Below are 144179 nucleotides of genomic sequence, written 5' to 3' on the forward strand. Positions count from 1 at the left end.
CGTGCCCCATGCTTTCAAACACTGCCTTGTCTCCATCATCTCCACTAGGAGTCTGATCCACACATCCACCTCCCATGCTGTAAAGAAATGCTTTCTTAGAATACTCCTGAGTTTACACCCTTTCAACCTCATTCTGTGATCCAAGTCCGGAGCCTCATTTCTGCTGGAAGAGGCCCACCTCCTGTGCATTTATATCATGGAATTATTAAATGTCTCAATCATATTTTCCCTATCCTACTTTTCTTCCACGGTTTGCATATTTATCTATCCCATATGCTTTATGACCAAGACCACTGACCATTTTAGTAGCTACCTTCTGGACCAGCTTCAACCAGTTTGTAACCTATGAAAGGCACTATTTTCAGAACTGTATTCCAAATGAGGTCTTACAGAGGTGTATACATATCACTTCCTTTTTCTTGTGGCCATTCTTCTTCCTGTGCGGCCAAGCATCCTTCTGGCATTTGCCACTAACTTAGCTAATGTATTGTACCTTTACCTGCCTAGACTTTTGCTTGACTTATGAACTTGCACATTCACTAAAGGTCCCATGTAAGCTTGCTTAGTAATAAATAACACTTACATATGATTTTGTATCCTTTTATAGGTTCTGTCTGCTGTTAGATAAAAACATAAGAATTGGTATATTGGGTCACAACTAGAGAATGACATGGGGACAAAGTCTGTCGCTGTTCCTGTGGGTTCTGTCTCTGTCTTACCCCGTCCCCGTGGGTTCTGTCTCTGTCCTGACCCCGCAGGCCCCGTCTCCGTCCCCAACCCATCCCCATGGGTTCTGTTTCTGTCCCCACCCCCTCCCCGAGGGCTCTGTCCTCATCTGCAGAAGACTTGAACACTTATGATTTTATATTTACATTTTTTTAATTAAAGTATAAAAAGGAACAATATGCTGTGCAACTGTTGTTAATAAATCACAAACGGAAAACAATAATAACAACAAGCAACTATAATAACCCCTACCACCACTCTCTACCCTTCCATCCCCAATAGCTGACTTCTGCTACCCCTAGGAATCCTAATCCACCCTGTTAAAATGTCCTGGGTTACAAACTACAACCCACTCTGTATGTCCTAGCGGGGGGGGGGGGGGGGGGGGGGGGGGGTAGAAATATGCCCTATAATGCAGAAGATGTGCTGGTAGCATGAATGTACAGGATCCCCATTGCAAATTTTGCCAGTTGTGGCCGGCATGTTTTTCCAAAAAAATCAAAATATCGTTGTTTGCACCACTGAAACATAAATAACGGTCCAGTTCATTATCAGGCTTCAAAGTAGAGAATGACACAGGGACAAATTTCATCCCCATCCCTGTGGGCTCTGCCCCAGTCCCTGTGGTTACTGTGTGTACGTGTCATTCTCTAGTCACAGCAAAGTTCCATCTAGGCCACAATCCAGGGCACATGTACCTGACAAGATCCCCAAAAGCAGCAAGATTCCATGCTACTTACCCCAGGGATAAGCTGTGGCTTTACCCAGTCTACCGTAATAACAATTTATTGATTTTTACCCCCAGGAGTTTGTCCAAATCTTTTGTAAATACAGCTATGTTAACTGCTTTTACTATAATTTAGCTATGAACCTGTAACACAGAGCCCCAATTCTCTGGATACCCACATCCCAGCCAAAGATCCTCATACCTAATCAGTGTGACTGTCAATCACTTCTTGTATTTCTACATATATGCTGTATAATGATTCTTGAACTTTCAGTTTTATATAAACATAAAATGATAATTAATATGCATTAGGAACATAATTTCATTTGACATGAAATAAGCATTTTTGATTTCTCACTTTGATTCAAGTCACTTTTAAAATGAAATAAAACATAAAATGTTTTGCTTGTATTCATTCATTTTATGGGCTGATCCTCACTTTAAAAACACAAAGCAGCTTTCTGCCCACCCAGCCCCTCTTATTTTATTCTCTCTCTTCACAGGGCAAAGTTCATCTGTAATCACTTCTGCTTCGCTAGTGCGGCTATTGCAAATGATGCCTGTAAAGCAAAGCTGGCACCATTTTCTTGCATGACAAAAATTAACAATGACATTTGCCTTGGTCTACTGGTGCCATTTGCAATAGTTACACTGGTTGGCAGGAGTAAATGGGGCTCATTCCTGCTTCATAAACAGAGAGAAAATGCGAGAAGGGCTTGGGGAAAGAGATAACTGGAGAGCCTAGGAGAGGCTTTTTTTTTTGTATATTGGTAGTGGGTCTCAACATTTTTTTATTACATTTCTGAAAGGAAGAATCCCCTCTCCCCTCCCCAGAAAGTGAAACAAGATTAAAAATGCCTATTCATGCCCATAATGAGTAACAATATGTCACATATAGAAAACCAGTATTAAATGCCAGTCTTCTTGGCTGTTTTAACTAATTACATGCGATTCAATGATAAGATTGCCATTCAATCTAGTAATTGTTACTTAAGCATACATGCTATTATAAACAGCTCATATTGACTTAAACATGTTTATCTGGTCTTTTGTCTGACAGTTACAGTGGGGGAAATAAGTATTTGATCCCTTGCTGATTTTGTAAGTTTGCCCACTGACAAAGACATGAGCAGCCCATAATTGAAGGGTAGGTTATTGGTAACAGTGAGAGATAGCACATCACAAATTAAATCCGGAAAATCACATTGTGGAAAGTATATGAATTTATTTGCATTCTGCAGAGGGAAATAAGTATTTAATCCCTCTGGCAAACAAGACCTAATACTTGGTGGCAAAACCCTTGTTGGCAAGCACAGCGGTCAGACGTCTTCTGTAGTTGATGATGAGGTTTGCACACATGTCAGGAGGAATTTTGGTCCACTCCTCTTTGCAGATCATCTCTAAATCATTAAGAGTTCTGGGCTGTCGCTTGGCAACTCGCAGCTTCAGCTCCCTCCATAAGTTTTCAATGGGATTAAGGTCTGGTGACTGGCTAGGCCACTCCATGACCCTAATGTGCTTCTTCCTGAGCCACTCCTTTGTTGCCTTGGCTGTATGTTTTGGGTCATTGTCGTGCTGGAAGACCCAGCCACGACCCATTTTTAAGGCCCTGGCGGAGGGAAGGAGGTTGTCACTCAGAATTGTACGGTACATGGCCCCATCCATTCTCCCATTGATGCGGTGAAGTAGTCCTGTGCCCTTAGCAGAGAAACACCCCCAAAACATAACATTTCCACCTCCATGCTTGACAGTGGGGACGGTGTTCTTTGGGTCATAGGCAGCATTTCTCTTCCTCCAAACACGGCGAGTTGAGTTCATGCCAAAGAGCTCAATTTTTGTCTCATCTGACCACAGCACCTTCTCCCAATCACTCTCGGCATCATCCAGGTGTTCACTGGCAAACTTCAGACGGGCCGTCACATGTGCCTTCCGGAGCAGGGGGACCTTGCGGGCACTGCAGGATTGCAATCCGTTATGTCGTAATGTGTTACCAATGGTTTTCGTGGTGACAGTGGTCCCAGCTGCCTTGAGATCATTGACAAGTTCCCCCCTTGTAGTTGTAGGCTGATTTCTAACCTTCCTCATGATCAAGGATACCCCACGAGGTGAGATTTTGCGTGGAGCCCCAGATCTTTGTCGATTGACAGTCATTTTGTACTTCTTCCATTTTCTTACTATGGCACCAACAGTTGTCTCCTTCTCGCCCAGCGTCTTACTGATGGTTTTGTAGCCCATTCCAGCCTTGTGCAGGTGTATGATCTTGTCCCTGACATCCTTAGACAGCTCCTTGCTCTTGGCCATTTTGTAGAGGTTAGAGTCTGACTGATTCACTGAGTCTGTGGACAGGTGTCTTTCATACAGGTGACCATTGCCGACAGCTGTCTGTCATGCAGGTAACGAGTTGATTTGGAGCATCTACCTGGTCTGTAGGGGCCAGATCTCTTACTGGTTGGTGGGGGATCAAATACTTATTTCCCTCTGCAGAATGCAAATAAATTCATATACTTTCCACAATGTGATTTTCCGGATTTAATTTGTGATGTGCTATCTCTCACTGTTACCAATAACCTACCCTTCAATTATGGGCTGCTCATGTCTTTGTCAGTGGGCAAACTTACAAAATCAGCAAGGGATCAAATACTTATTTCCCCCACTGTATTCTCTTGAAAGATCCTAAATTGCTCGTCTTTCTAAACAAACTATTAATCTGAGAGCTAGAGGTGGACTTCCAGTACCATTCACTTTCCTTATCCTTGTCCAACGTATTGAAAGAAAAATACATTAGTTAATTGAGAGCCTTAAAGAAAGACTACTTGTGGAATAAATGTGGCCTGTCCAATGGCTAATCTAAGCATACATAATTTAATGGTATTCCCAAGCCACTTCTATTTAATTTCTCACTGATTTCTATCTCGAGTAGATAAAAGATGTTTATTTTTCAATTCTCCTTACATCTAAGCCCAACACTGTAAGATCTTCTTTTTCTAATAAGAGTACAGTCATGAGCACACTTTGATGTAGCTGAATATTGGAATTTCTTTCATGGTTTTTGCCATCAAAAGAAAGTGAAATAACTCAAACAAGAAAGATGAGCCAAGGGAACATATCTGGCAAATTTGTCTCCTTTCCCTCCCCTACCACATATATTGCATAATCCTGTATTATTTTAGATTGTAAGCTCTATTGAGCAGGGACTGTCTCTCTGTGTCAGGTGTTCAGCGCTGCATGTTTCTGGTAGCGCTATACAAATGCTAATAATAATAATGTCAAAATATAAGGAAAGGGAATACATATTCATCAGCTACATAACTTTATTGTTTGTTAAATTCAGTAAAACAGTGCTTATTTCATTACATTATGTTATATTTCTAGACTGCCTGATCCATAAGTTTTAGGAGGTTTACAATAAAATATAAAGAAAAAAATAAACAAAGAGAGACAAACCTCGGGAATTGTGATTATATTAACTAAATTAAAAAAGAACAATTAACTAACAATTCTGTTAAAAAGGTTAGTCTTCAGAAGTTTCTAAAAACTATCATAACTATTCAAATCTTCCAATTGAGTTCCAAATATAAGGAGCTTGAGACCATCAACTGCTTAAATAATCCAAACCTTTTTATCCCCTTGGGAGAAGGGGTTGCAAAAGGAGAAGAATACAGTCGGCTATTTCTCCTAAAATCTTTAAACTCCACTTGCTCTATTAAGTAACTCAGACAGTCTCCTGTTAAAAGTTTAAACAAAATACATGCAAATTGAAATAAAATTCTAGTTTCTATCTGCAACCAGTGCAATTGTACATAGAACTGAGTAATATGATCATGTTTTCAGGAAGAAGAAATTAATTGCAGCGTCGTATTTTATACAGATTGCAATCTTCGAAGTTGACATTTAGGAGCACCCAGCAGCAGAAGTATAAATACTGCATGTGGAGGTCTTTTACAAAGCGGCGATAAGCCCAATGCGGGCTTACCACTCGCTAAAAGGGAAGTACCATCGGGATATCGCAGCAGCCTGGCAATAATTCCCTCCCCCAGGGCACGCCATTTCTTGTGCTGCAGAAATATTTCAATTTTTGTCACGCCAGTGTGTACCTGGTGGTAATCGGGCAGTGCCATGCTGCCCGGTTACCGCCAGGTTAGCGCAGGAGTCCTTACCACCACCTCAATGGGTGGCAGTAAGTGCCCCCCCCCCCTGAAATGGCCACGCGGCAAGTGGTTCACTTGCAGCATGGCCATTTCTTTAAGAAAAGGGAAACCTGCCTTTTAACCGCTGCAATAATAGGGGCCCTCGGTGCGAACCAAAAACATGCGCCTACCCCAGTGCAGGCACCCTTTTGCCACAGTTTAGTAAAAGGACCCCTTGGTATTCTGGTGCTGGTCAGCATTAAAATTGCACTAAATATATTCGAATTTGGGTGTGGAAATATAGAATCGTGAGATAATATCTTAAATAGAATGTACCTCCACTGAATGAAAAAAATAATAATAAAGCATATATCCAACGTTACAGTCGCTGTATGTTTTTTTTTTTAAGGAAAAAAGGCCTCACAGAGCTCTTAGATGAAATACATCAAACAGAGCTAAAACGGGTCTTAAACAGATCCTCTTTTCATCATTGGCCGAAAACCTTATATATTATTTGATAACTGTAAAGTTCTTCACACGCTTGCTATTCCTGATCATAATCTTATACAAGCATAACCAGCAGATAAAACTGTGGATATACATAAAGTTTGAAAGGATACTTAACTTTCAAACTGACAGCACTTTGACGTTCCACGATGCGCTATCGCTCTTTCACTCCCTCGCCCCAAGCCGTCAGGGTCTTGGTGGCAGAACTGCTTTAGAAACAGAGTCGAATGCTCAGTCATGAATAGACAGCATTTGACTCTGTTTCTAAAGCAGTTCCGCCACCAAGACCCTGATGGCTTGGGGCGAGGAAGTGTGGCTTTTGCCTTCAATGCAATCCTTTTTCAAAGTCCCTCTTTGCCTTCCTTATCAGCGCTGTGCATTTGACTTGACATTCCTTATGCTACTACTACTACTACTACTACTACTATTTAGCATTTCTATAGCCCTACAAGGCATACGCAGCGCTGCACAAACATAGAAGAAAGACAGTCCCTGCTCAAAGAGCTTACAATCTAATAGACAAAAAATAAAGTAAGCAAATCAAATCAATTAATGTATACAGGAAGGAGGAGAGGAGGGTAGGTGGAGGCGAGTGGTTACAAGTGGTTACGAGTCAAAAGCAATGTTAAAGAGGTGGGCTTTCAGTCTAGATTTAAAGGTGGCCAAGGATGGGGCAAGACGTAGGGGCTCAGGAAGTTTATTCCAGGCGTAGGGTGCAGCGAGACAGAAGGCGCGAAGTCTGGAGTTGGCAGTAGTGGAAAAGGGAACAGATAAGAAGGATTTATCCATGGAGCGGAGTGCACGAGAAGGGGTGTAGGGAAGGACGAGTGTGGAGAGATACTGGGGAGCAGCAGAGTGAGTACATTTATAGGTTAGTAGAAGAAGTTTGAACAGGATGCGAAAACGGATAGGGAGCCAGTGAAGCGACTTGAGGAGAGGGGTAGTATGAGTAAAGCGACCCTGGCGGAAGACGAGACGGGCAGCAGAGTTTTGAATCGATTGGAGAGGGGAGAGGTGACTAAGTGGGAGGCCAGCAAGAAGCAGATTGCAGTAGTCTAAACGAGAGGCGACAAGGGTGTGGATGAGGGTTTTGGTAGAGTGCTCGGAAAGAAAGGGGCGGATTTTATGGATGTTGTAAAGAAAAAAACGACAGGTCTTGGCGATCTGCTGGATATGAGCAGAGAAGGAGAGAGAAGAGTCAAAGACGACCCCAAGGTTTCGAGCTGAGGAGACAGGGAGAATGAGAGAGCCATCAATAGAAATAGAAAATGGGGGGAGTGGGGAGGTGGGTTTGGGGGGAAAAAATGAGAAGCTCGGTTTTGGTCATGTTTAATTTTAGGTGGCGTTGAGACATCCAGACAGCAATGTCAGACAAGCAGGCTGAAACTTTGGTTTGGATGCAAGGTGAGATATCAGGGGTAGAAAGGTAGATTTGGGAGTCATCTGCATAGAGATGGGAGGAGAAGCCATGGGATGAGATTAATGAACCAAGGGAAGAAGTGTAGATAGAAAAGAGGAGGGGACCAAGAACAGAACCCTGAAGTACGCCGACAGGCAGAGGGATAGAAGTAGAAGAGGATCTACCAGAGTGAACACTGAAGGTGCGGAGGGAGGGGTAGGAAGAGAACCAGGAAAGGACAGAGCCCTGGAATCCAAGTGAGGACAGGGTATCGAGGAGTATGCTGTGATCGACAGTGTCAAAAGCAGCGGAAAGATCAAGAAGATTGAAGATGGAATAGAGACCTCTGGATTTAGCCAGTAATAGGTCATTGGAGACTTTTATTATTATTTTCAGTCGGATCCTTCTGTCATTTTCTGAAGGATTTTCTTTTAGCTTCCTTCACCTCACTTTTTAACCGTGCCAGGTGTCGTTTGATCTTCCTTTCTCGTTTTTTAATATATATTTGGCCTGGGCTTCCAGGATGGTGTTTTTGAACAGCATCCACGCCTGATGGTTTTTTTTTTTACCTTCGCAGCTGCTCCTCTAAGTTTTTCTTTTCACTGTTTCTCTCATTTTATCATAGTGTCCTTTTTGAAAGTTAAATGCTAACATAAGCCGATAACAAATCTGATCATATTATGATCAATGTTATCAAGCGGCTCAAGCACCATTACTTCCTGCACCAAATCATGCACTCTACTAAGGACTAGGTCTAGAATTTTTCCTCTTCTTGTTGGCTCCTGTACGAACTGCTCCATCAAGTAGTCCTTGATTTCAACAAGGAGTTTTAACTCCCTGGCATGCCTTGATGTTACATTTACCTAGTAAATATCGGGGTAATTGAAATCACTCATTATTATTGTGTTTCCCAGTTTGCTAGCCTCCCTAATTTCTGATAACAGTTCTACATCTGTCTGTTCATCATGACTAGGTGGACGGTAGTACACTACTATCACTATCCTTTTCACCTTTACATGTAGAATTTCAGTCCATAGGGATTCCAAGATGTGTTTGTTTCCAGCAGAATTTTCAATCTATTTGATTAAAACCCCTCCTTAACATACAATGCTACCCCTCCACCAATTCCATCCACCCTATTACTATGACATAAATTGTACTCTGGTATGATAGTGTCCCACTGGATATTCTCCTTCCACCAGGTCTCTGAGATGCCTATTACATCTTATTTTTCATTTAGTGCAAAATATTCTAACTCTCCCATCTTATTTCTTAGGCTTCTGGCATTTGCATATAGACATTTCAAACTGTTGTTCCTACTTACATCTTGCTCAGCAGTTGACAGTGTTAATTTGCAATCTTTTGTCTGCTTTTTATTTAAAGACACCTGGTCTATTATGGTCTCTATTACAACCTTGCTATCAGGATACCCCATCTTCCCTATTTTGGTGATATCTTTGAAAGATACCTTGTTCTGAACCATGCGTTTTTGAACGACTGTTGGTCTTCCCCTATGTTCTAGTTTAAAAGGTGCTCTATCTCCTTTTTAAATGCTGATGCCAGCAGCCTGGTCCCGCCCTGGTTAAGGTGGAACCCATCATTCTCGAATAGGCCTCCCCTTCCCCAGAATGTTGCCTGGTTCATTACAAATCTAAAACCCTCCTTCCTGCACCATCGCCTCTTCCAAACAGAGAGACTCCAGAATTTTACCTGTCTCTTGAGTCCTGCACGTGGAATGGGGAGCACTTTGGAAAATGTTACTCTTGAGGTTCTGGATTTGAGCTTTCTACCTAAGAGCCTAAATTTGGCTTCCAGAACCTATCTCCCACATTTTCCAATGTCATTGGTACCCACATGTACCAAGACAGCTGGCTCTTCCTCAGCACTATCTAAAATCCTATCTATGTGACACATGAGGTCTGCTACCTTCGCACCAGGCAGGCAAGTGACCAGGTGATCCTTACATCCACCAGTGACCCAGCTATCTTCATGCCTAATAATCGAATCACCAACTATTACAGCCATCCTAACACATGAGCATTTACTGTCTACACAATGGGTGGTGGTAGGGGCTACGTACTAATGGGAAATTTAGTACTTGGCCATTAATACAGACAATACAAAAATTGGCCATTTTACCTAGGCAGTAAAAAAAGGCCTTAGTGCGTGGCAATGACCCTAGTAAGGATATGTTAAGGCCACTTTTTACCATAGGGGGTCTTTTACAAAGGCAAGCTAGCATTTTTAGTGCACTAAAAGCTAAGATGCCCATTATATTCCTATCTGCGTCTTAGCATGTAGCACATGCCTTTCTAAAAGAAGCCCATAGAGGGGCATAATCGAACGGAAACGCCTATCTCCATGGGCGTTTATTTCCAAGAACGGGTCCGTGAAGGGGCGGGCCGAACCGTATTTTCGAAAAAATGGACGTTTTTGAGCTGGGTGTTTGTTCTTTTTAGCAATAATGGAAACTAAAAACGCTCAGCTCAAAAACGTCCTAATCCGAGCCATTTGGTCGTGGGAGGGGCCACGATTCGTAGTACACTCGCCCCCCTGATATGCCAGGACACCAACTGGGCACCCTAGGTCAGTGCGGTGGACTTCAGAAAAAGCTCCCACATACATAGCTCCCTTACCACGGGTGCTGAGCTCCCAACCCCCCTCCCCCAAAACCCACTACCCACAAATGTACAACACTACCATAGCTCTTAGGGGTGAAGGGGGCACCTACATGTGGGTACAGTGGGTTTTGGAGGCCTCCCATTTACTACTACTACTTAACATTTCTAGAGCGCTACTAGGGTTACGCAGCGCTGTACAAAATAAACAAAGAAGGACGGTCCCTGCTCAAATGAGCTTACAATCTAAAGAACAAAATGTCAAGTTGGGCAGTCTAGATTTCCTGGGTAGAGGTGTAGAGGTTAGGTGCCGAAGGCGACATTGAAGAGGTGGGCTTTAAGCAGAGATTTGAAGATGGGCAGGGAGGGGGCCTGACTTATGGGCTCAGGGAGTTTGTTCCACGCGTGGGGTGAGGCGAGGCAGAAAGGGCGGAGCCTGGAGGCGGTGGTGGAGAAGGGTACTGAAAGGAGGGATTTGTCTTGAGAGCGGAGGTTACGGGTAGGAACGTAAGGGAGATGAGGGTTGAGAGGTAAGGAGGGGCTGCAGATCGAGTACATTTGTAGGTTAGTAGCAGAAGCTTGAATTGAATGCGGTACCTGATCGGAAGCCAGTGAAGTGACTTGAGGAGAGAGGTGATATGAGTGTATCAGTTCAGGCGGAAGATAAGACATGCAGCAGAGTTCTGAACGGACTGAAGGGGGGATAGGTGGCTAAGTGGGAGACCAGTGAGGAGTAGGTTGCAGTAATCAAAGCGAGAGGTAACGAGAGAGTGGATGAGAGTTTGGGTGGTGTGCTCGGAGAGGAAAGGGTGGATTTTGCTAATGTTATAGAGGAAGAAGTGACAGGTCTTGGCTATCTGCTGGATGTGCACAGAGAAGGAGAGGGAGGAGTCGAAGAGGACACCGAGGTTGCGGGCAGATGAGACGGGGACGATGAGGGTGTTATCAACTGAGATAGAGAGTGGAGGCAGAGGAGAAGTGGGTTTGGGTGGGAAGACAAGAAGTTCGGTCTTGGCCATGTTCAGTTTCAGGTGGCGGTTGGACATCCAGGCAGCAATGTCGGATAAACAGGCCGATACTTTGGCCTGGGTTTCCGCAGTGATGTCAGGTGTGGAGAGATAAAGCTGGGTGTCATCAGCATAAAGATGATACTGGAAGCCATGAGACGAGGTCAGGGAGCCCAGGGAAGAGGTGTAGATAGAGAAAAGAAGGGGTCCAAGGACAGAACCCTGAGGGACTCCAACAGAGAGCGGGATAGGGGTGGAGGAAGAGCCATGAGAGTGTACTCTGAAGGTATGATGGGAGAGATAAGAGGAGAACCAGGAGAGGACAGAGCCCTGGAAACCAAAAGAGGACAGTGTGTCAAGAAGTAAGTTGTGATTGACAGTGTCAAAAGCAGCGGATAGGTCGAGGAGAATGAGGATGGAATAATGACCTTTGGATTTGGCGAAGAACAGGTCATTACAGACTTTGGATAATGCCGTTTCTGTCGAGTGAAGTGGGCAAAAGCCAGATTGAAGCGGATCGAGGATGGTATGAGAGGCGAGAAAATCAATGCAACGGCTGTGAACGGCGCGTTCAAGTATTTTGGAGAGGAAGGGTAGGAGGCAGATGGGGCGGTAGTTGGAGGGACAGGTAGGGTCAAGTGAAGGTTTTTGGAGGAGAGGTGTGACAACAGCATGCTTGAAGGTGTCAGGGACAGTTGCGGTGGAGAGAGAGAGAGGTTGAGGATATGACAGATGGGAGGGGTGATAGTAGGAGAGATGGTGATAAGTAAGTTGGTGGGGATGGGGTCTGAGGAACAGGTGGTGCATTTCGAGGAAGAGAGAAGATGGGCGGTTTCCTCTTCGGTGATATCAGGAAAAGAGATGAAGGAGGCTTGGGTTGATTGGTTGAGGGAGTGGGTGATAGGATGAAGAGGAGGAGAAGGTTTAGTGGTGAATTCGAGGTTGATCTTCTGGACCTTGTCGCGGAAGTAGTCAGCTAGTGATTGAGGAGAGAGTGGGGGTGGGGGGTGGGAGCGGAGGGCACTTTGAGGAGGGAGTTGAGGGTGGTGAAGAGACGACCAGGGTTAGAGTAGAATTGGAAAAGGTACAGCGAAGGGCGACGAAAATGATAGTGGGGATGGGACGACTTTCCTATGAAGAGAGGCTGAGAAGGCTAGGGCTTTTCAGCTTGGAGAAGAGACGGCTGAGGGGAGATATGATAGAAGTGTATAAAATAATGAGTGGAATGGATCGGGTGGATGTGAAGCGACTGTTCACGCTATCCAAAAATACTAGGACTAGAGGGCATGAGTTGAAGCTACAGTGTGGTAAATTTAAAACGAATCGGAGAAAATTTTTCTTCACCCAACGTGTAATTAGACTCTGGAATTCGTTGCCGGAGAACGTGGTACGGGCGGTTAGCTTGACGGAGTTTAAAAAGGGGTTAGATAGATTCCTAAAGGACAAGTCCATAGACCGCTATTAAATGGACTTGGAAAAATTCCGCATTTTTAGGTATAACTTGTCTGGAATGTTTTTACGTTTGGGGAGCGTGCCAGGTGCCCTTGACCTGGATTGGCCACTGTCGGTGACAGGATGCTGGGCTAGATGGACCTTTGGTCTTTCCCAGTATGGCACTACTTATGTACTTATGTACTTATGTAATTAGTCAAGTGAATGTAGTAGTCCTGTTTGGCGAGGAATAGGAAGGACTGGAAGGAGGATAGCATGAATTTGTAGTGAATGAAGTCAGTATGGGTGCGAGACTTCCTCCATAGGCGTTCAGCCGATCGGGAGCAGGAGCGAAGGTAACGGGTGCAAGGGTTAAGCCAGGGCTGGGGATTAGTGCGCCTTGTGAGATGGGAAACAGACGATGCAAGGGTGTCTAGGGCGGAGGAGAGAGTGGCATTGTACTTGGAAACAGCCTTATCGACGGACTCGGAGGACGTGATGGATGGGAGGAGATCGGAGATACTAGCGGATAAGGTGGGGGGGGGGGGGAGGGTCAACAGCCTGGAGATTCCTGGAGGTAGTGGTTAGTGTTGGGCGGGACTGAGGGGGAGGGTGATGAAGTGTGAATGTGATCAGGTGATGGTCAGAAATGGGAAGAGCAGAGACGCAGAGATTAGAGGGCGAGCAGGTAGAAGAGAGGACGAGATCAAGACAGTGACCAGATTTGTGAGTAGGGGTGGTGGAGCTCAGTTGGAGGTTGAAGGAGGAAGTTAGGGTGAGGAATTGAGAAGCGTATGAGTCGGATGGGTTATCAGTGTGTATGTTGAAGTCACCAAGAATGAGGGATGGGGTTGAGGGCTCAAGAAAAACGGAGAGCCAGGCATCGAAGTCAGTAAGGAAGGAAGGGAGGGACTTATCAGGGGGGCAGTAGATGACTGCAACTCGGAGTGGCAGCAGGTAGAATAGACGGATGGAATGGACTTCAAAGGATGAGAAGCAGTGAGACTGTGGTAGGAGGAGGGGTTGAAAACTGCAGGAGGGCGAAAGTAGTAGGCCAACGCCGCCACCGCGGCTAGCTGTGCGGGGCGAATGGGAAAAAAGGTAGCCTTCGTGGCAAAGGGCTGCGACTGAGGCAGAGTCGTCGGGGGTGAACCAGGTTTCGGTTAGGGCGAGCAGATGGAGGGAATGGGAGATGAAGAGATCATGGGTGAAGGTAAGTTTGTTGCAGATTGAGTGGGCATTCCACAGGGCACACGAGAAGGGGAGGGAGGAAGGGGGAGGAGGGGAATGGAGATGAGATTGGAGATATCGCGGGAACGTTTGCATAGATGAGACGAGGACGAGGACATGTGTGGTGGACCTGGGTTGGGATTGATGTCTCCCGCGGATAGCAGGAGAAGGAGCAAGAGAGAGCGGAGAAGGGTGGGGGAGGTAGGGCGCCGAAGGCAGGATGTGCAGAGGAGGAATGGGGAAGGGTTCATGGCAGGAAGGAGGTGTTGGAGGTTGAGAGCTAGGAAGGAGGAGGAGGAGGAGGACAGTAGGGATGGTGAGGTGGTGGGGGATAGGGGTAGGTAGGGTATTGCAGTAGTGGGCAGGATGGGGGGATGGGTAGTGAGTTTGTGTGGTAGACAGTGGAGGGGGGGGGAAGAGATTGGGGAGGGATAGGGCGAGGAATAGAATGTGAAAGGGGGCCATAGGTAGTGAGAGAGGTAGGGAGTGAGTGAGCAGGCAAGTTGGACAAGCTGGTGGGGTGGAGCAAGCTGATGCAGATGGACTGGAAGCTGGATCAAGCGGGCTGGAGCAAGCTGGTGCAGATGGACTGGATCGAGCAGGGGATGCTGGATCAGGCTGACTGGAGCAAGCAGGATTAGGCAGGCTGGAACAGCAGGAGCAGAAGGCTGGAGAGCTGGATCAGGCTGATTGGAGCAAGCTGGATTAGGCGGGCTGGAACGGCAGGAGCAGGTGGCTGGAACAAGCAGGAAGAGCTGGTTCCGATGGAGGCTGGAGCAGATGGACTGGGACGAGCAGGAAGAGCTGGATCAGGCGGGCTGGAGCAAGCTGGATTAGGCGGGCTGGAACAGCTGGAGAGGCTGGAACGAGCAGGAGAAGCTGGATCAGGCGGACTGGATCAAGCTGGATTAGGTGGGCTGGAACAGCAGGAGCAGGTGGCTGGAACAAGCAGGAAGAGCTGGATCCGACGGAGGCTGAAGCAGATGGACTGGGACGAGCAGGAAGAGCTGGATCCGACGGAGGCTGGAGCAGGTGGACTGGGACGAGCAGGGGGAGCTGGATCAGGCGGGCTGTAGCAATCTGGATTAGGCAGGCTGGAACAGCTGGAGAAGCTGGAATGAGCAGGGAGAAGCTGGATCAGGCAGACTGGAGCAAGTTGGATTAGGCGGGCTGGAGCAGGTGGCTGGAACAAGCAGGAAGAAGCTGGATCCGACGGACTGGAACAGGGTGGTGGAGATGGACTGGAACGAGCAGGGAGAAGCTGGATCAGATGAAGTTGAACAAGCTGGACGAGCTGGGTCAGGCGGGCTGGACCAATCTGGAGCAGATGGCTGTAGTAAGCAGGGAGGCTGGAAAAGCTGGGTCAGCAAAGTGGAGCGAGTTGGAGCAGGCAGATGGAGCAGATGGAACAGAGCAGGCAGGCAGATGGAGCAGATGAGGCAGGCGGATGGGTCAGAGCAGGCAGGAGGGAAGAGCTGGGCCTACAGACTGGGACAAGGTGGAGCCGATGGACTGTCTCCCACGGTCTCTGCCCCTGCCCCGGTCGTCCCGACGCACAGGACGCTGGATCGCCCCGAAACCACTGCAGACGCTGGATCGGTGGGCTGGAACGGGCCGGGGCTGGTGGACTCTCCTGTCGGCGCTGCGAAGCCTCAGGCATCTCGGTCCCGTGGACCGCACTGCAATACGCGCCCAGGCCGTTCCGGCTGGGAAGTGCGGCGGCAGTGCACAGGACCACGGTCGACCAGTGCGGCAGACTACGGCCTGCCCGACCCCTCTGCGCAGGGAGCCCGAGCACTCCGGGCTCCCCCGGACTGCACGGGCCAAGGCAGAGAGATCACGGGAGCCCTGAGCAGCCGGGCGACAGTGGGAGCAGGCCGCAGCCACGCGGCAGGCAGGCGACAGGGAGCCACAGTCGGCCCGGACCGTCCACCCGCGCCGGAGACCAGCGACGCCGTTGCAGATCACCTCCGATGGCTCCACGATGTTCTTCTTGCCTCCTGCCTTTTCTCGGATCGACAAGACGGCGCGGGTGAGTACTATTCCATTTACCAGCACAAGTGTTACAGGTGGGGGGGGGGGGGGGGGATGGGCCTGGGGCCACCTGGCTGAAGTGCACTGCGGTACCCACTAAAAGTGCTCCAGGGACCTGCATACACGCAGGCCTCTAGGACTGGTTGCTGCTATATAACATTGGCACACCAGTGACACCTGAAGACTAATCTCTCCGAAAACTTCCTTTATTGGAATAACCGCGTTTACTCACAGTTAACTGCAGATCAGAGGTTGTGCCCCACTGGCAACCAGTCTCCCTGGTACTGAGATGAGCAGTAGGTCAGAGCTGGCAGAATGCTGTACAATGCCATCTTTCAGCCACATTCAAGGGAAGAACTAAGTTCTGTAACGTGGCTAACACAGGAAAGGGAACTAAAACTGGCTTACAAAAATGGCCACTACCGCATGGACTACAACAGGAAACACAACAGGGCACACTCTGACCCAGTAGGCAGGGGGAAAAGCACCATGGGAGAAGAACCTACCAACTACCAACATCGTGAGACTGTAACACAAGCTAATGAAATCACGGAGCCCAATACCCTACACCCACCACAATGCAATGCTGATGTAACCCTGTACTGCACCCAAGAGCCACATCTGACCCAGGGAAAGGCTGTGACAGGATCGAACACATTCTGCTGTCTTGGAGGTCGGTACGGCATTTGAGGCTGGCATACAGGCTGGAAAAAAAGTTTTTAAAGTGGTATTTTTTTGGTGGGAGGGGGTTAGTGACCACTGGGGGAGTCCGGGGAGGTCATCCCCGATTCCCTCCAGTGGTCATCTGGGCAGTTGGAGCACTTTTTTGGGACTTGTTTGTGAAAAAAAAGGGTCCAAAAAAAGTGACCCAAAATCGCGGTAAAAACACCTTTTTTTAAAATTATCAGCTAAAGAAGCCCATCTCTCCTCGGCTGATAACCACGCCCCAGTTCCGCCTCCACCATGTCTCCGACACGCCCCCGTCAACTTTATTCATTTCCGCGACGGAGTGCAGTTGGAAACGCCCAAAATCAGCTTTCGATTATACCGATTTGGGCGCCTTTGCGAGACAAACGTCTATCTCCCGATTTAGGTCGCAATATAGGCGTTTTTCTCTTTCGAAAATAAGCTGGAAAGTCTATTAACCATTATAAAGGTAAACCCAGAGAAAGCCACTGATTATCCCTGTGAGTAAATGACATGGAATCTTGCTACTTTTTTAGAGCTCTGTCAGGTTCTTGAGACCTGTATTTGGCCACTGCTGGAATCAGGATACTGGACTAGATGGACCTCTGTTCTGACTCAGTATGGCAATTCTCATGTTCTTAGGTTTCTCTTCAGTTGCTAGTGCAATCGACTATCAGCAGCCAGTCCTCAGACTTTTTCTTCTGTTTGGCATCTAGGCACCACAGTCATTTTTAAAATCATGAATCAGCATGTCTGATATTTTAATTTCTGACCTCAGAATACATAATATCAGCAGTCAGGAAGCTCCAGCCCACTAATTTTAAAAATACTTGTGATGCACTACCAATGACATGAAAAACACTAACAATCTTTTCACTTGTTTTCGTTTTTTTTGTTGTTTCAGATGGGAAATGACAGAAAACAAAATATATCACTGGTCTTTTCCCTTTCATTTTAAATAACTGTATATCCCTAATAAAAAGGCTGAGTGCAGAGGAAGGATGTTATAGTCAATGAGATCTAATTTAGCTACCACTATAATGGAAGGGATTGTGAGAATGAAAGAAAGATGGGTGGAAAGAAAGAAAGTGTTGAAAAGAGAGAAAGAACAGAGCAAGAATGTTCAATAACTCAATTAGAACAACAATATCATCCCACCTCATCTATAATTAAATCTGTTGGAAATGCTGTGCATGAACACAAAGGCTTAATTACGAGTCTACATCTGCAACAGGCTATTATTAAAGTATTTAATGCTTTAAATTTGTATAACCTGGTGATGCTTTTGCAGCTGGCTATATGCACAAATATTTGTCACCCTGAAAGGGTTCAAGCACATCTTCTGTTGCGTAGCTACTTCATTAATGCAGCTACCAAGAGAGAGAGACACTGTGGCCAGAAGTTCCTCTTGGAAATCTAAATACGGAAAAGGGTAAGGGATACAGGTTTGATCTAGTGGTTGGAACATCAACCTATGAATCATGGGCTCCTGGGACCTATTCCTTTATTTTATTGTTATACAGCACTGACAAAATGTGCTTAGCACTCTATGAGGTTAACAAAGAGAAGCCACTAAGGGGATACAATAAATAATTAGCAGTCATACAGGTGCACTATGAAAGGATTGCATTGCTCACAAAGGATATAAAACCAAAGAGAAAAGGTGTGTATGTGTAATATTAGGGAAAATTGTAACAGCGGACGGAAGGATTGTGTGATGATAGACTGCAGTGGTCAAGGACCAGAGAGACAGGGTCTACGAATCTGTCAAACATGAAGAGTTTATGGAGACTGATAGAATGCCATACTGAAAAAACGCTATCTAGCCTTGACTCTTCTACTCACTATCTTGTTTTGGATTCAATCTTCCCACACATGATTGATCAGTAACAATAATATTTTCCCCTCATCATCAGAGGCTATGAAGTGGTTTTCAAATACTTATGGTTATTGCAACACCTTCCATACACAGGGTTAACTGCATCTTTGAAGTGTAATGACTGTAATTTAAAATTTATTGTAGATGTAGTAATGAAAATTAATAACTATTATGAACATTCTTGTTATTATTAGAAAATATTCCAGAGAAGAGTGTCCAAGTTCAGTCATTGAGGGCAGCAAACGAGTCACATTTTCAAGATATCCCTAATGAATATGCATGAATTGGTTGTATGCATTCAACCATCATTGTATGCAAATCTATCTCATGCATATTCATTTTAAGTTGATGAACCCTGTTCTAGAGGAGACTTGGATGACAACTAGAACGTAATGGGGAATTTCATGATTAAAATGTAAGTTGCCTGACTTCAAGAAAGTGAAAGAACTACCCATATTGAGGGGCATAGTTGTCAAGATGGGTTACGGTTAAGATGTGTTACTTCACAACTGACTCATGGTATTTTAACACCAGTCTCATTTTATGCAATGAGCCCTAAAATGCATTAAACATGAAGGGGCATCCAAAATCTACACGCTAAGCTAGTATTCTGTAACAGCAAATTTGTGAGACTAATTCATTATAGAATATTAGCATAGCTCAGTAATTAGGTGCTACCACTTATGCCCGGTCTATGGTAGGTGTAAATGGGTAGGCCTAAATGCAGCAGATACCTAACTGATAGTATGAAATAAACATCACACTTAAATAGTCAGAACACCCATAACTCACCCATGACCTCCCATGTGAATGCCCCCATTGCAGTTACATGCTAGAGCATACACCCCATCAAAAGCCTGTAGAAAAAAGTAAATTTTCAAGGTCATCTTAAATTGGGGCAGGGCAAGTTCTTAAATGAATCCTCAGCAGGTGGACAATGGTAGCCAGATCAAGGATTATTTTTGACACAAAATTTAAGAAAACCCTAAGCATATCTTCTTGTTGACTTTTAAAACATATTCCTATCAATTATGTGAAAAAGTCATCTCGCTCTAGTGTTATGTTTCAATCTGTTTATTGAATAAACAAGTTGCGCAGTATGCAAGCAAACAGTGGAGAACAACATGAAACAAATAAAACAGCTCATTTCCCCCCCCCCCCCCCGCCCCAATAAAAAAAACAATACACCTTCCCTGGATTATTTCAAGCAAATAGGAGATTTTCGGCCTCAAAAACAGTCATATTTCTTCTCAACCCACTGAGAAAACCTCCCTTCTGCAAAGTAGTGAGCTAATTGGAGATATGCATATTTTTCACTGGGATGGAAATGATGGGAACTCTGAAGTTCCTCAAAGACTGCATGCTACCATTCTCCTTTAAATTATGTATAAGCAAGGTAATTTCTTGATTAGCCCGTAGCATTATCAGAGCCTGGAGGGAAATCTTTATTTCCTGAAATGGGAAGACAGTCACTACTCTGGTAATTCCCATGCCTAATAGTCATCAAGCCCCACCAACTTTCATGTAGGAGTTGAAGTAATATGTTACCCCTAAGGTGGTGTGGAATCATCCTCAATTGGGCATATAGTAGGTAGCATATATGGTAGGGGGCAAATAGTGCCTGAGATGCCTGAAAATACAGGCTGAGTTATACTGTATTAGGGGATACCCATGTACCCCCCCATGCCCAATTTCCATACATCTTTTCAATCCTCGGGTTAGGTTGCTTGCCCCCCCCCCCCCCCCAGCCAAACCTGGCGATCATATGATTTAATTTGACAATATCTTTATGGAACACCCAGATTGGACCATGTTGAAGCACAAAACGTCACGTGGGAAATAATGTCATGTGAAATAAACATATGCTCCCACTTAAGAAGAGGGACAAGGCTTTCTATGTTTCTAATTTTTGCTGTGTGAAATGTAACAGGGGAGGAATATTCACCTGATAAAACTGACTGGGCTTTGGAGACAGTTGAACCCCTAAATATTGAAAGCTTCCATCAGCCTAATGAAGCAGGAACATGCCCTCTCATCTTGTCCTCATGGTGTTGTCTGCAACCAGCGCTTCTGATTTCAACATATTCAATTTAAAGCCTGAAAAATATCCATCTTCAGCAAAGCTTTCTAGCAGGGTCCTTAAAAATTGCTGTAAGAATTGGATATGGACTAGTATATCATTGACAAAAGCCAATATTTTAAATTCTTATTCCTCCCCTTTAATGTCTTTTGTTTGTTAGTATTTCCCATATCAAGGGAACTAAAGTAAGGACAAATAGAAGTGGGGACAGGGGACAATGCTGTCTAGTATCCTTCTGTATAGGAAAGAGTTCTGAGGACTCCCATAAGAACATAAGAATAGCCATACTGGGTCAGACCAATGATCCATCTAGCCCAGTATCCTGCTTCCAGCAGTGGCCCATCCAGATCATAAGTACCTGGCAGAAACCCAATTAGTAGCAGCATTCCATGCTACCAATCCCAGGGCAAACAGAGCCATCCCCCATATCCATCTCAGTAACAGATTATAGACTTTTCCTCCAGGAACTTGTCCAAAACCTTTTATAAACCCAGATACTCTAACCGCTGTTACCACATCCTCTGACAGCAAGTTACAGAGCTTAACTATTCTTTGCGTGAAAAAATATTTCCTCTTATTTGCTTTAAAAGTATTTCCATGTAATTTCATTGAGTGTCCCCTGGTCTTTTGTACTTTTTGAAAGAGTGAAAAATCGATGCACTTTTACCCGTTCTACACCATTCAGGATTTTATAGACCTCAATAATATCTCCCATCAGCTATCTCTTTTCCAAGCTGAAGCGTCCTCACCTCTTTAGCCTTTCCTCATATGGGAGGAGTTCATCCCCTTTATCATTTCGGTCGCTCTTCTTTGAACCTTTTCTAATTCCGCTATATTTTTTTGAGATACAGCGACCAGAATTGAACACAATACTCAAGGTGAAGTTGCACCATAGAGTGATATAGAGGCATTATAATATTCTTGGCCTTATTTTGCATTTCTTTCCTAATAATTCTTAGCATCCTGTTTGCTTTTGTGGCCGCCACCACACACTGGGCAGAAGATTTCAGCATACTGTCTACAATGATACTTAGATCATTTTCTTGAGTGCTGACTACTACGGTGGACTCTAGCATCAGGTAACTATGATTCAGATTATTCTTCCCAATGTGAATCACTTTGCATTTGTTCACATTTCTGCCATTTGGATGCCCAGTCTTCCAGTTTCCTAATGTCCATGCAATATTGCACAATCTGCATGTGTTTTGACAACTATGAATAGTTTTGTGTCATCTGAAAATTTAATCACCACACTTGTCATTCCGTTTTCCAGATCATTTATAAATATGTTAAATAGCACCAGTCCTAGTACAGATCCCTGCGGCACTCCACTATTCACCCTCCTCCATTGAGGAAAATGGCCATTTAACCCTACCCTCTGTTTTCTGTCCAAGAACCAATTCCTAATCCATAGAAGGACATTGCCTCCTATCCCATGACTTTTTAATTTTCTCAGGAGCCTTTCATGAGGAATTTTGTCAAAAGCTTTCTGAAAATCCAGATACACTACATCAACTGGCTCACCTTCATCCACATGTTTATTTACGCCTTCAAAGAAATGAAGCAAATTGGTGAAGCAAGACTTCCCTTGGCTGAACCCATGCTAACTCTGTCCCATTAAACCATGTGTCTACATGTTCTGTAATTTTATTCTTTATAATAGTTTCCACTATTTTCCACAGCACTGAAGTCAAACTTAATGGTATGTAATTTCCTGGATCATCCTTGGAACCCTTTTTAAAAATCTGTGTTACATTGGCCACCCTCCAATCTTCAGGTACTATGAATGTTTTAATGGCAGGTTGTAGATCATTAACAGATCAGCAATTTCATGCTTGAGTTCTTTAGTATCCTAGGGTGTATGCCATCCGGTCCAGGTGATTTAACAGACGTGCTGAGCCAAACTGACAAGTTAAAAAAAAAAGGAGTGTTAAATCAGGTTCACCAAGATTTCTTTCAGTTCCTCCGCATCATCATCCTTGAAAACCATTTCTGGTACAGGTTGATTTCTTACATTTTCTTTCATAAATACCGAAGCAGAGAATTCATTCAATCTATCTGCGCTATGGCCTTGTCCTCCCTGAGTGTTCCTTTTGCTCCTTCATTATCTAACAGTTGCACGGATTTCTGATTCTGATGTACCTGGAAAAGGTATTACTATGAGTTTTTGTCTCCACAGCAAGTGTTTCCTCACATTCTCTTTTAGCCTTCTTTATCAGTGCCTTGCATCTAGCTTGACACTGCTTATATTGCTTCTTATTTTCTTCATTTGAAACCTTTTTCTATTCTTTGAAGGATGCTGTTTTAGCTCTAGTAACCTCTTACACTTCACCTTTTAACTTTTTGTGTCTTAGACCAGTTGCTCCAAAAAGCAGTCCTTTATTACACCTAAGAATGTTACCATCCTAGCACTCCATGATATACCATTTATCCAGTCAATATTGGGGTAAATATTATAATGTTGCCCAATTGATGTCCATTGTCTCTAGTATAGAGTTGTAACTGCTTCATAGAAAAAGTCCAAAATGCCATATTGGCAAATAACCACATACATGAATTCATTTACAGGTAGGGGAGAGAAAATAAACACCAAAAATGTTCCTTACATGTAACACAGTTCTCCAGAGGCCTACTCCTGCAGAGCCACAGTGTACATTACTGTCTCTCAGCATGGCAGTACACTGGTTCCAGTACACTGGCCTGGTTCCTAGAGTTATCAATACAGTCTAGCAGTTTTTTCAAGGCAAAAATCCAAAGTTGTAGGGTTCCAAGAACTTGGCCTACTTGACTGTAGGTGGTGGAGGCAAATACAATTAAGCATTACTGCTTCATTCTGGGCCTCCTTAACCTAGCTGTGCCCTGGGCTGTTATACTTCCTGGACCATGCCTGCTGACTCCACCCTTGCTATGTCATTTCCCTCCGGGGGGGGGGGGCGGGGATTATGGGTTTTAAGATTGCTTTGACACTGTGAGGGAGTATCCTTAAGGGGAAGTGGCCATATCCTATAGACTCCTTCACATAAGCATGTATGCACAGAATCCGTGCATAAAAATTATCACCTAATTGGTGGCAAAAGGCCATATTATTGTAACTCTGTTTTTGCAGGCATGTTAATGATAAAATTGAAAAAAATGTAACTGATACAAAATTTAGCAGTTAAGCTGTTGTGTGGTGCAAGGTCTGGGGTCATATAACACCATTACTGTGGGAGGAGCATTGGCTCCCTATAATATCAAGGATTAGATTTAAGATTCTGCTAATGGCTTTCCAAATGTATTATACTGGACTGCCTCATTAGCATTCATCTTTGTTGATTCCATATAATCCAATTAGGACTCTGAGATCTTTGCAGGATAAATTGTTACTATTACCTTCTGTAGTAAGGGTGAGATATGGAGCTACTAGGATATCTGATTTCTTCTATACAGACCCTTTACTATGGAATGTGTTACCCCAACAAATAAGGAATGAGAGAAATCCAAATAAATGAAATAAAGCATTAAAAACTTGGCTGTCTGCAGGGTGGGAAACCTGATAATAATTGATATTTTAAATATTCCTATCCTATGTGTCATTTCTTCTTGAAGAATTGTAATGTTATCCTAATGTATTTTATGTTGTATATTTTTATATTTGTCTGTAATCATCCTTCTTTTTGACTGCACACCCAACTCATTTTAACCATTTTTTCAATAAGGATAAGGTAACCTATTAATAACTATTTGATTTATCATATAAAAATATACACTCAGGCTCAATTGCAATGGAGATGCAGCAGAACAGCACCATAAAGGCCCATGATCCATATTCAGAAATGTTTCAGGCAAGCAGAGGAGAGCATGCATCTGGGTCACTGGGGTGCAGTAATCCATCAATAAATACCTTTAAGATTGTCCAGGACATGAAAATGATGACCTTCTAAGTTACCATGGCAACCAAAATATTAGTCTCAAATAGTTCTCTTTCTTCAGCTTGTACTCTGAACTCTCTAGAACAGGGGTTCTTAGCCAGTGGTGTCTGCACCCCTATAGGGTGAGGGAAGAGGTCAAACAGGGTGCAAAGAAGGGTTTTGAAATCTGAGACAATGTATTTATTTTATTTTATTTTTTATTTATGCACTTTTACAATCTTAACATTCAAAGAATAAACTTATGAATGATAATGGAAATATAAGAAATAACAAATACAAAGGAAAACAAACCTTAAGGATAAATATAACTAAACTTATTCCACAACTTAGAGCCAAGATACTAGGAAAATAAAATAAAATTCCTTTTACAAAAAAGATCCTCCCTAGAGACAGAAGAAAAGGTTAATGTTCACAGCCAGCCTAACTGTGCTTCTTTAACTTGCAGGATCTGTCAAATGATACATTCAATTCACCTTCTTTAGCAATTATCCATTCTAGCAGTTTCTAAGGGTCAAGGAAAATATAATTAATAGCATTTAAAGACATCAAACCAACAGGAAAATTTCAAAACACAAGTCACATTCAGGCGTAGGGCCAAAAATTCCTTCCTCCTTTTTTGAGTGTCTCTCACCATATCAAGAAACATTTGTATTTTAGAACTCAGAAAAACTGCATTAATATGGTGAAAATACAAATGAAACACATTATTCCTATCCAGTTCTAGATCAAAAGTCACAAACAATGTTTTACATTCAATTATCACTTTCAAGGAGCTTTCCAGAAATTTAGTCAGATTCATTTCTGTTTGAGGTCTATCACCAACCCTGTTAGTCCTGAGATATATTGAGCTCTTACAATGGGTGGAAAACCATCTGCTAGGATCCCCAATACCTCCTGGAAATATTTCCTAACCATGTCCAATGGTTAGATTAACGGACATTTCGGAAAATTATGAAACCTCAGATTATTCTTTCTTCTCTGATTTTCTAGATAACTCCAACTTATGAGCCACGATATTCCTCTCCTTGATTGTCAAATAAAAGCTCTGAAATTATGTGTTTCCATCTCCTAAAGCACCAATTCTTAACTTTATTGGATTTATTTCCCACATGTGTCCGAGTTGAGGACTCAGTTCTGTGTGGCTTACATTGTTGATCAGGTATACAAATACAGGTTGATAGCTTAAGCAGAAATACATGTTTAGATTTGGGAGAGGAGGGGGAAAAGAGATAGGCAGATGATTTAACATATCTGGAGTGGGGTGTATGGTAACATGATTTTGTTGTAGCCTGTTGAGATGTCTGTCATTAGGTATTAAGTCTCATCAATCAGCAGGTTCTTGTAATCTTGTGATCTGTTTCCCCAAATCACTAGATAGGATCCAGAATTCTCTCTCAACTAAAGACGTCTGAAATCTTTTGAAAGGAAAGATGTAGACCCTGAATCAGGTCCCACAAGGACTCCAGGTCACAGCAGCAGGTCTTTGTAGAACTCCCATACCCATATCTGCAGTTGCCATTGCAGAAGGGTTAGAAGTTGCGGTGGTTCCCTCTCGCACTAGTGAAGAAACAGATACCTCTCTTAGGGTTCCATCGCACCAAGCATCCCCTGCCACTGAACTGCTTCCAGGTTGAGGAGCAGCTGTCATCACAGGAGGGCTAAGCAATACACCTTTGCACTGTGGTCCGAAGCTGTTCCCATGGACCCAGTCAAAGCGAACACTGCCTCCTCCCGTGGTTGAACTCCGAATCTCTCAAGCGTTGCCTGGTTCAGCTGCTGACCATCCCCAGAGGTAGAGGGGAAACCTCAGATGTTGGCTTTCCTGTTGTCCATGATAAACATGGGCAATGTGTAGGAGTACCGCAAACAAAGCTAAAAGACGCTGGAGCTCAAACCTGCTCATCTGCCTCAATCGCCATCTTGGTTCTCCTCCACTTTTATTGAATTTATTTATTGAAACTTCCTAGACAGAGTAAAGGCAGTTGTTAGGACAGATATTGGTAGAATAACTGGTACTAATGTAATTTTAGCAACATGTTAGCAATTAGCACTGTTAGCAGATAACAGCAATATGTGTAGCTGTTAGTAGTCGCTGGTGAACACATGGTTTAGGAAAGGGGTGCAAGGGTTTTATTGATCAGTTAAAGCGGTGCAGGAGTGGCCTAGTGGTTAGGGTGGTGGACTTTGGTCCTGAGAAACTGAGTTCAATTCCCACCTCAGGCCCACGCAGCTCCTTGTGACTCTGGGCAAATCACTTAACCCTCCATTGCCCCATGTAAGCCACATTGAGCCTGCCATGAGTGGGAAAGTGCAGGGTACAAATGTAACAAAAAAAAAGACAAAGTTAAGAACCCTAATCTAGAGCTATGGCATTCACTTCCAGCCCTTGAGGGCCACAAACTGGTCAAGTTGTCAGCATACCCCTAATTAATATGCATGACATAGATTTGCATACATATTACCACTTTGTATGCAGATCTGTCTTATATCTGTTCATTGGGAATATTTTGAAAGCATGAGCTATTTGCAGCCCTCAAGAGCTGGAAGAGAATGAGACCGTTCTAGAGAATAAAACAGGTTTTATTTTAGAATTACAAAAGTGGTATGAAGAGTCAGTGGTACAGCCAAGACTAAAAATAAGAATTATGCTGGAGAAGGTCTATTATTAGACCACTAGATCATCTTATAGAACTATAATACCGTGCATAAAATATCAACTCTAAATCTATGCAATTGTAATTTGATTTTATTTTTACTTGAAAGAATCGTTATGTTCTTTATCCAATAATAGTAGTAAGAAGAATACACTGAATTAAAAAGATGCACAGTCCTAACAAGTACATTTCAACCATTTCTGAACAATTCACAAACTAATGCATACCTGATATGTGAATAAGCTTATGCGCATATATCCTGTGTGTGTGTAAATCAACCGAGACTGAGTGGAACCATTCCCAGCAGAAAGGTTTGTTCTTATAGGCACACTTTTAAAAATTGAAATGTATGCATGCAAATCAACCCAGAAACTTTGTGCATGTCAAATAGCAGGTGTCAGGTAAAATGCATAATTTCTGCGTGGTATATAGAATACGCCAAGCACTGCTCTATTTGACTAAATTTAGTCAAAGGCAGTTATGCCAAGTAAAATTTGGTGTAAATCCCTGATCCCTAAATTATGCATGTTCCTGTTGTATTCTATAACAATGCACATAGATTTTACAAATACCTATGACCCACATATTCCACGCCCATGGCCATGGCCACTTTCCAACTATATGACTTAGAATTTACGTCCACCATGTTACAGAATATGTGTAGACAGTTCTGTTTGTAAATTCTAATTAATGCCAATTAGTGCTGATAATTGGTTGTTAACACCCAGTTATCAATGCTGATTAGCTTGTTAACCAATTAGCTTACGCGAATCATTATGGAATAAAAATTGATTTCCACATGGAAATCTCAGCACGATATCTAGAATCCCGGGGTTAAAATAGATTTATTTGAAAATCAGCTCCTTGGAATTTCCAGTCAGCATGAGGTGGTCATGTGCACACCAAGGATACAGATCATGAGACTTTTGAGGTACACATGTTAAAATACACTCATCCTGACTTCGGGGTGAATTGACTCCATGATGGTGACTTAGCGCTGTGACTTCCATTCTACTGGGCAAGTTTCTTTTCTCACAGCAGCTTTAATTGATAAATATGGGTAGTGAGTTTAACGAATCTTATACCCAACCTTAAACCAGCCAAACTGGACTTTATCACCACCTTTGGAGACAGTACAAAACATTTGAAACGTGAACCTTCATCACTGGGGAAAGGGTAACAGTTAAGGAGCTAGAGATGCAACATTGCTGATGGTATTTTCGGAACTATGCTAAGTGAAGGAACTGCTTAAAGATTATAATGCTTTGATGAATGAACTGAAGGAGGAGATAGCTGAGCTTAGGAATCAATTGTATTTGATCAGTGCTCATATGCAGGGCCTTGTGATCAAGGTAATTGTGCATGCAGAACAGTTCAGTGTTGTACTTTAACAAGCCAAGTGAACTCAAAATTTAGAATGGAGCATAGAAGATCAGAATAACAGAGCGCACTGTAATAATATTAGAATCACTAACGCCAGACTCCGCTCCTTCTATCTCGCCGCACCTTATGCCTGGAATAGGCTTCCTGAGCCATTACGTCTAGCTCCATCCCTCGCAGTCTTCAAATCCGGGCTAAAGGCCTACCTGTTTGATACTGCTTTCGACTCCTGACTTGTAACTTTTATCTTATCCTTATGTGCCCTTCTGTCTGTCCTTCCCTTATCCTTTGGTCCTGTCTGTTTGTCCTGATTTAGATTGTAAGCTCTTTTGAGCAGGGACTGTCTTTCTTCTTCATGTTCAATTGTAAAGCACTGCGTACGACTGGTAGCGCTATAAAAGTGATTTATAGTAGTAATAATATTAGAATGCTGGGCCTCCTGGAAGGAACAAAAGGTCCAGGTATGTCATAACAACATAACATTATCCATACTGGGTCAGACCAATGGTCCTTCTAGCCCAGTATCCTGTTTTCAAAACAGTGGCCAAGCCAGGTTACAAGTACAAGTTTCCATACTACAAATCCCAGGGTAAGCAGTTGCTTCCCATGTCTGCCTCAATAGCAGACTATGGACTTTTCCTCCAGGAATTTGTCCAAATCTTTCTTAAACCCAGATACTCTAACCGCTGTTACCACATCCTTCGGCAAAGAGTTCCAGTTCAAGTCTCTTGGAGAATTTGTTCCCAAAGTTATTGGACTTACACTATGAGAGGTCTTTGGAAATTGAACGAGCCCACAGGACTTAACCATGGTCTCATAAAAACTTGCGCTATCCACGCCCTATTGTGGCAAAGTTCTACCAGGACCAAAGTGTCACTCCAATACCAATGACACAAGCTGCTCTTCTTCCTGGATATAAGCACTAAAATCCAGAAGTGTTGGAAACAACTTTTGGCAGTGACAGAGCAGCTAAAGAGGGCTGGTGCTAAATACAGGCTTTTTTTAATACAGCCTGTTTAAGGGTAACCCTTAATAACTGCACTAAAAATCTATTTAGTGGTTCATATTCAAAGTGAGTTAACTGGTTAAAAGAGGCTCCTTTCCGATTAGCTCATGCTGACTGGGTCTTGAGGCAATATTCAGTGGCACTTATCTGGATAGTACTACTGAATATCCTCTCTAACTGCCGAAGCTGAAACTGGCTATTGTGTGTGCTGTCCATGGGTGGAGTCAGGGCAGAATCATCACTGGTACGGAACGGCTCTAAGGAGGACTTTTGTGCATCTTGCCCTCAATCAGTTAAGTGCCGATATTCAGCCATTAGGAAACAACAAGTCAAGCGGAAGATATCCAGAAGGACCAGACTGAAGTCACAGTTGTTAACATCCAAAAACAGTTTATTGGGACTCTACAGGGTTCGTGTTTCGGCCGAAAGGCCTTCTTCAGGGGTCTAAAACAAAAGTATAAATAAAAGTATAAATAAAAATATGAAACATTGTTCCATATGTAGTGCTATGTGTAAAACTACAAAGTGACATAAAAATAACAACAGTTGCATTTGATAGCAACCAAATTATGCAACTCAATAATAAACACATATGTATAACATAAAAAATAGCAAAATGCATAATGAAGGCACAAAGAACAATTTATCGTAAATATACAAATATGGGCATTAACTAAAATAAAGATAAAAATTAACTCATATGTATCGGTTTAAGAAAAATAAATACATATTGAAAATATATATACTGATACTTCAAGGCAAGATATGATTATAAAAATGCACTAAGTTGCATCAGCAATGGAGGGTTTTCAACACAGAGCCCGAATTGGCCAAGTTCTTGGCCATTTGGCGCAGCTTGGTCAAGTTGGGCTCTGTTTTGAAAACTCTGCCCTCTTGTTGCATAATAATGGTATTTTTGTATTATTTTGGACTTGTGCAGTCTTTATTGTGGCCTGCTCACCAATTCCTTCGCTATTAATCAGATGACATGAGATAGGGGGGATAGGGGTTTTGTGGATGCAGAGCATGTTGACATTTAACTCATAAAAACTGCTATTCTGTGCTCGACCGCATGTCTGAGAAGGTCATGTATGTGGTGTGTCACATATGCAAGCATCGTCCGCCAGGTGTGTCCTGACTGAAAAATGTTAGAACCACTGCTCTATATTAACTCCTTTAGAACCTCAGCTCTCCTTTGGCCAAGACCTGCAATTGCAGCCTTTGCAGCGAGAGAGAGAGAGAGAGAGAGAGAGAGAAACTGCCCTGTTTCTCTGTCAAGGTGAGGCATTTATCTTGCCACCAAAAATATGCTTCCATTACTCCTGCACAATATGTGCCTTTCTTTAAACATACTTTGATCCTTTACCTTTAGCAGTTATAATCATTTTACATGTACAAACGATCATATTCATAATGATCCCTCTTTTTACAGTAAGTTCAGTAATCTGCATATAGCTGTGACACTTCCCCCCAGCTCCACACCGAGGTTTCAGAATGTAATGTAACATTTTCCCTGCCTGCCAGTGAACTAACCTGACTACGCAGTTAACAAACAAATCCTGTCTCATCCAACACCTCTCTCCAGAAATGTTTCAATTCAGTTCAAAGAAGAGCTTATATTTACATCTGATACTAACGTGTTAGCCAATTTTCAGAAAATTACTCTAACTTATTTGCAAAAAAGTGACACCACCACTAGAGCAGATGGAAGTTTAATTGCATTATATTCTGCATTCAGTTCTGTCTGATACCCAGTGGAGAGCTCTAGAGGATCCTGTAACAAAGGAGGAGATCCAGGTTGCCATTCAGGTCTTGGGGCTACATACAACACCAGGCCCAGATAACATCCCTGTAGAATTTTATAAAGTATATACCAGGATGAAACTCTAGATATGATAAAAATTAGAGACCAGTCTCATTAATTAATGTGGATTGTAAAATTTATTCTAGGATCTTGGTCACACAATTAATCAAAATTCTGGGTGACTTTATTGGTCTTGAACAAACAAGGTACATTCCTGGAATATTATCTTCTGACAACACAAGATTGTTTTGTAATGTTCTACAAATCACTTCCCCTTATGAGCTCTCTGAAGTGGCCTCGTCCTTTGATGCTATAAAAGCAGTTGATAATATTGAGTGGGATTATTTGTTTATGGTTTTGGTTTGGTTTGGTTTGGTTTGGCTTGGGCTCCCCATGTATACAGTGAATCAAGATTCTGTATAATAAACCTATGGCCCTCCTTTTTATAAATGGTTTATTATCAAAACCTGTTAGATTAACTCAAAAGACGAGGCAGGGCTGCCCCTAGTCTCTGTTACTTTTTGATCTGTCTTTGGAGCCATTATTATTAGCCATTTAGGAGTCCTTTTGCTAAGCTGCGGTAAGCAATAACGCATGCATATCGCAGGTTAAAAAGCACTACCGTGAGCCAGGCTCAGGCGTCCCATGGTAGTTTTTGTATGTAACGTGGAGGGGCATTATCGAATGGCGCCGGTGAAATTGATCACCGGCAATCTATTTTGGCGGCGCCGCAACAGCTGGCCGGAACCGTATTATCGAAAAAGATGGCCGGCCAACTTTTGTTTTGATAATACGGTTGGGGCCGGCCAAATGCCATAGATCGCCGGGTTTGAGATGGCCGACTTTGTTTTTCAGTGATAATGGAAACTGAAACCAGCCATCTCAAACCCGGCCAAATCCAGGGCATTTGGCCATGGGAGGGGCCAGCATTCATAGTGCACTGGTACTTCTGGATGTTTAGATCTTGCTGATCAGTTATGTTATGACTTACTTGTTCTGGAGTGCTGTATTTTGTGATACTGTTTTGATAAATGTTCAAGAAAGACTTCATACAAATTTTAAAAAGTCCCTGCCGTTCATTTTCCTTGATGGCCGTCCCTGACGTGCACTTCTCTTAATGGCCGTCTTTCTCCCTGAAAGGGAAATCAAAACTGCTTTTGCTCACCTCTTTTTTTTTTTTTCAGTAGTAACAGGGGGATTTGAACCTGCTACCTCTGCATTACAAGCCCAGTAATGTAACCATTTGGCCACAGCTCCACTTACTTGGGTGTCCCTCCCTTTTGATTATACCCCACCAGGTCTCTCTCAGCCACTCACAGACAGCTAAATGCACTGTGATTGACAGAGAGAGACCTGCAGGGGTATAATCAAAAGGGAGGGCCAGCCAAGTAAGTGGAGCTGTGGCCAAGTGGTTACATCATGGCTTTTGTAATGCAGAGGTGGACGGTTCAAATCCCCCTGTTACTACTAAAAAAAGCGGTGAGCAAAAACTGTTTTGATTTCCCTGTTCGGGGAGAAAGCCGGCCATTAAGAGAATTGCACTTTCGGAGAGAAAGACGGCTATTAAGGGAAGTGCACGTCAGGGACGGCCATCAAGGAAAATGAACGGCAGGGACTTTTTAAAATTTGTATGAAGTCTTGAACATTTACCAAAACAAGTATCACAAAATACAGCACTCAAGAACAAGTAAGTCATAACATAACTGATCAGCAAGATCCTTTTTTTTACGAGCTGGCCGACTGGCTTCCCCTCCTAGGGAAGGAAATGTTTTAAAGTTTTTTTTTGTTGGGTGGGAGGGGGTTGGTGATCACTGGAGGAGCATGGGGAGGTCATCCCCGATTCCTTCCGGTGGTCATCTGGTCAGTTTGGGCAACTTTTTGAGACTTGGTCGTGAAAATAAATAGACCAAGTAAAACCGGCCAAATGCTCGTCATCGCCGTTTTTCTTTTTTCCATTATCAGCTGAAGCCGGCCATCTCATAAGCACGCCCATGTCCCGCCTTCACTACCCTGCCAACACGCCCCCTTGAAGTTTAGCCACCTCCGCGACCAAATGCCGGCAAGCGTGTCCAAAAATCGGCTTTCGATTATACCGATTTGGCCGGTTTTAGGAGATGGCCGTCCATCTCCTGATTTGTGTCGGAAGATCACCGGCGAAAAATTTCGATTATAAGCTGGATAGTAACATAGTAGATGACGGCAGGAAAAGACCTGCATGGTCCATCCAGTCTGCCCAACAAGATAAACTCATATGTGCTACTTTTTGTGTATACCTTACCTTGATTTGTACCTGTCCTTTTCAGGTGTGGGCACTACCCGCATGCTAAAAATACTATTTATTTTTTAGTGCTGGGGTATATTTAGGGGTGGAGAGTGGGCATGGTGGAGAGTGGGTATTGCCATGCACTAACTGATTAGCGTAAGATTAGCACGTGAGCCCTTATCACTTACAACATAAGTGTCGGTAAGTGCTCATTCAGTAATGGCCACATGCTAATGGAAGAGTTATTGTGTGGCCATTATTGTAGAAATAGGAAAATTGGCCATTTCCCGGCAGTGCAAAGTGGCTTTAGCACGTGGGAAAGACTTGCACTGGGGATAGCTCAGGCCACTTTTTAGCGCTTCTTAGTAAAAAGGCCCCTAAATGATCTTCTGATGTCAGAGGGGTTAAATGTTATCCTGTGCAATGTAAACAGGCCCACGTGGATGATTAATTACTCTTTTTTGAAAGGGAATCTCTCCCATTTTTACTGCAGCATATCCAAAGGTTTGGTATACATTTCTTGATATGCTGTGACTTGGCAAAAGTCAGAAATATAAGCCATTGAATAAATAAACCCATTTGACAGATTTTGAATCACAGCTTTTTCATAAGGCCTCTCAAAGTTTTAAATATTTGGGCAAATGATTTGCACCCATACTGGATGAAATTATTGTAAGTAATATGGATAAGCTGAAGAAACTGCTTAAAGATGTTTTAGAAGCTCAGTTGTCTCTTTATCTTTTGTGGTGGGGCAGGAAGGAGGTGATCCGTATGGCAATTCTGCTTAGAATTTTATATATGTTACTGGTGCTTCTGGTTCCCTTACCACATTCCTTCTATAGGTATTTCTATAGAAAAGGAAACTTGCACATACCCCTTCGGATTCTATATAGCATAACTAAAATTGAGTGTGCAAATCTGGTTGTATTACTTAACAAATCAATCAATGTTGATAATTGCCACTTAGATTTTGCTCATACCTTTTTCAGTAGCAGCTCAAGGTGAGTTACATTCAGGTACAGTGGATATTTCTCTGTCCCAGGAGGGCTCACAATCTTGGTTTGTACCTGAGGCAATAGAGAATTAGGGGACTTGCCCAAGGTCACAAGGAGCAACAGTGGGATTTGAACCAGCCATCTCTAGATTGCAAGATCAGTGCTTTAACCACTAGGCCACTCCTCCACTAGTGTCAGCTATAAACAATTCTTCAAAGCCTTTTGAAAGCTCACAATAGAATTCCTATTTCTTAATTCATTTGGCAATTGAATCCAGCTAGTTATAGTCAGCTCTATCCGAAAGCTTTTTTTTTTTACTCCAAAATTGTTATTTTAAAAGTTGCCTTATCTGGAATAGCCAGAAGCATCTTCTAAGCAGGGTGCATTGAGCACTGAGGTACATATCACTGAAGATGATCTCACTTAAAAGTGGTACATTTTCGCAGTATCAGACGAGTTCCCACCTGGACAGTTCCCACCAGACAGTTCCCACCCAGCAATTTCCCCCCCTCCCCCCAAGACAATTCCCACCTAGGATAATTTCCTTTGGGACAATTTCCACCTAAAGGGACAATTCCCACCAAGGACTTTCCCCCACCTCCCGGACATTTCTCACTCTCCCTAGCCTGTAGCTTCTTTCTTGTATTGGGTCTCATAAGTCCTGGTGGTGCTTTTTTTATGGCATCTGAAACAAGGAGATTAGAGCAGCATATGGATGTACACAGAGGACGTATAATAGCAGAATAACTTTTCATAGGTAGAGTAGTAATTTGTTATAAATCATAATCAGTGTGTCATTTTGAGGGTCTGAATTAAGTTGAAACCTTGATGGGGTGGTGGTGGGGGCATTGCTCCCCACATGAACTGCACTGTGTATTTATCTATTTACTTATTTATGCCATGTAGATCCAAGATTAAACATGAATTAGGTTGAAACCTACTTTGGAGGGTGTAGAGGTCATTGCCCCCCCCCCCCCTACACATGAACTGCATGTGTAGAAGGGGAAAGGGATGTGTAAAAGTTAATGTTGTGGGGAGGGGGGGGGGGGGTGAGGGGTAACTGGCCCTCCAAATGATGTGGAAGAGAAAAGGGAGGGAGATTATTTGTCCTAGTGTGTTTTGTATTTTTTGGGTTGGGTGGGAATAGGTTTAGTGGGAATTGTCCTAGGTGGGAATTGTTCAGATGGGAATTGGTGGGTGGAACTGTCCAGTGGGAAATGTCCAGGTGGGAACCATTTTTGCATAGGTAACCAATGTAACCCATGCAACAATTGCATAACATTCATCCTTCTACTGATTTTTATGAGAAACTTTGCTACAATGTTTTGGGCTACCTAGAATTTTTTTTATAATTTTATCAGTAAACCCACATTGCAATACTCCATAGAACATAAAGGGGCCCTTTTGCTAAGCTGCGCTAAAAAGTGGCCTCTACTACTTTTATTGTGTGGATTTCCCATGCACTGAGGCCACTTTTAGCATGGCAGTAAAATGGCTGCAATTTTGTTTTTTTCCATTAATGGCCATACGCTAATTTCAGCACGTGGCCATTAGCTCTGGAGCACATACCACCACTTATTTACTATGCGGAAAGGGCTCCTTTGCTAAACCTGCGCTAATCAGCAGCGCAAGTTGATATGCTGATTAGTGCAGGGCACGCCTACTCTCCACCCCCAAACATGCCCCCCGCATGCCAATCCCAGAACTACCATGGGACGCCTGTAGTGCCTTTTAGTGCGTGGTAAGCATGCGTTAGTGCTTACCACCACTTAGTAAAAGGGCCCCAAAATAAGCGATTGCACCACTGCCCTAAATAAACTTTTATCCAAAAAAAGGACTGAATTATCTAACATCTGCATTTTAAAATATACCTAACAATTTGGGAAATTTGTATAGTACCAGTTCTCTCATCTTCCAAACAGAAGCATAGCCGTGTTTTGATGTCAGGGGGAGCAGACCTTTAGTATAATAGGCATCAATGTGAAGCTGAAGGGCTGATCCTCATAGGAGCCATTTTATTCAAAATTCTTTTGGGGGAGCAGTCGCTCTTCTTGTACCCCACCTAGCTATACCTCTGCTTTCAAAATTATGACTTTCTGTAGTTCCAGATTTCCCACTGAGATCTTCAAATGGACATCTGCCCAATTAATAAACCTAAAACATATACAGTCGGACTTTCATGCATTCCATACTGACTCGCTCTGAGCAAACCAACAGCCTAATTCTTGCATGCACCCACAAATCATCTCTTCCTATTCCAGACCATCTACTTGAGTGGGAAGTACAAGTTCAATATTGTCTACATAAGAATAAGAAAACCCCCATTGTCTCACCACTTCCCTAAGAGGAGAGGGGTAAATATTAAAGAGGAGAGGGGATAATGGTGAGCCCTGAGGAACTCCCTATTATAAGTCTTGAAGTCCAGACCAACCACCATCAAAGCTAACTTTAAATCGCCTTCCCATAAGAAAGGAACGTAACCATTCTTTATTTGCACTTGCTGTACCACAGCATACTGGCATGCAAAACAGCAGGGTGTACAGACTAAAGTAACAAAAAGAGGAATGAAAGGAACCCACAATAAATGAAAGGACAGAATTTAGCATTCACACCACATAGCCAAAAGCAAGAAAAAAAAAAAGAAAGGGGGGGGGGGGGGAACAGAGGGGTGGGGTGAGGAAAGAGAAGATGGATTGGGAGCAAGAAAACAACAACAACAACAACAATAAAAGGGGCGGGTGAGAGGGTCAATGACTCCAGCTTGCATGAGCACTGAAACCTTTGTTTGAATAGCCAAGTTGTTATTGCAGAGTTAAAGTAAGAGAGTGATGATTCTGCTCAAACCTCAAGAGGGAGGGAGTTCCAGAGGGCTGGATAGTCGAAGTAAAATGCCAGTACTTTCTGGCCTATACCTAGCATTGCACAATGGTGTAACTATAGACAATTTTCAACCATATCCAAACCAACACTTAAATCAAGGGATATCAGCAAAACCTTTTTTTTATTCCTCCAAGAGTAGACTCAGTCTAACAAGGCAACTAGTAAGGATTCTATACTAGACCCTTGTCGTAAATCCGATAACCCAATGTCCAATAAACCTTGGGCTTCCAGAAACCCTAACAATTGAAAAACCATTTCCTTTTCTAACAACTTAGCCATCATCTGAAGGTTTGAAATTAGTTGATAATATTCACAACCAAAAGAGTCAGCACCCTCTTTCTTAGGAATAGGCTTTTTCAATTAAAACCTCTAGGTCTACCTCTCTTACACAGACTACCTATTTCCTGCTCTCTAGGTTTTATTGAACCCCAATAAAACAAGTAAGATGTATTTCTGGCACAGGATGTTGGACATGTAAGATGCAGATTAGAACTTTAACATATATCCTGTATGAATGTAGTTAGCTTCGTGAATACTGAGCTAACATTTGGGTCCAGATTTAAACTTTTGTCGGCATTTTTTTTTTATTAAAAAATTTCTAATGCACTACCTAAAATTCTAGGCAAAGTACAATTCAGGAATCACTTACATACAAAATTATTAATTTGAAATTGATGGGGTTGCATATTCCCATTCCAAAAGAAGATAGGCACTTATGTGATTTCTTATTTAGTGTGGCTGCCAAACTTACACCCCCTCATACTTAAAACCATTTAACCAGCCAGGAATGGCTTCTGGACGGTTAAATGGCACTTAACCAACCATATTCAGTGGGCGATAGCTGGTTATCAGCCACTAAATATCGCCAGTTAGCGCTTAGCAGATAACTGGTTATATTGTGCAATATAACCGACTAGCCACTAATATTCGGCACATCACCGGCTGAGTTTGGGAGCCAAATTAGGCTGCCAAAATAGCAGGAATATTTTGGCCAGTTTAAACTTAATTGTCTAGTGCTGAATATCAGCTTGAACGGTTACATTTAACCAGGCCAAAAAACACCTGGATATTCAAGGCCACTGGAAATGGCCTGGTATTGAATATCCGGGCTGACCGCCAACCAGTTTGAATATCGGGCCCATAGTTACGTATTGGAAAGGCACATACATTTTTACAAAAACAGCAATGGTGAAATACTATATGCCTTTTTCATAAGTATGAAGGAGTACTGATGGAAAGGGCAAAGAATTTCCATGCTAACACAAATTATTGGATGGATTGCTACTAAGTAGATATCTAAATGTTGGATTTGTCCTGGTATCTATGCTTTCTTATGTTATTGTGCAATGTTATAGAACATTGTTCATGTGACCCCCTTCCTGAAAAGTACCTCTACTGCAGGCCGAAGGTGGGAGGATTTTCAGGGAGGTCACTTAGACAACAGGGGCTGGGACTGCCAGCCTGGTGGAAGGATATGGGAAGGGTCAGCCAATGGGGGCACGACCAGGAAGTAGTAAAAGATATGGCATGGTGAAAATTCTGAGTCTCCCTCCCACCCCGGACCTGAGACCCTGAGGGGGAAGTCCTGGGAACCAAGGCAGGAGGAGTTTGCAGTGTGTGATGATCAAAGCTGCTGTTACACAGCAGTAGGTGCCTGTTCCCGACTTAGGAACAAATAGGAGGGCTTTGGGAAAAAGACACCCTAGGTAGGAGAAATGGGAGCGGGAGTGCCTCACTTTTGGCAGGACTTTCATTGCACATGTGAATGACCCATGTTCTGGGATGGGAGAGAGAGAATTGAGTTAATCATGTGAAGAAGTCTATGGGGATATTACCAAGTAATTTTTTCTGGTTTGTAAATAGAGGAGATATAAAATAGAACTGAACTGCATTTTGAATGCCCCAATATCATTTGGAGATTATGTTTGATGCTGTGTTGACCATTTCAAAAGCCCTGAAATGTACAGACTAAGCTGACAAGTTGAAAACTGTTTTTAAGTTACTGTTAGTAAAGCAAGTTGAACTGCCTATTTTGTGTGAGAATGTAATAAAGAGTGCCCAGAAAAGAGTACTCAGGTCTATCATGATTTAGCCTGGCCCCGGCCTAAGTCCAGCTTACCCCTTGAACTCTCTTTTTTTTTTTTATTCCTGGTCAGGGGTGCCTGACTTGAAGAGCTTAGCTGGTGCCTGTGAACTGTGTGAGTGGGACCAGGTTATATTAATATACAGATTTGAACTAAAAAAAAATATTCAGCCACAGCAGCTTAACTACATCCCCACAGTTCTATCTTATCTGCTCTAGTGCAGACCTGCCAAGTCTCCTGCATTTAGCAGAAGATCTCCCACACTCCTACCAAAGTGGGGAAAGTCTCCCACTGAGATACAGTGCTGGGCCAGGGGCTCCACTGCTGCTGCCGCTACCGCTGCTGCTTCTCCCGATGAGCAGCAGGGGCCATGGCAAAAGAAGAAGAAAAACAAACAAAGGGCCACAGCAGCCTTCAGGCATGCGCTGTTGGCTTGGTCGATCCTCTACCCCCCCCCCCCCCCCCCCGCTGATGTCAACTTTCCATTCTGGGGGCAGAGGACCAGCAGAGCTGACAGTGCATGCCTGAAGGCTGCTGCAGCCCTGTGCTTGGACACTGCTGCTCCTCAGGAGAAACAACAGTGGCCAGGAAACACTGAGATACTGGATGGAAGGGGGAAAGGGTATGGAGAGGGAGGCAGGAGGTGCTGAATGGAGAGAGCAGAGGGGAGAAAATGAGTGGGGATGCTGGATGGAAGACGGGTACACAGAGAGAGAGATGAGTGGAAAGATGGAGAGAGAAAGAGGGAACATAGAAAAGGGAAAGAGAGGACATAGAAAAGGGCAGGAGAGAGAGAACTGCTGGGGAGAAGGAAGGGGAGAAGATGGAAACCCTGTCTGGTCGAATGGAGAGAGAAAGAGGAGAGATGCTGAAAGAAAGAAAGAAAGAAAGAAAGAAAGAGGCTAGAATGATGGGGAGACAGAGGGGACATACTAAATGGAAAAGAGTAGAGAGAGATACACTGGATGGAAGGAAGGGAAGAGACAGAGGGTCACTGGATGGAAAGATTGGGAGACAGGGTAGAAGTTAAATAGAAGGATGGGAAGAGAAAGAAGGAAGACAGTGGATGGAAGGGTAGGGAGAGAGAGGGAAGATGCTAGATAAAAGGATGCAGAAGGAAAGAGGGAGACACTGGAAGGATGGGGAGAGAGGGGGGACATGCTGAATGGAAAAGGGTAGAGAGAACTGGCTCGAAGGAAGGGGGGAGAGAGGGGGACACTGGATGGAAGGATTGGGAGAGAGGGTAGATGGATGGAAGAATGGGGAGGGAAAGAGGGAAGACACTGGATGGAAGGATAGGAGAGAAAAAGGGAAGATGCTGGATGGAAGGAAAGGGAGAAAAATAGGACACGCTGGATTGAAGGATAGGGAGAGAAATAGGAGGTACTGGATGGAAGGATGCAGAGAGAAAGAGGGGGAAGATGATAGAAGGATGCAGAGAAAGCGGGGGTGACACTGGAAGGCTAGGGAGAGAAAGAGAGGAGCTACAGGATAGAAAGGGGAGAGGATAGAGTTAATGAAAGACTGGAGAATAAGAGGAAGGGGCATGAGGAGAATAAGGGTGAGGAAAAGATGAAAAGCCATAGGTAGATGAAATAGAGGGAAATTAAAGACTGGATAGTAAGAGTGAATTAAATCTGGATAGAGAGAGGCATAAAATAAATTGAAGAAACAAAGAAAAAGGAGAGAGAAAAATGACAAATGGACAGGAAAGAGATTTAAGATGAAGGAAAGCAAAATCAAGAGGCTGGGACCAACACAATTAGAAAAAGTAAGTGGCTAGACAACAAAGGTATAGAAAATAATTTTAGTTTTAATTTAGGATAAAGTAATGTGGTAGCTGTGTTAATAATGGTTAATAAATGCAAATAAAACATAAAATAGAAAATAAGGTGATACCTTTATATTGGACTGATTTTAATACATTTTTGATTAGCCTTCAGAGATCAATACTTCCTTCCTCAGGTCAAGAGAGGATACCATAACAGCAGTATACTGTTCTGACCTGACCTGAGGCAAGAGGTTTTAGCCTCTGACAGCTAATTGAAAAAGGTATTAAGCTAGTACAATAAAAAGGTATCATCTTATTTTCCATTTTCAAGTGCCTGAACTGAGCATATGTGGGAGGGCCGATATTGGCGGTTGAAGCACGCTGACAACTGCTGCACTGCTCAAATAGCATGGTAGGAGGCTCATGCAGTGGACCTCTTCAACTAGTGGGGCTTGGCAACTCCATCAGCAATTCAACCAGTGCCAAAATTTTGGTGTGGGCTTAAGTTCAAAGTGAGGGGGCCAAGGCCCCCTTGTGTTATATTCCTGGGGGGAATAGATGTTGGATAGTGGGTGTAATAGAGTGAACTGAAACACTCCCTGTTACCCATCCCTGCTGTCACTAATGTAAATAAAATATTTTCTGGAATGGCCATGGGACTGAGGTGTACAGGGGGTGGAGCCATGAGGCAGTGGGGTGGTGCCAAGGCAGAGTAGGGCGGGGCTGGGGCATGTCCTAAAATCTCCTTCTCAAAAATCAGGACCCCTTGGCAGCTCTGCTAGTGATTTAAGATTCATCAAATCAACAAAGGCAGCAAGAAGCTTCCTGGCCCTAACTTTGTTTGTGGTAGTGAATTTTAGGATTATTCATGTAGCCAGTCTTCCATCAGTGGGGCAAGTGTATAAAAGGATCCTGATGCAGTGGAGAACAAGCGAAGGGGAGGGATTTTGGATTTAGCTCACACCTTTTTCAGTTGTAGTAAGCTACATTCAAGTACAGTAGGTATTTTCCTGTCCATATAGGGCTTACAATCTAAGCAGCTGTTTTACTAAAGCTTAGCACATGCTAACAGAATTAGCAGTTCACTATTAAAGGGAATCTTCCTCTCTACTCCACATCTATGACAATCCTGGGTGTCACTTTTGATAACCACCTCTCCTTCCAGCCCCATATTTCTAAGATAGCATCCTTTTCTTTTTTCGCTCTCAGATGGATCCGTTCAAATGCTCTTTTTTGGAACCTGCTTCTCTCCGTATTCTCATACATTCACTGGTATTACCTAAATGTGACTAATGTAATTCCCTCTTGGTAGGTCTGCCTGCTATCAAATCCACAGGCTTCAGCTGATACAAAACACTGCAGTTACGCTTCTACATGGGCATAAGAAATTTGATCACGTTACCCGTACAGGTCTTTATCTGCCGTCATTACTATGTTACTCGTTACCCCTCTTTTGATTTCAGAACATGGTGCTCCCAATATCATACAGAATCTCTTTTAAACTTAACATTCTCTGTCATCACATACAATCTTTGGGCCTCCTCTCTTTCTTAGTCTGTTGGTTTCTTATTCTCCTGCAAGGGCCCTGCATTCTGCTGCCCAAGGTCTTCTGACAGTTCTATCCTTCCATAAGGTTTTCTTAGGACTCTTATTTTAGCGTAGCTGGTCCAAATCTTTGGAATGCCTTCCCTTTTTATTTGAGGATTGAATATTCCTTTTCTAAATTCAATTCTCAGCTTAAAACATATTTCGACCGATATTCAGTGTGAGTTAACCAGCCAGGAACGACTGCCGACCAGTTAACTCGCGTCTTGGCAAACAACCAATCCAATTTCAGTGTCATTTAACCGGCTATTGCCACCGAAAATGCCTGGTTAGCACCGAAAATAAAGCTGGTGATGTTGGGGGCATTGCTGAGGTGTGATTGGTTAAGTCTCAATATTTGGAACTTAACCAGCCATGCTTACCCCTGGATTCTATATAGCGCATCTAGAGATCCATGCTGAAATCCAGGCTTAACATAATCGGCTTAACAAGCTAATTAGCACTGATAACAGCACTTAACAAGCAAAAATGAGCACTAATTGGCAATAATTAGAATTTACATGCACAACTCATTAAGCGTATTCTGTAATACAGTGTACCTAACGTCTAACATGCACAAGCAAAACGGGGCATGGTTATGGGTAGAGAAATGAGGGTTCTAAAATTTCCATGAGTAGCTATAGAATATGACCTTCTACGCCTAAATGTACATGCAGGGATTTACGCCACATTTTTGTTGGTGTAAATGGAGGCCCTGGGATTTTGAATAAGCATATTCTATATACCGTGCCTAGATCTAGTCACCGCTTATAGAATACGCTTAGTCAGAAATATTTTCCATGCATTTTTTAGGCACCATATATAGATTCTGACACTTAATGTCGCATAAATAGCAGTCCTACCTTTGCCTGTTAAGCTATGGGCAGTCTTTGTCTGTCGCCATGTTACTATAAGTTATGTGCATAGCTTGCTGAACGTAGGCACGCCCAGTGGCGTAGCAAGGGCGGGGTGGTGGGGGCGGTCTGCCCCGGGTGCACGCTGCTGGAGGGTGCGGAGAGCAGCCGCGCACCTGTTGGCTCTGCTGGTTCTCTGCTTCCTCTGCCCCAGAACATGTTACTTCTTGTTCCAGGGCAGAGGGAGCAGGGAGCCAGTGGAGCCAACAGGTGTGCGGCTGCTCTCTGCACCCTCCAGCAGCCAAGAATGCACTGGGGGGGGGGGGCTTGATGCACCGGGGAGGGGGGTGTCATTGCGCTGGGGGGGGGGGGTGTCATGCTGCACCCTGGGGGGACAGACGCCGCTGCACCTGGGGGGGGGGGGGGTGCGAAGCGGCGATCCATCCCGGGTGGCAGCCGACCTAGGATCGCCACTGGGCACGCCCATTTACCCATATCATTGACATGGCACAAGTGGGCGTGCCAAAACATAGATACACCAATGCCAACATGCTACTATTCTATAACAGTATGTTGGCACTCAGATGTTATAAAATCAGTGCTCAGGACTCGGCATTAAGGTGCCTAGATCGTGGTACCCAGTTACAGAATTACCCACTTTGCCTTTTTAAGAAGTAAGAAAGAAAACCCACGTGGTCAGTGAGCCAGGCACTATTCAGTTTAAATATTATTATTTGTTGTGTTCTTACAATGAAGAGACTCTCTGAGTTCACTTTATTATCTTATTGCTGAGTTCCAAATGTGCTTGGGGTTGAGCACAGCAGAGCTGCAAGAATGAGGGAGGTGAGCAGGGAGCTCATAGAGTACAGATATGAGCTTAATACAGTCACCGTTAATAAATCACTGATAGTTAAGATATAGATTGGGTGATGGGCGGCAGATGTGAGGAAGGAATGTAAAATTGCTTTTCTCATATAGATTATTGGATTTACAAAGAGATGGCTGGCGTGTAGCTCAGCACCATGACAAATTACCATCATAAAAAAATTGAACTCATCCCTAGCCGGTCATAGTGCTGTGTCGACTATTAGCTTTCTAGGGAGGAACCTCAGAGCAGGATTTGCTCATGAAGAAACATATAAATAGGAGGGGGAAAAAGTCTGCTGTGATTTCCCTGACTGCCTCTATCACCTTCTCTCTAACTGCTCCAAATTACAATCTAATCATGAACTGTCAGAAAAGAGCAATTTCACTAAGTAATGTGCAGGTGTTTTTCAACTCCAGAATAAAAACTCACCTTTTTTGCGGCTGCTTTTAAATCTCGACCACCTCTCCATAACAGGTCTTCTCAACCGTCTTCTGGAGGCACACCTAGCCAGTATTTTTCATGTTTATCACCATGAATATGCAAAAGATAGACTTGCATAGAAAATGCTTCTATTTTATGTACATTTAAAATCAAACTGTCTAGGTTTGCGTCCAGTTGAGGGTTGAGAATCATTGTTTGTCATGTCTGTTTTAGCTAAACTGAAAACTCTGAAACAGGGACTGTATCTTATATGTTTACACAGCACTGTATAAATGATAAATAATAGTAGTAGCAAGAGCAGTCTTTACAATAACATAGTAAATGATGGCAGATAAAGACCTGAACGGTCCATCCAGTCTGCCCAACAAGATAAACTCATTTTATCTTGTTGGGCAGTAAAAAAGGCCCGTTTCTGACACAAATGAAACGGGCGCTAGCAAGATTTTCCTCGGCTCCCCTGCAGCCAACCATGTCCAGCGACCCTCCTCTCCCCCTGTGCCCACTGCAGCCACCCATGTCCAGTGAACCTTCTCTCTCCCCTGCCCCCCTCCTGCCACCTATGTCCAGCAACCCTCCTCTCTCCCCTGCCCCCCTCCAGCCACCCATTTCCAGTGACCCTCCTCTCTCCCCTGCTCCCCTCCAGCCACCCATGTCCAGCGACCCTCCTCTCTCCCCTTCCCCCCCTCCAGCCACCCATGTCCAGCGACCCTCCTCTGGACGGATCAGCCGTGAGGCATGTTTCTCCCCCCCCCCCTTCGGGTTCTGAAGTTGACATCATAATGGCTACAGTGATGTCAACCTGAACTACGGAGCCTAGCAGACCAACTCGGAATGAGCCACGGTCCCAGGCAAGTCAGAACATTGGAGGTGAGAATTATTATATAGGATGTGATACTTTATATATACACCCAAGTTTGATTTGTCCCTGCCTTTCTCAGGGCACAGACTGTAAAAGTCTGCCCAGCACTGTTCCTGTACTAAAAGTTCTGAAGCTAACATCAAAGCCCCTTAAAATTTACACTCCAGCCCATCCATATCTATTCATTCACGATCAGGACACAGACCATAGAAGTCCGCCCTGCACCGGTTTTACTCTCCAAATACTGGCGTCGCCACCCAATCTCTGCTAAAATTCTGTGGATCCATTCCTTCTAAACAGGATTCCTTTATGTTTATCCCACACACGTTTGAATTCCATTACTGTTTTCATCTCCACCACCTCCCGCTGGAGGGCATTCCATGTATGTACCACCCTGTCTGTGAAAAAATACTTCCTGAGTCTGCCCACCTTCCACCTCAATTCAAATCCTCTAGTTCTACCACCTTTCTGTCTCCGGAAAAGGCTTGTTTGCAGATTAATACCTTTCAAATATTTGAATATTTGACAGGAGCTGTCAAATATTCAAATAGAGCTCCGGTGACGGAGTTCGAACATGCATGGGATGGACATGGAGGAATCCTGTGCAGAGAGAGGGGATCCTCGAGAGCTTAGCCTAGAATGGGTGGCAGAGCTGGTGGTTGGGAGGCGGGGCTAGTGCTAGGCAGACTTATACGGTCTGTGCTGGGGCTGGTGGTGGGGAGGCGGGGCTAGTGCTGGGCAGACTTATACGGTCTGTGCCGGGGCTGGTGGTTGGGAGGCGGGGATAGTGCTGGGCAGACTTATACGGTCTGTGCCAGAGCTGGTGTTGGGAGGCGGGGATAGTGCTGGGCAGACTTATACGGTCTGTGCCAGAGCTGGTGGTGGGAGGCAGGACTGGTAGTTGGGAGGCGAGGATAGTGCTGGGCAGACTTATACAGTCTGTGCCAGAGCTGGTGGTGGGAGGGGGTTGGTGGTTGGGAGGCGGGGATAGGGCTGGCCAGACTTATACGGTCTGTGCCCTGAAGAGGACAGTACAAATAAAAAAGTAGCACATAGGAATTTATCTTCTTGGGCAGACTGGATGGACCGTGCAGGTCTTTTTCTGCCGCCATCTACTATGTTACTATGTTACTTTTGCATCAAAATTATATCAGGTATCTGCAGGGCTGTCTCAAGGGATTGTGGTCCCATGAACCAAATTGTTTTGATGCTTTCCTCTGGCATCGGCAGCACCCCATTCCACCCTCATTGGCTCCCTGTAGCTTGGTATTTCTCACTCTCTCTCTCAATCTCTCCCCTTCCCTTCCATCAGCCCTCCTGCCCCCCATGGGTCTGACATATCTCACTCCCTTGGTTCAGCATTTCTCCTCCTCTCTCCCCTGTTTCTCAACTCTCTCTGTCCCTCCCCCATTCTCCCCTTCCCACGGGTCCAGCATCACTCTCTTTCCTCTCTTCTTCCTGACCCCTCCCCCACAGTTTCATAACGTTTAGGTGGGTGGCCAGACCCTGGGTCTTCGGTGTGCTGCAACCTGCCTCCTCTGATACAATTTTTTGTGGGTGGGACACAGCAGAGGGAAAACCTAGGGGCTCGCTGAAAACAGCATGTCTTCCTGCTGCTGCTGCTGCCACCACCAACAACCACTACAGGACCATGGAGGAGGGGGAATGAGGGAGAGAGAAGAGGGAGTGATGCTGGACCCACAGGGAAGGCTAACATGACAAATTTGGACACCAGTTTGTTTGGTATGAGTTTTATTTGAAAATCAAATATGTTCCAATTTATTTTTGTTATTGTGCAAAATACAAACGTAATAGTTTGTTCACATATATTGTCTACTCTCCTCATTTCAATCAATGAATACTAGTGTCAGCACTAAATTGGGCTGCCAAATGGTGGTATGCACCTTTGGTTGAGAACAAAATGCCAAAGCTCAAAACATCTAAGGAAAACAAAACATGGAACCTGTAACATAAACAAAAGAAACAGGATGGAAAATCTAGAGGAAATACAGGGAGAATAAAATGAGTAACTGAAGAAGAAAGCTAAAAAAAAAAAAAAATAATCAGAAGGAAAAAAGCTAGACCCTGATTTTGCCTGCCTTACTGATAATCATACTTTAAAATGATGCCAGCCATCAAGAGTGGAGGAGTGGCCTACTGGTTAACTTCCACAGGTGGCAGGTTCAACTCCCACTGCTTTTCCTTATGATCTTGGGCAAGTCACTTAACACTCCATTGCCTCAGGTATAAAATTAGATTGTGAGCCCTCCAGGAACAGAGAAATGTAACTCACCTGGAGCTACTACTGAAAAAGGTGTGAGCGAAATCCAAATAAATAGAGGAGTTAAAGCATGAGCTTTCTCATGCTTTGTGTTCTAGTCAGCAAGAACTTTTATATTTTCCCCTCTCCACCAGGAGGGGGCCAGAAAACAGTGTACATATTTGCATGCTCTTTCCATTGTAGGGAAAAAAAAACATGGGGCCCCATATTCAGCCCACAGAAGTGCCATGATCGGTGCTGTGACCAGCATTGAATATCTGGGGTTTGTTTTGGCCGGTTCTAACTTAACCGGCTAAATGAATGTTCAGCACTGGCTGGTTAATTAATAGCTGCCAAAGATAGAACTGCTATTTAGGTGGTCCGATTTGGCTGCTAAACTTAGCCAGCCAGCACTTGAATATCTGCGAATAGTTGACTATCAAGTGATATGACAGGTTCACCACTATCCCTGGAATTCTATATATTCTATATATTGTACCTCAATTTCTGTGTGGAAATTGAAGTGTACTTCATAACAATGTGCCTAACTTAATTAAGGGCCCTTGTACATAAGCTTTTACGCGTGCCCAATGCGCGCCAAAAGGGAGTTACTGCCCGGCTACCGCATTGCTCTTGTGGTAATTTTATTTTTGGCGAGTGTCCGATACGCACGGCTGAAAAATAATTTTTATTTTCAGACATGAGTATCGGATGCGTGCCAAGTGGTATTTGGTGTGCGCAGGTCATTACTACCTGGTTACCGCATGAGACTTTACTGCTAGGTCAATGGCTAGTGGTAAGGTCGCAGACCCAAAATGGACGCATGGCAATTTTGATTTTGCCACATGTCCATTTTCATGAAAAATTTTTTAAAAGGCCTTTTTTACAGATAAGCTGAAAAACGGATCCGCACACGCCCAAAACCCGCACCTACACTACCGCAAGCCATTTTTCAGCGTGCCTTTGTAAAAGGACCCCTTAGTTAGCAAGCTTGGATGTTCACAGGCAGTTAGCACTAATTAGCATTAATATGAATTTATGCACAGTACTTGCTAAGCGTATTTGACAACATGGTGTGCATAAATTCTAAGCAGCATAGTTGGAAAGTGTGCGTGGTCATGGGCATGGAATGGGTGGGCCGTAGACGTTTCTAAGATCTAAGTGTGTTGTTATAGAATACAACCACTCCACGCCTAATTTAGGTGTCAGGATTTACACCAGGTTTTAGTTGGTGTAACTGACCATGACTAAATTTAGTAGTGCAGAGCAGCATTTGACATCTCGCTATATAAAAGGCAAAACCAACGTTCTATGAAGCCTCCAGCCGGAAGTGTGAAGGGGGCGAGATATCCGGTTTCCCTATGAGTGTCTGCCCCGCCCTCTCTGTAACACAGTCAGTGAAGGAAAACAGCAGAGCACGAAATCAAATCGCTGGCTCTGTAACAGTGAAGGACTCAGTGGGGGGAGGGGAGAGAGGCCAGAGGGCAGGGACACACACACTCCCACATGCACACAGAAGAAAACATTGCTAGTCCCCGTTTCATTTGCATCAGAAACGGGGCTTTTTTACTAGTATTCTATAAGGTATGACTAAATTAAATCACACTTTATAGAATAAGCTTTGATTTCCACTTGGAAATCGAGGCGCGATATATAGAATCTAGTCCTATGCGTGAACCACAAATATTCAGCAGAGATAACCGGCTATCTCCCACTGAATATTAGTGGTTGGCTGGATAAATGCTATTTAACCATCCAGAAGCTGTTCCTGGTCTGTTAAATATCATTGAATATTGGCCAGATGGAACCTGCTTCCTCTTTGTTCATGCAGAAGAAAGACTTCCCCGTGTTTTTGAAGGGACTGACTAAATTTTTATTTGTGATGGCTTTTACTTAAAGATGTTGATTTTAGTAATACAACAGGCAGTATCTTAGTTGTATATATTGGTATTTTATTTATGATGCGGTTTGTGAATGTACTAGTGGTGTCTTAAAATGTGTGTATCTACAATGTAAACCACCTAGATGTATGATGATAGGAATGAAATGAAATGAATGAAATATTTATTTATTTGTACACTTGTTATACCGCAAAATTGATCCTGAACTGGCAACTAAGTGGTTCACAATAAGAACTTTTGACAATACTGCTACCACAGTAAATGAGGGAAGGGACAAAACAGGGAAGGAGGGGAGTTGAATGAAGGGGAATGGAAAATATGGGAGGAGAAACCAACACAGGTAAGGGCAGAAAGAACAGGTCAAACACTAATTGAAGGAATTGGAGAACAGTAAAGACTTGAGAAGAGACTTAAAGTCTTGAGTGGGCATAAGAGCCCTGAGGACAGAAGGAAGAGAATTCCAGAGCTTAGGGCTTAAGTAGCTAAACGCAGTGTCATGAGAAAGGGAAAGGTGGAGTGTTGAAGGAGATGGGACGCAAAGGAGATTGTTGGAGGCAGAGCGAAGAGAATATGGGAGGGAGAATAAGGAATGAACAGTTTATTCAAATATGCAGGGGCAGTGGGGGAAACGACATTTGAAAACAAGCATGAGTAATTTGAACTGGATACGAGAGGATACAGGGAGCCAGTGCTCAAGAAGGAGAAGTAGGTGTTGGATTATTTGTAGTAAATAATTAGCAGATTTTAGTACACACAGCTTCAGCTTTAGAAATGTTAATTTCTTTCTTCATCTCTCTCTCATTCACCCCAGAATAATTCACTGCTGAGTCACTTTAAAGTTGAAGTAACAAAACATCTGTTTACTCACAGTTTGTAGTTAGATTATAATCAGACAGGCTTATATATACATATTACTATACATTTGTATTATCAGCTCCTTCCATGTGCTTAGATGGTAATGGATGCTCACACCACCATAGATCCTCTCAGGTTAGGAGAGATCATGAGCTCCATGTGCTCCATGTGCTCCATCTGCTGCATCTGCTGCATCTAACCCCCACAGGAAGTTGCATAGCTGTGTGACCTCTCTAAGTAATTCACATCAGAGGTCACAGAGTAATCACAGAGAAATAATAGGTGACAGGCAATGCATGTAAAAATACAATTACATTCCAACAAACCCCTTCTCATGCATAACTGTCATGCAATTATTTATTCATACAAAGTCCAAGCTTTATACGCAGATTCACAAAATGTTCTCTGGGTAACGGTTTGGTCATGATGTCAGCTGTCATCTCACTGGTGTGACAATAGTGTAGACTGATGACCCCTTCTTTCGCCAACTCTCGCACGTTGTGGTATTTCGTTGCGATGTGCTTGGTGCGTGACTGAACCTTGTCATTCTGTGACAGTCGGATGCAGCTCTGATTATCTTCCATTATCTGGATTGGTCTCTTTTCAGCTATTCCAAAATCCAGCAAAAGTTTTTCAATCCACATCAGTTCTCTGCACGCTTCCGATACGGCCACGTATTCAGCTTCTGTAGAAGACAAACTCACAATACTTTGTTTATGACTGGCCCATGAAATTTGTACATTTCCATACATAAACACATATCCACTTGTGGATTTATAATCAGAATGATCCCCTGCCCAATCTGAATCACAGTAACATATTAGTTTTGGATTACTATTGGCTGAAACCTTTAATTTACAATCAATGGTACCCTTTAAATACCTTACCATCCTTTTAACTGCAGTCCAATCTGATTTGGTAGGTGAGCTGACCCTTCTGCTCAAAATTCCTACTGCATTTGCTATATCAGCCCTGTACGTGGTAGCTAGATATAAAAGCTTACCTATGGCTGATCTATATTGGATGTTATCTGGTAAAGGTTCTCTTACTGTTTCATCCTTCAGAAAATCAGTGATCATGGGAGTGCTTACAACTTGGGCATCTTGCATACCTAAACTTTCAATAAGCTCATTTATTTTCTGCTTCTGGCTTAGAAGATAAGAACCATCATTTTGTTTCTCAATTTCTATACCAAGATAGTATGACACATTACCAAGTTCTTTTATCTCAACATTGTGGTTTAAACACTTTACAATGTCCTTGTACTCTTGCTCACTTTTGCTTGCAATGAGCAGATCATCAACAAAAGCTAAAATGTATGCATATTGTCCATTTGTGCACCTAGTGTACAAGCATTTATCTGCTTCACCTTGCTTAAATCCTAAATTTGTCAATATTTCATGCAATTTTTCATTCCAACATTTTGCACTTTGCTTTAATCCATAAAGACCTTTGTTTAATTTACACACTAGCTGTCTTTGTTTTGTATTTATGAAACCTGTTGGTTGTTCCATGTACAAGTCTTCAGTTATATCTCCGTGAAGAAACGCTGTTTTCACATCAATGTGTTTGACTTGCATGCCTTTTGAGACTGCAATGCTCAGAAGTGTTCTGATTGTCGTGTGTTTCACTACAGGTGCAAACACTTCATCAAAATCTTCTCCATATTTTTGAAGATATCCCTTTGCCACTAATCTGGCTTTATACCTTTCCACTTTTCCTTGTGCATTCCTTTTTAACTTGAATACCCATTTGCATCCTATAGCTTTCTTGCCAGGAGGTAATTTTGTAAGAATCCAAGTATTATTTTTATCCAATGCATCAATTTCTTCTTGTGCAGCTTTATGCCATTCAGCAGCTTCTTCTGCTGGCATTTTCTCAATCTCATCCCATGTTAAGGGCTCTTGAGCTTCTGCTGACTTTGTTAGGTAAGACAGTCTTGGGGGTGGAACACCTTTGTTTTCCCTGGATGAGCGTCTGACTACAGGTTGGTCCGACCTTTCTGCATCCTCTAAATCTGAGAGTCCTTCTCCAATTGATTCCCCTTCTCCAACTGTACTGTCTTCTTCAATGATCCTTTCTGTGTCTGCTTCCTCTGCCTGTTCCTCGTTAGATACAGATGAGTTGCTTTCAGACATCTGCCTTGGTATGGCATTTATATACACTGGCATGTCTATTATGGTTCTAGTTTCATATTCTGGATGATAAGGCTCATCTGGGATAATCCAGCCTTTATCAACCCTTTTGTTTTCATCAAAATATGTAACATGTCTTATGCCAACAATGCCAGTTTTCAGATTCAAAATTCTATATCCTTTGTGTCCTGGAGCATAGCCAACTAAAATGCCCCTTTCTGTTGTGGAATCCAGCTTATGCCTTCTTTGCTTTGGTACATGAGCATATGCTGTACTTCCAAATGTTCTTATGTGTGACAGGTTTGGCTTCCTACCATGCCATGTCTCATGTGGTGTGCGCTCAGCGCCTTTAGTTGGCATTCTGTTTTGTAGGTACACTGCTGTGAGAATGGCTTCCCCCCATAGTCTTTTAGGGAGATTGCTATCTGACAGCATACATCTGGTCATTTCCACAAGTGACCTAAATTTTCTCTCTGCAACAGAATTTTGCTCTGGTGTATAAGCTACTGTTGTGATATGTTGAATGCCTTCTTGTTCTAGAAATGTGCGCATGCTTTGCGAAGTGAACTCACCACCATTGTCGGTCTGAAGAACCTTTGGTTTTCTTTCAAATTTATTGCTCACCATGGCTACGTATTTCTTCAGCATGTCTGTGACTTGACTTTTCTCTTTCAGCAAATAGGCCACACAATATCTAGAGAAATCATCCAAGAATATTAGCACAAATCTGTTATTTCCCAATGATGGGATATTAAACGGTCCACATAAGTCACTGTGTATTAAGTCCAGTACTTTATTACTCCTATTTCCTGTGTATGCAGGAAATGAGGGTCTCACACCTTTTTGAGTAACACAGTCTATGCATTTCTCAATTTTACCAGCATCTGCATTTATCTGAATGCCAGTGGCTAGTTGCTTACTGTAAAGATCCTGGATCACCTTAGAATCACGATGTCCCAGGCGGCGGTGCCAGATTTCCAGACTACATTTACCATCATTCTTCCTTACTTGCGCCATATGTGAGGCTTCACCTGAAATGCTCAGTTTATAAACATCATTATGCATAAAAGCTTCAGCATACACTTCATCATTTTTAGAGATTGTGCACTTACTGTTTTCAAAATGAATCACAAATCCCTTCTTATCTAATGTAGATACACTAAGCATATTGCAAACTGCTTGGGGAATATACAAGACATCACTTACAGGAATTTCTTTAACTTCATTAGACACTTTGCATTTTAAGAATCCAATACCTTTTGCTTGGATCTTAGCAGTCCCTGCGTTTGCAGTTTTAAGAATACCTTCCTCTGGACACATTTCCTGAAAGAAATCCTTACAATTGGTTAAATGGCATGTGCTCCCCGAATCCAAAATCCAAGTACTTTCATTTGAATTATTATTTACCATAGTCAAAGATTTTTCTGCCATTAGAAAGCCCTTGTGTTTATCTTTGTCCTTCATACATTTCCTGGTTTGAAAATTCTTTAGTTCCATTGGCTTAGGTGAGCTAGAGGGAGTGTTTTGTGTTTCCTTACACCATTTAGATACATGTCCCTCCTTTCCACATGAGTAGCAAATCAGCTTGCCCTTGGGTGGAGTTTTCCCATAGCTCCGCCTTCCTCTGTTCTTTGCCAAGAAATTTGTTTCATTTCTCTCTGACTTGCTTTGAGAACACATCTCCTCAGAATCATTTATTATGCATTCCTGCCTTAGTTTTGATGTTGTCTGTTCAAAAGATTGCCCTTCAATGGCCTCATTTACAGACCTAAAAACATCAAACTTCTTTGATAGTGAGGTAAAAAGAAATGCTCTTTTCAATGCATCACACATGGGAATTCCTGAAAGTTCTAACTTTTGAAATGAAGACATAAGATGCATAATGTGATCATTACATTTACTTTTATCCCTTAATTTGGTTTCATTCAACTCTGCCAGCCAAATTGGTTGCTGCTTTGCATATGTAGTTGCATACATAGTTCTCAGTTTATATAAAATGTCCTTTGGTGTATCTTTTCCCTCCACTAATATGGCTTGTTTCTCAGAGAGAGCTTCCAAAAGCATGCACTTCACATAATAGTTTGCATTGTCCCATTCAGCCATATTTTCAGCTGTTCTGTCTTGGTCTAAGCATATATTTAATCCTTTTGCTCGAAGGAGACATATGAATCTTAGTTCCCACTGCTGATAATTAAACTCAGTTAATTTAGGCACCTTGAGAGAATAGAAAAATGGTGAATTTCTTCCCTCAGCCATTTTCTTAGCCTTCTGTCTGCTGTGTGGGGGGAGAGAGAGACAGACTGAATCTTTCCTTTAAAACTTAAGAGAAAAATGTGGCCTTTTTTTCTGCCTGGTAATATTTCTCTTCTTTTTCAATTCCTGGCCCTGGGCCCATAACCCTTTTGTTGGATTATTTGTAGTAAATAATTAGCAGATTTTAGTACACACAGCTTCAGCTTTAGAAATGTTAATTTCTTTCTTCATCTCTCTCTCATTCACCCCAGAATAATTCACTGCTGAGTCACTTTAAAGTTGAAGTAACAAAACATCTGTTTACTCACAGTTTGTAGTTAGATTATAATCAGACAGGCTTATATATACATATTACTATACATTTGTATTATCAGCTCCTTCCATGTGCTTAGATGGTAATGGATGCTCACACCACCATAGATCCTCTCAGGTTAGGAGAGATCATGAGCTCCATGTGCTCCATGTGCTCCATCTGCTGCATCTGCTGCATCTAACCCCCACAGGAAGTTGCATAGCTGTGTGACCTCTCTAAGTAATTCACATCAGAGGTCACAGAGTAATCACAGAGAAATAATAGGTGACAGGCAATGCATGTAAAAATACAATTACATTCCAACAGTAGGTGACATCATTGAAGCGATATATGCGGTGAATGAGTTTGACACTGTGGATTGAATCAACTGGAGACGTTTGCGGGCATAGAGACAGAGGCTGGCATACAGAGAGTTGCAGTAGTCGATACAAGAGATAACCAAAGCTAAGACTAGGGACCATAATGAGTGAGTGGAGAGAAAAGGACATACAGAGTGGATCTGGTGCAGAGAGAAAAAAGATGAACAGATGACAAAATCGACCTGGGCTTTTGAGTCAAAGATGACACCTACAATCCTAACAGAGTCCCATGAATATTCAGCACTTCACCAGCTAAGTTTAGTGGCCAAATCAGACCGCCTAATAGCAGTCCAGTCATTGGCTGCTACAAATTTAAATGACCAGCGCTGAATATTAACTTGGCCGGTTATGTTTAAATCACCTAAAAAAACTTAGATAGTAAATGCTAGTCACAGGAAATGGCTCGGCATTGAATATCCGGGCTCAGTGCTGATCGCGGCACATAGCATTCTAACTGGTTAGTGCAAGAATACTGTGTGAGCCCTTACCACCTACAAAATGGGTGGTGGTGAGCGCTCATGAGGTAAATTTTTTTTAATGACCATGCGCTAATGGCAATATTAGCACATGAACTAAACACTCAATTAGAGGATGAGATTCCCACTTAGGACAGTACTAATTCAAATATAAAGGGAAAACTCAATTTATTGTAAGCAAACCCAAAAAACCCCAAAAAGGAGGAGTAGATTAAACAAAGGAGGAAAAAGCCTCAAGAAGATCCCTTCCATACACAAATATATTATAGGAGCTAGGACTGCTTCATCACTGGCAACCCCCCCCCCCCCCCCCTCTCCTTTACAGTAAACAGCCTGCTTTAATTAGACTTTAAATATTTATTTAAATGTTCACTTAGCTTAGGTTGTGAAGTCACTCTTCACTCAGATTGTTCAAACTATTCAATGACCATGGTTAACGTTGGCCATTGTTTTGTCAAGGCTGGGTCAGAACCATCAGTCAATATCAGCTAGTAGAAGAAAAAGACATCAATAAGATCAGTTCTGTTTAACACCATTCAGATGAGTAATTTGTGCATTTACTTACAGTCTGTTCAAATTGCCAGTGGTAGCAAGAAGGACAGCTTCCTGGAAAATGTCGACTTTTTATGTGTTTAGTGATGTTACATTCTGTCAAAGAGTTAACCAATAGACAGCATTCAATGGCTCCACATACAATTGCAATTATACCTAACACTTTTTGTCTTACATTAGTGGATTATACTTTACTAACATGACCCTTAACAAAAAATGACTCCATTCTGTTTTCCTATTCAGCCCGGCTGGTGTTAAGGTACCTAAGCAAAAGATCCATTTTGTTCCTTATGCAGGAGTAATCGGTAGCAATCCACCCCTCTCTGCCCGGTGTTTTTTGTAGGACAAGGAGTCGTAGTGTTTCAAAGCCATGCTGAAATTCAGTGCAGTGGCTTGCAAATGGTGAAGTAATTTTCTTTGTCTTAATCACACTTTTATGTTCCACCAATCTCACATAAAACTGGTGGGAGGTTTGCTCAACCGGGCCATATAATGCAGTAGATCACAAAATCTGAACTACAAGAGGTATTAATAAACAATGTGAATTCCCTTCCAGTGGAGGGATCTGTAAATACCGAAGTTTCTATCATAAGGTGACACATTTGGAAATAATTGCATTTTCTATGTCCCATCACATGCCAAATTGGAGTTTCTGCCTGGTTACCGCGTGGCCTTTGTGGTAATTTCAATTTTGGTGCACGTCCGCTACATGCGTCTGAAAATATTTTTTATTTTCTAATGTGCGGCAGCTTTGCGTCAAGTGGAATTTGACATGAGCAGACCACTACCGCCTGGTTACCGCATGAGACCTTACCGCTAGGCCAATGGCTTGCGGTAAGGTCTCAGACCCAAAATGGATGCATGGCTACTTTAACAACTGGTCCCAAAATTTGGGCTCGGGCCCCCTCCTGAACTCCCTTTTTACTTTGCTGGTGGGGATGCTGAGCCCCACCAGACAAATAGACTGCCACTACCTCCTGCTGCTTGTTTCCGGCTTTGAGCAGCATGCCATACTCATATGCAAGAAGTCCCGACATGCTGCTCAGAGCCAGAAACAAGCAGTGAGAAGTGGTAGAAGTCCATTTATTTCGCTGGCGGAGCTCGGCATCCTTGCCAGCAAAGGTATGTCTACTACACCTGTACTAGGGAGGGGGAGAGGAATGTGTTGCCCCCCAATCCACCCTTGGGTCCCCCCAAATTTACAAATCCCAATACAATCAAATACATAAGTTTATCAGGGAACATTGGCACATCCCAGAAGGACATTCCTACTTTAGAGGCAAGAAACCTGTTATCACCTATGCACATAATAAGAATTTAAAAGAGAAGCTGGTACCCTTTCTGCTGCCAGAACCAATCACAGAAGAGACAATACTACTACTACTACTACTTAACATTTCTAGAGCGCTACTAGGGTTACGCAGCACTGTACAGTTTAACAAAGAAGGACAGTCCCTGCTTGAAGGAGCTTACAATACACGCAGGTCATTCCCAGTGCGGCTCCTGCTCCATTTGCAGACATGCATTAACTCTGTTTTTACACATCCAATCGCTTTAAGAAATCATTCAAACTCCATCACACTACCAGCTGTAATACCAGTTATGTCATATACATGATCATTTGTCCAAGCAATTTACTCTATTTCAGAAAAATCAAAAGAATGGTTAAAACTAGATCATAGAGTACAGAAGTTGCATTTCTAGAAATGTTGCCTCAGCAACCTTGGCCACACATTGGGATTTATATAACCACACTATAGATGATTTAAGATTATTTGTTATAAAAGAAAATACAGACAAGGCAGCGAAGTGGCAACTTGAATAAAATGCTATTAAGAGATGAACAATGTTTCATTTATAACCTCAATACAATAAAACAAATGGGCTTAATATGGAGATAGATCTAAAACCCTTTCTGTGATCCCTTTTGTTTCCATATGCTTTCTATAGGCATCTTTTATTTTGATGAATTGTTGTGGCTTTGAAAGAAACATCTTTTGTAAACACTGAAAAAGGCATCCCTTCTTTTCTGTAATGACCATGCACATATATAAATATCATGTTTTTATTTCTCGCCTAGCTTTTTATGCATTCCTTTTTTACGTGGAGGGGCATTTTAGATATGACGTCTAAGTCCAACTTTGGATATTTTTCAAGAAATGTCCAAAATCTGAATAGAAAAGTTCATTTTCAAAAAAGAAAAATGTCTATTTTTTAAAACACTGTTTTGAACAAGGTTTTGTGATTTGGACATTTTATATTTTGGTCCATTAAAAAAAAAAAAATACAAGTGCAAAACACACAAAATCAAGTCATTGGGATGTAGGAGGAGCCAGCATTTTTAGTAGACTGGTCCCCAGACATCCCAGGAAAGCAATAGAGCACTCTAGTAGGGTTACCATATGGCTCCAGTAAAAGGAGGACAGATTGAGCCAGTCTGGGTTTTACTTCCATTGCTTTCAACGGATGCAAAACCCAGACTGGATCGTGTCCTCCTTTTTCTGGAGCCATATGGTAACCCTGCTCTAGGGGGCACTGTAGTGGACTTCATAAAACTTTCCCAAGTACACATTTCACCATTGCTCCCTTATCTTGTCTGCTGAGCCCCTCAAAATCCAGTACCCAACTGTACACCACTACCATAGCCCTTACGGGTGAAGGGGGCACCTATTTGTGGGTACAGTGGATTTCTGGTGAGTTTTGCAGGGCTCACAGTTTCCTTTAAAAGTGTAACAGGTAGGGGAAGGTATGGGCATGGGTCCACCTGTCTGCAGTGCACTGCACCCACACTAGACTACTCCAGGGACCTGCATGCTGTTCTATTGGACCTGAGTATAATATATGAGGCTGGCATAGAGGCTGGAAAGTAAAGTTTTAAACCACATTTTGGGGGGTGGGAGGGGGTTAGTGACCACTGGAGGAGTAAGGAGAGTTCATCCCTCATTCCCTCCAGTAGTCATCTGGTCATTTAAGGCACCTTTTTGTGTGCCTTATTTGTTATAAAAACAGGTCTAACTCAAAATGTCTTAGTTTTAGTTCTGGACGGTTTTGTTTTGTTCCATTATGGCTGAAAAACGTCCAAGTGTTAAGAACTGTTAAGAACTTGCCATGCGGCCATTTCCTGATGAAGCCAATACCGCCTCCTACTTAGGAGGTGGTAAAGGGTCTGCTGCTAATTCGACAGTGACTGGGCAGCTTGCCTGATTACTGCCAAGTAATCCCCAATGCTAAAATAATTTATATTTTTGGAGCGTCGGAAATAGTGCACTGCACACACTGGAACTCCTGCCGGGCTCCTGTTGCCAGTAGTAGGGCTGATTTGCCGCTTGCCATTGCCAAGGTAGCCCTACCCTAGCTTTAGAAAAGGGCCCCTTATTTACTTATGGATATTCTTTATCATTACATCTATGCATTATTTTTGTTATTATGTATTTATTCCCGTAGTTTGTTTTATTCATGTACATTGCCATTTCCCCTTTTTTTTTCTTCTTTTATCCTTTTTTGAGCGATTAGCATATTTTTTTACCTGTTTTTTAAAAAATAGATTTATTTTAATCACGTCTACATACATTCGAGGCACAGCAATAATATTCCCATACTGTCTGCAGTACTTCCTGGACCCAATGATGTCTTTCATCTCATTGAAAAGCATCCAAAATAACTGATGGATTTTTTTTTTTTTTTGCCATTTCTGATATTTTCCAGTGTTTTTTCACAGCATTTTTAAGAACAAAAATTAACGTTTCCAGATGGGCACATGAGACTGCACTTTTTGAAGTACTGATCCCCTTTTTAATTATACAAAAGAATGCTCCTTTCAATGATAGTTTTCATTTTAGCTTTTCCAGACCTTTTTAGAATTACCATATTTTGTTTCATAGCACGCCAGGATGGTTTTTTTAGCCCTCAAGAAGAGAAAGTTATTTTTTTTAAAGCTTGACTCTTGACCCCTGCAGACAGCATTTAAACTAGTTGTGGTTACTATATGGCAGATTCCTTTCACCACTATGCGTGGGAAAAATGCTACTGGCTCTATTGAATGCTGCTGAGCTTGTAAGTACTGCCACTTTGTATGTTTTTATCTGTCCTTATTGACAGATAAGGGCTTTCGCCCACTACACTCGACAGAAACAGCACTCTCTAAAGTCTGCAATGACCTGTTCCTCGCCAAATCCAAAGGCCATTATTCCATCCTCATCCTCCTTGACCTATCCGCCGCCTTTGCTACCGTCAATCATAATTTACTTCTTGACACACTGTCCTCATTTGGGTTCCAGGGCTCCGTCCTCTCCTGGTTCTCCTCGTATCTTTCCCAACGCACCTTCAGAGTATTTTCTAATGGCTCCTCTTCCACCCCCGTCCCGCTCTCTGTTGGGGTTCCTCAAGGATCTGTCCTTGGACCGCTTCTCTTCTCAATATACACCTCTTCCCTAGGCTCGTTGATCTCATCACATGGTTTCCAGTACCATTTCTATGCCGATGACACCCAGCTTTACCTCTCCACTCCCGACATCACAGTCGAAACCCAGGCCAAAGTTTCAGCCTGCCTTTCTGACATTGCTGCCTGGATGTCCAACCGGCATCTGAAATTGAACATGGCAAAGACTGAGCTCCTTATCTTTCCACCCAAACCCTCTTCTCCTCTTCCCCCACTTTCCGTCTCTGTTGACAACGCCCTCATCCTCCCCGTCTCTTCAGCACGCAATCTTGGAGTAATTTTCGACTCCTCCCTCTCCTTCTCTGCCCATATCCAGCAGACAGCTAAGACCTGTCGCTTCTTCCTCTATAATATTAGCAAAATTCGCCCATTCCTCTCTGAACAGACCACCCGAACCCTCGTCCACTCGCTCGTTACCTCTCGTCTTGACTATTGCAACCTTCTCCTCGCTGGCCTCCCGCTTAGCCACCTATCCCCCCTTCAATCTGTCCAAAATTCCGCCGCACGTCTTATCTACCGCGTGAACCGATACTCTCATATCACCCCTCTCCTCAAGTCGCTTCACTGGCTCCCAATCTGCTACCGTATACAGTTCAAGCTTCTCCTATTGACCTTCAAGTGCACTCAATCTGCTGCCCCCATTACCTCTCTACCCTCCTCTCCCCGTATGTTCCCACCCGTAACCTCCGCTGTCAGGACAAATCACTCCTATCTGTACCCTTCTCCACCACCGCTAACTCCAGATTCCGCCCCTTCTGCCTCGCAGCACCTTATGCCTGGAACAGACTTCCTGAGCCCATGCGCCATGCGCCCTCCCTGCCCATTTTCAAGTCCTTACTCAAGGCCCATCTCTTCTCCCTTGCTTTTGGCGCCTAACCACCTTCCCCATTCCTGTTACCTACACTGACTACGTAGTCTGTTACCGTTAGATTGTAAGCTCTCTTGAGCAGGGACTGTCCCTCCCCGTGTTTAAACTTGTACAGCGCTGCGTAACCCTGGCAGCGCTATAGAAATGCTAAGTAGTAGTAGTAGTAGCAGTTATTTTTTCTTTTAATCACTCTTTATGTAAAACAAAAACAGGTTTGTTTCAGTTTTTCTGTATTAAAGGAGTCTTTTTTTAAGTTCCCTCACAAGGATGTGCATTTTTCAGTGTTTCCTCATTTTTTCTTCATATTGGGTCAGACTAATGGTCTATCTATTCCAGTATCCTGCTTCCAATAGTGGTCAATCCAGATCACATGTACCTCGCAGAGACCCAATTAGTAGAAACACTCCATGCTACCAATCCCAGTTCAAGCAATGGCTTCCCCCATGTCCATCTCAATAACAGACTATGGACTTTTCAACTTGTCCAAACCTTTTTTAAACCCAGATACCTAACCACTGTTACTACATCCTCTGACAACGAGTTCCGCAACTTAGCTGTTCTTTGAGTAAAAAAAATATTTCCTCCTATTTGCTAAAGTGGAGGAGTGGCCTAGTGGTTAGGGTGGTGGACTTTGGTCCTGAGGAAGTGAGTTCAATTCCTGGCACAGGCAGCTCCTTGTGATTCTGGGCAAGTCACTTAACTCTCCATTGCCTACTGCATTGAGCCTGCAATGAGTGGGCAAGCGCAGGGTACAAATGTAACAAAAAAAAAAAAAGGTGTTGCCATGCAATTTCATTGAGTGACTACTGATCTTTGTACCTTTTTTGAAAGAGTGAAAAATTGATTCACTTCTACCCATTCTACACCACTCAGAAATATATGGACCTCAATCATATCCCCCCTAGCATGTAGAAGTTGCTTTGAATTTGACGGGTATAATCCATTAAACACCCCTGGCTTTCTTTTACCATTATTGAAACCTCTCTATTTGGGATTCCCTAGTCTGTTTCAATAGTATTCTTTGAGGATACCCCACACTGAACCGTGAGTTCCTGGGCAACAGTTGGCTTTCCCCCCATTTTAATTTAAATGTTGTTTTATCTCTTTTTTAAATGTTACTGCCAGCAATCTGGTTCCATCTTATGTATAAGTCCCAAACTCAAGTTAAAAAGAAATTTTACTTCTTCTTTTTTTATGTCCATGATATTTTCTTAGACATTCACCATAGTGCAGCCACAAGAAATGCCTATTTGCTTTACATTCATGTCACACTAAATTTCAATAAGAAAGTTACATGTCTTTAGCACCTCTTCGGCTGGTTGTTTCTCTAATTCATGGTCTAATGTGATATTTCATGCATCTGTGTCTGCTCTTTCCTGGATATCCATTTATTTCTTTCACTCCTCCAAGGTACGTTCTTTTTATTTCACATAATTACATTGACTGTCAGTACCTCTGCGCATCTGCACTTATATTACCATTTATGCTTTTAAGACAGTTTTCATCCTATTGTTCATCCTTCTTTTCTGATTTTCACATAGGTTTTTTGTTATACTTTGTGATTCATACAAAACTTTGCGTATTTGACACGTACACTTTTGGATATGTTGTTTCTTTTACATTTATATTTATTTATTTATTTACAATTTAATATACTTCTTAATTTGTTTTCTGTACCACGTAATAGTCCAGCTTGGTATTTCATTTACTTTATTCTTATATTCATATTTACATATGTATGTCATTTTTTCTTATTTCTTTAAATTTGCATTAAAAAAAATTTTTAAGTTGCATTTTTAAATTTGCATTTTTTTAAAATTTGCATTTACATAAGTCTTGCTTAGACTTATGCACTGCGGACTCCTGATGCAGGCACACTAGCCGAAACATGACCCGTGTCGAGTCCCTATAATGGTTGTGTACTTCACCAAGGGGCCCATTTACAAAGGCGCACTGAAAAATGGCCTGCAGTAGTGTAGACATGTGTTTTGGAAGTGTGCGCAGAATCATTTTTCAGCGCACCTATAAATAATGCCTTTTAAAAATATTTTTCCAAATATGGATGTGCAGCAAAATGAAAATTGCCACATATCCATTTTGGGTCTGAGACCTTACCGCAAGCCATTGACCTAGCAGTAATGTCTCACGTGGTAATTGGGCGGTAATGACCTACGCACATTAAATGGCACTTGGCACGCGCCCAGTACACGTGTCCAGAAATAAAAAATATTTTTCAGACGCATGTATCGGATGTGCGCCAAAAATGAAATTACCACAAGAGAGACGCAGTAGCCGGGCAGTAACTCCATTTTGGCACGCGCTGGGCACCCGTAGACACTTATGCAGCTTAGTGAAAGGGCCCCCAAGTGTGTTTTTACTCACATATTGTTAAATAAGGTTCTTCAAAGAGACTACTTTGTTTCCGCACTGGTCTTTGGTTATCTTCACTGTGTTTTGCTTCTGTTTCCTACCTGTGGAGATTCCTTATTTTTTTTTTCTTTGGACCTAAATTTAGGTGCCAGTTTATAGACTTGCTTTTTATGTGTGCTTAATAAATAGCTTTGTCACTCATATCTCCAGAGTGGGAAATCATGGGCCTAGATTCCTACCAGTCAGGTTTGGGAATTTCTTCTAACCTTATTTAAGAAATTGCACCACACTTAGTATACTGTGCTTGTATGCTTGGTTACTTTAAAATAGGAATGAAAAAGAAAAAGGATTCCATATTTCAAAAGCATAGACTGTAAATTCACTTTGACTTGCTTGTTCAAAATATGCAGATTAGTACGTGTGCATAAATAAATAAATGGTGAAGATGACTGATTAATCTTAAATTACACAAGGCAGATTGGTGGTATTCTAAGGACACTGTTTTCCTTCTAGCAAAACCCAGAGGTATTAAATCCTATCACTTGAGGGAAAGAAGCACTTGCAAAGGTAGTTTGCAGATGACATTTCTGATGTTTGGAGCAGTCATTACTTCCACTCTTTGAGGGATGCAAAAAGTCTCCTTTTCAGATCAACCACAATGAATATTCATGAGCTACATTTGATTTAAGAAAGAAATTTGCATAGCTCAGCTATCCTGAAAAGCAGTTCCATCATGGTCTTCTAGCACCCCAGCTCTGTGCTTCGGCTTTGGAGAGAAAATAAAGAACAGTGCTCTCCATGACACAGCTATGTAGAATGCTTGATTTTTGAGAGATAGCTCCCCCTTTGCAGATATATATTTGGCATGGGAGGTGTAAAAAAAGAAAAAAAATCTAAGTCACTCAGTGAGTCACACAATCAAATTAGGCATCAACATATTTTATAACAATGTATGAAAACACACTAAAACAATGCAACGGATAAAACATAACAAACTAATGTGAGTGATGTAATTAATGTGACAGCTTCTGAGTACCAAGGATAGCACACTCAAATGAAAACACTTGAACCAAATATATCAACTGTTCTACAAACAGCCCTGCTAAAAAAGTGACACTTTCAATTGTGATCTAAAATTACAGACAGATGGGTAATCTTTTTATACTTAGAATAAGAAAATTCCACAGAAAAAGAAATGCGGTTCCAAGTACTGGTTGAAGACTGACTGGTTTGATGTGCCTGTCATCAGCATGTTGCACCGTTAATGAGGTTCTGGGAAAGATGCCGTAGGGATGATCACTGGTGTGATTCTAAAAGAGGAGGGAACCCTATGGAGAAAATACTGTCCAATGAAGTAGGGAAGGGACGTGGTCAGCCAAATACACATAGGTCTCCAGAGGTAGAATAAACAAATGTCTTTATTGAGAGAAAGTTTCTGCTTGGTCCAGCTCCATGTCATTTCTAGAGCTCTGACAGCAGGAATTCCTAGTAACATTTAGTGCCTACAATTGTTTATTATTGTGGAAAAACATTGAAACAGCTTAACAGATACTTAGGGGCCCTTTTACAAAGGCGCGTTAGGCGCTATGTGTATTAAGTGAGTGCCTAAACAGACTACCGCCAGGCTACTGCGCCCCCTGGTGGTAATTTTAGATAACACCTGGATGATTAATTTTATTTCCTCCCATGCACGTCGTTTCCGGCGGTAATCAGCAGTTGGAGTGTGCCAACCGGTCACCATGTGTGTAGCGCGTGAGCTCTTACAGCTAGATTAATGGGTGGTGTTAAGGGCTCAGGCCAGTTTTGGATGCACACCAGTTTCAGTTTTATTTATTTATTTTATTTATTTATTGCATTTGTATCCCACATTTTCCCACCTATTTGCAGGCTCAATGTGGCTTACATAGTTTTGTTAACATAGTTAATCCTGGATGTCAAAGGTTATTATTGTGCAGAGATTAATTAAGGGACGAAAGTAGAGAGAAGAAGGAAGGACTTTATTAGGTATAGTAGAAGGAAGGTTTTCAGAAGTGGATTAGTGAGGTTCTGGGTTTTCATTGTAGGCTTTTTTGAAGAAATGTGTCTTGAGGGATTTGCAAAAGATAGTTCTTTCGTTGATTGTTTTCAGGTCTCTAGGTAGTGCATTCCATAACTTCGTGCTCATGTAAGAGAAGGTGGTAGCATGCATCAGCTTGTATTTTAGTCCTTTGCAGCTGGGGAAGTGCAGGTTGAGAAATTTGCGAGATGATTTTGTGGCGTTTCTGGGAGGTAGGTTCACGAGGTTTAGCATGTAGATTGGGGCATCTGCGTGAATGATTTTGTGTACCATCGTACAGATCTTGAATGCAATACGTTCCTTAAGTGGGAGCCAGTGAAGTTTCTCTCTTAAGGGTTTTGTGCTTTCATATTTAGTTTTTCCAAATATGAGTCTGGCAACAGTATTCTGGGCAGTTTGGAGTTTCTTGATTTTCTGCTCTTTGCAGCCTGCGTACAGTACATTGCAGTAATCAAGATGACTTATTACCATTGACTGTACCAGGGTACGGAATATGTATCTCGGGAAGAAAGGTTTTACTCTTTTGAGTTTCCACATGGAATAGAACATCTTTTTGTCGTGTTTTTCACATGGGCATCGAGAGTAAGGTTTAGATCAATGGTGACTCCTAGGATTTTCAAGTTTTGAGAACCAGGCAGAGAACAGTATGATGTGGTTATGGTGGAGAAGTTTTTTGTGTTATGTTATGAGGTGAGAACAAGACATTGTGTTTTTTCTGCATTAAGTTTCAGCTGGAATGCATCTGCCCAGGTGTGCATTATTTGGAAGCTTTGGTTGATCTCGTTGGTGATTTCATTTAGATCGTGTCTGAACAGGATGTAGATCGTGACGTCATCTGCATATATGTAGGGGTTGAGGTTTTGATTGGCTAGAAGTTTAGCCAAAGGTATCATCATCAGGTTGAATAAGGTTGGTGAGAGGGGGGATCCTTGAGGTACTCCACATTCAGGTATCCATGGGGGTGATCTGTTCGCGTTCGTTGTTACTTGGTATGATCTCGTGGTCAGGAATCCTTTGAACCATTTGAGAACTGTGCCTCCTATTCCGAAGTATTCTAGTATATGTAATAGTATTTCATGGTCAACCATGTCAAAGGCACTGGACATGTTGAATTGTAAGAGGAGTATGTTGTTGCCCGTTGCAATTGCTTGTTTAAATGAGTTCATTGCAGACACTAGAACAGTTTCGGTGCTGTGATTTGACCGAAATCCTGATTGAGACTCGTGGAGAATTGAATGTTTATTTAGGTATTCAGTAAGTTGTATGCCTTCCATGAGTTTGGTTATGAGTGGGATAGATGCTACTGGTCGATAGTTGGTTAGGTCCATTGTGCTTTTTTTAGCATCTTTCGGTAGCGGAGTAAGTAGGATATTTCCTTTGTCCGTGGGAAAGAGCCCATTTTGAAGTCTGTGATTTACGTGGTTCATGATGTCTATTTTGAATTGTTTGGGTGCTGATCTTATTAGACTGTTAGGGCAGATGTCTAATTTACATTGCGATTTGGCATATTTTCCGAGCCAATGTGAGATTTCATTTGATGAAAGTTTGTAGAAGTTGGTCCATGATCGATCTGCTAGGTATTCCCGGGGTTTTGGGTCTAGACATTCAAGGATATTTGTGTAATTTGTTTTATTGGTGGGTATCATGAGTCGGAGTTTTATAATTTTTTCTTGAAGTAATTTGCAAGATTGGTTGCTGATGGGGTATCTGTGTATGCCCTTTGTCTGTCCCATTAAAAAAGTGTCCTTTTTTCCATCTACGGTAAAAACTGGCCAGGAGCACACCTACCGCAGGCCATTTTTTACCTCAGCTTAGTAAAAGGACCCCTTATACTCCTGAAGCAGGTATATTGTTGCCAAAACATGGGACCGTGTCGAGTCCATTGTATCTGCTTTCTCACAATAAAGACATTTGTTTATTCTACCTGTGGAGTCCTATGTGTATTTGGCTGACCTACATCCCTTCCCTACTTTGTTGGACAGGGACTCTAAAAAAAAATAATAGACAGCTTCCATGGATATCTTGACAATATTCCTGCCATGAGGGGTTTATTATTTATGTTCCCTTACTTCTTGGTGAATTTTTCTCAGTCTTCAATGATTTTACCCTCATGTGCCATTTCTTAGAGAGATATATCTTGGTATGAAATTAAATTGATCCTTCAGGTCTTTGTCTTAGGAGAAATGCGATAATACTTATAAATGCACAGGTTGAAGTACAATCTAGTGCTTTTCAGGTCATATGAAAAGCACTGAGGCAGCAGTTCTAAAAATTGGCACATGATTTTAGGTGCCAAAGAGGACTGCACAGTACAAATTCTATAATGGTTTAAGGGCGCGCATAAGCCATTATAGAATATTAGTACAAAGCTGCACTGGTGTGCCAAAGGTTAGGCACCTACTTATGACAGGTCGATGGCTGGCGTAAGTGGGCACATTTAAGTGCACTATGGAATGTGCATGACTTATAGCATTTTATGAGTTCACTGTGTCACTTGGTGGGACCCAAATGATAAAGAGGATGGCACACCTCTCATATGAAGAAAGATTGATGAGGTTAGGGCTCTTCAGCTTGGAAAAGAGATATCTGAGGGAAAATATGATTGAGGTTTACAAAATCCTGAGTGGAGTACAATAGGTAAAAGTAAATCGATTGTTTACTCTTTCAAAACGTACAGGACTAGGAGACACTCAAGGAAGTTGCGTAGAAATACTTTTAAAACAAATAGGAGGAAATGTTTTTTAACTCAAAGAACAGCTAAGCTGCGGAACTCGTTGCCAGAGGATGTAGTAACAGTGGTTATGTATCTGGGTTTAAAAAAGGTTTGGACAAGTTCTTGGATGAAGTCTATAGTCTGCTATCACTTGTCTACTCTTTCCAAAAATACTAGGACTAGGGGGCATGCGATGAAGCTACAAAGTAGTAAATTTAAAATGAATCGGAGGAAATGTTTCTTCGCTCAACGTGTAATTAAACTCTGGAATTCGTTGCCAGAGAATGTAGTAAAAGCAGTTAGCTTAGTGGGATTTAAAAAAGGTTTGGATGGCTTCCTAAAGGAAAAGTCCATAGACCATTATTAAAATGGACTTGGGGAAAATTCACTGCTTATTTCTAGGATAAGCAGCATAAAATGTATTGTACTTTTTGGGGATCTTGCCAGGTACTTGTGATCTGGACTGGCCACTGTTGGAAATAGGATGCTGGGCTTGATGGACCTTCGGTCTGTCCCAGTATGACAATACTTATGTACTTATGTATTTATATTGAGATGGACATGGGGGAAGCCATTAATTGCCCTGGGATTGATAGCATGGAATGTTTCTACTAATTGGATTTCTGGAAGGTACTTGTGACCTGGATTGGCCACTGTTGGAAATAGGATACTGGGTTAGATGGACCACTGGTGTGACCCAGTATGGTTATTCCTATATTCTTATGTTCTTATGAGACACACTTGAGATGTCCATGTTCCAGCCATGTGTATACTCCCTGCAAGTTGCAAACTAAGCAAGTTAGGCACACTCCCCATCCCCCGATCTTCAAATCTATTTAAACAGCCAGACACAGCCGCTGACCGGTTAATAGCATATTGGCGCCTAACTGCTAATATTCGGCAGCAGATAACTGGTTATCTCCACTGAATATTGCTAGTTAGTGCTTAGATCATAACTGGCTATATCGTGTGTCATATCCGGTTAGGTAGCAATATTCAGTGCCAAACCAGATACTTTTAATGATCAAATAGGACTGTATAAATAGGTGTCCTACCTTTAATTGCTGAAAAGTTAACCAGTTAGCACTGAACAGTGGCATAGCTGGATAACTTCTTAGCAAATAAAAAAAATCCCAGATATTCAAAGCCGGTTGCCGGAAATGGCCATCCATTGACTATCCGCGTTTAACGCTGGCAGCAGACAGCAAAAGCATTGTCCATCGCCAGGCTGAATATGAGACCCACTGTTTACACTTACATAGGGGGAAATTTTGTATGCAGCACCAAAAAAGTTTGGCACTGAAAAAAGGGCTATTCTATAAGCCCCGCTTTAAGTTAGGCATGGTTTGCAGAATAGCACTTACGCCCAGAAATCGCACCTAATTGTAGGCATGGCCATATGCACCAACTGAGATGTGCAAATGTAGGCACCTATATTAGGCGCATGTCCATGTTATTCTATAACAGCACACATTAATTTAAGGAATGCCCTGTTCCGCCCATGATCCTCCCACTTCCACGCTCCCCTTTTCAGATCGTTCTTAAAATTTAGGTATGGATCTCATGCCTTAATTTACACATGTAAGTTCTAATTAATCTAATTAGTGCCAATAATTGCTTATTAAAAAGTGCAGTGAAGGGTGACTAAAATGATAGTGGGGATGGGACAACTTCCCTATGAAGAAAGACTAAGGAGGCTAGGGCTTTTCAGCTTGGAAAAGAGACGGCTGAGGGGAGACATGATAGAGGTATATAAAATAATGAGTGGAGTGGAACAGGTGGATGTGAAGTGTCTGTTCACGCTTTCCAAAAATACTAGGACTAGGGGGCATGCGATGAAACTACAGTGTAGCAAATTTAAAACAAATCGGAGAAAAGTTTTCTTCACCCAACGCATAATTAAACTCTGGAATTCGTTGCCGGAGAACGTGGTGAAGGTGGTTAGCTTGGCAGAGTTTTAAAAGGGGTTAGACGGTTTCCTAAAGGACAATTCCACAAACCACTACTAAATGGACTACAAAAGTTGCTCTTCATCCAAGCACATGGCTAAAGAATGTAAAACAATCATCGAGTGCGTGGAGTGCAATAGTAACCAGCATGTCAGCACCTTACATCCTGACAGGAGTAAACCTACTTCTAAAGGAACCCCAGCTTCAGAGTCAAGCCATGGTGGGGAGAGTGAGACAAAGCACGCATTACCACTGAACGTTACTCTAAACTGTAAACAAGTGTGTGGAGGAGGCCGCAGTGAACGGTCATACACAAGATTTGTGTAGATAAAGTATATCCAAAAATGCTACCAGAAAAGGCAGTAAAGATGTATGTCATCATAGATAGCAGAGCAACCAGTCCCTGGCAAGGACAGAATTCTTTGACTTATTTGACATCTAGAAAGATCGCTATCCCTACCACCTCAAGATCTGTATGGGGATGGCAAAGAGGATGGGGAGAAGAGCAAGTGGATACATGATAGAAGCGATGGATGGTAGCAATAACACCCATCTACCGTTGCTTATTGAGTGTAATCAGATACCTGACAACAGTGAGAAAATTCCCACACCAGAGATTTGCATGTGCTGCATCCTTGGCATTTAAATCTATCTTGAAAACCTGACTGGGTGTGCCCAGAGGCCTGGGTTGAGAACCAGTGCAGTAACACAACGCAGCTTAGGGTTGACAACTGGATCCACATTTGCCCAACAGGGTTGATCCAGTCCTGAGTTTACCCCCATTACTATCAGGGACTTGTAGTTCTCATCTCCACATTACATTTTCCAAGAAAAACAAGACTACAGTTCCTGCATACAATGGGATAAACCCAAACCCAGGAATGGATCAACCCTGTTAGGTGAATCTAGATCCAATTGACAACCTTAATGCAGTTTTATTCTGTACTCATCTCCCAGCTCTTCCTGAACAGAAGATATCATTCAACCCAATGCTAGTGATTCAAGTGAGCAGAAAACACAAGGGAGAGGAGTTCCTGTATTTCTGGGCTGCCCCAGGGCTTATTCTGTTTTGTGTCAGAACTACAGGCTTTTGCTGGATAATATGGTACGATTTAATCTGTGTGGCTAAGTGCAATGAGAAGCTATAGGGTATGCAGTCTCCCTGGTGTATGCAGCAGAATACAACAGCAGACTGCAGATCTGTGAAACCACTGGATCAATGCCAACTGGAACACTGGCAGCAGCTTCAGTAGTCAAGCTGGAACAGTACCAGTAAACTCAGAGAATGAAATCCAGCAGAATTTCCTGGGTGGACTGTGCATCCCTCTCCATGCTGTGTACAGTACCTAATATCAGACAGGTTTTGGCCCAACAGTTACATTTTGGTAAATACAGTATAATAAAAATGCAGATGGGAATGTCCTGAGGAGAAAAGGCCATATCCTCTTCCACCTTTGCCAACTCCAGTAAATTAACAAAAGGGAGAGAGGAAAAGACACTACGTTTTTTAAATTGAACACATAAATCATACCTGTATGTCCCTGGAGAGACGTAAATAGGAAACTGAAAGCATTTTCTTCCACTTATTTTATAAGTGTAATAAACTTTTAGCTGCTCTTAGTATTGAAAACGCATGCAATATTTATGGGCTGTTTACTTTAGAACTTATTCAGGAGTTATTGTCAGGAGACAAATGATACAAAGGTTGAGGAGGAGTTGGAACAGAGATCATAGAAACCTTGAGGCTAATATTCAAAAGGATATATGTAGTTAATTTCAGTTAAATGCATCAATCTTTTTGTTTTAAATTGAAGATGACAAATGGATACCTACTGGCTGGTCATCTTTATGCCTGACCAAACGTTATTTCCCCCCCCCCTGAAAAAAAAAGTTATCCCCCTAAAAGGAAGTGGCAACAAAGATGTTCTGGACTGTAGCTGAAACTTAATCAGATGTTTGAGCACATTACACTGGCTTCCAGCAATCTGGAGAGTGAAATTTAACTTTGATTCATTGAACACTGAATGGAGTATATAAATCCAGTGCTAAAAATGTATAAACCAGTGCAATCAATGAAGTCAGCAGGTTCTTATTTGTCGTATTGTTTTAGTAGCTGGCCCAATACAGTGGAATGTGTTGCCACAGGATATGAGGATGACAAACATGGATATTTCCTCAAGCATTTCCATTGTACAGGGTATAGCTAATCATGTGAGAGGGAGGAATGTAAACAGGACCTGAAATGTTGAGCAGATAATAAGGCAAGGTGGGAAAATGGGTACTATAGTATTTAATGGCCCTTTATTTTAGAAAAAATATTCATGGTTTGGATGTCTGAAATCTAGCATTTGGACACCTCTATTGTTGCATGGATGTCCAAATCAAGGTTTTAGAAAGCTGGGATACAGATGTCTAAAACTGCACTACATCTTTACAGCAAAGGGGCACGGTTTGGGAAGAAGTTGAGAGGGGGCAAAATATGGACATCCAACTCCTGTTTCAGAAGGAGAAGGGATATCTATGTCCAAAAAGACTGGTATTTAGAGCTGGTACTCGGCAGGTCCAGGTTACGGAAAGATGCTCCGATTGAGCAGCTCTCCACTGGAAGGATTAAGGGAAGTCTTAGTTAGGGTTACCATGAGGGGCATAATCGAACGGGGACGACCATCTCTAAGGGCACCCATCTCTAAGGATGTCCCGGTGAAGGGGCGGGGAAACCCATATTATCGAAACAAGATGGGCGTCCATCTTTCGTTTCGGTAATACGGTCGGGGATGCTCAAATCTCAACATTTAGGTCGACCTTAGAGATGGTCAACCTAAATGTTGAGATGGTCGACCTTAGAGATGGTCGTCCCCGCTTTTTTGGCCAGCATTCATAGTGCACTGGTCCCCCTGACATGCCAGGACACCAACCGGGCACCCTAGGGGGCACTGCAGTGGACTTCACAAATTGCTCTCAGGTGCATAGCTCCCTTGCCTTCGGTGCTGAGCCCCCCAACCCCCCCCCAAAAAAAAACCCACTCCCCACAACTGTACACCACTACCATAGCCCTAATGGGTGAAGGGGGGTACCTAGATGTGGGTACAGTGGGTTTCTGGTGGGTTTTGAAGGGCTCGCATTTACCAGCACAAGTGTAACAGGTAGGGGGGGATGGGCCTGGGTCCGCCTGCCTGAAGTGCACTGCACCCACTAAAACTGCTCCAGGGACCTGCATACTGCTGTGATGGAGCTGGGTATGACATTTGAGGCTGGCAAACAATTAAAAAAAAAATTTTTTAGGGTGGGAGGGCGTTGGTGACCACTGGAGGAGTAAGGGAAGGTCATCTGGTCAGTTTGGGCACCTTTTTGAGTCTTGGTCGTGAAAAAAAATGGACCAAGTAAAGTCAACCAAATGCTCGTCAGGGACACCCTTCTTTTTTCCATTATCGGCCGAGGATGCCCATGTGTTAAGCACGCCCCAGTCCCGCATTCGCTACACCTCTGACATGACCCCATGAACTTTGGTCGTCCCCGCAATGGACTGCAGTTGAGGGCGCCCAAAATTGGCTTTTGATTATGCCGATTTGGGTGACCCTGAGAGGACGCCCATCTCCCGATTTGTGTCAGAAGATGGGCACCCTTCTCTTTTGAAAATGCCCCTGCATATGTCCTCTTTTAAGAGATCATGTCCTTTTTGGACTTCTTCAAATATGTCCTCCAGGATTTTTAATTTTTAGGGAAATGTCCTCTTTTATTTTATGTGTCTATGACCAACACACCTATCCACATAATGTAAGAAACCATCTGTGGCCTATTAGTCAATGGGGGTGCTAAAGAGAGGGAAAGGCATTGCTGATCTCCTCTCTGTTTCCCTACTGGTTGAATCTGTCAAATGAAGTTTGTTAGAGCAGCACAACTGTAAGCATATGTCATGCAAAGGTATCTCAGAAGCCAGCCAAAGTTGTTGGGGGACATGCACTCTTCTGAGACTCAGACTCAGTCAAACTTAAATCCTGAAGTTTTGTAAGTAAGTCACTGTTTGATGTGTGTTCATTAACTAAAGGCTATGTTTAAATATTTGTTTAGTAAAGGTAGCAAAAAGTTTTATTTTTTCTGTCCTCTTTTTTTCTCTCCACAACTATGGTAACCCTAGTCATGGTCCTAATTTTATTTTTCATTAATTTCTTGTATACCACCTAAAAGCCTGAAGACTATCAAAGCAGTGTACATTCAGATACAAGTACTATTTTTCTGTCCCTGGATGGCTCACAGTAAAAAAAAAAAAATCACTAAGGGCTGCAACAGGATTTGAACCAGGGTCCCCAAGTTCTCAGTCCACTGCTCTAGCCTTTCAGTTACTCCGCCATTCTGCATGGATATCTAGTCTGCGATTTCATAACATGGCTGTTTCTATGATGCCATAATGATGTCCATATTCGTTGTTTTGCACCATTCATAGTTTGGATGTTTCAGTCCATTTCTCATGTATTTTGGAACAGGCTATATGTTGACAGATCCTGTTCTAAAATATTAGCACCACCAGCAATGTACCTTATTCTGAGTTGGATGTCCTTTCTCAAATGTTGTTCCATGTTTTTATTTTTTATGATGATTGTGCATGTGAATTTGTTACTTGCCCAGTACAGCAGATGGAATGGGCTATAAATCTTTTAAATACATAAACATCGATGAAATCAGCCACTATCTAGTTTAGAACATAAACATTACCATACTGGCCCAGTATCCTGTTTTCAACAGTGGTCAATCCAGGTCCATGTACTTGGCAAGATCCCAAGAGTAAAACAGATTTTATGCTGCTTATCCTAGAAATAAACAGTAGATTTTCCCACGTCCATCTTAATAATGGCTTATGGACTTCTAATAACTGGTCCACACTTTTTAAAAACCCTGGTAAGCTAACTGCTTTTACCACATTCTCTAGCAACCAAATTTCAGAGTTTAATTATATGTTGTGTGAAAAATTATTTTCTGGGTTCGTTTTAAATTTACTAATTAGTAGCTTCAATGGGTGCCCCTAAGTCTTGAATTTTTAGAAAGAATAAACAAGCGATTCGCATCTGCCCATTCAACTCTACTCGGTATTTGATAGACCTCTATCATATCTCCTCTCAGCCATCTCTTCTCCCAGCTGAAGAGCTCTAGAGTCTTTAGCCTTTCCTCATAGAGTAGTCCCATTCCCTTTATCATTTTTCTTGCCTTTCTCTGTACCTCTTCTAATTCCACTATATCTTTTTTGAGATGCAGTGACCAGAATTCTACACAATATTCGAAGTACGGTCACATCATAGAGCGATATAAAGGCATTATAATATTCTCAGTTTTATTTTCCACTCCTTTCATAATAATTCCAAACATTCTACTTGCTTTTTTAGATGCCACTGCATACTGAGCAGAGGGTTTCAACGTGGTGTCAACAATGACACCTACATCTTTTTCCTGGGTGGTGACTCCTATTGTGGAACCTTGCATCATGTAGCTATAGTTTGGGTTCCTCTTTTCCACATGCATCACTTTGCACTTCCTCACATTAAATGTCATCTGCCATTTGGATACCCAGGCTTGCAGTCTCATAAGGTCCTCTTGCAATTTTTCACAATCCTCTTGTGATTTAACAACTTTCAATAATTTTGTGTCATCAGCAATTTTTTTTAATAATTATGTTTATTAATCGGCAAACAACCAAAATAGAGAAACATTGTAAATACACATACAGACTCCCCCCCCCCCCCCCCCCCCACACACACACAATAAGCGGTCATTCAATAATATCAACCAATAAAGAACATCTCACCTGCTCAAAAAAAGTTTTTTCTTTTTTTTATTATATTAGTCCCCTCTTCAAACCCACCTCTACCCCTGCCTCCCACTCCCTCCGACTCAGAAAACAATCAGTCACAATCAGTGCCACAGACTCAGAGTCAAAGATACCTATCACTATATAGTCCCCTCTAGACCATCAAGATCCTGACATATATACCCTTTCAGTAGTTTAGAAGCCAGCTATGTGCTCTATGTGACATAGACGTCCAGACAGATTCTCAAATCTGTTGAAATTTCCACCGGCTTTGTGGCTGGGCTCTACCCACCATATACTTTTCCACAACCATCATAGCATATACAAGGTAAAGCCACTGGGTCAGTGCAGGCGCCTGTTGAAGTCTTCTGTTAGTCAAAATAGTCTTACAGGCCAACATGAGCAGACAATATAGCAATACCCTTGCATTTTCTTAAACATTCGAGGCAGAACTGTCACATCAGGAACAGATATAATTGTGGGGTAAGTGTCAAACGAACCCCCAAGATTTTGGTAACATACCCCTGCACCTCTGGCCAGAAATGTTGGATGGCTGCACAAGACCAAAAAAAGATGTCCTAAAATAGCTAAACTTCACCACATTTTAGACAATAACCATCAGTGGTGATACCTATTCTTAATGCCTGCCGATGTGATATATAAGCCCGGAACACAATTTTATAAACCTGGTCTTGCAAAGCTGCATTTACAAACTTCACAGAAGGGGCAGACAGTAACTTTTGTACATTGTCCCCACTAAATTCAAATTCCAGATCTCATGACCAACCATCTGCCCAGTTCTGAATATTTAACAAAGGCCGATCTTCACTTAAAACTTTGTATAGAAAAGAGGTCCACATTTTCCTGTCACTAAGTAAAAGAAAAGTTTCTTCAACCCTCTCTGCGTCATCTTCAGACAGTACATACTGAGGAAGGGAATAGACATAATGACGGATTTCAAGGTAAGCAAAATTATCTTGTTAGGCAGACTGGATGGACTGTACAGGTCTTTGTCTACCATTATCTACTATGTTATTATGTATGTTTAGTTCGTAATTGATATTGTGCCTGAAGATGAGCAAAAAAGCGCAATCTGCCCTCCTCATCCACCACATGCTTAAGTTGTGTAATGCCCTGATCATGCCAATACTGGAAAATACCATGTTCTATACCTTCCAGAAATTCTGCATTTCCTTGAATGAGCAACCAACCTGTAAAGTTCCAAGATATGTGCTTCTTTTTAAATAACCAGTGCCAAGTATGCCATAAATGCTGGATTAAACAATGCAAAAGAACAAATTTATTTAACTGAGCAGCAGGAGCATGCAGGACATATCCAGTATCCAAGGGCCTGACAGTTGCCCTCTCATAGACTATCGGTCTATAATATTCCATACCTTTCACCCAGTCAAACACATGGCGAAGATGACGAGCCTGACTATTTAAGGGCAGGTCTGGCATGACCAAGCCTCTGTGCTTTTGGGAATGGATCATAATCTTAAAAGAAAGGCTGGCTTTACCAGCCTTCCATAAATAAAGCCATAAGTATTGCTCTAAAATATGACGCTCCTGTGGTTTACAAAAATAGGCACTGTCTGAAGTACATAAAGCCAAGTTTGGAGCAGGGTATGGGAAAGCAACAACAAAGGGATGACATATGCCTTACATAAATGGTCCAATGTACAAGGACGCCCCCTCCCAATTGAAAAGGGAAGACTGGATCCATGTATTGCTCCTGTGTGATATTAATAGGCTCCACCACTGAGTTAGATTAATTTAATTTAAGCCCTGAATATTGGCCATATTGGTCAAACTCCTGTACAAATTCTGGAACTAAATACTGTGGTTCTGTTAAAAGAAAAAAAGAAAAATATCATCTGCAAAAGCCAAACACTTCACCATATGGGGCTCCAAATTCACCCCCTAAATTTGATCATTGTGCCTCAACTGTTGTAAGAAGAGTTCCAAAAATAAAAGAAGGAATAAATGGGAAAGCAGGTCATCAGCAAATTTTAATACCTTACTAGTTAGTCCCATCTCTAGATCATTTATAAATATGTTAAAAAGCAGTAGTCCCATCATAGACTTCTGGGGAACCCCATTATCTACCATTCTCCATTGAGAATATCGACTATTTAATCCTACTCTTCCTTTTCTATCTTTTAACCAGTTCTTAATCCACAATAGGACATTGCATCCTATCTCATGATTTTCTAATTTCCTCAGGGGTTGTTCATGAGGTACTCTGTCAAATGTCTTTTGTACAATATGAACCCACTCACTTTTATCCACATGTTTATTCACACCTTTAAAGAACAACTAGCCCCCTCATTCTATAACAGGTTGCTTAAAGTTAGGCACCAATTCCTCATGTAAATTATAGAATACTAGCATAAAAAAGCTTATGGGCAGGCTAAGTATACCCAGAGATCATACTTGTTACAGAATAAGTGTGATGAAGAAGATAATTTAACTTCTGTTCTTCCATACTCATGAGCCTCTGGATTTCTCACTAAACTTATTCATGAACATTGGCATATACTCAGGGCTTTTTTGAGGGGGTACTTGGGGGTACCGAGTACCGGCACCTTTTCCATTGTGTGCTGAAATTGGCCCATGGTCCCCAAGTTTTAATGAAAGAGCTCAGGCTCTACATACCAATTCTGCCTTGTCATAGATTCTGTGACTGGTTGCAGGGGTCCTGGCTATTGTGGAGTGAGACCCTCAGTGATCACCTCATCCCTGAAGGGTGGCCTGACATTTGAGTACCGGCACCTTTTTTGCTAGAAGAAACGCACTGCATATACTGCAATTGCATCCTTGTTTTAAACAACATTCTATAATTGCCTTCCAGAGAGGTAAAACTATCGGTGAGCATTTCAGAACTGTTAAATGTGATCGTCAATGAATTGAGAATGCATTTCATTCTTGCTGTAATGCATGTCAGTGGTGTGCATCTACATTGATTGGTCCGGTATGGACTGCTCCTCATAGAGGGGCCATCTTACAGAACGGCAGTAAGTCCAATGAGGGCTTACTGCTCGCTCTTCTGGGGCTACTGCCAGCAGTAGTCCCACCCCAAGTCCGTGCCATTTGTGGGGGAAAAAGACCCCCCCCCCCCGGAAATGGCTTGCACGGTGATAATCGGGCATCGCCGTGTGCTGCCCAGTTACCGCCAGGTTAGCGCAGGAGCCCTTACTGCACTTCAGTGATTGGTGGTAAGGGCGCCCCACCTCATGGCCATGCGGTAAGAGTTATTTCACCATGTGGCCATTCTTTGGGGGGGCTTTTACCAGCTGCGGAAAAAACGGCCCTGGTGCTAGGAAAAACTGCCCCCACCACTAGCACAGGGCCCTTTTTCCCACAGCATGGTAAAAGGACCCCACAGGCATTACAATTCCATCTGTGTCTAATATGACTTGCTCTACTAGAAATATTGTGTATATTATTCAATGCCCTTGTGAAAAGATCTATGTTGGTCGAAGTAGTAGACTAATTAAAGTGCGACTTAATAAGAATAAATCTAAAATACTACATAGGGTGGAAGATGCTCCACTAGCATTGCATTGGATTATTATGAATCATATGATACAGGATATTCAGTGGCGGATCATTGATTCTGTACAAAGAGGGTGGGAGGGTGGTGATTTGGAACGATGTGTTTACTATAAGAAGCAGCACTGGATATTTAAGTTCATTCTGAGGAACCCGAAGAGATGAACAAAGAAATTGAACGGTCTACTTTGATCTGATCCAGCTCTTTGATTAGAGTTTGTCTACCACATGACCTCAGTGCTCTATAAGTAAAAAAACACCGTGGCCATGTTGAATCAGCAGGGGAATCTCTTAACCAGTGTGGAATATGGTGAAAGGAATGGATATTGATAAAAAGTCACTGTTATAGATGAATGTCAAACCTAAGGAAGTGATCATTTTTTCCCTTGAAGACTTTTTTTGTTTATTCTTGAACATTTTAATTACTTATATTTGACTTTTAGGGGAGCACCTTGAAACAGCTTTATGGCAAAACACGTGTTGGCACTCATTCCCTATAAGGTTCTACTGTTCAGATAAGTGAATTTGCACTTTTATACTAAAAGAAAATGTATTATATAAAATAAGCTGTGATGAATAAAATAAATGAAGAAATAAGTGATTGATGGGACCAATGAAGATTATGATATAATTTGAATTCCCTTGAAGAAATTTGGGAATAGCATTGCTGAGGAACCATACCTAACATTTATGTTAGGTTTGAAAACCTTTTGGTGTGTGGGAACCTTTGGGGCAGTATTTATGTATATTTGATCTCAGCAACCTTATATATTTCTACTTGAATTTGTCTTTTTTTGGATACTAACATTAGCGCATAAGCATTAGCACAAAAAAATAGAAAATCAGTTCTTTTGGGGCTGCCGTAAAAATGTCCTTAGCACGTGTAAAAGACCTGAGTAAGGGCATGCTAGGGCCACTTTTTACCATAGCATAGTGAAAGGACCCCACTGTCATTTCCTCATTCTTGTGGGTTTAGGCAAAGAAAAAACTGAGCCCTCCCATTTCATGCTATTCAGTAATTCCACGCTTCATGTTTCAGATTAGGAAAAAGCAAGCTTCTTGGAAGATCCTAAAGGTAAAGCACTTCCTTCACTTTGCACTTTCCCTATGTTTGAGGGCTTGGCTGCCTTATCAGCCAGCTGCTGCTCACTCTCTGGTTTCCATGGTGATTGTGACATGATGTAAGTTCAGGCGCATGTAAGGAGAACGAGGGAGAGTCAAAGAAAGTGTGTGTATTAAAATAAGAAAAGGTAGGAGAAAAGAAAAAAAAACTAACCAACCAGTGAAACCATAAAGCTTTAGTGCAATTAATGTTCACCATACTAAAGGAAACTCTTGGATTATGAAATCACATCACGCACAGGAAAGCAAATTCCCTTCATACCTAAATCAGATTTTGAAAGGTAGCTTTTTATTTCAGACATCAAAATAAAACTAAGCCAGCCCCGCCTCAGAAAACATAACTCCAACTTCCTATAATTCCTTGTCATCCATCCTGCCACTCAATTGAATGAAAAAGGAGGTGCATGATTAGGATTGGTTAGTAGCTGATCTTATGACATTGACAATTGGCTAGATGGGCAGAGTGAGGGCTAAAGGCTGTAATAGAGTGGTGTAGACACACCCAGTCCCCTCCCACTTAGAGTTCTCTGATTAGGAGCTGTTTAATTTGATTCTCAAAAGCAGTGTATTCCCACAGAAGCTTTACAGAAAATTTCTAACTAGGCAACCCCCCCACCCCCACCCCCCGTCAACTTTTTCCTTCCAAATAAAGAGCAGGAGGAGTCTAAGCCATGTAGGAGGTAATTCAATATCACCATGCCTATATATAGAATACTAGTGTATCTGATAAATGTGTGAGCTTTGTGGCGAGCACAAGCCAGCCATAAATCTGGCATAAGTGCTATTGATATGCGTTTAACTTATAGTGTTCTATAAAGTTAAGTGTGTAAATGTACAGCATACTCCTCCCAGGGTCCGCTGATGTAGTTGCCCACCTGTAAAATATGTGTTATTGCACGTAGAGGCATATTTTCAAAGCACTTAGACTTACAAAGTTACATAGAGGGGCATAATCGAACAGGGCGCCCAAGTTTTCCTGAGGGCGTCCTCGCAGGACGTCCCCCGCGAAGGGGCGGGGAAACCCGTATTATCAAAACAAGATGGTTGTCCATCTTTTGTTTCGTCCAAATCTCAACATTTAGGTCGACCTTAGAGATGGTCGACATAAATGTTGAGATGGGTGACCTTAGAGATGGTCGTCCCCGGTTTTCAGCGATAATGGAAACCGAGGACGCCCATCTCAAAAATGACCAAATCCAACTCATTTGGTCATGGGAGGAGCCAGCATTCGTAGGGCACTGGTCCCCCTGACATGCCAGGACACCAACCGGGCACCCTAGGGGGAACTGCAGTGGACTAACTGATGCACTAACTGAACGGAAAAAGCCCTTCCCTTACTGATCCCTTAGCGATTCGGAAAGGAACGGGCATGCAGGAAGGAAATCACATGCAAATGAGCTGCTCACTGTTAGCTCATTTGCACACGATTTCCTTCCTAAGGAGGGAAAGCCAGTGCAGAGCAGCCAAGCATTATGCATGGCTGCTCTACGCATGCCAAAGACGGCTTCATACATGCAGACAAGCTGCGTGTATAATAGCCATCTACAACCTTAAATAAATTGCCATCTACAACCATATTTTCACCTAAGGCAAGTGAGACTCTCTATTACGCTGATAATATTTGAAGAAGTAGAGGAAAGACTTCAGAAACTCGGTAACAGCTGATGTCTATCTAATTGAAACAGCTGACCGCCTTGCTCTGCGTGGGCTAAATTTAAAGCTCACTCGTCATTAGTCCAAAAACCTCTATAGCACTGTATTGGTATCTTCTACATGATTATATATACAGTGTAAAATGGTACAACATAGGTACTTAGCTGTGGTCTGTGCTGAGACTATTGAGAATGCCCACGCCCAACAGCGAGCTCCTGTTTCGCTCAATGCTTCATTAGGAGCCGGATCTCACGTCTTCTCACAGCAACTTCCAGAGCCACAATTTGTCTTTGTTGGCTACCTCTGGATTGTAAGACCAGTGCTCTAACCACTAGGCCACTACTCTACTCCCTTGAAATTTGGCTGTCCCTGTGGGGGGGGGGGGGGGTAGTTCAGGATGTCCAAAATGTTTGAAAGAAGGACGTCCACGCCTTCGCTATGCCTCCGCTGACACATACATACCCCCCTCCCTGGGACCTACATACTGCTGCGATGGACCTGAGTTTGACATTTCAGGCTGGCAAAAAAGTTTTTAAATTTGTTTTTTTCAGGGTGAGAGGGGGTTAGTCACCACTGGGGGAGTCAGGGGAGGTCATCCCCTATTCCCTCCGGTGGTCATCTGGTCAGTTCGTGCACCTTTTTGAGACTTGGTCGTAAGAAAACATGGACTAAGTAAAGTCGCCCAAGTGCTCGTCAGGGACGCCCTTCTTTTTTCCATTATCACTCGAGGACGCCCATCTGTTAGGCATGCCCCAGTCCCGCTTTCGCTACGCCTCCGACACGCCCCCGGGAACTTTGGTCATCCCCGCAATGGGAAGCAGTTGGGGACGCCCAAAATCGGCTTTCGATTATGCCGATTTGGGCGACCCTGAGAGAAGGACGCCCATCTCCCATTTGTGTCGAAATATGGGCACCCTTCTCTTTCAAAAATAAGCCTGATAGTAACCTACGTAACTTTGTAAGTCTAAGTGCTTTGAAAATGAGCCCTATAGTCACATACATGCCTATATGCTAGTATTCTGAATATTGTGCAAAAAAAAAGAAGTAGGGGATAGACCAAATGTATATCCAAATAGTAGGTTTATTCAAACATAAAATCCAAAGACTCGACACAGTTCTGCGTTTCGGCGCTAACTGCGCCTGCCTCAGGAGTCAATACACACACTTACTTTGAATCTGCTAGTATGACGATACTTTCTTGTGTTTTTATTGAATGCTGTATTATTGAATTCTCAAGCCATTTTAGTTGTTGTTATCAGCAGTGGCAGAGATACCTTGTATTGACTCAGAGGCGGATGCGGTTAGCGCCGAAATGCAGAACTGCATTGAGTCTTTGGATTTTATGTTTGAATAAACCTGCTGTTTGGATATACATTTGGTCTACCTCCCTACTTTTTCTTTTTTTGTACATTGCGTGGTTTGTAGTTAGGGGAATACTTCTATTTGTTGTGTTTGGAGTATTCTGAATATTTACACGTGTAACTGGAGTATAAATATTTGCACCTGCTTTATAGAACACCCATAACCCATGTGAGTAGAGCACATAACTGAGGCATCTGGAGATTCAAGATCAAATCCTAATGCCACAACTCTGAGCTACTTCAGGCATTCTCACATCAAATGCAGAATATCAGCTCTTTATGGCGGGAACAGTAAATCACAAGGTTTATCATGCTCCATACTGGTTACGCTGACACTACTATGACAGTAATTTTGCAGGGAGTTTGCATGTCCATGGGTGCTGTCATGAGGGTAATGAAGAGCATGACACTGGGGTTCTTATGCCTCTTGGAAAACCAGACAAATTGTTTCCACAGTTCAGTCCACTTGAGCTTTCACTCCTGTCCACCTTTAGGATTTTGTTTTCAGAATAGAGGCCTGCATGGGAATTGGGTTCACAGGAATCCCGCTGAACTCACGGGACTCCTTCAGGGATGGAAGCAGTTCTGCGGGATTCCCGTGGGGACGAAAGCAATTCCTGTGGGATTCCCGTGAAGATGGAAACAATTCCTGTGGGGTTCCTGAGGAAGTGTAAGCTGTACCTGCGCCAGCCTCTCATCTACCAAGTACCAAGTTCTTTGAGTGCTGTCTCCTCCTCCTCTTCCTCCTTGCTTTAACAGTACAAATATGGAAAGTCTTCCATTAAGGAGGTGGTAGAGACACAAATAATGACGGAATTCAAAAAGGCATGGGATGAACACAGAGGACCTCTAATTAGAAAATGGAAGTTATAAAAAAAACCTAACCTTAAATGGCTGCATGTGTGTGGATGTGTCAAGTGACGCTTAGATGGCAACTCTGGCTGTGATGAACTAAGGCTGATACCAGGCAGACTTGTAAGGTCTGTGTCTCGTATATGGCAATCTGGTTTAGGATGGGCTGGAAAGGACTTAGACAGCAACTTCAGTGGCTGGAACATGAGGACAGTGCTGGACAGACTTTTACAGTCTGTGTCTCACAAATGAGAAGACAAATAGACTGGAGTGGGCTTCGATGGCAACTCGAGCAGTTGGAACATAAAGATAGGGCCAGATAGACTTATATGGTCTATGTCCCAGAAACACCAAAGAAAGATCATAATCAAGTATATATCATCACACTTGTTGATTTAATCATGAATTGATAATGAGTGTGACTATTGGGCAGACTGGATGGACTGTTCAGGTCTTTATTTGCCATCACCTACTATGTTACTATTAATCCTCTTTGCTCCTGGGCGGATGCCCAGACCTCAGCTTTGACACAGGCACGAGCATCAAATGTCACCTGACCTACTGGCGAGTGCATATGGTGACCTCTCAGCACACAGTGCCAGTGAATCAGAGATAAATCTTACATGTGTGCACCAGAGTGTTCCAACTTCCAACTTCCATTCCTTCCTTGCCTGCAGTGCTGTGGCTCAAATCCAGAGAGAGAATGTGAGAACTGACCGGAAATTTCTTTTATGTACCATTAAATTCTTGCAGAGATGGGTGGGGATGGGTTAAATTCTTGTGGGGACGTGTGGGGACGGGTTGGGATGAGTTAAATTGTTGCAGGGATGGGTGGGGATGGGTAAGATTCCAGTGAGGACTAGTGGGGACGGGTAAGATTCCAGCAGGGATGGGTAAGATTTCTGTCCCCGTGCAACTCTCTATTTCTGAGCATTACATTTGAGTACTAAATAAAAACTTTCACATTCCTTTTCCACAGCAGCAAATTTATTCAAGCTGAAAACAAAATAGAGAAATATCCAGTGTACCCGAATGTAACTCACCTTGAGCTACTACTGAAAAAGGTGTGAGCAAAATCTAAATAAATAAATACAAATAGTATGCAGCCTTCAATTTCAGGGCAACACTTGGACATCTTTTTTGTTAAGTTATCAGGTATGAGATAACTTCTCAAACAGTCAACAGCAATTTGGCTATTTCTTCAAGGTTGTAACCCAGCACTTTCCTTCAGCAGGAGCACAGCCCTTCCCTGTTTCCTCATGTGGTTACCTCAAGCACAAGTAAGGTTGCCAACTTTTTAACAGAGAAAAACCCAACACCTGCCCCACTCATACTCTGCCCCAAGTTCTTTGCTACACCTACTGTTTCACCCTTTCCAGCATTTCTCTCTTTCTATTCCCCCTCCCCCCACACCCTCACATGAGTTTCTTAAGCCCCTCTCTTTCCCAGGTCCATCCAACATCTCTCCTCCTGCCTTTCCCTCTCTCTCTCTTACTCCCCCCCGGGTCCTTCCTACTGTACATGAATGAGCAACTTGCCTTGAGCTACTACCTAGAAAGCTCCTGAGCCCAAGCATATAACCCTCTGGTAGTTTCTGTGTTGGATGGATTATTTACCTCTTGCTCTCAGACGCACAGCTAAATTTTTAATATCATTGCTGACTTCAGTATTATGAACACAGTTTTAAGCCCATACGAATGAAGCCGATTTTCAAGCACAACGCACCCAGCTAAATTGAACTTTAAAAATGAGTTCTTATGCAGTTATACACATGCACATCTAGGCAATACAAAATATGAATCCAAAGTCAGGTGCATTAGCAGCATGCTCTCTATGGAAGCAATTTTTTTAGTAGGCGCTTCCACTTTAGGCACCCCAAAGCTGCATAATGAGAGTCTGTCATAAAATGGCACCTGAACACATAGATTCAGTTATACAATGCTAGTGTAGCCAGTATCAGTGCACCTTACATTTATAAGCCTGACGTTACCCCAACCATTGACCTGGCATAATTGTGGTCAATGATTTTTTGAGAGATTACACAATAAAAAATAAAAACAAAACACACATACGCTCTACACAGCAAATGGACTATTTGTGCATGTATGTTATAGAATACTAGCAGTTATGCTGATATAACACACACTTATGTGCATAACTGCTAAAGCACTATTCTATAATTTACATGCACAAGTTGCTTAATGCATACGTGCAAGGGGTGTACACAAAACTAAGTTACATGCTAGAGTACCACATTTAGTTGTGAACAGTTATGCCTGCAGTAGACCTGGCATAACTATTCATACCTACATTCAGGTGTGCAGGTTAGTATTCTCTAACAGCATCTTGGTGTGCAAATGCTGTTATAAACAGGGGTGTAGGGGCCCAGGGATGGATTGGGGGGCAACGCATTCCTCCTCTCTTCCTTCCTCTCCCCCTTCCCCCTTCCCCCATGCGATCTTGCATTTCTTTTTTCCTCTCCTACCTCCTTTGGTTGGGTTTCTCTCTCCCTTCTCTTCTCCCCACAGTCCGGCATCTCTTTCACTTTCCTCCTCGCCCCTCATTCTGCTACGGTTCTTCTACCTTCCGGCAACATCCGCTCTCAAGGCAGGCTCACCCCTTTTCGGCCCCAGAAGCCTTCTCTCTGCACAACTTCCATTTCCCGTGTAGGAGGGACACTGCAGAGAGAAAGCTTCTTGGGCCAGCAAGAGGCGAGGCTGCCATGAGGTCAGAGAATTGAAGTGACCACGGGCCACAGGCGGGCCTGGACGGGCCCAGGCCCAGCCACTTTTCCTTCAGGCCCGCCCACCCTAACAAGCCCCAACCCAAGTGAGGGGCCAATCTTTTCCTGCCTCTTTTGCCCGCTCTCCCCGTCCGCGTGGTCTGGTCATTTTTACTCCCTGAAGCTCCGTTCTCTCTCCAGCACGGGCGATTCCCATAGCCTTCTGCCAGCATGCATCGTTGGGGGTGGGGCCTCTCCTTAGGCGCATCCCGCCTACTCTGCAAAGGTGGGACGCGCCTGAGGAGAGGCCCCACCCCCGATGACGCATGCTGGCAGAAGGCTATGGGAATCGCTGGTGTTGGAGGGAGAACGGCGCTTCAGTGAGTAAAAATGACCAGACCACGCAGAAGGGGAGAGCGGGCAGAAGAGAGGGAGAAATGCAAAACTCGGGAGGGGATGGCGAAGGGAGAAAGCGCTGCCCAGGTAGGCCAAGGAGGGAGAGAGAAGCAGATGCCCGGGGGGGGGGGGGGGGAGGGAACGAACGAACGGCCCACCCAGGTTAATTCGGGGCCCATCCAAAATGGCAGGTCTGGCTACACTCCTGAGTGCAGGTTGTCAGGTGGGGGGGGAATCCCGGATGAGTATACTCATTGCCACTGGGGGAACCTGAGTCAAGAATGGGGGGAGGGGGGCTTGGTCCTCATGGCTACACCCCTGGTTATAGAATTGGCACTCAGCGTGCAGCATTGGCACACCTATATTGTAGCACCCAGAGTACAATTATTTATTCACATGGAATATTCCCTAATCAACCAATAAAACTCACAGCAACAGGTACAAAGCAGAAGTAGGATTACAAAAGCATTCTGTTCAAACTCTAATGTCACATCACTGAGGGCAGCAGAAACTCCCTCCATTGCCAGACAGCAGCAACACAAAACCTTGAAAATAAACACTCAAACTGTACTTACCCTACCTGGCCTTTCCTTTAAGTAATTTTTGAGGTTATAGACGGGGCAGGTGAGGTCTCCCACATTCTGGTGTAGCAGGATGTGGGTACCTCTGGCCAACTGATCTGTTTTAGATTTGCGAATGTGTAAGTTAATGTATGTCCCTGTTAGGGCCACATCTCGAAATAGCCTGCCAGGACATGGGCCTCCTATCTTTGATTTTGCTACTAATTCACTAACCTGTAAGGCGGCATGGAAGGCCAAGGAGAAAGCACATTTGAAGAGGCGGCTCTCGTATGCACTGGTACATACCTTACCTACCATACTAAACAGGCGGGTCAATTTGTTATGTGTGATGTGTTGTCTCTTATCCCCCTGTGTCACTGTAACCCTGTTCCATCCCTGCATCATTTTTTTATTACAAATTTGTTAGTCGGATTATCTATATACTCAGCTGCTTATTAACATACATCTCCTTCTCCCCCCCCCCCCCCCCCCCAGTCCTCAGTCTCCCACCATTCACCTACTTACCAACTTTTTCTTCCTGTGCTTCCGTCTCTAGTTCTCCCATACTTACCTGTGTCTTGTTTTTCCCCAGTCTCCTATTTTCTGAGTTCCATCCACTTTCTCTATATTCATTGCCTCCCCAGCTTATCTTGTCTGCTTCTCACCCCTTTCCAATCCCAGCTCCTTCCCTGTCTTCATCTTCTCTCCATTCCAGTCCCCTTATGTTTTATCCCTTAATTCAGGCTCCCATTTCCCCTTTTACCTTCCCTATTTCCACCCTTTCTCAATTCCTCAAAGATCTGTTTTCCTCCTTTGTCCCCTACTCTCTTCACAACCCTCACCCTCTTTTTCCATTTTCCCCATCATCCTTTGTCCCACCTCTTCTCCCATACTCCCTTCTCCCCTTCTTCAGCATTCGTCCACCTACTTCCTTCTCCAGTATTTATTTGCCTTATCTTTCCTCCACCTTAACCCCAGTACTCATCTTTCTGTCTCTCCATTTTCACCCTCTCCTGCATATGCACTTGCTTTTCCCTCTCCTCCTCACAGTATCTGCATTCTCTTCCTTCTCCCAGTCCCTGCATCAGCCCCCAACCTTTCTCCCATTCCCATCCCCAACCCCAGTGGGAAAGCTCTGAGCCCCTCTTCTCTCTGCCCCATTTCTAGCATCAGCCCCTTCTTGCATCTGCCAGCATCAATCCCCTTTTGCTTTCCCTACCAATCTTCTAGCCCTAAATCATGGCCACTTTCAAGCCCCAGTCACCTCCTCTCACCTATCACCCTTTCAACCCCCAGTTCCAGTTCCAGCCCCAGCCCCTACGCCCATCTGCTTACCCCTTTCAACCCCAATGCCTTCTTCCATCTGCTCCCCCAGGTCCAGCTCATCTCAGCCTCCTTCTTCCAGCTGCCCCCTTGTTTCAGCCCCACACTCCTTCTTCTACCTGCTCCCCTTTTTCAGCCCCATCACACCCAGTTCCAGCCCCAGCTCCTACTCCCATCTGCCTCCCCCTTTCTACCCCAGCCCCTTTTTCCATCTGTTTCCCCAGGTCCAGCTCCAGTCTTAGCCTCCTTCTTCCACCTGCCCCTTGTTTCCGCCCTAGCCTCCTTCTTCTACCTGCCCCCCTTTTTAGACCCCAGTTCCAGCCTCAGCCCCCTACTTCCATCTGACCCTCATTTTCAGTCCTAATCTTCTCCTACCCCCTACATCCCCATTTTCAGCCCCAACTCCTTTCTCCCATGTGCTCCCCTTTTCAGTCCCAGCCTCCTTATTCTACCTGCTCCCCCAGGTCTGGCACTAGCCTCCTTCTTCCACCTGCCTCTTTTCAGTCACCAGTTCCAGCCCTAACCTTCTCCCTCTTGCCCATCCCTTTTCAGCCACCAGATCCAGCCCCATTCCCTTTCTCTCACTCGCCATCTCTTTCCAGCTCTAGCCCCCTTCTCCCTCATCCTTCTCCTTTGCCCCTTTACAGCCCCCAGCTCCAGCCCCATTTTGTCCATATCTTTAGCCCCAGCCTCCTTCATTTGCCCTGATTCTCTCTGGCAGCATCAGCAATAGATGCAGACTGCCTCAGGCACTCTCTCAGTTACTTCCCACCCTCCCTGATGCAATTTCCTGTTTCTATGAGGGCAGAACATGACTTAGGGAAGGCCTGGGGCAGCCTGTATCCATTGCCGATGCTGCCAGAGAGACTCATGGTAAATTTAGAACATTGCTGGAAGGAGAGAAGAGAAGGGCGAAAGATGCAGCATTGCAGGGGGCAGACAGAGGCATAGTTAGTGCTGCGATGCCAGCTGCATGGGGCAGTGTGAAGGAGAGATGCAGGAGCAGGGGAATGAAGAGAGGCAGTAGCCTTATGGCTGGTGCAACAGGAAATCATGGCTTGCAGTGGCTCTCGGTGCTCCCCAGAGATCAGCACCCCCCCTGCCTTGCTTACCATGCTTGCAGGGGTGCGCTAACCCTGGCCAGAGAGGATACCAAGCCTGACTCAAACTGGAGGAGATATAGCCTGAAGTTTTTGCCCTGGAACCCTGCATGTTTAAGACTGGCCTTAAGGAGAACTATTCCACCTCTCTCCCCACCTGGTATCTATGGGTGCCAAAATATGGATTCTCTCCCTGAATAAAACCTCTTGAATACCCCAAATGAACTGACATATACATCAAGAATCCCAGCTCCAGGAATTACTTGAGCATTTGGACTTACACAAAAGAGAGATGCAGAAAAGCACTGTTTTCCACTGAATTGAACTTTTCAGGTGTAAAAACCAGAACAAGGATCCACATTCTGTTCCAGAGCTGACCTCAGTCACTCTAATTCATTTTCATCAGAGGCAACAAACTCCATCTGTCTTGTGAATCTTTTCAGAGATCCCCACTTAAGAGTTTGGTGCAAATCATTAAAAAGCTCCAGAGTCTGTGGGCAACAGAAAGTAATAGAGTTGCCTGTGGAAACCCACAGAATGTCTCCAGGGGATCTGCAGCTTTTTAGTGGTCTAGATTGTACTGCATTGTTTGACTAGAATTGCCCAGTATACTACATCGGTTAAAAAACAATATGTTCATTAATTTATTACCTCCTTTAATATTTGGGGCATTCAGACCTGCACCAGGTAGAAGGGGGTATCTACATTCTGTATTCCTATATCTGTATCCTTGAAAGAATCGGATTTAACAGTAACTTTTATAATCCCGTTCCAGATTATTCTGGTCTTTTGTCTTTTCTCCAGATGAAAAATTAAAATACAAATTTCATAATGCTCTGTGATAAATTAAAACAAAATCCGGAGTCTGGCAAAAGCATGTGCTGCACATGACTGGAAAGATACTATGGATGAGAAATTCCTTGGACAACAAGCTAGATTTACTCAAGTGAGCTATCTCATTAACAAACATTAATGGTGTTAATGTGCATTGAGTAAATAGCAGTGTTTTTTTCCTAGGAAAAAAAGATGCTGGCACTCATTCGGGACCAGCTTTAGGAAGGGGGAGTGACTATCCATGGCTTCGCCCCCACAGCAGCCACACCTTCACAGTAGCCATGCCCTGTTACCTGCCACAGAGGCAGCACTGCAAATACATATATTCAGAACTGCCTTTTTACTTGTTCTATTTGTTAATCTACTATTATGTTCTATCATTATCATGGTGCCCAAGACCCCTCTATTATACTAAATGTATGCTTTTTTATATATGTCCACTATTCATGATATATTGTAAGCCACATTGAGCCTGCAAAGAGGTGGGAAAATGTGGGATACAAATGCAATAAATAAATTACACAGTCCCTAGAACAGCAACACACCTTTTATGGGAAAACAGAACAAGCAAGATTCTCTGTACAGAAACTACACATCAGCAACATTGCCTCGGGTACAAACTTAGATCATGGTGAGCCCTCCTGGGACAGAGAAATATCCAATGTACCTGAATGTAACTCACCTCGAGCTACTAATGAAAAAGGTGTGAGCAAAATCCAAATAAATAAAATACCTCACATTGGTAACCTTGGATACAACTTAACCACACAAAAAAGATTACAGATTACAAATAGAAATGTGTGTTAAAAAACTGAACTGGAGATCACGTGATGCAGTGAGAGGAGACAGACGTGTTTTGCCTCCTGCTCGAGGGTCCTAATCCTCATCCATTGACATCGAAATTGAAAAACCCTACCCAACCTGCATTTTGCCTCGGGAGAGCAGTGGTGGGGCTTATGGACAAATATCTTACTCCACACAGCAGGATGGCTGCAAAATCAGCAAAAAAAGGGTCAGAGCGCTCCAGGACCGCCGAGGACAAGATGGCGGCTCAAGGACAGGCCCCGCAGCTTACTTGCACTGAGGCTGCAATCACGGAACTTACCAATGCGGTAGTGCTTGCCTTGGAACCGCGACTGCAACAGCTGTCTGAGCAGTTAGCAGGGATTTCGCAAATTACTGCCGAATTAACCTGGAGAACCAGCGAATTGGAGTGCCGCGTGTCCGATTTGGAAGATGGCGCCCAGGGGAATGGTGTGGAGCTGACGCGATTGCAGGAGCTGGTGACGGAGCAACAAGCTAAGTTAGAGGATTTAGAAAACAGGTCTTGCCGGGATAATCTCCGAGTATTGGGTATACCTGAGACAGTGCCCGAAAGATCTATGCGTCGGGTTTTGGAACGTTGGATGAGCCCGATGGTTGCGCGGGACAAGGAGCTGGACCCGGTGAAACTTGAGCGTGCGCATCGCTTGGGAGCTGCTCGTGCCGGCGAAGGAAGTCCTAGAGTAGTGATCGTTAAGTTCCTCAACTCGGCCCAGAAAGATGCGTTCCTCCAATACTACCGACAGCACAAGGAAGAGGTCAGCTATGAGGGAGTGCAAGTGTGGGTGTACCAAGATTATTCTGCAGCGCTGGCGGCAAAGTGCCGCCAGTACTCTGAAGTTTGTTCTCGCTTGATTGAGAGGAAATATAAATTTCAAGTCCGCTATCCCGCAGTGTTAAAGGTGTGGCATAATGGTCAGTGCCGCACGCACGATACTCCAGGGAGTGCGATGGCCTGACTAAATGGAGTCCCCGTGCAGCACGCGGCAGATGATCAAGCTGGGTGAGGCCGTGTCAGTGGCGGGAGATCGACGGAGAGTTGGTGGTAAAGGAGTTGGATATTTAGCTGGATAAGACTGAGAGCATGCCTGTTAAGGTGTTGTTTTTTCTTTTTGTTGTATCATAGTTTTCAATACTTGATTGTTTGGGGTGCGGGAGCGGGTGGGGGTGGGGAGTAACGGAAGGTATGCAAGGGCAAGTGTGCCATTATTGAGAAAGCTCAAGCTTTTTGGGTATTTGCCCCCCCCCCCCCCCCCCACCCTCGCTCATCCTCAGTTGATTTTAAAATTATGGGGAAGAAGAACATGTTTTTCCCTATTGAACATCCACCCCTTTGCAGCTTAAGGTTTCTGACAATGTTTAAAGAAGAGAAATCTGGAAGTCTTAAAGCATGTAACTGATAATGTTCTATTGGCCAATATGGTTCCAGAATTGTGGTGGGTGGTTTGTGGAGGGGTGTCAATCAGTGGTTATGTAGAAGCCTAGCATGGATGATGGGAGGGTGAGCGGCGGGACAGTGTCTCGGACTTGTTAAGGTGTGTGTATGGTTATAGGAGTGGGGAGTGTCAGGTACCGGGGAGTATTGGTGAGGAGTGTGAGTGTGGGTGAATAACTGATAGGGCTTAGGCATTTTTAGGAATGCGTACGGGGTAGAATCTATTATAAGTGAGGATGGGACTTCTCTAGGTGTTATTGCGTGATTACAGACAGGCTTCTCTACGATGACATGGAGAAGAATGGATCTGAGAGCTGGTGGGGAGGGGGAGGGAGGGTGGGGAGTTGGGAGGGGGGAGGGGGGTTAGGTATTGGGAATTCCATGGTGTCCAATAGGGAACGGACTGCTGATGTGTGTGCTGCTGGGGTGGGAGTGGTCCCCTGGGAGTGTTCTGGGGTTGTGGGCTTCTGGGCGAGGGCTGGGCGCCTGGGAGTCTTTGACCCTATAAAGGTATGGGCCTTGATTAAAGCGATGAGTAGGGACCCTGGCTAAGTTACCGGTGCCACGATTAATTTCTTGGAATGTGTGTGGTATCACCTCCCCTATTAAACGTACAAAAATACTAGCTACCCTCCAGCGTCACAATGTTTCCCTGGCCTGTTTACAAGAGACCAAATTATCTGATGTAGAACATTCAAAGTTAAAACAGCGTTGGGTGGGGAACTGCTTTTTTGCGTCAGCCAAGGGCAAAAAGGGGGGGGTGGCTGTGTTGATACATAAGAGCTTGCAATGCCACGCTAAAACGGTGGAAAGTGATGGGAATGGATGTAACATTCTGTTGCGGATGAACGTTATGGGGCAAGATTTTTATCTCTTAAATGTTTATGGCCCTAATGTGTACGATCACTCGTTCTTTCAGCACCTAGTGCGCCTAGGAATACAGCACGCAGAGGTGCCTTGGGTTGTGGTGGGAGACTTCAATCAGGTGCTGGATGCGCAACAGGATCGTTCAGGCCCAAGTGTGGGGATGGCAATGGGAGGAGGGAAGGGCTTACCTTATTTGTGTCAAGCCTTTAAACTTGTTGGACCCGTGGCGGTTGTGCAATCCCAGCACGCGTGATTACACACATTTGTCACGGGCACACGGCACGTGGTCCAGACTGGATTATATCTTGGTAACTGCCCCTCTTTTCCCGCAGGTAGTGCAGTCAGAGATTGGCCCGATGGAGATTTCGGACCACACACTTATTTGGGTAGACATGGACCTTGGGGAGGTGCGGCTGCGACAGCAGTTGTGGCGATTCCCTTCCTACTTGGTAGAGGACGATAATTTTAAGGATTATCTCCAGAAAAAATGGTCTTTGTTTGCTGATGCGAATGCCTGCCATACTTCAGATGCGAGGTTATACTGGGAAACGGTTAAGGCTGTGTTACACGGGGACATTATAGCCTACATGTGCGCACGTTCCAGGCGTCTCTCACAGGGATTGGTCCGGTTAGAGAGGGTATATCAAGAGGCCAAACGGGTGCATATGGCAATCCCTTCGGCGCATACTCGAGAACAGATGCTATCAGCCTTGGTGGCTTTAAACGCGCTAATTCATGAACGTACTAAAAAACACCTATTTTACCGTTCTTTTAGGTTCCATCGGTTTGGGAATAAATCGGGTAGGCTGTTAGCGCGGCTTGTTAGAACCTGGGGGGGGGGGGGGTAATCGTTTTATATCGTCTCTAATGGGCCCTAATGGACAGAGGAAAACTCAGACATCAAAGATAGCACAGCTGTTTTATGACTATTACGCGGCTTTGTATGCGTTGCCGGACCCTCAGGAGGGGCCCTCCATGAGTGACTATCTAGAGAATTTGGGAATCCCCCGTCTTTCAGCCTCAGTTGTTGCCCAATTGAATGCGCCTTTAAGGGGAAATGAGATTCAGCGAGTGGTTAAGAAGCTAAGGAGGGGTACGGCGCCTGGGCCGGACGGATACTCGGCTGAGTTTTACCAGTGTATGTTTCCACAAGTTGCGGCCCCGCTGCTCGACTTTTTTGAAGCATCGCTGCAACAAGGTTCATTCCCTGGGCATTCGAACGACGCTCTGATCACTTTGATTCCTAAGCCGGGTAAACCGGCGGACTTACCGGGCTCTTACAGGCCGATCTCCCTGATAAACGTTGACCTGAAGATCTTGGCCGGAGTCTTAGCAGATAGGCTAGCGCTACATATGCCATCGCTGATTGGGGAAGGACAGGTGGGTTTTGTCAGGGGGCGGCATTCTTCAGTGAATGTGAGGAAGGTGTGTCTGGCTATTGCTCGGAGCCATGTTGTTAACGAGCCTTTGCTTTTGGTCAGTCTAGACGCCGAAAAGGCTTTTGACAAAGTGCGTTGGAGCTATCTGTTTGCGGTGCTTGACCATATTGGGATTACTGGATGGTTTTGAAAGGCAGTGGAGGTGCTTTATGAAAAGCCACGAGGGTCTTTGGTGGTAAATGGAACACGCACAGCCCCTTTTGATGTGTCCTGTGGTACTCGACAGGGATGCCCCCTATCCCCTTTATTGTTTCTTTTATACCTAGAGCCTTTATTGCAATATATCCAGAGCAAGGCGGATATCGTAGGAGTGAATTTTTCAACATTCTCACTGAAAACACTAGCGTTTGCAGATGATATTTTGGTGACCTTGACACAGCCCAGGCAGTCGATGTCTGCCCTTCTTGGTGAAATTGAAGAGTTTAGTTACTTCTCTGGCTTTACCCTTAACCTACAAAAATCAGTAGCATTCCCGGTACAGGACCATATACGGGCCCGGTGGGAGGGAGAATTTCCATTGTCTTGGACGTCGGGCCCATTAAAATACTTGGGGGTGTGGATACCAAGAGATCTGGCTCAGCTCTATGAGCTGAATGTCGAGCCTCTGAGTATCAGTACGAGGGCCTCTCTTGGGGTGTGGCAATCGCTGCCTTTGTCAGGCTTGGGTAGAGTGGCACTGTATAATATGGTATTGGTGCCCAAGTGGATTTATATCTTACAAATGGTGCCTATACTGCTCAGCTGGAAGGATGAAAGACTAGTGACTCGATTGGTGGCGCGTTGTATCTGGCAGGGGAAGCGGTCATGGATGGCGGCATCGCAGCTTTATCGACCTAGGAGCCAGGGGGGCTGGGGCTTATTAAATGTTAAGTTGTTGTCTGTAGCCGGGAACATGAGGCACATATCTGACTGGCTCAGAGGTACGAATCATTTTACCCTTTCAGGGGAAGAACAACAGCTATTGCAACCGATACATTTTAGTGTGTGGTTACATGCATGGCCGTGTGAGTATAGGGTACCGGAGCCTTATGCAGCTTTGTTATTACCGTTGCGACGGGCCTGGAGATGGGTGTGTCGCCTTTTTGGGCTCTCGTCGAGGTTCTCGCCCTTGTTGCCGTTGCAGGGTAATCCTGATTTCCCACCGGGCTCGAGTTCAGCTCAATTTGCGGCCTGGAGAACCAGAGGGGCTCATTATTTGCATCAGTTGTTTTCAGAGGATGGCGAAAGGAAGACGTTGGGAGCCTGGCGGTTGGAATTTGGAAGGGGGGTGGGAGACTTTTTCGCTTGGTATCAGCTCTACCATTATGTCCGGTCGATCCCCCCTGACTCCCTGAAACTAGAGGTGTGGGAGAGGTTTTTGGAGGTGTTTGCCCTGGATGCACAATCGGCAGTCCCCCTAAAGTATTATCATTTGCGCTTGAGAGAGCAGCTGGGTGAGGTAGATTATGAAAAATTGGCAACCCATTGGAATAATGAGTTAACCCTGAAACTTTGGGGGGAACAACTAAAGACTTATGTGTTGAATATTCCCAGGGTGACAGAGAGTGTGACACTGAGAGAAACTCTTTACAAATTTGTAATGCGTATGTATTTTTCTCCGCATAGGGCAATGAGGGTGGCAATGCGGACAGATGACACTTGTGCGAAGGGTGCTCGCTCCCCGGCGGGCCTTGGGCATATGTTTTGGCAGTGCCCGTGTGTCCTGGAATTTTGGAGGCGGGTGGCTAGACATGTGTCGGCTATTTGAGGAGTGAATTGGATGCCCCATGCCTCTCAGTTATTTGATCTTTTTAAGCTGCCGACGCCTGGGGTAGTGGGGCTTAAACCCTTCTTGAAGCGAGCGACCCTTATGGGCAAGAAAGTTATACTTCATCAATGGATAGTAGCGGAGCCCCCAACTCTCCAGCAGTGGAGGTCTAGGATGATTTCTTTGTGTGCACTGGAGCGTAGGGGGGGTGGGGGACTTAGCCTCACCTAATGGTGATGCCTTTTGTAGACGGTGGGCACCTTTCTGGGATTTTTTGACCCCAGTGGCGCGCAGCAGGATTTTGAATTGCTGATTGGTACACCATGGTGATTCCCCGGGGGGGGGGGGGGGGAGATAGGGGGGTTGGGGTGAGTGCATAGGGAGGGATTAGACGGGAGAGGGTTAGGTTTGTGTTTTAGAAATCGGAGGTGCTGGTAGGTCTTGCACTTGTGTTTAGAGGGTACAGATCATCCTGTAACTGGAAACTGTTTACTGTTGTACGGTTATGATGTATTGTTATGTATTGGATGAGTTTGCTCTACCAATGACAACAATGATTGAATTCAAATTGATGCAACAACAAAATTGAAGATGACGAAGATGACCTCTGTTAGAGGCAGCAGTATCAGGCAAGGGGCCATAAGAGTCAAGGCCCTTTGTGGTAGGTTATGTTGACTGGTTTATTCTTTAGCTGCTGCATCATTGCGCACGGCCCTTCCAAATTGGTTTTGGGTGAGTGTTGGATGTGGGAAGGGATGGGGTGGGAGGTGGTGGGGATAAAATGTAAAACTGTACGGTGACATTGGTAGTATTGTTGACATGTTGTGTTTGCCTGTTGTTTTTACTTGAGCATTTGTATAAGTGATATTATCACCAATAAAAAAGATTTAAATAAAAAAACATTGAACTGGAAATCCCAAGAAGTCAGACTCTAGAGCAAGTAACACAAGCAAAACACACAGCTTCTAAGCAAATACACAACAAGGCACCACAAATTAAAAATAGAAATATGCAGACAAAAGTTTAACTGAAATCCTCAAAACGTCACTCTGAATATAGTGCAACACTGGAGAAACAAATAGAAATGCATTTCTTATTTGAAAAAGTCAATAAACTTTTCAGAAATAGAAATGCATTTCTTCTTGTATAGTGCAAAATACAATAACATCAGAGATGCATATTTCCCAAAGGTGCGTATTCCAATTAATAAATTAAAAATAAAATTCTTTTTACCTTTGTTTTCAGGGCAATTTATTTTTCCAATCATATTGGTTACTGTCTTTTTTCTAATTATTTTCAGGGTCTGTTGCTCATTTGCCATTTCTCTTCTCTGTTTTTGTCTTTGTCCATTCCCCTCTTACATCTATCTATGGCATCAATCTTTCCTTTTGATTTTTCTTTTCTGCCTATCCACTTCTTTCTAAGCCCCCTTTCCCAAGGCCTCTCCCACATGATTCCACCATACCCAACCCAACCTTACCCCTATCTTTCTCTCTCCCTCCCACCCTGTAGTCCAGCATCTCCTAATTCTCCCCCTCTCTGCTCCTCATCTCTCCCAACAGTCAAGCATCTCTCCTTTCCTCTCCTCATCCCTCTCCAATAGTCAAGCATCTCCTCTCTCCCCATCTCTACAATGGTCCAGTGTCTCCCCATCCCCCAATTCTCTCAATATTCAAGCATCTCTCCTATCCCTTCCTACATCTGCCCTCATAGGCGCCCGGTATAAGAGGCTTGGAGAGGCTAAGCCTCCCCCCTGCTGCAGCAGAATGGATCTGCTGTGGAGTCCAGCTGCTCTGAGGGGATTAAATTGTTGATTTACCTCCATCCTCACAGCAGGAGCTGCAGTGAAAGCCCTCTAGCAGTTGTAGAAATTGGTTTATGGTTTGTTTACCTTACTGCTGGGAAAGCAGGGGGGGGGGGGTGGCTGGAGGTGTCCTGGGCTGCCAGGGAGATATTTAACGAGGATGACTTCCTGACCTGCACTGAGGACAGATAGCAGCAGAACGGATACTGGGCCAGCATGATCAGAAAAAGTCACCAGACAACAAAGGTAGAAAAGATCATTTTATTTTCATTATAGTGTTTGGAATATGTCCACTTTGAGAATCAGGTGCTCAACATTAAAAGTTTATATTTATTTACTTATTTATGGCATTTTATCCCACATTAAACATGAATTAGGGTGTTTTGTGGCTCTACATGAGAAATGTGATGATATGATCCCTTGTTTCATATTGTTGACAGTCTGCATTTTCCGTATGGGTGGTATATTGGTGTATTAGGTCTGCCCAGTGTAATATTTATGGTACAGTAAGGTTCTGAGTGTGTTTTTGGACAAAGTTGTGCATAGTGTTTTGCAGTTGAGCGATTGTGGTTAGAATATGCTTTGAGCAACCACTTTATTCTTTGACATATGATACATATCTAATATCTAAATTTAATAAAAGGTATTAATTGTGACTTTTATTTTTATTTATTTATTTTTTCTGTGTGTTATCAGACAATTATGGATTTAAGCTCCACCCCTGGCCCCACCCCTAACCCCACCCCCTTTAGCCTCCCCAAACAGTTGGGCCACCGACCGCCTATGTCTGCCCTGCAAATGTTAAGCATATCTCCTCTCCCTACACCCCCACCTCCACCCCACACTCAGGCATCTCCCCTTTCCCTACCTTCATCACACCAATAGTCAAGCATCTCTCCAATCCTTCCCCCCTTCTCCACCCTCAACAATGCAGCACCTCTCCTCGCCAGTGGGCAGAGGAGCAGGGGCTCAAAGGCCAAACATTTTTACCTAATTCAGGGTGTCTTTTACTAAAGATTAGGTTGAGTTATCTGCAGCAGGGCCCATTTTATTCTTATGGGACCTGCTGCAGATAACTTAAGCTAATATTTAGTAAAAGTCCCCCTCAATCTGAGCTGCCTTGCATTGGCACATGACACTTTCTGCTTTCATTTTCAGTGAATCCCCATGCACTGGAAGTGAAAGCAGAAGAGGACCCAATGAAGGAGTTCAGCTCTGAGTGAATTGGGTAAATGCCGGGACTTTGCACCGCTGCTCTTCTTGCCGCTGGGCTTCCTTATACCACTGCTTCTCTGCTGTCGCTCCCTAAGTTGCTTAGGTCATTTTCATCTGGCTGGAAAAAAGATGCTGATACTGTGTGTGTACCAGTGCATATCAGCTGAACAAGAACAACAAACACCCCTGCTAAATGGGTCCCATTGCACAGTGTCAGTGCATTTTAGCGCAGGTTAATGAGGTAGAACATTTTGGTAGATCACTGTAAAATACTTCACTTGAATTTGCTCAAATTGGCTTTCACTGAGTTCACATGTGAATGATTTTTAGGTGCTTTTTATAATGTCTGCCACTATTCTGCCATACTGTGCTTCAGTAGATTTGCACCAGTTCTAGTAAGATAAAGTAGCATGGAAGCAAGAAACCGTAACAAAAAAATTCATGTTTTGAAAATCTATCTAAAACGATTATTTACCCGTATATTTTTTATGCGTATAGGTGTCATTTTACTAAGCTGTGGTAAAAAGTGGCCCACAGTTGTATGGGCACTTGTTTCTGGTGCACGCTGGGCCATTTCTTTTTTGCCACGGCTGGGTAAAAAAAGGCATTTTTTAATGGGGCAGTAAATGGCCGTGCACTAAAATTAAAAGTAGCATGCGGCTATTTACTGCCTGAGCCCTTACCGCCACAGTGGTAAGGGCTCATGCACTACTCATGCGGTAACCAAGCAGCACGTGCCCATGTGGCCATGCTGCCAATTACCACCGGGAACACCCTCCATGGTAGAAAATAGAAAATTATTTTCTACTATGGGAAACAGCGCGCACCAACTTCGAAACTACCACAGGCTGCCCATGCTTCCCCTGCGGTAGTGCCGATCCTACCACTGCTTAGTAAAAAGGCCCCATATAGAGTAGCACTCATATTGATCCTTCTGTTTTTCACTGTTCCTGGAGGCTGCTTAAATCTCGTTGATGAAACAGCACAGAGAGGGTCCAAAGTACAGAACAAAGTCCAAACAGCAAAAAGAAGCAGCAGGAACCTTCAAAATCGGGAAACAATTTCTTTATTCGTGTAACTTAGACATCAATTCTTTCCAACAATGACCCGACATGGGCTGTGTTTCAGCCCACAACGTCTGCGTCAGGTCTGCATTAGACATAAATAGTAATACAAATCAGACATAGAAAGTAATACATAAAAACTGAAGGTATGTTCATTATGGAAACTCTAGTAGAACCTATTGAAAATAGCAATAATAATGTGAACATGCATGTTGATATAAATGAAATGCGTAATGTGAACGCGTTGGATGTATTTTTTAGTGACTTCAAAAGTTCTTATTAGAGTAAGTGAACAGAGTGTATATTTCTACAAGTGATGTGAATAGATCATTATTATTGTAGTGTAATACAAAAAGATTAAAAAATATAATGGTGTGGTGAGCATTAATTTGTAAACTGAGTGTATATTTCTTATAAGTGGTGTAAATAAGTCAATTTTATTATAGTGGCGGCACTACACTCCTTTCTCTCCCTCTCTTCTGCCATCAGCCAAGTATCTATCCTCTTTTCTGAACTCCCTTCCCAGTATACCTCAGAGGCAGTTGCTGTGATTCATTTTCACTGCTTATGCTGGGCAGCCCAGCAGGCTTCAGTTGCTATGTCCTGCCCTTGCTAACATCACTTCCTGTTTCTTTATTGTTGAAAAGCAGCAGAGGGAAGCCTGCCAGGCCAGTGCAGGCAGTGAAAATGAATCACTGCGGCCACCTCTGAGGTAGACCTGGGAGAGGGTCCAGAGGATTGAGGAGGGAGGGAGAGATGTTGGATATGGGGGGGGGGGGGGGGAGCTGAGGGGAAGGTTAAGACTATTTAATATATGGGAAGGAATGGAAGGGCCCATACAAGCTAACTCTGGACCCACCCAAAAATATTGTCTGGCTACGCCATTAGGGGGAGGGGATGAGAAACAGGAAGAGATGGATGGGTGATCAGAGGAAAATAAAGCAGTATAATTTTATGGTTTATAATGTGATAGGAAAATTATAATACTCTATCACCATCCGATCACCCATCCATCTCTCCCTGTTTCTCAGTCTTCCATCTCTACCTTTCTCTGTGAAACTGTCATTGGAATGCTTTTTTGTTTCACATATATATTATTCTGATATTTTCTCATTTCTGATCTGAAGAAAAAGGTATTTCCTTTGAAAGCTAATAAAAAATGCATTGTTAGACCAATAGAAAAGGTATCATATTTGTTTTCTTTTTTTTATTTCTATTTATTACATTTGGAAAACAAAATGAGAGAAAAAGGAATAACATTTCATTTTCATTTCATTATATTTTTCTTCTAAGCAGCTACCAAATCAAAAAACAAATTAAGTCAGTCCAATAAAAAAGGTATCATTTTCTTTTCTTCGATTTGGTTTATTTCTATTTATTACATTTAAAAATGGACCAACACAGCTACAACACCATGTTTTTCAAATGAAACAAAATTGTTTACATTTCCTGTTCTGTTTCAAATAATCTAATCTAATGTATTCTTAAACACTTCTAACCCACATAATCCTAAAGTAGGTCCAAAGCTGTTTACAATAAAGAACAGGAAATATCATAAGAACATAAGATTAGCCATACTAGGTCAGACTAATGGTACATCTACCCCAGTATCCTTTTTTCAACAGTGGCCAATCCAGGTCATAAGTACCTACCAGAAACCCAAATAATAGCAACATTCCATGCTACCGATCCCAGGGCAAACAGTAGCTTCTCCGTGTCTGACTCAACAGCAGACTATGGACTTTTCCTCCAGAAACTTGTCCAAGCCTTTTTTAAACCCAGATACGCTAACCACTGTTACTACATACTCCGGCAAAGAGTTCCAGAGCTTCACTATTCATTGAGTGACAAAATGTTTGCTCTTATTTGTTTTAAAAGTATTTCCATGTAACTTCATTGAATGTCCCCTAGTCTTTGTAGTTTTTGAAAGAATAAAAAATCGATTCACTTCTACTTGTTCTACACCACTCAGCATTTTGTAGACCTCAATCATATCTCTCCTCAGCCTCCTCTTTCTAAGCTGAAGATCTTTAACCTCTTTAGCCTTTCCTCATATGAGAGGAGTTTCATCCCCTTTATCATTTTGGTCGCTCTTCTTTGAACCTTTTCTAATTCTGCTATATCTTTTTTGAGATACGGTGACCAGAATTGAACATAATCCTTGAGGTGAGGTGGCACCATGTAGCGATACAGAGGCATTATAGTATTCTTGGTCTTATTTGCCATCGCTTTCCTAATAATTCCTAATATCCTATTTGCTTTTTTGGCACTGCCACACACTGAGCAGAAGATTTCCGCATATTGTCTACAACACCTAGATCTTTTTCTTGGGTGCTGACCCCTAAGGTGGACCCTAGCATCAGGTAACTATGATTTGGGTTATTCTTTCCAATGTGCATCACTTTACATTTGTCCACATTAAATTTCATCACCCATTTGGATGCCCAACCTTCCAGTTTCCTAAGGTCTTCCTGCAATTTTTCTCAGTCCATATGTGTTTTAACAACCTTGATCAAATATATCACTTTACAGCAATGTCACATATGATAACCACAAATTCAGCTCAAGTACTTTTGAAATAAATACATTTTTAAATATTTCTGGAACAAATAGTATGAGGATTGCTTTTTTTATAGATAAAGGTAAATTAATTCTGATTTCAACTGCCCAAAAGGGAAAAAAAATCCTCTAGGATTTTCTTCATTTAAACACCTTTTCAGCAAATAGCATTCTGAAGATCTAAAAGTTCGCTTTCCTGAAAGAATGGAAATCATATTGGATGAGTAGAGAGGTGCTAATCCATAAACAATCTAAAAAGCAAAACAGGAAAACTTGAAAGTTACACAAGCCCAAACTGGAAGCCAGTGAAGTTTCATATACAAAGCAATAGCTTGATGAATTTTTTCCCCTTATAAATCAATCTGGCAGTTGTGTTTTGCAACAGTTGCAAAAGTATATCTGTACTGACTTACTAGCAGATTTGGAGTTGTCTAAGTATTCAGAGGTGTGCATCCATTGCTAATCTGGAAAAAATTGCATCTCAATTGATTAAAAAAAATAGAAAAATGACCAATAAAGCTATAGATTTGTTGATGCATGTTTTCAGCAGTGAAAAGTAACATAGGATGTTCTGGAAGATTCTTTTTATGATGAATGTTTTGATGTTGTTTATTGTTTACTGACACTTGATATACCGCCTTTCACTTGGAAAGCCAAAGCTGTTCACAGAAGCAAAAAAGCATAACAAAAACCGAAAAGGACAATCAAAGGACAGTAAAAGAAGGAAAACAGAACAAGAAAAGGTTCCCCGTGTATGAAGATGTAATGCCTACCCACAGATTAAGCAGGGCATTTCATTGCAGTATATAGTACCAGGATTCACATCAAAACAGAGACAATTTCAAGGTTTTGAAATACACTTATTATTTATTTATTAGGATTTATTAACTGCCTTTTTGAAGGAATTCACTCAAGGTGGTGTACAGTAAGAATAGATCAAACATAAGCAATAGGCAATTAGAGCAGTAAAAATATTCGAAGAACAATACAAAGTATGGCATGGTATACCACTCGCAATGACAACACAATATGCACTAGAATATTATAATTGGTAGTGAAGGGTAAGGCAAAGTTGCAACACACAGATGAGTAAGAAAGTAGGAAGAATTAGAAAGCAAGGACTACATTCAGTAAATGGCACCCAAATTTGGGTTCCTTCAAAAATAAGCGCTGAGCGCTATTCTATAAACAGCGCTTTGAGTTGGGTGCTGTTTATAGAATAGTTCTGAGCGGCAGGATCCACGTCCAATTTTAAGCATTACTACTACTACTACTACTACTACTATTTAGCGTTTCTATAGCGCTACAAGGCATACGCAGCGCTGCACAAACATAGAAGAAAGACAGTCCCTGCTCAAAGAGCTTACAATCTAATAAAGCATGAGGGTTTACACCAAGTGAAGCCTGGTGTAAATCCCAGCACCTAAATTAGGCACGGATTTCCCGCATTCCTTAATACCGATTCATCTCTAGTGAATGCCCCTGATCTGCCCATGTCCCTCACATGGCCACACCCCGTTTTTAGTTGCACACTGAAAAATTTACACATGCATCTTTATAGAATAGTGCCTAGTATAAGGTCTTCATAAATTCAACTTTTTGCCAGTTGGCACTCACATTTGATTGTAAGTGCCCAACTATTGGTACTCATTGACTCATCATTCAATTAAATTGAATGCACAAATTGGGCATGTGCCAAAATTTGCTCATGTAATTTTGAGCGCCATTTATAGAATTTGGGAGTTAGGGGCAATTCTATAAATTGACACTAAGGACCCTGTTTACTAAGGTACACTAGCGTTTTTAGTGTGGCTAACCGTGCAGGTGCCCATAGGAATATTATGGGCATCTACATGCTAAAAACGCTAGTGGACCTCTAGCACAGCTTAGTAAACAGGGCCCTAAATGTTAGGCAAAATATAAATGATTAAGGTACTGCTTATATAAATAAAAATATCAAACTAATATCCAAAAAAATATGTGAAAAGTGTGCTCAGAAGAATCCACATACCCAAACACGATAACAACACAAGGCTACCCAATTCTCTATCATAGATTCTATATAAGGCGCCTGAAAAATCCATGTGGAATAAGTTTCCACTTAACTGTATTCTGTAAGTGGCGTCTAGATTTAGGCGTGGTATATAGAATTTGCTTAGTTGATATCCCAGTGCCTAGAACTACGCGCATCCATTTATACCAAGGGAAACATGACATAAATACCAGTATGTAGGTTTAGGAACACAAGGGCATATTCTATAACAGTGCATGTAAATTTTTGAACGCCCATTTCCCCGCCAATGACCACGCCCCGTTTTGGCTCCGTGCATTAGAGTTTAGGTGCTCTGCGTTACAGAATACGCTTAGCCAGTTATATGCATAAATTCTAATTATTGCCAATTAGTGCTCATTATTGATTGTTAAGTGCTGTTAAAAAACACAGATTGGCTTATTAAGCCAATTAAGTTACGCACGTTGTTATAGAATGCACTTGGATTTTGGCAACATAGAGAATCCAGGGGTAAGCGCATAATAGATCTCAAATAAATGGAAAAAATAGATGACCACTTATTTTAGTAAAACCACAATCAGAAAGGAAGTAGGGCTGTTCAATGTTCTTCCACACGTCAGTAAAAAATGTATTGAAAATGCACCACATGTACTGAGACACGGGACCGTGTTTCAGTGGGATAGACTGCCTGGCTCAAGGGTCACACAATCTGTCAGATGTGATGGAAAAAATCTCATTGAAGCAATGGTGCATAAGAACTTTAGAGACTGGTCATGGCACAATGAGTGTAGCCATGCTCCATCGCAGGAGTAGAGTGCTTTTTCAATAAATTTTTTACTGATGTGTGGAAGAACATTATCCTTCCCTACTTCCTTCCTGTTTGTGGTTTCCTGCTTGGGAAATTCTCTTCTGTTTCCATTTTTTTTGTTTTGCACTTATCTTAGTGTGCCATTCCAACAATATTGACAATATTTCAAAGTGATAATTGGCATATAATTTAAAGTTCCCTTGTGTTTTTCTGTAAAAATTTCAAATTAAATATTCAAAACCCCGACATGGAACCATGTTTCACTGGATGGAAGCCTGTAGTAAAATGTACATATCCTGCCTATAATAATAGGCCAGTTCTTTTTGTAAATCAAGGGATCCTTTTATTAAGGTGCACTGAAAAATGATTTGCGGTAGTGTAGGCGCGGTTTTTTGGTGTGCACCGATCCATGTTTTCAGCATGCCTGTAAAAAAGACATTTTTGCTGAAAATGGATGTGCAGCAAAATCAAAATTGCCGCGCATCTATTTTGAGTCTGCGACCTTACCGCCAGCCATTGACCTAGCGGTAAAGACTCAGGCATTAACCGGGCGATAATGACTTACGCATGTCAAATGCCACTTGGCGTACATCCAAAAATAAATTTCGGACGTGCGTATTGGACGTCCACCAAAAATGAAATTGCCACAAGAGCCATGCGGTAGCTAGGTGGTAATTCCATTTTGGTGCACATTGGGCACACGTATATGCTTACGCAGCTTCGTAAAAGGGCCCGCAATTGTCTTATGCTTATTCTCGCTGTACCAGTGTGTGAAAGCCTCTTTCTTATCAGGCATCATGCTCTCAACACCATTAAAAAACTGACTGAAGGGTTGGGAAAAATAAACTGTGCATGCTGCTCCCAGGCTGCAGGAGACAGTGCCTGACAAGTGATGTAATAATTGACATCACTTTCGATCACCATCGCGTGACCTATCCAAGATGGTGGTGAGTAGTGTGAAACAGGAAGTGCCATGGGGCGTCAACCCAGGAGGTTTTAGAACAGGAGACTGCATGACATCAACAAGTTGAAGCCGTCATTCTGCGTACACTCAAAACAAAGCAAACAAACCTATGAGCAGCCGCATCTACGTTGTCGTTCGTTATTGTTGGTAACATTTTTATTTAATCTCACTTATATTTTCAAACATTTTAGCTTGTGTAGCATACGGATGTATACAGAGGAAGTATAATAACAGAATAACTTAGGTAGAGTAGTATTTTGTTATAAATCGTAATCAGTGTGTCATTTGGAAGGGCTGGAGGGACTCCCTAGCACATGTTGTATTCGTGCAGACATTTTTTTTCTCCTGGTAAAGCATCACTAAAACAGATGTCATGTTACAAAAATCAGGTGCTCAACATTTAGAGTTTCTATCTATGCATTTATTTACATATTTATTAATTTATATCCCACATCAAATATGAATTAGGTTGAAACCTGGGAGCATTTAAAATCTTTCTTTTTCCTGTGCCTAGATCAAGGAGAAAGATGGTTATGGGAACTTGTTCCTTTTGTTTTGGTGGAATACAGTGGTATATTATAAAAATGTGCTTAATATTGTTTATTACTACAATTTAAAGGAGAGATATTCAGTAACGAGGACAGAGCTATCTTCATGCAGAAGTCCAGAGTCAGTCTAAATGTGCCATCATTTTCCAATTCTGTGATATATATTTATTTCTTCTTCAAGTCTGTTTGGTTGTAAAGGGCATTTTTTGAGGGGGGGGGGGGGAATCTTTGTCTCCTGGCTGTGTGTTTGTATATAGATGAGTCCCGGGAATAATGATGGCTAAAGGAAAGCAGCAGTAGAACAGATAGAGCTGAATGACATTTATGTTTTCCAAATGGTGATGCATAGCTTGATGGGATGTCCTTGTTGTAAGACCAGAGTAATTTCTTAGCTTTTTGTTTAAAATTAACCCGAGGAACAAATCTGGTGGAGAGAAAATTAGCATGAGTTCAGCAAACAAAATCTAGCCTTAAAACTATTAGCTGGTTGCTATTCAGCAGAAGTTAACCAAATCGACGTCAAGCTTCCTAATATGATTTGATAACAGCATTTTCGCAGTTATTATCCAAATTTGAATACAATTATAATGTTAATTAACAAGTTTTGGATGTTACTGAATTCTATTATTCTGTATCACTGTATTTCCAGTTTTGGCACAGTATAAGTCATCACAAGGACAAAATATAAGGAAACCAATTAACTACATTTGGGCCTTATAGCCCATCTAGTTATGTTTAAACAAATGAGAGATCTTCATGAAAGAAAATATTTATTTTTATTATTTTGACTTATGAAAACCACTTGTTCCTGAAACATACTCAAAACAGAATAATCCATTTGTACAAAAGGAAGGAGGTGAAGCTATGATTCCATGTGCCCCAGTGAAAGGAGAGTTTAATTCTACTTCCAATCTTTATAACACCAGGCTTCCCAAGGCAGATTACAACAACAGTAAAGAAGAGCCAATCAGTAAACAGGATACCGTCACTGAAATTTAGCCATGTACTACTGTATTTTATAGAACAGTGTAGAAAAATGAGCACAAAATACAGCCTTTATTAGAGCTGTTTCCACAGGCTACAATACATTTTGAAGCTGTTTTAGTGATATTCAGTTTTGATTTCATGATATTTATTAATATATATGAGAAGCTTTCAAATAAATTAAAAAGTTGTTCAAATAAGTTTAAAAAAAAACAACTTTTGTCCTCCACCTTTTAAGGCACTGCCTATCTAACTGGAATAGTTTTTTACTTTTTACAGATGGACCATGCATAGGCAGTCCGTTATTTCTAATAATCTTTTACTATTGTTTTCAGTAGTGGTTGCTATTGTTTTGGGTGAACCCATATATGGCTTCAACCCATATAATGGGCTAGGTAGCCTCGTACCATCTCCTGTTCTCAATCTAACCCCTTGGGGACTACTACTGACCACCATCTTGAAAAAGGGGCATGGCCCAGGTGCAGTTATGATGTCACGACCAGTGACATCCCCAAAAAGGGAGGGGCTTGGGATGAGGCTACACAAAAGGGTAGGGTTTGGAGTGGGTATATGCAAAATGATGGGCTGAGATTCTTAAATAGAGTAAAGGTAAGCCATGTCTTTCTTCTGGTATAACAGAGTTTCCATCTCATTTTCTTCAGTATTATTTATTTAATTATCCATTTTATATACTGTATCTCTCAATAAGCTACAACTTGGGTTACAAATCAATATTCACATTCTTCAGAAAATGTCCATCCCTCCAACACACATCAACTTGAACTTAAGACCTCTCCCTTGTTTCTCGTTCATTTGTCATTGACTGTGATATATATAGAACAGTCAGGGATTCAAATCCGGCCAAATCCAAGGCATTTGGTCATGGAAGGGGCCAGGATTCATAGTGCACTGGTCCCCCTCACATGCCAGGACACCAAACGGGCACCCTAGGGGGCACTTCTAAAAAGTAAAAATAAAAATAGCTCCCAGGTGCATAGCTCCCTTACCTTGGGTGCTAAGCCCCCAACCCCCCCCCCCAAAAAAAAAAAACCCACTCCCCACAACTATACACCACTACCATAGCCCTTAGGCATGAAGGATGGCACCTACATGTGGGTACCGTGGGTTTCTGGTGGGTTTTGGAGGGCTCCCATTTTCCACCACAAGTGTAACAGGTGGGGGGGGGGGGGCCTGGGTTCGCCTGCCTGAAGTCCACTGCACCCACCACAACTGCTCCAGGGACCTGTATACTGCTGCGATGGACCTGAGTATGACATTTGAGGCTGGCATAGAGGCTGGCAAAAAAAGTTTTTAAAGTTGTATTTTTGAGGGTGGAAGGGGGTTAGTGACCACTGGGGGAGTCAGGGGAGGTGATCCCCGATTCCATCTGGTGGTCACCTGGTCAGTTGGGGCACTTTTTTGGGACTTGGACCTGAAAAAAGGGACCAAATAAAGTGGACCAAATTCTCATCAAGGTTGGCTTTCTTTTTTCGATTATCGGGCAAAGCTGGCCATCTCAATGCACGCCCCTATCCCGTCCCTGTCCTGCCTTCGCTACCATGCCGACATGCCCCCTTGAACTTTCACCGGCCCCGAGACGGAACACAGTTGAAGCCGGCCAAAATCGGCTTTCGATTATACCGATTTGGCCGGATTCAGGAGATCGCTGGCCATCTCCCGATTTGTGTCAGAAGATGGCCGGCGATCTCTTTCAAAAATAAGCTGCCAGGTGTCCTTAAATAAAAATAAAAATCAGACAAAAGATTGCAAATGAATACTGTCAAGTACTGAGCATGATGTAAACAGGAACAACAAACATAGTTTGAAATGTCTGTATGTGAATGCCAGGAGTCTAAGAAATAAGATGGGAGAGTTAGAATATATTGCACTAAATGAAAAATTAGATATAATAGGCATTTCTGAGACCTGGTGGAAGGAGGATAACCAGTGGGACACTGTCATATCAGGGTACAAATTATATCATAGTGATAGGGTAGATCGAATTGGTGGAGGGGTAGCATTGTATATTAACGAGAGCCTTGAATCAAATAGATTGAAATTTCTGCAGGAAACAAAACACTTCTTGGAATCACTGTGGATTGAAATTCCACGTGCAAAGGGGAAAAGGATAGTGATAGGAGTGTAAAGAAAAAGTCCATAGACCATTATTAAATGGACTTGGGGAAAATCCACTATTTCTGGGATAAGCAGTATAAAATGTTTTGTACTTTTTCGGGATCTTGCCAGGTATTTGTGACCTGGATTGACCACTGATGCTGGGCTTGATGGACCTTTGGAGGGGCATCATCGAAAGGGACGCCCAAGTTTTGCTGAGGACATACTTGTAAAACGTCCTGGTGGAGGGGCGTGGAAACCCGTATTATTAAAACAACATGGACGTCCATCTTTCGTTTCGATAATACGGTTGGGGACGCCCAAATATTGACATTTAGGTCGTCCTTAGAGATGGCCGTCCCTCGACTTTGTCGTTTCTAATTTTTGGTGATAATGGAAACCAAGGACGTCCATCTCAGAAATGACCAAATGCAAGCCCTTTGGTCGTGGGAGAAGCCAGCATTCGTAGTGCAATGGTCCCCCTCACATGCCAGGAGACCAACCGGGCACCCTAGGGGGCACTGCAGTGGACTTCACAAATTGCTCCCAGGTACATAGCTCCCTTACCTTGTGTGCTGAGCCCCCCCAACCCCCCCCCCAAACCCACTACCCACAACTGTACACCACTACCCTTAGGGGTGAAGGGGGCACCTAGATGTGGGTACAGTGGGTTTCTGGTGGGTTTTGGAGGACTCACGTTTACCACCACAAGTGTAACAGGTAGGGGGGATGGGCCTGGGTCCGCCTGCCTAAAGTGCACTGCACCCACTAAAACTACTTAAGGGATCTGCATACTGCTGCGATGGACCTGAGCATAACATTTGAGGTTGGCACAAAATATTTTTAAAGATGTTTTTTGAGGGTGGGAGGGGGTTAGTGACCATTGGGGGAGTAAAGGGAGGTGATCCCCGATTCTTTCCAGTGGTCATTTGGTCAGTTCAGTCACCTTTTTGTGCCTTGGTCATAAGAAAAAAAGGGACCAAGTAAAGTCATCAAAGTGCTCGTCAGGGACGCCCTTTTTTTCCATTATGGGTCGAGGACGCCCATGTGTTAGGCACACCCCAGTCCTGCCTTCGCTATGCCTATGACACCCCCCCGTGAAGTTTGGTCGTCCCCGCGACAGAAAGCAGTTAAGGACGCCCAAAATTGGCTTTCGATTATACCGATTTGGGTGACCCTGTGAGAAGGACGCCCATCTTCCGATTTGTGTCCAAAGATGGGCATCCTTCTCTTCCGAAAATGGGCCTTTTGGTCTTTCCCAGTATGGCAATACTTATGTAAGTCAATCATACATAATATAATGCACAAACCTCTTTGCAATAAACCAGGAACCTGTGCAGCCTACCCACTAAGCTACAATAACTTTAGATTTTATTTATAGCATTTGTATCCCACATTTTCCCACCAATTTGCAGGCTCAATGTGGCTTACATTTGCCGTAATGGTGATTGCCATTTCCAGTTAACAGAATTACAAATGGTATTGCATTAAGGTGCGTACATACATGGTAAAGAATAATACATTATGGTATTACATATAGGTTCCTGAGTGGGAGATTGGATTGTAACATATGTTAGGTCATCAATTATAGAAAGATCGTTTTCGACATAAGGATTAAAGTGGTATTGCATAAGGTGCGTACATACAGTGGGGGAAATAAGTATTTGATCCCTTGCTGATTTTGTAAGTTTGCCCACTGACAAAGACATGAGCAGCCCATAATTGAAGGGTAGGTTATTGGTAACAGTGAGAGATAGCACATCACAAATTAAATCCGGAAAATCACATTGTGGAAAGTATATGAATTTATTTGCATTCTGCAGAGGGAAATAAGTATTTAATCCCTCTGGCAAACAAGACCTAATACTTGGTGGCAAAACCCTTGTTGGCAAGCACAGCGGTCAGACGTCTTCTGTAGTTGATGATGAGGTTTGCACACATGTCAGGAGGAATTTTGGTCCACTCCTCTTTGCAGATCATCTCTAAATCATTAAGAGTTCTGGGCTGTCGCTTGGCAACTCGCAGCTTCAGCTCCCTCCATAAGTTTTCAATGAGATTAAGGTCTGGTGACTGGCTAGGCCACTCCATGACCCTAATGTGCTTCTTCCTGAGCCACTCCTTTGTTGCCTTGGCTGTATGTTTTGGGTCATTGTCGTGCTGGAAGACCCAGCCACGACCCATTTTTAAGGCCCTGGCGGAGGGAAGGAGGTTGTCACTCAGAATTGTACGGTACATGGCCCCATCCATTCTCCCATTGATGCGGTGAAGTAGTCCTGTGCCCTTAGCAGAGAAACACCCCCAAAACATAACATTTCCACCTCCATGCTTGACAGTGGGGACGGTGTTCTTTGGGTCATAGGCAGCATTTCTCTTCCTCCAAACACGGCGAGTTGAGTTCATGCCAAAGAGCTCAATTTTTGTCTCATCTGACCACAGCACCTTCTCCCAATCACTCTCGGCATCATCCAGGTGTTCACTGGCAAACTTCAGACGGGCCGTCACATGTGCCTTCCGGAGCAGGGGGACCTTGCGGGCACTGCAGGATTGCAATCCGTTATGTCGTAATGTGTTACCAATGGTTTTCGTGGTGACAGTGGTCCCAGCTGCCTTGAGATCATTGACAAGTTCCCCCTTGTAGTTGTAGGCTGATTTCTAACCTTCCTCATGATCAAGGATACCCCACGAGGTGAGATTTTGCGTGGAGCCCCAGATCTTTGTCGATTGACAGTCATTTTGTACTTCTTCCATTTTCTTACTATGGCACCAACAGTTGTCTCCTTCTCGCCCAGCGTCTTACTGATGGTTTTGTAGCCCATTCCAGCCTTGTGCAGGTGTATGATCTTGTCCCTGACATCCTTAGACAGCTCCTTGCTCTTGGCCATTTTGTAGAGGTTAGAGTCTGACTGATTCACTGAGTCTGTGGACAGGTGTCTTTCATACAGGTGACCATTGCCGACAGCTGTCTGTCATGCAGGTAACGAGTTGATTTGGAGCATCTACCTGGTCTGTAGGGGCCAGATCTCTTACTGGTTGGTGGGGGATCAAATACTTATTTCCCTCTGCAGAATGCAAATAAATTCATATACTTTCCACAATGTGATTTTCCGGATTTAATTTGTGATGTGCTATCTCTCACTGTTACCAATAACCTACCCTTCAATTATGGGCTGCTCATGTCTTTGTCAGTGGGCAAACTTACAAAATCAGCAAGGGATCAAATACTTATTTCCCCCACTGTACATGGTAAAGTAGAATACGTTATGGTATTGCATATAAGTTCCTGAGTAATAGATTGGATTGTAACATATGTTGAGTCATCAATTATAGAGATGATGAAAGCTAGTTGATAATAATGTGTTTTCAGTGCTGTACGAAAAAGGTCATATGATTTTTCTAATCTGATCAGTAGTGGTAAGGAATTCCACAATGCAGGAGATAGTAACTAAAAAGCAGACGTGCAGGTTGATTCCCATCTGGCTCTGGATGGCAGGTGTAAGACCAATCTATGGGTGGGCAGTTTGCCATTCAGTGGGGAAGTTATGAAGTAGTAGTGTTTTTTTTTGGATGGGAGAGTTTGCACAGTGGTGGGTCAGTTGAAGGGGGTAGTTTTTGTATTGTTTGGGCAATTTGTAGGGTGGTGGTGGTGAATTATGGAGGGAGTAGTTTTGAGGCATGAAGCAGTTTGCAGAACGATAAGGCTGTTCCATGAGCAGTGGTTTGGGGGATTGTAGCAGTTTGCAGGGCGGAGGGGAAGTTGTGGGGGTAGTTACTGGAGTTGGCACAGTCTGTGTGTGTATGTGGGGAGGGGGGAGAGGTGGGTCAGTTGTGGGGGTGTTTTGGGGAGGCTACTAGGTAGTAGTTTTAACAATGACCATAAGTCTCTATAGGGGCTATGAATGCTATCTCTATGGTATCCTAAGTCTTGGCAGACTCATAATGGGAAACAGTCTGAGAACTAAATCAGTGACTTTCTGCATTGACAGCATTTGGCACTAAGGGAACAGTTCTAACTGGTAACTCCGTTTAGGTGCTCTGAGGGTGGGCGGTAGCAGCCTATTTTTTCCCTTTTTAAAAATGATTTATTTATTATAATTTCAATCATAATACACAAGCATCCACTTGTTACATGAAACTTAGGGAAAATACATCCAGAAAAATGATTACTATTAAAAAAAAGAAGAAAAACGTAATAACACATTTATCCCCTCCATAGACCAACAAATTCAGGAGAGTGGCTAATAAGACAAGGAGATCTAATTAATCATAAAATTAAGATGTAAGGCCCAAGCCTAATATTTAGGTTGGAGCCTATTTTATAACAAAGCCTAGGCACCTACTGTATGTTCTGTTATATAATAGCATAACCAGGTATCAGCACACCTAACATTTAGGCAGTTTGGAGGGTTAGGAGAGTACAGAACGGGGAAAGATAATTTGAAAGGATGAATTCCTTAACTGTACCAGACTGTATGTATGGTAAGTTTCTATGCTACAGAAGCTGAGGTCCTTCTCCCGTAGAAATGCATTGACCCATTTCTAGAGGGACTTATTTCTCTGGAACCCCTGGTCCAGCCTAGTCCAATTTTTAACTTGATGTGTCTTTTTATCAGTTTTCCCCCCACACAAATTTTATCCCATTTTGTTAAATTTTCAGAGAGTTATTTTGCACCAGACAGAAAGATGGACAGTCAGACTGACATTTTTTGAACCCTTTTGTATTATTCTTTCCAACTTTCTCTGAGTTGGCAAAAACAAAAGATTATTTTATCATGTTTCGCTTAACTTTGCTTATTCATATTACAAGAGTACAAAAAGCCCTCTATGAAGGATACCTCTGGAAAAAGTTTAAAGCATACTGCCTCATTGCCGCACCCCACTATTGGGAAAACTGATTAGTTTAATAGGATGACTCATTTTGGTTAGAGATGATGCTTCCGTAGACCGCTGGTGAGAATCCATCAGGTGTTAGGGGAAGAAAAATGACATCATGGGTGAAGCCAGTAAGCAGCAGGTCAGATCTTGATGAGATGGATGGTTTGGTCTGATTTCATTCTGGCACAAATGGTACTTGGCATTGTGCCTCCATCTAATGGAATGTGGCTGAGAGAAGGGAATTAGGTCATCTGTAATTCACTTAATAGAGTTTTATGAGTCTAGCGCTTACATGAGAGGGTTTTTGTCGGACCAGAAAAGGGGCTTCTATTACTTTTCAGAATTTGTAAACAATTTTTATACTTTTCTGCTCAAGCCAGAAAGGTGATTATCTGAATGTCTGCTACACTGTTTAGTGTTAAGCACATACTGATGGAGCAGCATGGTGGGCTAGTGTTAAACATGCTGGGGCCCAGGGCAAAAGCTTGGGAGGAAGTCTCAAAGCCTATTAGTAGGCTGCATCCCTTCAGCTTTAAGCAGGCTTATGAGTCCCCTGTAGCATGGGGGCCCAGAGCAATTGCTCTGTTTGTATCCCCTTAATGTTGGCCTTGGAGGTCCTGGTTATGATACCCTAGACTAGGCTTATGCTCACTGGGCTGGCAGTGGCTGGATATATTAAATAGGCAATATTCAAAGCCCCACTGAACTGCAACATCTACAAGAGAATCTTAATGGAGGAGTATTTTAATGGTGGGCAGCAGGCTGAGAACCAAGGAAGCCAGGTTCAAATCTAACTGATGCTCATTGTGATAAATTAACATTGCCTCAGGTATAAATTTAAATTGTAAGCCCTTTGGGGACAGGAAAATATCTACTGTACCTGAATATAACTCACCTTAAACTGCTGAGATAGATGGAAGCTTAAATGCAAAATCCCTTTAATGTTCATATTAGCAGAATTTAGGAGGAAGCAGTGGTTTGTGGCCCATAATTGAGGACTGTAACTATGATGATTGAACTACAATAAAATGGGTATATAGAAAGTGGATAAAATCCCAGATAGATGTGAATGAGGGCTCCTAACACTGTTGTCCAACTGAGGTTGGTTTTAATTGAGCTAGTAACTCAAAAGAGCTAGAGGAAACTGCTGGGTAATGGGGTGGCAGCAAGCATTATCATCTTAATGGTGAGAATAGACTACCCTCCATTCTAGACAGTTATATTTTCTGGCACTGCAGTTCCTTTTTTCTATTGTAGCTCGAATCAAAGCCAGTGCTAGGATTCTTATGCCATAAACTCCACCAGAGTCAGAGGACAACCAGATGAGAACTCAAGTTGTTAGTTAGAAGGGTCACCAGCCACAGAAAGCAACCTAATAAGGACTCCAGATCACCCTTAACCAATGGGAAAATCTGCTTCTTCATCTATTAAGATTAGGCGGGTCCCTCCTTTTTAGGTCCTTTCAAACCCAGGTTGAATTTCCCTGGAACTCCAATAAGGCTTCCTAGGAATTCTCTTTTTCAGTTAAAACACTCTACATTTTTCTTTCTTCAAATACAACAGCAATGAAGACAGTTTGTTTAGCAGAAAAATAAGCATAGAAATGAGCACTGCCTTTTATCAGGCTGGAGTAAATGAGTATGCATAAGTATGCAGATTAGCTTCCCAGCCCTCACTGGCAACTATGGTTCTCACAACCCCTTGGGAATTCCTTTGTTCCAATGTCTTTTAAAACAACATGGCTGGTTCTGTCTCCTTAGCCACTGAGCTCATCTCAGCCTTTAACAGCGACCCCTGGATGGTACCAAATATTTAGCAATTTCATTGTACCATCCTTCACCCCCCAGTTGTTATAAAAACAAAAATATAATACCAGGAAACATCCCCCTGGTTCCAGTTTTTCAGTTTCTTGTTTATCAGCAGCCTGCAACTTCAGGTCAGTTGAAGACTGCCTTGCCCCAGCTGCTGCCTATTCTCTAGTCTTTCACTGAAATTAAATATCTAGTCTCTTTCTTTCACTTTAAGCTGTCAGGAAAAGTTCTATTGGCTTTCCAAACTGCATTCAAATGGCAGGGTTTTCTCGCAGGGCTTCTTAGGGCTCACTTTCCCCAGGTCTTAGGCTGGGGCTTTTCCTTTTCCTCCTTCCTCTCCCTTTCTCTCATTCCAGGGAAGTTTATATGCCTCATAGGGGAATTAACATCTCTTCTTCCCCTCCTCTGGGATTGGAGAAGGAACTATTATGTAGGCTACTATCTTCTATTAGGGAGCTGGGGAGTTTCCCTAATAGAGGATAGTAGCCTACAAAATAGTTCCTTTTCCTATTCTTTAGTAGGATATAGCCACTCCTTTTCCTTTAATACCTCCTGTTAAGACTTTGCTACTCTAGGACAGGGATCCTTAAGGCTCCTGGCTCTGTTCCCTGTCACAAATCACAGCTATCTAGTGATTTTATCCCTTTTTTAAATTGAATTTTCTACTGATCATGGTCTCATCATTGCAGTGACCATTCTGAGACTGGGAGACCATGCATCAGAGCCCTTGCTGGAACTCTGTATCATGGGTTCTAATTAAAGCCAGTCACTAGGTATCATTCTTATCAATGACCACGTCCCTGCACTCTAGGAGTTGTGAATGCTATCTCTGCAGCATTCTAAGTCTTGGCAGATTCACAATGCGGAACATTCTGTCTGAGAACTGAACCAATGACCTTCATGGGCATGCATAGCACTTGACAGTAAGGGGGCAATTCTACAACTGGGTGTCTCCATTTATGCTCTCTGAGGGTGGGCAGTAGAAGCCTTTTCTATAACAGAACCTAGGCGTCTACAAATTTGACAGGTTCATGGTGATTGCTCCCTGAATTGATTTTCCTTTTATACAGACCTTAGAAAACAAACATGGATGGGATCTGAATTCAGGTTAATGGAAGGAAAATTTTAATTTGGATAATGAATTTTTCTTCAGCCTTTGGTATCTTTCTGTTTTCTAACGCATCCTGCCTCTCCCACTTCTTTCTATTGTAGTGGTTCTCAATCCAGTTCTTAGAACACACTAAGCCAGTTGGGTACCAAGAATATGCATGAGATAGATATACGTGATAGTCTGTCTCATACATATTCATTGTGGGTATCCTGAAAACCATGCTAGCTGTGTTTCCCAAGGACTAGGCTGAGAACCGCTGTTCTATTGCATTTACAGGGAAGTCTTTAATTGTTAATTATTTCTTTGCTCCAGTGATAGCTATTTTACAAAATGACCCCTTTAATTATTTTATTTTGTTACATTTGTACCCCGCGCTTTCTCACTCATGGCAGGCTCAATGCGGCTTACGTATTGTATACAGGTACTTATTTGTACCTGGGGCAATGGAGGGTTAAGTGACTTGCCCAGAGTCACAAGGAGCTGCCTGTGCCTGAAGTGGGAATTGAACTCAGTTCCTCAGTTCCCCAGGACCAAAGTCCACCACCCTAACCACTAGGCCAGTCCTCCACTGTAAGCCACTGTTTTCCCACTCTTCCTGGTAAAATGGTGACTTACACTGCACTGTGTGAAGGAACTAGTTTAACAGTGATTTGCTACCAGACTTTCATTTCCACATGGAGGAAGGTATTAGAGTAGCGGAGGTGCCCAGGGTTTGATGGGTCCAATGTAACTTGGGTCCAGAGCTCAGTCTGAATGAATGTTGGGCGGGGCTAGTGTGCTGAAGTAATTTGGTGATATTAGGGAAGGGAAAGGGAAATGGGACTTGATATACCGCCTTTCTGTGGTATTTTGCAACTACATTCATAGTGGTTTACGTATATACCGATACTTATTTTGTACCTGGGGTAATGGAGGGTTAAGTGACTTGCCCACAGTCACAAGGAGCTGCAGTGGGAATTGAACCCAATTCCCCAGGATCAAAGTCCACTGCACTAACCACTAGGCTACTCCTCCACTCCTCAATTGAAACTTGTTAGCGATGTTGGAAAGAGACTGTATATAATGAGCGAGTGCTGGAAACAGCTTGTACTTTTTTTTTCCGAAGCTCATTAGGATTCTCTCAAGGGATGTGAAAAGAAAGCTTTCTCAGTGTTAGGACCAACACTAGTTAGCACAACTGTAAAATGTATGTCATATAATATCAGTTTGGGGATCCCGCCATGTGTTGTGCACTCTTTAGATTCAGCAAGAAGAATTTCTTTTCATGCTTTGCTGATACAATACAACAATAGCATCCTCTTTTTAATAGCTTTGCTTATGTTTAGCATCTGTATGAAATCACCCTGCCCAAGAAAAGGGAAAATAAGGGTAAGAAACAGACAAAAAAATCAGACAACACGTGCGAACGTACAAACATATACAGAAGGTCATGAACTGATGCTTTCTTGGTAATGCTATGTTATACATTGCAATAATTTTCTTTCAGATTATATGATTGTGTTCTAGTTCTTAAGAAGTACCATGCTTGTAAGTGTGATGCAGCGTACTGTGTCCTCTACATTCAGGGTTGTAACATCTGGTTAGCATATTTTTATCTTTTGTGAGCAGCTTAGCTCTGCAAGCCCTAAAAGTCCCTAATTCTGGCATACACAGCCAAGATGACTGCAGAATACCCAGCTTGGAATCGGTTTGGTCTAGATTGAGGTTTATGCCATCATGGGCGTTGCAGGCTATGGTGAAAGCCACCTCATATGCACCTCATATGCTTTAGATCAGAGCAGAGTTTCACTTCAGCTTCATCAAAGCTGCCAAGCAATCCAGGGAGGAATCCAATGAGAAAGATGTGAAATCAGAATCATGCGCTGACTAAAAGCCTCCCTCTAGAAACTGAGGGGTAGATATTCAATGCCAGGCCAAGTCTGGGCTCTGGCATTGAATATCTGGGCATATGCATCCGGCTAAAACTTAACCAGTTAAGTCCGAAAATCAGCACTTAACCAGCTAAGAAGAATCGCATAAAGATAGGACTGTTTTATGTGGTTGTATTTATGTGATTATCTTAACTGGCTAAGTGCTGTCTCCACCCCCAGAATACCTATAAAATAGCTGGCGTTGGCTTGGGTACTAACTGGGCATTTTCATCAGCACTGAATATGCCTGGTTATCCCTAGACAAGCAACTTAAATGACCAGGAGCTATTTCTGACCATATAAATCACTTTGAATATCAATTCCTGAGTCTCTTGTAAGTGGCTATAAACTCTTCACCTGATATTAAGACTGTGAGTGACCTTTTTAACCCACTCTCTTAACCAGAGCTTCCCAAATCTATCCTGGGGACCTCATAGCCAGTCAGATTTTTCAGGATATCCACAATTATTTTATTTATTTATTTATTTATTGTGAACACTTATATCCCACATAATCCCACCAAGGCAGGCTCTATGTGGCTTACAACGGTGAAGGAAGAGTACAATACAATAAGTCATATGCAAGATGGAGTAGAGAGTAGAGGAGGGGAAGAGAGGGGGTCAACAGGGGAGAGGAATGAGGGAATGCAGGGGATCAAGCAGGAGTAGAGTAGGAACGATTACACAGGTAAGTCTTTAGAGATTTCTTGAATAGGCTGTGGTCGGCTGTCTCTTTTAACGGTGATGGTAGAGCGTTCCAAAAACGGGGGCATGTGTAGCTGAACGACGAGGCGAAGAGCCAGGGCTCAGTTTCTGGTGGAACATTCTGGAACACAGTTCCACCATTTCTTTTCAGACTGCAGAGTAGCAGGGGTGTATGGCTCCAGCCCCTCTCTTTCAAGCAATCTGCAGAGAGGAGTAAAGGAGATAGTGAGCCTGGTACAGAGCACAAAACAGTTTCCCTAATCCAGCCCTTCTCCTGTTTTTGCCCTTGCATCAGCCCTTCCCCCAGATCCACAGTTCCATATCCTTTTGACTTCAAGTTAAATCCTGACTATGCATGAAAGAAATTTGCATGCACTGGAGGCCCAGCACATGCAGATCTATCTCATACATATTAATTGTGGGTATCCTAAACCCTGACTCGCTGTGAGGCCCCCAGGACCACAGTGATCTAGATCAAATGAGGCCCAAGAAGAAATGGTTGCACATTTTCACACATCACCACTCAGTCAAACGCTGTACTGAAAACCAAAGTCTGTTGCTTATTGGGGAAACTGACATTTTGGCCAATACCTTGGTGGCAATTGTGACTGTTATTTACTTAAGAAAAGCAGAACACATGGGTTGTTTAATGCTGACAGCAGATAGTCATTTTTATTACATTATTTCCCTGTTCTGACATTTTTAAAGTTTATCAAACATTAAGGTATTGTTGACATTTCAGGCAGAAAACTTCACATGCAGCTAATTTTTCTTCTAGGCATTCGAAGAACTCTGGCTCCAGAGGATCTTTGTTCATTTCAAGGACATTCTTTCCTGTGTATTGGCAGTTAATGTAATTGAAAAGTTGCAGGTAGGGACTTTAGAAGATAGGGAGACAAGAGGATCATATGCCCCCTGGTATTCAGCCTGCAGTGTTCAGCAAATTTAAATACAGTGACCGCTGCGGGTTGAATCTGATCTGGATATTGAGTGCTGGGTCTAATCTGGGCACCAACATTGAATACCGGGTCATAGGTCATTTCCAGAAGTTAGCTGGGTGCCTGCTGATATTCAGACTGGTGGTGCCCAAATAGCTGCCCAGATAAAGTTAGGACAACCTTTTTGTTGTCCTAATTTATCCAGGTCCTTACCTGATTAGCAGACTGAAAATCGTTGCTAACTCTTTAAATTCCGACTCTGCATCCAGACCACATTGCAATAACTGGGCAGTGCTTCAGTGGTCCGTACCGATATTCATCAGCACTAATCGGTTAAGGGGCTCATATTTCAAAACAGAAAAGCATCCAAAAAATGACACAGAGCGGCATAGGAGCCAACTTTTCAAAATTATTGGGGGTGCTAAGCCCAGTGGAAATAACCCCTCCCTGGACACATACATGGAAGTTTCTCAATATTGGGGGTGCTCAAGGACCCACAGCACCTACAGAGTCAGCTCCTATGCAGAGCGGCAGATGGATGTTTTTCTTGCAAAAACATCCAAAACGCTATTTTCAAAACACATTTTTTAGACATTTTTATATGCAGTTCGTCTGCAGTGCATCCAAATCACAAGGGGGCATGTCAGGGCATGTTGGAGGCGGGATTTGGGTGTTCCTAACACTTGGACATTTTTCTGCCATAATGGAACAAAACAAAAACGTCCAAGGCTAAAACCTAGACATTTTGGGCTAGGCCTGCTTTAATAATGACTAAGTCATAAAACGGTGCCCCAAATGACCACTGAAGGGATTAAGGCATGACCCCCCTTATCCTCCCAGTGGTCACTAACCTCCTCCCACCCCTCAAAGATGTAAATGAAACAGTACAAACCAGCCTATATAACAGCTTCAGATGTTATGTCCAGTCGAGCAGCAAGCAAGTCCCTGGAGTAGCCTAGTGGTCGATGCTTTGCACTGTGGAGAAAGGGACCCAGGCGGTAAGGGCTTCCCCAGGAAATGGCCGCATGGCAAGTGTATACTTACCGCACAGCCATTTCCTTGTTTTTTTTTTTACAAAAACCCTGCTGTGGTAAAAGGGGCCTCGGTATGTGGTAAATCCACACGCCAAGGACAACATAGGACCCCTTTTAGCACAGCATAGTAAAAGGGCTCCTAAGATATCGAAAAGTCCTTTTTGATGTGGGGTCAAGTCTGCTTCCAATACAAGTGACACAAAAAATAGAAGCTTAGCAGAAACACCTTGATCAATAGAAGTGATGTTTCTAACTACTTTCCATACATCTTTCCAAAAGACGTAAGTCAGATTATAGTTGAATAACATATGTAAGAGTGTACCTTGCTTTTCCTTAAAGGACCAACATTTGTTTAGTGGATAATAGGCCAGCCCGATTCATGTGCTGGGGAGTCCAGATAACACTATGACATTGAAAGTATAAAGATTGCATGTAATTTGCAGACGATACAGGTCTACTTATTCTAGTCCAAAAAAAAGGTCCATTGTGCGGCTGTTAAAGAGATATGAAGATCAGATTCCCATATGGATTGAAGACCAGTATTGATGTCATGCTGGTTTTGGATTACAAATTTATAGATGTGTGAGGCTACATGAGCAGTATTAAATAAAGTATGTATACATGAAACTAATGATGGAGAACAATGTGTATAAACATTAGTACAAGTATTTCCTTTATCTACACAATGTTTCAATTGTAACCGTGCAATGTATATTGAGATTGCAAGACATGGAAAGTTTTCATTGATCTGTTCATAATTAAATGGTCATACATTCAAATTTTCTTTGAGGTCCATTTCTCCCATAATATGACATCGTTATTAATTTTTATTTTAGGATTGTTCCAGATTGAAGAACAAAGAGACTTGTTATAAAGAATGTCCATGAAGTTGTCTAATGAAAATATACACATTAAAGAGGAGGTTAATATAGTATTTTGTATTAAATGGGGTGGCAATTGAGTGGTGACAGCTATCGAAATAGGGATAGGGTATAAGAGCTCTTTCTCAGTTAGCAGTCAAACTGGGAAATATTCAAAATTATTCGGTATCCAGTAACAGGACTGCTGTGTAATAAATGCTTTGTAATAAGTAAAAAAAAAACCTGGAAAGAAAACACTAGAGTGTTCTTTTAAATTTATTTAGTGTTTTTAGTGCAATTTTATGTACTTTGGATGACCAGAGAAATTGAGATAAGTATTTATCAATTTGATGGTAAACCTTCTAGAAAATAGGATGGGTATCATACTAAGAATAAAATTTACTTTGGGCATAACCATCATTTTTATTGTTTTTAAGTGTCCCCACCATGATAAATGGAGGGGGCTCCATGAGTGGAGAAGATATTTAATTGACTTCACTATTATTTGTCAGTTATTCTTTATAGTTTCTTCCAAATTTGTATACAGATTGATAGCTAGGTACCTTAACTTTATGAAAGACCATACCAAACCATATGTTGACATTAAGGACTAGATTCTATATGCGGTGCTGAAAAAATAAACGCTAAGCTCTGTTCTATAGATGACGCTCTATATTAGATGCCATTTATAGGGCACCTGGTCAAAAGAAACCAGACAAAAAAGTTCCAAACAAAAAAAGTTCCAGACATAAAAGTCCCTGACAAAATAGACTCCCGACAAAAGGGCCTGATGAAATAGATTTATTTTTGAATGGTACAAATTTGAAGGGTACAAAGAAGTGGAGGAACCATAAATTACTGAGAAAATCCAGGCTTGGCACTTGAAAGTCCTGGCACCTGCCTATGGCTTGACTTCACTATCCACACTTGGTATCTAGTGAGAATCATAAATCTGCTTGAAAACATAATCCAGCTTGATTAAGAGTCTATGTCTTGGGTTGTTTTGTTGTAGGGTTTTTTTGGCATGGTCTGTTTTGGTTTTAGTCTGTTTTGTTGGGGGGTTTTTGTCGGGTTTTTTTTTTTTGCATGGTCTATTATGTCGGGGTGCCTATTTATAGGAAAACGCCTAGCACCAGGAGCTACGCTAACTCTTAGGCATGAAGATTTACACCAAGTGAAACCTGGTGTAAATCTCCATGCCTAAATGAGACGTGGATCACGTGTATTCTGTAACGTTGCACACACATTCTTGGAATGTTCATGCCTTGCTATGCCCCTCCCATAGCCACACTCCTTTTTCAGATCCATGCACTAGAATTTACACATGCATATTTATAGAATATGCCTAGCAAGATGCGTGTAAAAATAGTTTCCAATTAGCACCCAAGTTTTGGTGCTTATTTGGTTCATTATTCAATTAAATTGCACACAGAAATTGGATGTGTGCCTAATTTCTCACATGCAATTTTGAGCACCATATATAGAATCCAGGGGTAAGTCAGGAGTTGCGTATATATTTACTGGTAAGACTTCTGTCTTTTGCTTATCAATTTTATATACTAATAATTCAGAAAAAACATTTGATTAAATTGAAAAATCAGGTAAAGAGGATTCAGGGTTATTTAAAAATAACATCACATCAGACTTTGCCAAAGGGGGGCATGTCAAGATGGCGACCTGACCACGTTTGCTAACAGATCCAAATTGTTTGCTGATGTTTTTCTTCCTAAGTTTCCTACCAGATGCCGCATACTAAAAGGAAGGGGATGGTGAAAGGTCAACTGCCGCTGGCCAGAACTTTGTCCCCAATCCAGCAGACGATTGATCGTTATGCGACGGGTGTCCCACAGATTGCAGCGGTTGACCCTGCCTTCAAAGCCAAAAGAGGAGCGACGGCTCTCCTAGGGATAGAAACATTTTTGTCACTGCCGGATCTTAATCCTCCACTGTTCTTTGTGCGAGGTGTAGAGGATCCAGCTGGGTCGGGAGTTGATGGCAGCCGGACCTTGATCAGCAGTGCACCCCCCCCCCCCCCCCAGACTGCAGAGGAGGTGATCTTAGAACTCTCAGCTCCCGCGGAGGTCACTCTAAAGTCTATTTGGAAGGCTATTCAGGATTTAACAACAGCGGTAACAAAATCAACCCAGGATATGTCTCTTCTTGTCAGTAAAATAGACACTTTAACTGAGTCATTAGAAAAGATTAAGCAAGATTCTAAGAATCAAAATTTACAAATGCAGCAAGAGGTTAATCAATTAAAGTCTATTACTGGAACAATGATAAAAGATAAAACTGTGATCTACAAGAAAATAGAGCAAATAGAAAATTACAACAGGCGATTAAACTTAAGGATTTTGAATTTTCCTATGGCTATGGGTATAACCTCGACAGATTTCTTTAAAAAATATTTAATGGAAATCCTGCAGTATAACGGCTATTCCTCCATATAATAAGATATATTATTCACCTAAACCTCTACAGTCAGTGGAGCCAACAAATTCACAGAATTTGCAGGCAAACCAGGTATTAGAACAAGGAATTCAGGATATATCAGCCCTATTAGAAGAATCATTGACCGAAGTAAATGAAAGACGGACTTTAATAGTTTCGTTTGTGTTTGAGCAAGACCTAAATTCAGTTATGAAGTTATACTTCAAGAACTCTTTAAAAACATTTTGTGGACAATGAGTTTGGATTTTTCCAGATGTGACTAAAACTACACAGGAGAGAAGGAAGCAATTTCTAACTCTTAGAGAAGAAACTATGGATTTGGGAGCAACATGTTTACTGGCATATCCTTGCAAATGCCTTATACGATTTCTGGGTAACAAATATGTATTCTTCGAACCAGAACAGCTTAAAACTTTTTTGGACATGAAAAAGCTATCAAATAGACCGAAGGAGTGAATGATGGAAATAGATTAAGTAAAGGATATAATGGGAATTAAAGCCAAGCCATTTACTATTTACTTTTTCTTCTTTGTTAATTTTGATCTCCTCATCTGTAATACACTCCCCCCCTATTTTAGGATTTGTGGTCTAAGGAAGAGATTGATTATTTTACTTCTTGTATCTGTTTCAATAATAATTTCTCTGTGTTACTGTTTGCAAGTGAATCTTGTAATGATGATAAAATTGATAAATAAAAATAAAATAAAAATAGCATCACATCATCCACGTAGGCAAAGAGTTTAATATGAAGTTGGTTAAGTTTAATTCGTTCTGTATTTACATTATTCTTTATTGCTATCAGCAGTGGTTCCAGAGATATACTGAACAGGAGAGGTGACAGTGGGCATCCTTGACAGGTGCCTCTTTTTATATGTGTTTGGCTAGAAATGGTGTTATTAGCTATTATATAAGCTGTAGGGTTTATATATATATATATATATATATATATATATATATATATATAAGATTTTAACTTTTTTTTTAATAAAAGCATCTTAGTATATAAAACAGATAAGCCCACTTTACCATGTCAAATGCCTTCTCTGTGTTTAGAGAAAGTGTGATGGCAGGGATGGAGAGAGAAATGAAAGATGGTAAAATAATCTGCCATTATCTGTTATTAATCTATTTGTTATGAATCTCACTTGGTTAGGGTATATAATTTTACCTATAACCTTAATCAATCTAGTGGAAATAATGTTGGTGTATATTTTATAATCATCTATATGAAGCTGAAGAAACCAATTGATAACGCATCTCTGTATATAATTTTTCATACAATATCCTGTTGCCAGGAAGGAGGTAAAGAACTCAAATGTCCTTGCTAGGCGGCAAGCATAAAAGCTTAATGCCCACTCATCTTGGACTATGGTCATATCATTGGTCAAAAAACCTCCTGTACTCATCCTGCAACCAATATTTTATAATTAACATTGAGAAGCGATATTGGCCTAAAGTTCTTCACCAAAAATCTCAGGAGGGCTGTAATAATGGCCTCAGTAAAACTGGTTTAGCAGTGTTTGTTGGCCTCTAGGTACACAAAACAAGGTAAAAAAAACAAGTATGGGGATAATTCAGTTTTGAAGATTTTATACAATTCACTTGGCAGACCATCTCTACCAGGAGCTTTTCTAGTTTTAAGATGGAAAATCACCATTGTAATATCTTCTATAGTTAAGGGATCCTGTAATAAATTATTATCAGTTAGCAAAATGGGATACAAACTCTATGTGGGTCTTTTACTAATGCTTAGCTTGAGTTATCTGCAGCAGGGTCCATAGGAATAAAATGGGCCCTGCTGTAGATAACTTGAGCTAAGCTTTAGTCAAAGACCCCCTAAAACTACAGTAACTGTGTTAGAAACTGGGTTTGAAAACATCCACAATATAAATCCTGCATACAGGGAATATAATCTCAAATATTTAAATAAAGACACCTCAAACACTCCCAGTAGGGACCAGAGATATAAAGAACCCTGTTCCACAATGGGAGTCCCGTTACTATCATAGGTGTCAAGAAATGGAAAAAAAAGTAGAACTTTTCACTTTTCTAAAATGGAACAAGATGGCCACGGTTTTCAAAAGAACGCCAACACCTTCTGAAAACCACAGCCATCTTGTTCTATTTTGGAAAGATGAAATGTTCCACATTTTCTTTCCTCCTGATGCAGCAAGTAATCTTGTGAAACAAGAGCCCTTGTTGAGGATTTGTGAGATGGAGATACATTGTGAGATACAGTCTTCTTTTCTGTTCAAGTGGAATCGGAGTACCTTGAGCAAAACAAGGGAAAGAATATGTTACGATAAGACATTAGAGGATGGAGTCCAAAGAACTAGGAGGCAGAACTGTTCTCTGTTGAAGATAAGTGGGGCGAGCTTGCTTTTGTATTTTTTGGACATTGGATGAAAGTATTGAACATTGCAGAACCCTTTTCTTTTTTGCACACATGAGGGGATAGTTAGATTAAGGGACATGGGATTTTTTTGGATTCAGGCCCAGATGCACTAAACGTTTTTCATCGTTAAATGAGCCCTTAAGGCAGAATTTCCTATCCTTTCCATGCACTAAAGCCTATTTTCCGACGACAGTAGCAGCTAACGAAAACTGAATGCAAATGAGCAATTCTTCTACAAATCCCATTGAAATGACATGCACTAACCTTTTCCGATTCGTTTAATGCAGGAAACACCGTGAAATCTAACGAGAGTCTGTACCTCTCGTTAGGGCTGTCTGTCTGCTAGAAGTTTACAAAATCCATTAAAAAAAATAACTGGGGGGGGGGGCCAAAACGCTTCAGGGGCGTCCTTTATTGACGCCCCAGGTCGCCGCTGCTCCCCTCTCCCTCAGCACCAAAAAAGAAACAAAAACATTAAAAGGATCGGGAGGGGGCAAGGGCGCTCATCATGAGCGTCCTGTATGGATGCCTTGCCCCCCCCCCCCCCCCGCTGCTCTCCACTTCCCACCCTCCACGAAAAATCTCCAATTTTAGCAGCCCCGGGCCGGCCCTCCGCTCTTCCTGTGTATTCTCCCACACTAGCTCCACCTCCTGCCATGCTCCGGTCCCGTGCCCTGCCCCCGCCACCCCCCTTTGGTTGTGGCTGCCGCTCCCCCCCTCCAACGACCCCCCCTTTGCCTTACCGGCCCGTGCAGCGCCTGTCATCTCTTCTGCACGGGCAAGAACAGCTGATCGGCAGAGGAGGGCAGGCCCAGGAAGAAAGAAGGGACGTCTGAGGAGGCCTTCTGAATCACTGATCAGCTGTTCTTGCCCGTGCAGCAGAGGTGAGAGGCGCTGCACGGGCCAGTAAGGCAAAGGGGGGGGGGTCGTTGGAGGGGGGAGTGGCATTCACGACCAAAGGGGGGGCGGGGGCGGGGCACGGGACCGGAGCATGGCAGGAGGCGGAGCTAGTGTAGGAGAATACACAGGAAGAGCAGAGAGCCGGCCCGGGGCTGCTAAAATTGGAGATTGTTCGTGGGGGGGGGGGGGGGGGGGCGGAGAGCAGCGGGGGAGGGGGGCGGCAAGGCGTCCATACAGGATGCTCATGACGAGCGCCTTTGCCCCCTCCCAAAACACACCTGTTTGTGGGTTTTTTTTTTTGTTTTGACAGCTGGGCCTTTGTGGCATGCGCAGAGCAGCCAGCATAACGCTTGGCTGCTCTGTGCATGCTTTAGGCGCTGATTAACGATGGGTTTAACGATTCAGTGATACATCCTACTTTGCAATACCGATCCGAACATTTCTGGAGTGCTTTTGTAGTGCATTCCTCGTTTTTTAAAAAATCGTTAAGCACTTTTACGTTTCTTATTCTTTAACGTTTGGTTGATGCATCTGGGCCTCAGTTCTTTTTCTCCTATGGGAGTTTTTTTGCACTGGATCTTTTTTCCCCCTGTTTTTTTTACACCTATGATAGCAACAGGACTCCCATTATGGTAGAGGGTTCTTTATAGTATTTCTATGGTCCCCTACTGGGAGTTTTTGAGGTGTCTTTATTTAAATATTTGAGATTATATTCCCTGTATGCAGGATTTATATTGTGGATGATTTCAAACCCCATTTAGGTAGATTTACCTAGAAATTCAGCAACGAGAGTAAAATCATCTACTGATTTGGATGTACATAAGTCAGAAAGGTTTTCAGGACTTCTAAAGGAACCTTAACAACATATACTTTAGAAGTCTTGAAAACCTGATTTATGTATTTCCGAATCAGTAGATGATTTTACTGTTTTAGCTGAATTTCTAGGTAAATCTACCTAAACCAGTTTGGTCAGATGACAATAATTTATTACAGTAACTATGTTAAAAACTGGGTTTGAAAACATCCACAATATAAATCCTGCATAAAGGGAATATAATCGTGTTCCAGTTTTAACAATTGAAGGGATATGTGCCTTGAATCTTTTCCTTTTAATATAAGTTGCCAATGTTTTACTACACTTATTATACTCAGCATAATGTGTCAATTTTTGCCTGTATATTTCACTTCCAGATTTTGAACTCCATAATTTATTATATTCACGTTTTAATCAATATAACTGATTCAACGAGTTGTGATCTTGGGACAGAATGCATTGGTGTTCGTTCTTTTTAAGTTCAGGTTCTAAGTTGTTTAGGTGTTGGTTTCTCTCTTTATTTTTATACACTGAGATTAATATCAATTCTCCTCTTACAGAAGCTTTGAAAGCTTCCCATAATGTAACAAGAATATCCTCAGAGGAGTCATTTATGCTAAAAAAAATCAACAATAAACTGGCGTATTTTTGTTATGTTTGATTCTTCAGAGAAAGGCTGGGTATTAAATCTGCAGATGGGACTTTTTAAAGGAGCTTGAGAACCACATTGGAGTTCTGAAAGTACAGGCGCATAATCTGAAATGGTAATAGAATCAATATCAACATGTGTAATTTGATGCATTAAATTGCTTGAGAATAAACAATAAACAATTCTTGACAAGCTCTGGTGTGGAGCTGAAAAAAAAAAGTATAATCTCTGTCTGTTGGGTGTTGTTGCCTCCAAGGATCTGTAAGGTGAAATTGAGAACATAAGAGGATAATATTACACGTGATTTAGAAGTGGGAAAGTTAGCTTTAGACCAGGGCCACCGAGAGGTGGGGGCAAGTGGGGGGCAAGTGGGGGGCAAAATTCCCCAGGCCGGGCCTCCAAGGGGGGCCTGGCGGCGGGGTCTCTCCCTCTCTCTCTGTCTCCTGCTCCTGACAGGCCCCGAGTGATTGTGTTCCGACAGGAGCAGGAGAGAGAAAACTCTGGTGCCAGGCCCCCCTCCAGCGCTGCTCTTCGCTCACCTCTCCCGCCGTGCTGAGTGGCTGCTTTTCCCTCTCAGGCGCATGCTCGGTTTTCAAACCGAGCATTTGCGGTGAGAGAAAAAAGCAGTCACAGGGGCAGGGCAGGCATGGAGTGAACAGTAGAGCTGGATTCTTCTGCTGGCAGGGCCTTGGGATCCCCGCCAGCCCCAAGGTCTCTCAGTTGCAGCAGCGGCGATCCTGGAGGGAGTGGGCGGGAGCGGCGACAATCTGGGGGGGGCGGCTGCGGCGCATGTGCCATTACTGCTAGGTCAGTGGGTGGTGGTAAGGGCTCAGGCAGTAAATAGTCACATGCTACATTTAATTTTAGCGCATGGCCATTTACTGCCCCAATTTTTAAAAAGCCCTTTTTCCCAGCTGCGGTAAGAAATGGCCCAGCAGGTGCCAATTTCACAAGTCCACACTACCACAGGCCACCTTTTACCGTGCTTAGTAAAAGGACCCCTAAGTGTGCCTAACTTGGGTGCTGGCATTTACAGCTGGCATAAGTCCAGTGCTCAAAAGTTAGACATGGGATCCATGCCTAAGCACTATTCTATATAAGGCATATGCCCTTTATAGAAAAACACTTAGCGCCAAATTGTTTTCAGCACCTAAGTTTCAGCGCTGTGATTTGAATTCCCTCCATTATGCCTTTCCTGTAAATAGAAAGCGTGACAGTAAAGAAAAAAGAACTTCAAGAATAGTAGTCTGTGAACATGGGAAAAGCTGGATAATATTAGGGATCTCCATTTGTTTGAAACAACATGGGGAATGCCAATGACATTTTTAGCCTAAAACAGGACAATACCTGAAATTTTGAGCTTTTCCCTTGTGTTGTAAATAATGTGCACTATTTATGAATAGTGTGTACTAGTGAGAGTGTGTACTATTTGCAAAGAATATAACCTGTCTTGATAGTGCTTGCCTACATACAGTACACTATTTGTGCACTATCAAGAAATAGTGCATACTCTTTGCAAATCGTGTGCCCTATCCGTGAAGATTTGCAAACTGAAGAGTATGCACTATTGAAAAATAGTGCTCACTCTTCACAGATAATTTGCAGTCTTCATGGATAGTGATCACTACTTCCAATCTGCCTTGCTCCCGAAATGGAAAAAAAATTAAAAAATAAACAGAACAAAATGAAATTTTGTATATGACATGGGAAACTAAATGAAACTAAGTCTTTTGGCCTGTACACAACTAGTAAATATGTGTCAATGCTGTGAAACATGTAAAGAAGGCAGCTGTAGGCAGCTTCCATAGCTGATATTGTAACAGTTGGTGACTTCTTCTATTGTTGCTTTAAGAATTAATAAATAAAATTGAACTGAAAAGGATAGTGAAGAATGTGGAAGAGCAGGGGTTGCAATCGCACTTGGCAGTCCAACACAAATGCATTGCAGTAGATTAGTTTTCAGAACAGTAGGCTGTGAACTAGGGAAGTCAAGGTTCCAATGTCTCTTCTTCCATTGATGCCCCTTGTGGTCCTACACAAGTCATATGGGACCAGATTCAGTAAACAGTGCACAAATTTAGGTCAATGTCCAGCACTGTTCTATAAAAGGCACTCCAATTGAGCATCCTATATAGAATTACATTTAGCACTGATCCCCACACCCACATTTGGGCGCCAGGATTTATGCCTGCTGAACCCAAGTGTAATTCCTGGTGCCCAATTTGGGTGCACATCTGTGGTATTCTATAACACTGTGCACAAATTTCTGGAATGCCCAAATCCCCGCCACAGAAGGGAAAATGGTAAAACTAGAGGACATGAATTGAGATTGCAGGGTGGTAGACAGGAGTAATGTCAGAAAATTCTTTTTCAAGGACAGGGTGGTTGATGCCTGGAATGCCTTCCCGAGGGAGGTGGTGGAGAAAAAAAATGGTGGCAGAATTCAAAAAGGTGTGGGATGAACACAGAGGAACTCTATTTAGAAAATGAAAGGTTTGTCAAGTGGTGCTTAGATGGCAATTCTGGCTGTAAAAACTAAGGCCGGTGCTGGGCTGGCTTGTATAATCTGAGTCCCGAGTATAGCAGTCCAGTTTAGGATGGACTGGAGAGGGCTTTGACGGAGACTCCAGTAATTTGGAACATGAGGACAGTGCTGGGCAGACTTTTATGGTCTGTGTCCTGCAAATGACATGACAGATTTGGATAGGCTGCAGTGGGCTTTGACAGCAGCTCCAGTAGTAGGAACATGAGGACAGAGCCGGATGGACTTCTACAGTCTATGTTCCAGAAACACCAAAGAAAGACCATGATCAAGTATGCCATCTCACATTCATTGTTGATTTTAATCTTGAATTGATAATGAATGTGACTGTTGGGAAGACTGGCTGGACCATTCAGGTCTTTATCTGCCATCATTATGTTACCACGTAGTTTTATAGAATAGCATGTAGCAAGATGAATGCACAAATCCAAACTGATGCCAATTAATATCAACAATTGATTGTTAGCACACAATTACTGATGTTAATTGGCTCATAACCCATTTAAGTTCACACATCTCAGGAGTTAAAGGGCAAATCTATAATGGGGCATCTACAATTAGGAGCCTTTTCTATACAGGAAAGGGGACACTTTCTTTCTTTTATAAAATGCTAGCGTAACCAGGAATATAGGAGCATATGATATTAGGCACACACACACTAGCTTGTTGAGCTGGTGTAAATGTTTGTACCTAAGGGCTGCAGATACCAATGTAATTGACAGTATTCTGTAAGTTATATGTGCAAGTATGAAGCCTGCCTGTGCTTCTTTCAAGATTTGCCTACGTGTATAACCCCTTCCGTGTACGTGCTATGGGCTAGATTCTATATATGGTGCCTGAAAATCTGTGTGGTAAAAAAATAACCTAGGCATATTCTCTAAAGTAAGCCTAAATTTTATAGTAAATTTATAATGAATCAGAGAAAATATTTTGTAAAGGGGAAAGGGAATGGGACTTGATATACCGCCTTTCTGTGATTTTTGCAACTACGTTCAAAGCAGTGGCACACCGAGGGCAGGGCAGTGGGGGCGGTCCGCCCCGGGTGCATGCTGGGGCAGAGGGAGCAGGGAACCGGTGGAGCCGACAGCTGCGCAGCTGCTCCCAACACCCCAGAAAGTAAGAGCAATGCACCCGGGGGGGGGGGGGGAGGTTGGAGGTGATGCACCAGGGAGGGGGGATGATGCTGTTCCCGGAGGTGTGGGCACCAGTGATCCTGCCCAGGTGGCAGTTGACCAAGGAACACCACTGATTCAAAGCAGCTTACATAGTATATGTGGAGGGGAATAATCGAACGGAAACGCCTATCTACATGGGCGTTTATCTCCGAGAACGGGTCCGTGAAGGGGTGGGCTGAACCGTATTTTCGAAGAAATGGACGTTTTTGAGGTGGGCGTTTTTTTTTTAGCGATAATGGAAACTAAAAACGCCCAGCTCAAAAATGTCCTAATCCGAGCCATTTGGTCGTGGGAGGGGCCACGATTCGTAGTACACTCGCCCCCCTGATATGCCAGGACACCAACTGGGCACCCTAGGTCAGTGCGGTGGACTTCAGAAAAAGCTCCCACATGCATAGCTCCCTTACCACGGGTGCTGAGCTCCCAACCCCCTCCCCCAAAACCCACTACCCACTGTTAATTACACGCACAAGACCTGGCGAGATCCGATCTACGTTGGGCCCTTCAAGATAGAAGCCCTGTCAGCCACAGCTGCAAAGCTGGAGGACCACACATCCTGGGTCCATCTGAAAGATATACGAGCTTATCCAAATACCCCATCAGGTCTCCTGGATGTTTCCATTGATGTTCCCACGAACCCAATCTCCACCGCCATTGTTTCCAGCACAGCAGTCACTGGAGAGAGCAGTCCCAGCACGAACTCCATCACCACCACCATTGAGCCCGAGACCACCGACCCCACATCCAACACTTTTGAATCATCTTGATCAACTTGACCAAAGACTTAACCACCTTACCCCCTCTCCTGAATCACACCTCCTTGATCTGGCTGACATTATTATCCAAGCCTTCGCAGAATCTCCAGAGTCACCATCTGAACAACCACCTGTATCTGAACCAGTATTTGAGTTGCCTTCTTCACCTCCACCTTCCACAGTTCCTGTTCATCCACTTCCCTACGTGGATCTTCGCATCCGCCTCATCAGAATCCGCAATCTGGCAGACGATCTCCTCCAAGTCCGCAACCTAGCAGGACAGTTGACCCCGGAAGACCGAGAGTCCATTGTGTTTTCAACAGTAAACATTTTGCACAGCAACACCTGTGAGCTGCTCGACATTCTACATCGGTACTTCCCAAATCAAGCCAGATAAATGCCACAGCAAGTTCCGCCGCTGTGCACTTCAGAAGTATTTATCCCCTTACAGACTGTTTCTCTACATAAGTGTGACTCTGAACAGGTATCTGATACAAATTCCCATTGGTCCAAAGACTTGGATGACAATTATCTGGAAGCCGACACCGGAACCAGCGCTCGTCCAGGTGTTGCCTCTGCTGTAACGGTGTTACATCAGTACACCCTCTTCTTCTGCTTCCCCTCTGCCAGACTGTTTGCTGTTGGACTCGTGTGCATGTTCATACTGTGTATAGGTTTGGTTTTGTTTCTCACTACCTTGTTTCCCTATACTGCTGACAGTAACCTCTTTGATCTTTGGATCACACTTACAGCCTTTCCCACTGGCAACGTTACCTTGCCAGCCGGAAATGCTACGGTACTTGCAACTACTTCAGTACTTGCGACTACCCCAGCAATACTTGCAACTACTTCTGTATTTGCATCCACTCCTGCTCTACCACCTACTACAGCATCTTACACAAAACTCCAACAGTACACCACAATCACGCGCCCGTTTGGATATAGCCCCCCCCAGACGATCTCAAAGATCAGCCCCGCTGCCACCAGTCATCCCACCCCCTGGGCAGACACATCTGCCACGACAGACTTTTCAACTGGCAATCCTCCAGATCCTATTGAAACCTCTGCAACTACTCCTTTCCTCACTGATCCTCCTGTTTTGTATTCTACAACTGTTCCCAATCCTATCAGTAGCTCGGTCCATATTGTCCCCAATCGTACAACTACTTTTGAGGATAATATTGCCTTGCTTGAATTACGACCCACCCCTCCTCCTTCTTCTTTGGTTCCTGCTAGTGACGCTCCTCCTCCCACACATACTACTTTAGCCACGTCAAACACCACCGTCCCAGCCACTCGTCCTCCCAGATAGCTCAGGTGATCATCAATATATGTCCCAGAATTTACCAGACACTCCGCCTTCTCCACCTGATTCTCCCCCACCGTCGCCTTTAAATTTAGGTGCACACTTGATCCCTGAACCCCCAGAATATCTAAGACAATTAATTCATCCTCATTGGGACCCTGCTCCAGAAGACGATACAAATTGGGACCCCTTCACCCGATACCACACACTGTGTGAACCTTTGTTTGACAGTTGGACATTAGGTCCTAGCCGTACGGTTACACACACTCAGTTACTGTTTGGAGGAATCTTAGGCTTACAAATTGAACAAACAGACGACCTCCTAATCAGGCCACAAACTGGTGACATTGTAGATTTTTGGGTAATTACATACGCTGTACTGGGCACTGACTGGATTCCCTTCCTGTTTATCAGAGAGGTTGGATCGAGACCTTTGGAAGTATATGGTATTTTCCAAATCCCAGATCCTACTGAAATAGGGGCTATTAGAATTTACCCCCCATACCCAAATACCTGTTGCTAAAACCCTTGGGATAAATTTGTCGCTCTCCTTAATCAGTAGCCGTTACTTACCCTTCATACAATTACAGTGCCTCATTATGAAAACTACCAACATGAAGTGCTTAGCCCTCCTGTTGTGTGTGCTCACCACACCCACGATACATGGAACACAGTACCTAACAAATTTTCAAGAACAATTTACAACCACTTATGAAATAACATTACCCACTACCAAGGACACAACCACTATCACCCTTGATGTGTGTGCTTACACAATGTGTGGGGAACATCCTGTGCAGCAATATTTGTCAGCTTTTGAAGTATACCTGTGTCCCTTCCCCAATTGTGGAAGTTGGGCACAAGTATGGTGGTATACAGGTTCATGGGTTCCCTACTCAGGTACTGAGATTCCAGATCTAAAAAGGAGCATTTCCATCATGAAATTGCGAGTCACTGGCCTCTGCCAAATGACTAAATGTAATCCAGTGGCTATCACTTTCAGAGGAGTAACAGATGTTACATACAGAACTTATTCCATAGGAATTGATGCCACAGGTAGAGACCCCATTGGAAAAATCAAGATTGTTCCACCCCCAGCCCAACCTACAGCGACCAATCCTTTAGTGCCGACAAAGATCCCAGAAATAAAAATTCCTTACCAGATTGTACCAATTAATAATTCTAAAGATTTAGTGGCACTGGAAACAGGATTTGGAGAGACAAACCTATGGCTCGAATGGGCACATTATACTACAAAGAGTTTGAATGTCTCTAATTGTTATTTTTGTTCCCATGCAAGAGCAGAACCAACAGTTGTTCCTTTCCCCTTAGATCTGCAAAATGATCCCGATGGATTTTGGTGTATGTTGCAGTTATTGCAGGCTAAAGACGACATTAATCAGTCTTGTCAACACCTTGACGAGCACCACCCCTACTTACCCCCTCGGATGAGGATTCCACCTGCATTCAGGATTCCAAATCCTGCTACCAGATATCATACATGTCTGGAACGATATGGGGTGAAACAGACACGGTTTTTAGGAAACTTAACCAAGTGTAACATAACCTTAGGAAATGGGACTCTGAAAAATCTGAACCTAACACGGTTCTCACAAGCTAGAGCAGACATATGGTGGTACTGTGGAACCCGCACTATCCGCCATACACTTCCTAACAATTGGACAGGCAGATGTGCCCTAGTCAAATTGGTCATTCCAATCATTATAGCATCCTTGCCTCCTCCTCATAGTAGCTCTTCCTCACGAGTGAAGAGAAATGCAATGCCTGGATCTTTTGATGATCGGGTCTATATAGATGCTATTGGAGTTCCAAGAGGGGTTCCTGATGAGTTTAAAGCCAGAAACCAGATAGCTGCAGGATTTGAATCAGTTTTCTTTTGGTGGGCGACTATCAATAAGAATCTTGACTGGATCAACTATATATATTACAATCAGCAGAGATTTGTGAATTACACTAGGGATGCAGTTCAAGGAATTGCAACACAATTAGACGCCACTAGCCGGATGACGTTGGAAAATAGATTAGTTCTTGACCAACTTCTAGCAGCGGATGGAGGGGTGTGCCAAAAGATAGGCACCCAGTGTTGCACCTTTATCCCCAACAATACAGCTCCAGATGGATCAATTACCAGAGCTTTAGAAGGCTTAACCTCACTGTCGCAAGAATTGGCAGAGAACTCTGGCGTTGATACATCCTGGACAGGTTGGATGGATAGAGCTTTTGGTAAATGGAAAACATTTATCATTTCAGCAGCCACGACTATAATCATAGTAGTAGCAATTTTTGTTTTAGTAGGATGTTGCATAATCCCTTGTGCTAGAGGCTTAGTAGAACGCTTAATTGAAACCGCAATAATGAAAAGGACCACAGCAGGACAATATGCCCTGTACGAAAATCTCCTTCCCAACACCACAGGAGAAAACACATTGGACTATCTCCCTCCGAGAAGTACCAATCGCTATGCAACTGTTAGAGACACTGGAGAGATGTCTGCAACGGTATAATCAGATAATAGCGCACAGGGATATAATGTAACCATATAAAGCTGTATAAGATGATGTGATCAATTGTGCAAATCTATGCAAATGTATAATTAAGATATAATCAGTATATAACCAATGAATTTGTGATTTATAACAATATAAATATATTGACATACATAAGAATAAGATAGAACCTGCATATTAAAAAGGTTGAAGAAAAATTATATTGTAGTAACCATAAGTGTTAGTAGGATTGACATAATTGAAGTACTGCCAAGATGATACTTTCAAACCGAAAACGAAACAAATTGTACCAGTTGATCTTAAGACTCAGATAATTTGATGGCCTCATAGAATACCTTCTGGAACGGATGGTACCAAGGTACGTTAACCCTGGTGTCACCCTATGGAATAGGGTGAAGAGGGGAATGTTAATATATGGCCTAGCTTTAAGGCTACCACTGGAATAGTGATGGCCAAAGCTATGCAGCCTAAAAACAACTGAAAAAGTACTGACTAGGCCAAACAACAAGTAAATGATTTAATATTTGAGAATCTGCAAAAAGCAGGTCTGAATAATGACTTCTGACACAAATTGGTACAATTTTTAAATCAAATATAGCACCTGTAATGAAAGATCAGATGAATAAAATGGAGCTTATTAGTTTTGGTATACAATGATACAGAGGTAATACAGAGTTCATGAGAAAGGTATGAAAAGTATTGCAGCCGGAAGATGTGAAACTGTTATCTCAACGCTTCCCAAAACATGTTGATAATTAGCAGTAGCTGAGAACGGAAGGAGTTGGGTACATCAGATAGCAGATCGCATGGGAAAGTATGATCTCAGAAAGTGAGAAAGATTAGGAGCAAGGTATCTCACCATTCACTTCTATGGAGAGGATAGAGTATAAAAGAGGGGAGATTTTGGCTCAGTTTGAGAGTCTTCTCCAAAGCCTCTGTCAGACGGCGAAGCCCTGTGCGGCTGAAACCAGAATCTGATATCTGTATTTGTATCAACTTGAAGACCTGTGTTTGGGTAAGAAATAAAATGTACCTATCTATCTAAACCTATCTCTGTCTCTATTTTTATTGATTCTATCTTCTCTTTACCTAACATTTAGCCTAAGGTAGATCACATACAAGTGACACTCAGTTTTGGACAGAAAGCAGTAGTTATGGGAATTAGTTTTCAATTACGGCTCCTAATGCCACCCCAGAACAGACCCCCTTATGATTGGGTGACAATGGAGGTTAGAGAAACTATACAGAACCTGATATATGAACTAAGTACCTTTAGTCCCCCATGTGACGGAGTCAGAAAGAGGTCTATAAGAAGAGGTAAATAAAAACACCACAAATGTACAACACTACCATAGCTCTTAGGGGTGAAGGGGGCACCTACATGTGGGTACAGTGCGTTTTGCAGGCCTCCCATTTACCAGCACAAGTGTTACAGGTGGGGGGGGGGGGGGGGATTGGCCTGGGTCCACCTGGCTGAAGTGCACTGCGGTACCCACTAAAAGTGCTCCAGGGACCTGCATACACGCAGGCCTCTAGGACTTGTTACTGCTGTATAACATTGGCACACCAGTTTACACCTGAAGACTAATCTCTCCGAAAACGTCCTTTATTGAAATAAGCACGCTTACTCACAGTTAACTGCAGATCAGAGGTTGTGCCCCACCACTGCAAACGAGTCTCCCTGGTAGTGAGATTAGCAGGTCAGAGCTGGCAGAATGTTGTACAATGCCCTCTTTCAGCCACATTCAAGGTAAGAACTAAGTTCTCTAACATGGCTAACACATGGAAGGGATCTAAAACTGGCTTACAAAAATGGCCACTACCTCATGGACTACCGGAAACACAACAGGGCACACTCTGATCCAGTAGGCAGGGGGAAAAGCACCATGGAAGAAGAGCCTACCAACTACCAACATCGTGAGACTGTAACAGAAGCTAATGAAACCACGGAGCCCAATACCCTACACCACCACAATGCAATGCTGATGTGATCCTGTAGTGCACCCAAGAGCCAAATCTGACCCAGGGAAAGGCTGTGACAGGATTGAACATATTCTGCTGTCATGGAGGTGGGTACGGCATTTGAGGCTGGCATAGAGGCTGGAAAAAAGTTTTTAAAGTGTTTCTTTTGGTGGGAGGGGGTTAGTGACCACTGTGGGAGTCCGTGGAGGTCATCCTCGATTCCCTCCAGTGGTCATCTGGGCAGTTGGGGCACTTTTTTGGGACTTGCTCATGAAAAAAAAGGGTCCAAAAAAAGTGACCCAAAATCGCGGTAAAAACACCTTTTTTTTTTTCGATTATCAGCTAAAGACGCCCATCTCTCCTTGGCTGATAACCACGCCCCAGTCCCGGCTCCACCATGCCTCCGACACACCCCCATCAACTTTATTCGTTTCCATGACGGACTGCAGTTGGAAACGCCCAAAATCGGCTTTCGATTATACCGATTTGGGCGCCTTTGCG

Source organism: Microcaecilia unicolor, chromosome 5, assembly GCF_901765095.1.
Source record: "Microcaecilia unicolor chromosome 5, aMicUni1.1, whole genome shotgun sequence".
Taxonomy (NCBI): domain Eukaryota; kingdom Metazoa; phylum Chordata; class Amphibia; order Gymnophiona; family Siphonopidae; genus Microcaecilia; species Microcaecilia unicolor.